Genomic DNA, 144,179 nt, shown 5'->3' on the forward strand with positions numbered 1-144,179 from the left:
TACTCGTTAGCAAATGGGATTGCCTAACACTGTGATTTGCAAGTAGGGCTGGTAAACTCCTTTATTTTTTTACTTTAGAAAAGCATTTTGCAAATATGTACATGACCACCAAAAACATTTCGGATTAGGAAACAGACGTTTGCAACTCACTAACATCAAATTATGCTATTTGCAATGTGGAGACATTTTGCTACATCTGGACCTAGGTACAAACTCAAGTCACAAAAGGTGTTAAGTACGTGTAACATACTGTTTGCTACAGTCCTAGGTACCCTGTTTCACAGTAACATCCCAGTCTTTGTGGGTGGTGTGTGAAGAACAAACAACAATCCCATGATCGATGCACAACCAGGAGTGTACAGAAAGTTCAACAAGCATGTGCCTTCACACACAACACCTATGAAGGGCTAGCAACACGTTGGAGTCAGCCCAACCTTGTCACATCCCAGGTCCACACATGTCAAAATGATATGACTTAGCCAAACATAACATACTATTAGTGAGGCATGTTTTACAACACACACAGAGGAGGTAGAACACCCATTCACATGATTCAACAGAACACCTAGGCCATTGCACTCAAGTCACACACACTTCGAGGTCACCTTGTGGAAGTACATGCCCCCGGAAGATCCGACCTACAGTGTACACAGTCCATCCTCAACTAGGAAGAAGCACTTGTCATCGAAGCCATGTGCCTAAGCTATCTGGGAGACTGTCAGTCTGATATGCTGACTCAGTTAATGGCAAGTTCCTGACCAAGTCTAACATTGACCAGTGTATTCAAAATGAGTCATGCTATTCCCAATTGTCGCACTAATTGAATGACCTACTGCCCCTCAATCTGAGAGATGACTAGGTATTGCTTTACCGAAACATTATTCCAATTTGATATCACACCAAAACAACAAAGCCAATGAACGGCCAGCACATCATATCATGAATTGTCCTGAACACACAGTAATCCATCATGCTTCATTTCCAAACTATGTAAATAGCACTTAGGCAACACTCACTGTAGGTATCGGGGTCGTCAAAATGGGCTACCTCACCAACGGTGTACGGGGCTGGTCCACCTGTAAAGCATGAAAGGAAGATTATACTCAGACTGGGTGAACAGACAAATAATTTCGGTTACAATGACAGTGTGTGAATATTACATGGTAATGATACACTTTCACACATGCTCATCCTGCCTGGCTGACTTTGTATTCTAGATTATCATTGGATGAGTCTCCTGCTCCAGTGACACACCCTACTACACTCATGCAGTGGCCAGGACAGTCATGTGTCGTCCAAGTTACTCCTCCATTAGTAGGCCCGAACAATCATGTGATCCATACATCTCAGCATGTGCATCCCAGAGAGAAACATTCCACAACTGGTTCCATGAGGACTGCATGACCACTCACAATCAAACAGGCTATGTGGACAGGTTCAACACACAGCAACCAGACACACATGTGACATATGTGTGGACAACATGACTAACTTCATGTGACGTGAAGGCAACACACAGGTGTTGCATCATCATGTGTTTGCAATTTTCGGTCTAGCTATGGCGTCTACATATGTAGGTATGTTGTTTCTACATGACGTACTCACTGGCCATTATGACCAGTAGAGTACAAATAGAGCAGTTCACGTGTTGCTTTTCAGACACAAATGCAACAGTACATTCCATGCAGCTACAGCCATCTGGTATGTGTTGCAAAAATGAGGCATCGGCCTGGTAGCATAGGTCTTCATACACACCCGGCAACAAATACACATTTGGACACATATGTATACCTTTGTAGCGCAGCATTTGCATCATTTTGTGACGCAGAGAGGGGGCTACTTAGCAAAATACAAATAGATGTTGCATTTTACTGCTGTTATTGGGTGTACATGTGTAGCAAAAAGGGGGATTTATGTGTATGCCCATGGGCCTAGGTTTCCCTAGTATAACACGCAGTCAGCTACTTATTTTGCAGATTGGCTACCAATCATCACATGTTCACGCACACATTCCTATTATTCCCATGTAATTGATTATTACTCGCCAACATAGCCACCAATCCGGAGTCCCAGGTGGTCCAGCAGGTCCTGTTCCCTGCTGATCAGATCTGCCCAGCGGTGCTTGAGTTGATGGATATTCCTCAGACTCCCGTAGACCCGGACCAGGTGATGGCGCACCTTCTCCCAACGGATTTTCCTCGCCTCCGTGTGATACCCCTGTATCACACGGCCCCCAGCCTCCAGCATCAGTGGGAGGAAATGGCTTACGAGCCATATGAAACCCCCCAATTCGTCCTCACCCATCCTGGACAGGCGAGGCCTACCTGACATGATGCGAGGTGTAAAAAAGTACCAAAGAAAAATGAAAGAAAAAGTGGGAAATGGGGAAAGGTAGAGGTGTGAAAGAAAAAGAAGAAGGAGAAAAATAGCCCAACTAACCCCCCAAACTATGCTACCCACAACAGACTCCCACAGACAATACAAACTATCACAGGTATAGACAATACAACACTAAACAGACTGAGACAATGTTTGACAACAATAAAAGATTGACACAAAGACAAAATACAAGGCACACAGGACACTAAAGCAGTAAAACACAGGACAACACCTTTCACACAACCACACAGTCTAGATAACTCTGAGACTGCAAAGTGAAAGTGAAAGTCAACTCCCAGTACAGATTTGGTAAACAGGATATCCTATTACATCACTTCCTGCATAAAATGGCCGCCGTTTTTATTTTCGCGTAATGCGTCATATTTTCACGCATACACAGATGTGCGTCATATTTTTTTGACGCATTACAGTGCACATGATGCGGAGTGTAAAAATATGCTATGAATATTAATATTTCAAATTGTACATGAGATGACCAACATATTGTGCATGTAGCGTCATTTTTACCACGCATACATCATGGGCGTCATTTTTTTTACACGTACAGTGGTGCACATGATGCGGAGTGAAAAAAAATGGTATGAATATTAATAATTAATACTGTACATGAGATGACCAACATATTGTCCATGTAGCGTCATTTTTACCACGCATACATCATGGGCGTCATTTTTTTTACACGTACAGTGGTGCACATGATGCGGAGTGAAAAAAAATGGTATGAATATTAATAATTAATACTGTACATGAGATGACCAACATATTGTCCATGTAGCGTCATTTTTACCACGCATACATCATGGGCGTAATTTTTTTTACACGTACAGTGGTGCACATGATGCGGAGTGAAAAAAAATGGTATGAATATTAATAATTAATACTGTACATGAGATGACCAACATATTGTCCATGTAGCGTCATTTTTACCACGCATACATCATGGGCGTCATTTTTTTTACACGTACAGTGGTGCACATGATGCGGAGTGAAAAAAAATGGTATGAATATTAATAATTAATACTGTACATGAAATGAGCAATATATTGTGCATATAGCGTCATTTTGACCACGCATACATCATGTGCGTGGTTTTTATTACACGTACAGTAGTGCACATGATGCAGAGTCAAAAATATTGTGGATGTAAATAATAATTTGAAGGTGAAATATCAAGACACTTTTGGATACATTTGTATCTGACTCTGCATTGTGTGCACTCATGTACATGAACAAATTATGACGGCCATGCTGTATGCGTAGAATATGGAGCAAATTTATCCAAATGTCTTCATGTGTTTAGCTTTGGAAAGGTGATTTGTCATGGTAAAACGGTGCGATGTGAGACACATTTGTGTTTGTATATGACAAATGTCCGTACTTTTATGTATAGACGGCCTTCACACTGTGATGTTTGGGATACGTTAACTAATGTATTGACCATATTTGACAACATATTTGGTGTAATTGCTGATGGCTATTTTGAAATGAGGTTTTTGATACCATTATGTATTCCGTCTCCAAAATGTCCCCACCTTTATGATGGGGATGCTTTTATCTGTAGTCCTAACAGGGAGTGGGAGAGTCACTTTCAGTTTTTAGGGGGCTGACCATGTCCCATTATGATTTTGTGTTTCATATTTGTGTAGGACTTGTGACATGGAGGCCACACATGTGCCTTATGCATGTGTTTAGTTCACAAGTACATGATTCCTGTATGTTTTGGGGGTGGTAGAGGTGGAGTTAGGCCCCCAGCACCCTAGGATTTGACCATCCAGAATAGCTACTGTATCCATGGAGTATTTTTATCATATCCTGGCAAACCTGCAGCAGCGGGCGAATGTAAGGCCATATGGTATGAATGACTGTTGACCATTCATTCATCTCATTAGCCCATTTGACGTTTGCAGTATTGATGATTTGGAGCTAAGTTGCATACCATTTTCATATGACTAAGGGGGTCATTCTGACCGCGGCGGGTGGCGGTCGCCGCCCGCCAAGCGGTTCCCACCGAAAGACCGCGGCGGTCATTCTGGCTTTCCCACTGGGCTGGCGGGCAACCGCCAAAAGTCCGCCCGCCAGCCCAGCAGGAAACACCCTTCCCACGAGGACGCCGGCTCAGAATGGAGCCGGCGGAGTGGGAAGGTGCGACGGGTGCAGTTGCACCCGTCGCGAATTTCTGTGTCTGCAAAGCAGACACTGAAATTCTTTGTGGGTCCCTCTTACGGGGGCCCCTGCAGTGCGCGGAAGACCCGCCAGGAACAGGATGGCGGTAGGGGGTGTCAGAATCCCCATGGCGGCGGAGCGCGCTCCGCCACCATGGCGGATTCTCAAGGGCAGCGGGAAGTCCGTTTCTGGCCGCGGCTGAACCGCCGCGGTCAGAATGCCCATCGGTGCACCGCCAGCCTGTTGGCGGTGCTACCGCCGACCTCCGCCATGGCGGTAATTACCGCCAGGGTCAGAATGACCCCCTAAGTTTGCAAGACTCTCAGCGTTCACGATGTGATAATGCGAAGATTGTTTTGCTTGTCTGTGTCCCTTTCTGCATAAACTGGTTTAGTGTCATGTTACAATCTTCCTGCTAGGTTCAAACTGGGACACAACTGTGATGGTCTACTTTCAAATATTAGGTTGGTTGTATGACATATGTGTACATGTGTGTGGGAATGTGGATCCAGTATGACCTGTCTGTGTGTATGTTGTCACTGTAACTTCAAGGTCTCCTCCTGAGTTAGTGGCAGCTGATGTTGTTGCAATTGTGTATTGCTCACATCATACACTTGAGAGAAGCCATTGATGACATGTTCACGTACACATGGATGGTCCCACCCTGTCTCTGAACACGTGTGATGTGACTTTCAAATGATCTCAAATTTGGGGCTGGATGAGAGACTGTTTCAGTTGTTTGGATCCGGCATGTCTAATTGTCACATTTGTACTCTTGTTGGGCTCTGTGTATGGTAATGTAACATGTCACATCCTACCCTCTGTGCATACAGTTGTGATGTTTATTTTTGGTGTGATGAATTTTAATGGCATTCTTGATCAATGAGACGACATTCATCTTCAGCTATTTCAAACTAAAGGTGGTCAGAAATGAATAGGCCAAAGCATGATGTGGTGTTTGTGATCTGTGTTTATTTACAAGTGTGGAATACAAGTGATTATAATGACTTAAGTAAAAAAATTGTTCACAAGCTGTTGGCGCCTACGCACTCCTGCTGCGGTGTTAGGTTGTTCCCCCTCCTGTTGCAGGCCAGCATCCTCCTCATCATCATCCTCAGGCATGTCTGGGTCCGGTTCAAGGAGGGGAATGTTCCTTTGTACACAAATATTGTGTAATATGGCACAAGTGAGTATGATTTTGCATACCATCTCTGGGGAGTATAGTAGGCTTCCGCCAGTGATGTCAAGGCAGCGGAACCTTGACTTTAGGATCCCAAAGGTCCTCTCCACAATGCTGCGTGTCCTCTTGTGGGCGTCATTGTATGCCCGCTCAGCAGCAGTATTTGGGTTCCCATATGGTGTCATTATCCAAGGCTGGATGCCATACCCCTGATCAGCTGAAAGAGAAACACAGAATGGTATCAATTAGATGTAGGAGGCACTGTTGTACGTATCTTTGATGGCAGTAGTTGTGTTGTGTTGTCTATGACTATTTTGTGTACTAATGTGACAACCTATGGTTGTTGGTGGAAACTTTGGCATTGTTTGTTTTCCTTGGCTGAGCAAGTGTTTGTTGTCTAACTGTTTGTCAGCAGGATGTATTGGTTTCTCAAGTACAGTGTGCCCTCCCTTGCATTGTGACTTGTGACACAGGTGTCCGTGTGTCCTTACTGGGGGTGTGATGATAGTTCCATGCAGAGTTGAAACATGAAAGGGTATTAGAAACGTCCATATGAACATAGCCAGGCCATCCCATCCCTTAAAAGTTATGCATTGTATTAGTGTACAGGTTATTGTGAGACTTCCAATTTGCAAGGTGACATTTAGGCAACCACAGTCATGAATGTCTTCACACTAAGCTGTGGAGTAAATTCAAATGTGTGAGAGGTTCAATGGTGACTTGTGACACATGGCTAGTGATGTGAGTACCTCAGTGTGTCCCTGTCTAGGTGTTGCTATTGTGGTGTATGTGTTGTTTATCCTAGAGGGTTTCTGTGCAGTGAGTATATAAGTAGATTTTTGTCCTTACCAACAAGTAGTCCATTGCCATACCGTCCATCCTGGAAGTGTTGGTTGATGGTGGAGTGACGGAAGATGAATGCGTCATGTACACTCCCAGGATATTTAGCCACAATGTTGCTGATCAGTCCTTGGTGATCGACTATGGCCTGCACGTTGATGGAATGTGTGTGCTTCCTGTTGCGGTAGAGGTGTTCACTCGCAGCAGGTGGCACAAGGCGTACGTGTGTGCAGTCAATTGCACCAAGGACGTGCAGAAAGCCACTGATGGCGTAGAACCCCTGTTTTGTTTCCTGCTGCTTCTGCAGTGTGTTAGGGAAGCAGATGTGGCGGGGTGTCAGTCCAATGATCGCATCCAGTACTTTAGGCAGGAATGCGGAGAAAGATGGTTGTGAGATTCCACCAACCAGGGCACCAGTTGTCTGAAAGGAGCCACTTGCCAGCAGGTGAAGTACGGCAAGCAGCTTTGTTTCTGTTGGGATAGTGCGTGGAGTCACTAAAGTGGGGGCCAATTGCTGTTCAATATTTGTCAGCAGCTGCTGAATGGCCTGCCAGTTCAACCGGTACCTCTGGATGATGTCTCGTTCCCTGAGGCCATGCAGGGTTGTTCTTGGGCGGAATATCCTCTCCTGCCTTCTGCGCTGTCTTTGGGGTCCCTGCTGTTGTTGTTGTGGCTGCTGTTGTTGCTGCAGGGCTCTGCGTCTACGTGCACGTTGAAGAAAAAGCACCTCCATGTCTCTCTGTTGCTGCTCTGCTGCTCTGCTGCTCTGTTGTTTGTTCTGTGTGTTCTGATTAAGTACAGGTGTGTTTGCCCCATTTTAACGTCTGCCCTGACCCAGGCGTTAAAATGTCACGCTATTCGTGCTTTGCGCCATTTTTTTGCGCCGCCTGCCGCGCGGGAGTGATTTTTGACCTGGAGCATAAATACCACGCACCGCTATGTGCGTCTGTTTTTAGACGGGAACGCCTTCCTTGCATCTCATTAACGCAAGGAAGGCGTTCACGCCAAAAAATGACGCTATTTGCCCATACTTTGGCGCTAGACGCGTCTAACGCCAAAGTATAAATATGGCGTTAGTTTTGCGCCGAATTTGCGTCGAAAAAAACGACGCAAATTCGGCGCAAACGAAGTATAAATACGGGCCTAGGAGAGCATTGCATGCCTGGCAGACTACTGAAGGCATTGATCCTTTGTCCAGCAGGTGCCATGTTTGATGCACCCAGTCTGCCTACGTTTTTGTTCTTCAAGAAAAACCTCCAAAACTGGAAGTTTGTTCTTGCAGAGCAAAATAACAATGCCCCTAGCTGCAGGGAGCTTTCTCCAAGGCAGTGGGGCCTCTGTGTGACTTCCTTATGCGAGACCGTCATGGGATCCATCACTATGACCCAATTGTACTATGGTTGATGGATTGCCGGACCCTGGATCCCAGCGACAAAGAGGACTGGGGCTCTGCTAGAGAAATCTTGATGTTTCCCCACCTCTGAAAGGTGCGGGAGCACCACGAGGTTGATGGAATGGTACTTCTACTGTTTTATGACGGATGCCCATTCCTCCGACAGCTAAATGACTCACTTAATTCCAACCATTGATAACTCTTTCAGGTGCAATTTCATACTTTCCAACGTTTTTCATTCACATCATATTAAATCACGGAGTAAATTTCATTCTACAAAACAAATAACACATTTTGAAGGATGAGAAACCAGAATTCATAAAAAATCAAGACAGCAACTCCAAAAACGCATTAATCCACCTGAAACAAAAAGATTGTGTGGACATTTAAGCTGAACATCTTTTACTAACAGTTCTTCCAACACTTTTACATTCTAGCCTCACCATTTTCTTTTTTAGTGTTTTATGGGTCTGTTCTTCACCTGTAAACAGATTTTGCCAAGCAGTGATTAAAAGTAGAGAACCACTCATGAGCAAAAATAAGCCCCTTCTCTCTATTGCAGAGAAGAAAATGTATCTGTAGACAGGTCTGATGCAATGTCGGCTTCACAAGACATGTTATTCTGGCTCCATCCCACGTTCCATTCTCTCTTAAACTAGCTCTTTGTAGCACTTTTGGCTCACTCATCCCCGAGTGTCATGGTATTCCAAGCGAAGCAGTGCCTGCCAATGCAACTTTCACAAAATGTACAAAATGAATTATTCTTACAGGTATAACTGACACCACCTGGACTTTTACTCAACTGTAATCTGTAGATCAAATGCAGGTGCTGTAGAAAAAACACAAAGAACAAAAACTGTACATGCTGCCTACATTCTTACTGTCCAACGTGTACCTCTTCATCAGGATGCGCTCTTCATCCATCACAACCTTCCTTTTGTTGACGTGTTGGCCAAGCATGATTCTTTGTAAGAACTTCTTATGCTTTACGTTATCTTTTTTGCAATGAGTCTGTAAATGGCCCTACCACTTCCTCAGAAAAAGTTACCACAATAAAATATCATACACAAAAATTCTAGAGAAAAACCTACACCTTCAGAGGAGTAAGAGAACTAAGCAGCAGTGTGTGTTTTCACATTGAGGGCTAGTTCCTTTTTTAATGTTCTGTTCAGAGGCAGTTTCTCTATAAGGGCATGGGGGCGTTGACCCTGTGCCTACCAGCAATAATATTGCCTACATTATGCCGGTAGACAGGAAGTGTAATGCTAGAAGCCGTGACTAGGTGGGGCTGTTTATCTGAACTGCGCATGTCAGGTTGGCTGGTATTTTGCTTGTGGCCAGCCTGACATGCGTAGGTCAGACCTTTCCAGTCATCGGCGTCTGTGAGATGGGGAACCAGACACACCCCCCCAACGGTCTCCCATAGAACGTTGTGTTCATCCGTCCCAGTCAATCCTTGCAGTGCTCTTACGCTCGTAACTAATATTAACAGCATGAAAGCACTGCTTCCATTGGCTGAGGTGCCCGTGGTGCTAGTTTCCCCATGCACACTGGGACAACAGCAGACAGACAGCGCGGCGTGGAAAGAAGTTAAGGTTATTTTTTAATAATTTGAGGCCTGTGCAATGTAAATGTAACTACTGCTCATGTTAAACGCTCCCATACTATGAGATATCGAGTTCACGCTATGTAAATACCGGGGAAAAACAATATTACATAGCGCGAACTCGATCTCTCACGGTATGGGATCATTTAACATGAGCACTAGTAGTATTTACAGATGTAAATATAACTAGTGCTCATGTTAAGCGCTCCCATACTGTGAGAGACGCTACGTAAAAACCTGGAAAAAAACACAATACACACGTGTAGCAGTTGCATGCTTCTAATGGGTAAACCCGGAAAGCTGGCCCGTTTTGAGGTGCTCACGAGTGATCCTGCGCTTAGATCAGATTTAAAGGGAAGCTATTGATTCTCCTCTCCTAGTCCCTATCAGAGAGGTCACAAGGCCAGCGTGACCAAAATGTAAGCTCGCTTGGGATGAAGCAAATACATCCCTGTTGTAGTGCTGGTTGAGGACATGAGTTGTTACTGAGCACAGGCATGTGCTGTGTTTTCAATAAAAGGCAGAGCGCTGGGCTCACTTGGAATGTAGCAGGTAAGCGCCAAGTCGCCCCCCCCCCCCCTCCATCACACTGCACGGGTCCAAAGTCAGAGGGGTAAGGGCATGGCCAAAGAGAACACGTGAGTGCCAAGCCTTGCGGAGGTCATGCATGGGACACGCAGCACACACCCCAATGCGGAACACTTACACACGCTCCTGGCCAGGTCAACTGCATGACTGTGGACAACTCTAGGAAGGGCAACCACACAACGTGCCTCTGAAATGCGCCATTCTTGAGGTTAGGGTGTCAGTCTCGGCAACAAAGAACGAGGGGTGCCCTTTGAAAAGCGGTGACCTCAGTGGCTCTCAGTAGGGTGTTGGGGAGGAGGAGAGGGATCTGGTGCAATAGTTCACTGGGACTTCAGTTAATCCAGACTTTCGGTCTGGTGATTTAAAGTTATGCCACGTTCAATGGGAGATGCAATGGAACTGTTGCTCAAGTTGCACTTTTGGGGTTCTTAAAGTCTGAAAAATGGGCAAGCGCAAAAATAAACAGAACTGAATGCACTCTGCCTTGTTAGGCACTATGGAGCAAATAAAACACGGCAAAAGCTTTTCATGCTTTCAACGATTGTGCAATGCAGCTGGGAGCAGCTTTATGGGCTGAGAGTTTTTTTCTGCTATCATCTGTTTTATCTCTTTAAAAAAAATCTACATGTTTAATCTACATCCGACACTTAGGGGAGTCTAGTCAGACAAGGTGTCATGGGGTTGGGTGGGTGGCGTATCTGAACAGTACGATGTGAGTGTTTACAGGTAGGAGAACGTCTACTGAATGTGGCTGATGTCAAATGATAACCCATCTATCGCAATAATATTGGGGGGGGCAGTAGACAAAATAAAAGTACTGCACCCAGACTCACCATCACGGCTGAAGAGACAGGAAAATGAAACAAACAGGCAAGCTGGAGTAAACATGCCTACTACTCATATTAATACCGGGTTCTCGCTCTCAAATGTTGCACTCCAGCCCCTTTTAAGTCTTTTTTGTGTGTGTGGATACACACATTGTCTGTACACAGGACAAGCATTTAGAAGAACAAAGCCAAGAACAGGCAATATACACTCAATGATCAGAGTGGAGAGTCCCTTTCTGGGACAGGCAACAACAGAGCCTCGCAGGGAGGGGTAACGCAATCCCAGCAGAGGCCGTGGGAGGGCTAGCCCCAATAGGAGATCAGAAAGAAGGTGCTCCCTCACCACAAAAGCCTTCTAATCTCCACCAGGATGACCAAAAACCTGCTCTCTAAAACACATGAACGCAACATGGCACAAGTAGTTGGTTTTGCCTACTTCGATCAACATGAACACACGCACACCTAAGTCCCATGGGCTGGCCTCACTCCAAGGGCTTTACAGGCACTCGAAAACATCTGTGCTCACCCACCCATCCCAATTACTCTCCAGGGCCACAAGAGATCTCTGCTTCTCCACCCCGACCAACACTGAAGGTTAGGCTTGTGCCATCCCTAACCCCCCCTCCATAGAGTTAACAGGGCTGGTTGGGGGCTCACAAGCCGCCTCGTATGGGGCAGTAACGTCTCTTACCTGTGACGGAGGAGGGCTGTGTGTGCACTGACCATCCACACAGCGCGACCACTATCAGCCACAGTCTGGCAAGCAAGTGTGCAGAATAAATGAAAGTGGCGTGTCCGCCATACTGTGCAGAAATAAAGAAATAGGCAAGGCCTCACGAATTGGCCCGATGTTGAAAGATGAAGCATGGTGGCCACGCCGATCATCAGCTGAATGTAACAAGCGTGTAACAAACAGAAAGGGGAGCGGCCTCCCAAAGCAGCCCCATGTGAAAGATGAAGATCGGCGGCCGCCCTGATCATCAACTAAGTGTAACAAGTGTGCAACAAACAGGAAGGGGCCGACCTCCCAAAGCGGCCCCATGGTGAAACACACAAACAGTTGTGTGAACTGCTGTTTCTGATTTGAAAAAATAGTTCCAGGGCAGTAACTAAAATCTATAAACTGGAAGGATACAAGTCCTGGGGGCGTGCTCCATGGGAGGGAACAATCAACCAAAATGAGGGACAAGTGACTACAAATACCCAATTGGAAGGAAGGATTTTTAAAGGGCTGGAAAAATCAAATGGAAAGCAGTGGGCTGGCTGTAAGCCCACAGAGTGAATACAGCACATGCGCTGCCTAGGCTCGACCTAAAATGTATCCTATTTATGCCCACCACTTTCAAGGGACACTAGCCGCCACTGTGTTTCGGAATAGATATGTTAATTTACTAGGTGATTTACATCTGTATTTTGGCTTAGCAGCACAGCTGTCATCTGACTGCAGGTCATTTACTTTATTGCATGGAAACTCAACATATAACCCAATTCTCCTGACATGTCCCCTCAAACCCATATTCTAACAAAAGATAAAATGGATCTATTGAGCATGGTCTTCAATGGCCATCGTTGGGAAGCCATGATAGCAAAAATAACTATATTGCTAACCTTTCCTAAAGTCATCAGCTCACCCAGGAGACTCAAATGTTAAACCTTACAGTAGAACAAAGGCCAGGAAAAATACCCCTCACTCCCTCAAGAATGCATCTAAATCACACTACCCCCCCCCCCCAACTAAACATGGGAAGCCTTACACAGACTCTCGGAACAACAAAGCTACAAAAGGGGGGGTGTAAAATAAATAAAGGACAGTGCAAATGCAAACAAAACAACAAAAGTGCCTCACAGCAAAATAGCATGGACAGTGGCATACACACAGGTCCATGTTTACTTTAACTCATGTTTTCCTATGCATTTCCTAGTATTATTTGTTTTTTCCAGATGCTGAGTTTCTGTAGTTTTTTTTATGTAACCTGTGACTCTAGTGCATAGCGTGAACTGAGTTGCTTCTAGGTGTCTGGGTGAATTTGCGTTGTTGGTAGGTCTCCCTGATGGGGCACCATTGAGACCTCTAGAGCAAAGGATGAAGGCAGTGGTAGTTTCTCTTAGTGCCTGTCAGTGGGCCATAAAGATGAGGAGACTACATGAACATCCAAATGTTGGCCTCTCTGCAGAAAGCACATAGCAACGGTAACAACTGTGCGAACTGTAATTGTGGGATACTGTATAAAGGGGGTTGACGACTGTATACATGTAGAAAGCGTCAAAAGAATATAAAAGGTAGTGCTGGTTAGTAATGTTCAATTCACTCTCTCACATTTTCAGAATTAAAACATTTTCAGATCTAATCAGTCACAAAAATATTGTCACACATTGATATGATATTGTGGGCTAGTGGAGTGGAGATAGCAGTCCGGTGCCTCAGTGTCCCCGCCTGTGGGCTGTGATACAAGGTGGGTCAGCGTGGAGACTGCATCGGGCCTGTCAGAGGGTGCAGGGCTTTGTACATGGGGGTCCCCGACAGGTTCAGATAAGGTAGTAAAGAACACAGGTTATACCTTACATATGTTTCTTATACACTTTTCATGTATACAGCAATCAAAGAATGATTGTATCCACAATTAAAGGACAGCTCAAGTTAACAGAAGAAACAAAATAAACATCGTGGAAGAATAGTTTCACTGAAACTACATATTACATAAGGAATGCACCCTATGCCTTCCTTCTATGCAGTCTTTTCCGACCTTCCATGCTCTTCAGTCAAAAAGTCCATGAGCATTAGTTTATCTATACTATCTTAACAGTCTTCTACCTATGTGTAGCTCTACTGTGTCTAGTGTTGCACAGTAGAAAACCATATTAAACAATAATCCTTCCCAAGATGTAGTCAGAAGTCAGTTATGGGAGTTACGTATGAATGGGAAAGTTGCACATGAAAATAGAATGCAATAAAAAGAAATCCTTCTCTCACAAGGCCTATACATTAGTGCACTAGCCGAAATCAATGAACGTGTGCTTGCAGAAATATCATGCACTTGTGAAAATGTCATTATGAATATTCACCACAAGGCTATACTATGTCCAGAATGTGTTCTATTGTAACATAAACAGAAGCATAGAGGTCATAACGTCAGGACCACCTAAGTATAGTGTATATAGGTGAAAAAACTCTAAAATACTGGGCTGGCCTCGCTTCTAATCCTTGGATATAAGACTGAAGGTATCCAACCTTTTCCCACACACGCAAGGGACATAATCTTACCGGACAGTGAATATCATTTATGAAGGAAAAAACATTAGACATGTTCTTGCGGATTAGTGAAAATCTTGTGTAAGAACACATTATCGCATCAACCCACATCTGTGCTCCAAATGTTCTTCCATCTCTCTCTGCTTGTTAGCTCTCCCAAGTAGTTAAAATAATTTCTGCATCACCCATTAATGTAATTCATGATTCCATGCATAGACGTTGAGTCCTTGCTTACACATAAGCATAAGTGCCTGTCAGTATCAGCAGTATCAGTTCCCCCCTGGAATGGACATTGACATGGTAGCACCATTAAGCTCAGCGGTGGCTGCCGCAAATGTCAAGGGAGTGGCATGGGGGCAGACGGGAGACAATGGGGGAAACAACGTAAAACAAACAAAAAAAAAGACACTTACCATTTTCGTTGTTCCACCCATCTCCCGCCACTCCAGCTGCATCACTCCTCTTGTGGTGTCCCTGGAACACAGCACAGGCTCTCCAGCAATCCTGGCACTGCTTTCATGGTAAACCTAGCATGAAAGCACTGTCAGGATTGGTCTAAGTGGCAGTGACTGCTGCTGAGACACAACCCTGTGGTCTGTGCAGTTTCTCCAGCCCGAAACCTAAGTGCGCATGTGCGTTTGGCTGGCCTAAGACAGCCGGCCAAACACACATGAGCACTTAGGTGCACTCTCTCCTCCTCCCCCTTTTCACCTCCCTTGGCCCTGCCCCACCCTTCCCTGTACGGTTGACTGAGCCAGCAGATGAAAAATAAAATGATAGTGCAACCATTGTTTTATTTTTCATCAGGTGGCTCAGTCAGTGGGGCGACACTCCTCCACCATTGCGGCAGAGCCGCCCCTGATTAAGCTATTCAATAATGTCTCCCCAAAAAGTTTCGACTTGTGAACAGCTGCTAAACCTATTGTGATGAACTACTTCCACCTCCCCTCCTCCGAGGCAAACATAAGAGGAGCTACGGCTTGACAGATTGTATTTAATTTATAACCTAGCGCAGTGCTTCCAAACCTTTTAGCACCCTGACCAACTTTCTAGTACAACAAACGTTCGGGACCTACCTAGCCTTAGAAGCCATAAGACAGGCGATTTATTTAAGTAAAGCATCTTGAGACAGCACACTGTCTTGTACAGACAGCACATTTTCTGTTGAAATGGCCTCTATGTTTGTAGCAAAGACATACAGTTTTACCAATATAACTATACTGAGCGCATATGATAATGTGTGGAAAGTTGGTTTCAGTGAATATGAATCATTTGTGCATCAACAAGTGTCTTGATTTGTTTTGATCATATTAAGATCGTTGCTTCCGAGACACTTCAGAATTACAAAAAATGTGCTTCATTTTTGCTTTCCTGACTGCTTCATGTGCACAGTTCATTTGCAGGTGTGAGGACATGCCTCTTTTTTCATATTCACCCCCACATTTTTGGACTGATGCTGCTGCATTTTTGGACTAAGAGTGCACCGAGGCGTGCTAACCTTACCTCAGTGGCAGTGTTATAACCCCTTGCAAAGTGTATGTGTACTTGACCATCCCCAATTGACAAGGAATGACTTACTTAAAAGTCCCTAGTTTATGGTATCCAGGGCATGTGAGGCAGAGTGTCCAGCCGGGACTGCAGCACTATTTGTGCCACTCTGTGTGACAAAATACAAAATGGCTCCCAGCCTGCAAATGGAGACTGGAAGGGCAGTGGTCACACTGCCAGATCGACTTTGCCATTCAAACTAATGGCAAAGTCCCCACTTCTCTTAACAATATATGTAAGTCTCCCCTAACGAAGGCCTATAGAGCCCTAAGCCAGGGAGCTATGTATTACTAAGTAGGACATGTGTTTTTATATATGCCTCAACAGCAACACCTCTAAATTGTCGCTTTGCGGTGGGAAGGCTAGTTGCCCCAAAACCTCACAGTAAAGTATACCTGAAGAATCAGCAGTGGAAACTGTGAGTATTATGGGCCATTGTTTAGTAATACTTCTGCATTTAGGGAGTCCATAAGGTCTAACTTGACCCCTTTGCTTCAGTTTTGTTCCACAGCTAGTGTGGTCTCTTCCATCACCTAAGAGATCAGTAGTTTTCCGAACTTAGGTCAGGGCCGCCACAATTTGCAAGCATTAGTCAAATGGTATTTTATTCATGTCATGGTCACTGCATCACTTCACTTGGGTGTCACCTGCTTGTTTGGATGTGAGCTTGTCATGCCACTCTGCACTTACACAGGTATGGATGTTTTTCACCGTGGCATGAATTTATTCTACAATTTTATTCATTATGGCTGTGACTATTCAACACCTCTAATGTACCTTCGTCGTATATCTACTGAACTGGTGTAAATGTCTTTGTCTTTTTTTTCAACATTGGATGTTAGACATCCCTACGTATGCTTTACTGTGAGGATTTGGTTTTGTGTGATTGGGGTACTTCTTGCTAAAGCTACACCTATTCTGCTCCATCACACAAAGATTAGATTTCATTTTTTCGGTCCTGAAGAATTGCCCAGATTGATAGCGACACTTGAGGTAAGAAACATGTTAACCTTTACACTCACTATTTTATGAACTGGGTGGGATCATTACTTCCACATTCAGCCACCCATTGTTTTTTAATCATAACAAGATAATACACCCATTAAATGTAATTGGGTATCTCTTGGCTATTTTAACACACAATTCACATTACACCAATCTACATCTAGAGCACCTCCACCCTACAGCTCACATCAGCATCTTGTGCTCAAAATATCTCCAGCAAAGAGCCCTTTGAAGGGCCAATTGGGAGCTGCCTAATGATGAAGCATGACATCCGTTTGGGTGTGTGAGGGCCTCTTGCTTCTGAACGATCAGATCCCCTGATCTGTTGCCTCAGTTCCCCTGGCCTAGATTTCCTTTCCCTTCTTCCTCTCTTTCTCCCTTTTTAGGAACTACATACCTATTGTATTACATAGTATCATATGGAGCTTGTATGCTGGACCTTAAAGGGATCCTAGTCCCTCTCTGTGTTTAACTGATAAAGAAATGCAACTTTTAGAAAGGTGCCACTCTGTGCCCCAGTTTGCCCAGTGGTCTCACTCAGTCACTGGCCACCAGACAGGTTTGTGCCCACCTGGAGAGTAGTGTGAATGACTCTCAGGCTTGGGAACAACAGCAGCCTGTAGCAGGGCAAGGGTTTACCTTCCTTTTGCAAGAAAACACTTAGGGTGCTAGCCCAAAAGGCGAGCTTCAAAGGGCAAGTTGCTTTTGGTAGCCAAATGGCGATCACACTCCTGAGGAGCTGCCCATTGTTCAGGTAGATGGGCTGTCAACAGGGATAAGGAGAGAGCTCAGTGTACAAACCAGTTTTTCCGAGGGCGTGTAACCCACAGGTAGCCACACCTCTAGGGTGGGTTCCCAAGCTCCTAACATCCGAGTAAGGGTGCAGTCCTCTTGGGAGGGGACAGAATCGTGTACTCTGTGATTGTCAGGTGACACACAAAGCCGAAAAGTCATCACTGAGAGGAAGAAGGCCAGGTAGCCCATTGGCTAGTGACTGCATCATCCCACAAGGGCACTTTCTGGTAGTACATTTGGCACCCTTGGCACCCTGAACCTCAGATCAGGTCAGAACTGGAACAAGGACCGAAGAAGGACTACCTTGCTGATCGCTGGACTACACAAATTGAGGCTGCACTGTCTACTGGTTTGCCCCTGCTGCACCTCGGACTAGCGAAGAGAGGACTTTGTCTATGGCTCATGGCTCAACTTGGCTCAGGGAAAAGTAATTTCCCAGCCTCAGACCAAATAAATGATTCCAAGGATCAGTCAGCTGAACCCCTGGAACCAGCGCCAGGGCCTTCAAAGCTGAAGTATCCCAATTCGGCAAGTCAGTAGCAACTTCGGAAGAATCCCCACTGACTGTCGTTGGGTGCCTCAAGAGACCAATCCTCAATGGCCAAAAGTTGCACCTGAGTCATTCGGACTTAGAAGTGTCATCTGGGTCCTGATTGGTCACCCAAGGGGGACATGCACCTCCACCAAATGATACTGCCCGGACCAATGTGTACGGAGAACGGTAGCCCTGCCACAGCTGACCTTCTCCTGACTCAAAGAGGACTTCTAGGGACCCCACCCTCTGTGGCCAAAGTCACCCCATCTGACCAATAGACCAAGGAATAACCACAAATGCACCCCCGTCGACTGTACAGCACGTGGAGCATCCTTAAACATCTCCATCTCCTGTAGCTGCAGCATCAGGACCAGTCCTTTGAAGTCTAAGGCGGTCATTCTGTTAACTTTGGAACTGGACTGGAAAAAGCACTGGTGGGCAGATAACTGTCCAAATCCACCCCATTGGCCCCCTAGACCTTCTCCCTATTGGATTTGGTCACCCAAGCCAGGCCATAGTAGCCACACTAACTTTTACAAACTTTTCAAAAACTTTCAGACTTTACACTTACCAATGCTGGTTGGCCGTTTGATTAAAAATTAAGATTACTTTAAAAATCTGTATCTCCTTAACCCTCCGGTGTCTTTTGCTCTTCTTGGATTCTAAAAATTCACAAAAATATAATAAATTTTTATAAATTGTGACATGTTTCTTCCATGTTTTGTGGCTTTCTTATTTCGTTGTTTGGTAGTTAAATGCATTACACTAGTTCCTTATTTCAAGCCTTGCTGCTCGAAGCCATAGTTACCCAGGGCTGAGCTTAAGGTTGCTCAAACAACCCTGACTGGTCCCGACAGTTTCTGTGAGTGTGAGCTGCACAGCCATACCATAGAATACACCCAAAACCTCACAACAGGTGTTTATATTTTGTTGTGTATTACAAAAATGACCTGTTGCTTTTCCATTTGCACGCTTTGTTCCTCAGCAAGATTGTTTTAGAAATCACTTTACTTTTCTTTCTTTGATTGCAAAGTATGAAATGTTTGTAAACACCAATCTCTGTGTTATAAAAATAGGCAGCAATTTGTCAGAAGACATAGACTGACGTTTGGCCTCTGGCTTTGAAGCACAGTAAATGTGGGACATTAAATACAGAGTTTTTAAGGCATCTTTATTTATTGTATGGAATATCACGACCCATCAACAATTGCCTTGCTGTCTCATAGTTTGCTAAACACTTCTCTAGCTCAATGGAAACCAATTGTTTGTATCCAACAGCTCTAAACCCTCTCTCTGTCTTTTTTCTGAAAGTTATTTTTTTAAAGACACATTTGGAGACCTGAAAGTAAACTAAAAATGTGTAGCAGATACATTATGACACAACATCTCCAGAAATTTCAAATCAGAGACACTGTCTATATACCTATGGCCAGATAATTAAAAAAATAATTTTGTGGGATACCTGTATGCCTCAATTTTTGCCGAAATCCATCTATTTTTTATTTGATTTTACTGAGAGATGTGGGATCATGAATTGGGACATGTTGAACAGAAATAAGAGCTTGGGGAACATTGTTATCTTTAAATAGTTCACTCTTTTGAAGAAGCTTAATAATAACGGTAGGAAAGTGCCTCTTTTTGACATGGTCACTCCCACTTTTTGCCACTGGTACTGTGGTTTTATAACTGAGGTGCACTGGGTTCCTGCTAAACAGGCCCTGAGTGCCAGTGCTCTTTTCCCAAAAATATGTAATATGGTGTGCAAGTGGCACACTCCTCCACCCGTGTAAGTCTCTAGTAAGTGGTACCCCTGGTACTTAGGGCCTGGGTAGAACAGAGAGTCCCTAAGGGCTACAGCATTGACTGTGCCACCCTTAGGGACCCCCCTAAAAATGAGAAGCAGGCAGTTGCCATTGCAGTCTGGGTGCAAGCCAAGAAAAAACATGACATGACACACCCTTAGCATGCCATGCCCCCATCACTGTAGCTAAGTCTATGTAAATCACCCTTAAAGCAGGTCTAAGAGCCCTAAGGTAGGGTGCAGTACACTTACTGCATGACCATATCTGCACGAGTGGATTGGCACTGTGATGCTCAGCCCCACTGATGATCATTGCAAGTGAACCGGGAAACGATTTTAAGGTATGTGCTGGACATTCATCAAATCGAGTGGCCCAGTCACATAAGTGCTTCGCTGAACCCTACGGTGTTTGGTATCCCCCTCGTTTTCATAAATCCAGGTTGATACCAGCCTTGGATTTATTCAGATGTGCACGAAGAAGACACCTTAGAGGTAGCCCCTGAACCCTACCAGTCACTTGGTGTGCTGAATGACTACTTTAGTCCAATCTGCCACCACCAGACACATTTCTGAGACCTTGGAGGTGAGAGCCCGCGCTCTCAGAGGGCAGAAACAATGCCTGCTCTGGAGAGGGGTGTTACCATCCACTCCAGTAGGATGGCTAGCAGATCTGCATATCAAGACTGGGATCTTCAAAGACCCTTCCACCTTTGGTATGCCATGCCCCGGCTTCCCCAGTCCTGGGTGAAGCTACCCCCTGCCCTGAGGCCCATTTGGCACCAGGACATGTGGGAAAATTAGCTAGACTGTAGGTGTCTACCACCTCTGGGCTAACCACACCCCTAGGGTGGGCTACCCGAGGTGGACACTCGAGGAAGAGTTCCACCATTTTGGTTTTGGTTGGAACTAGGCCTTCTGGGATAGGGATATGCCCACTCCCCACAGGAAGTGGTCTTAAAGGGGTGTAGACCCCCATAAGGGTAAATAGCCCATTGGATACTACTCTAAACGCCCCTAAAATGCTCCTAAATTCAGTACTTAGTTGGCTTCCCGACACCACAATAAAGAGAAGGCGGCACAGAAGAGCCAGAAGAGCGAGAACTGCAGACGCCTGGTAAACTTTTGGCGCAAATCCCTGCCTGCTTACCTGCTGCCATCCCAACAATCATAACACCATGACTCAGCCTGCATCTGTGGGGACTCCAAAAGACTTTGAGGTTCTCCATCACTTTGCCAGCCCGTCAGGATCTCCCTTGGAGTGGAGTAGCCACTTCCCTGCTGCTTGCAGGCACCAACTGCAACCGTCCAGTCCACCGACCTGTTGACCCTCCGATCCACCGTCGCGGCAGTCGTCCAGGAGGAGGTTCCCCTGCTCCAAGACACCATTCGTATTTTCCCTCCAAGTGAGGAGACCCAAGGATCCACCAGAGCCGAGCTGTACCAACCCCTTGGGGACTGACCTCTTGCACCGACCAGGGCTTGTTGAAGCCACCCCGGACTCCAACAGGAGATCTGAAGGCCTGCCGGCGAGGGATGTCATCTTTACAGAGGACAGCCTACACAGTCAGCCAGTTGCCCTGCTTTATCTCTCCTTCGCATGTCCCCCAAAGAATTGTGTGCGTCTTGATGCAGGAGCACCACCGCTAAGGATCCAAAAACACATTAATCTACAAAAAAGTGTTACTTACTTGCTAATCATTCTGTGAACTGCTACAGTATTTATTTGCCTGCACATATGTTCTAGTGTTTATAAAGAATACAACAAAGTAACTACTTTTCTAACCAATTGGTCTTAAGTCGCTTCATGAATGAGTGTCTTATGCTTAGCATTACCTTCTTATAAGCCTAACTGCTCGCCCACACTACCACAAAAGAGAGCTTTCGGGATTGTCATTTATACTCCTGCAAACCAATAAGGGTTGTCCTGGACTATTTGCACAGTGCCCCGTACATTTGGTCACTGCATAGATAGTAACTGTAAGGAAACACAATTTGCAGGTTTCCCCCACTTTTTGACCCAATGTTTACTATTAAGTTTTGTTCTTTCAACTTTGAGAGTGCACTGAGTCCTGCCAACCAGACCTCAGGGCCAGTGTTCCGAGCCATTACAAAAGACATGTCGAATTGGATGTCTCCAATTGGCAAGCACTGACTTACTTAGAAGTCCCTACTATATGTTACCAATGTACCCAGAGCATGTAAGGCAGAGTATCCACTCAGAGCTGCAGCACTGGTTATGCCACCCTGTGTGTGACAAAGTACAAACATGGCTCTCAACCTGCCACTGCAGACTGGAAAGGCCGTGTCACTCTGCAAGTTTGACTTTGCCAATCCAATTAATGAGAAAGGGCCTGATTTAGAGCTTGGCGGACAGGTGACTCTGTCACAACAGTGATGGATATCCTGTCTGCCAAAATCTAAATCCCATTTTATTCTATGGGATATAGATTTCGGCGGATAGGCTATCCTTCTCCATTGTGATAGAGTAACCCGTCCACAAAGTTCTATATCAGGCCCCAAGTCCCTTAATGATATCTGTAAGTCTGTCCTAAGGAAGGCCTATAGAGCCCTATGGCAGGGAGCTGTATATTATTAAGCAAGACATATAGGCCTTCATTATGACATTGGCAGTAAATCCCACTTACCGCCACACTGACAGGCGCCAATTTAGCACCGCGGCGGCGGATATCCGTTCACCATATTATGACACACACACACCATTCCGTCAGTATTCAGCCACATACACAAATCAGCCACACCAAACGTCAGTGATAAACTGGCGGTATCAAAATGCACACCGTTACTCCAACAGAACTATGCCCACCACATAATGACCCACGGGTCACCACGGCAGACATTCAACGGCGGACATTCAAAGGCGGTAAACCATTGGCGGTACATCCCGCCGCGCTCACAATGGACACCCACTTACAAAACAACACCTCATTGGACAATTCAAAAAACACACACCTGACACCCATACACACACCACACCACTATAAAACACACTCCCACATTACCCACAACTTTTTACAAACAAAAATTACTGGCAGGAGATTGACACCAAGACCACTGACACAACTAGAGCCACACACTATTCACACCTATACACCACTGACACACTACACATCACACACCCCAACACACCCTCACCAACACACCTCACAGAACACGCATGACACCAGAAAGCCACCCCCATTTCACAGAGGAGGAACTAAGGGTCATGGTGGCGGAAATTGTCAGGGTAGAGCCACAGCTGTTTGGAGCCCAGGTACGGCAGATATCTATAGCTAGGAAGATGGACCTATGGCGAAGATTTGTAGACATGGTCAACGCCGTGGTACAGAACCCAAGAACTAGGGATGACAAGAGTAAGAGGTGGAACGGCCTACGGGGAAAGGTACGTTCCATTGCAGCAAGACACCAGCTCGCGATCCAGAGGACTGGTGGTGGGCCCTCACCTCCTCCCCCACAACTCACAGCATGGGAGGAGCAAGTCTTGGCAATACTGCATCCTGAGGGCCTGGCCGGAGTCGGAGGAGGACTGGACTCTGGTAAGTCAACTCTCTACTACTACCCCTCTACCTGCATGTCATCACATACCCTCACCCTCACTCCCATCACTCCACCACTTCCCACACACCCCACCATCACATCTCACTCATCCCAATGCCAAGCCCTGCATGCTGTACCAATGCATGGACATCACTCACTGCCCTGCATGGGCACTCATCACTAAAGGATGCACATTATAGAGAATTAACTATACCACCATACACTAACATACACAAGTGAAAGCTGCCAGGGCAATCCAACCAAAGAGGGGAAGCCACGGATGTACAATATGTCAGACACAGAAACCATAATACATAATTTACATCCCCACAGGTACCCCAGCCAATGTCAGTGGAGAGGAGGTGCCAGCACTATCCAGTCCTCCAACTGAAGAGCCCACAGTGATGACAGCAACTCTGGTCTTCAAAATCTGGATGACCTACCTGACCCACCAGGGATCAGTGGACAGCTGGTTACCCATGCCCAGTCACACACCACTACAGAGCCCTCCCCATGAGGAAACACCAGCACCCACCCAGCGCACCCATACCTCTGTCCCCAGGACACGTCAATCAGGGACCACACCTCTACAGGGACCCCAGAGCACACCTCGTCCCCAAGAAAATCAGGGACCTGGGGTCAGTGGGCATACGGTTCAGGGGACATAGGCACATGCCAACAGGGACACTGGGAGGACTGCTATGTGCCAGGGGGAATACAGGACCATGGAACCGACTCTCCAGGAGGCACTCACCGAGATCCTGGGAGCCTATCAACATTCCCAGGACACAATGGGCCAGATCCTGGACAACGTGCAGGAGAACAGGCAGCTGCAGGAGGGACACTACCAGGGGATCAGGGAGGATCAGGCAGGCCATTAACAACACCCTGATCTCCATTGAAGGGGTGCTGGCAGACATGGCCAACATTATGAGGGCGGCCGTCTCACACCAGTGGGCCCCTGCCACTAGCCAGTCATCTGAACAGCCTTCCACTTCCGCTAGTGGCTAGGAGGCCCCGCCACAGGACTCACACGCCACCAGCACCCCTCCTCCTACAGAAGGTACACCACCCCGCAAACGTTCCCTGTGATCCAGACAGAAGCCAGAGACACTTGCCAAGACCCCGCCAGGAAATGAGACTCTCCTGATTGTCACCCTTGTATCCCACTCAGTCACCCTGTCCACCTTGAACTGCCATTGCTCCCCTTCCTATGTCCCCATGGGCAATGCACCTGTGCTACAAACAGACTGGAATAATACCCTGACCTTTACTCCATTATCACCCCATCCCATTGCACTTGCCCCTCCATATATTAGTACTTCAATAAACACCCTTTGGAAAATAAATTAGGAGTATGTCATGTATATCAAATATGTATTCATTGTAACAGGTACAAACATTGCAAATCAACTGTACAGAGAATGAGCATAGATTAATGACCTGTAGCTGGCTGTAGTAATCACACCAGGAGTATATGTCAGGTCACCAACATTTGCAAAATTAATTGCCAGAGGGAACAGTAAATGGGCATAGAAGTTAAAAATATCAGCATGCCATTGCCACACAAATTAAAAGAAAAGTCATTGAAATGTGAAGTAACATTGTCCTACCTGTGTGTCATTGGGAGTATTGTTGGCTCACATATGTTCTGTTGTCCTCATCCTCATCCTCTGCCGCCTCATCCCCACTATTCACAGGGTCTACTGCTGCCACACGGGCATCTCCAGCCTCCTCCTCCGACAGGAATGGGACATGCCGTCTCAGGGCCAGGTTATGCAACATGCAGCATGCCTGTTAGATGGAAGGACCAGAACCTGGCCTTCAGGAAGCCAAAGGTCCTTTCAATTATCCTTCTGGTTTGCCAATGTGCCTGATTATAATATTCTTCTGCCCTTTTCCTGGCATTCCTCACAGAGGTCAACAACCATGATAGGTTTGGGTAACCAGAGTCACCTGCAAATATTGAGGGACAATATTTAGCCACACACTATCCTGTATGGCCCACACCATACCCATACACCAACATATACTGGGTGGGAACCAGGGTTCACCTATTAGCTACACCCTGTGCCTCTGTAGTTGGCCTATCACATTTGGGATGCTGCTATTCCTTAGGACAAAGGCATTATGCACCGACTCAGGATACTTAGCATTGATGTGGGAGATATACTGGTCCGCAAGGCACACCATCTGCACATTCATAGAGTGGAAACTCTTACGATTCCTGAACACCCACCTGTTAATTCTGCCGGGGGGGACAAATGCAATATGTATTCTATCACTCGCCCCAATTATGTTGGGGATATGTCCCATTGCATAAAACTCGGCCTTCACTGTGGCCAAATCTTCAACCTGGAGGAAAACAATTAACTGCACATGTGTTTTATCAGGGCAGACAACACTCTTTTGTCAGCACTATTGAGAACATTGGCTGTGACATTCCTGCTGCCAAGCCCACTGTCACTTGGAAAGAACCAGTTGCCAGGAAATGGAGTACAGATAGCACTTGCACAAGAAGGGGGATCCCAGTGGGTGATGGATAGCAGATATCAGGTCAGGCTCCAATTGGGCACACAGCTCTGTGATTGTGGCTCTGTCACATTTATAGGTGAGGATAACGTGCCTGTCCTCCAGTGTTGCCAAGTCCACCAGGGGTATGTACACGGGGGTATGTCTCCATCTCCTATTCATGCACAGCGGTAGGAATCTAAGGGACAAAAGAGCGAGGATCCGGTCACAAACTGAACAATGGAGCTACAACAGTACTTTGCATCCTGTAAACATGTAATGGGTCATTGTGATTTGTCCAGTATGTGCTAATATCTCCTGTGACACAGCATTATTCCAGGGCCTACCCCCCCTGAAATGACGTCTACTTGTCCTGTGTGGAGGGACAGGTGGAAGTGAGGTAATTCCACTGATGTTGTGCGCCGTTGCAGGAGGCGGTCGGAAACCGCTGTGCAACTCCTCATTGGCTAACATTGGGTTACAGTGGCTAATGGTGATCTACGCCAGCGATGACGGTATGCACTACCGCGGACGTGACCGCCATTTTCTATCTGATTCCTCACTTGTTACCTGACCTTCCACAGGAGAGGACCTACTCTGCGTGTGACTGGGGAAAGGGCCCCAGCCTTCACTTCGGAGTTGGAGGGACTGGTGGATGGGGTCCTACCCCAGTACGGACTGCTGTATGGGCCTCCAGACCAATAGGTGAGTACACTGTGAGCACGATGCATGTGGCATGAATGTATGTAGTTGTGTGTGTGAAGGCCTCTTGTAAGGGGGTAGGTGGATGTCTTCTTGGCGGTGTACAGGTTGTGTGCTGGGCCATGTGTGTGTAAATGGTGATGGGAAGGGGTATGGTGGGCCATATGTGTAACAGGCAGGACTGTTTGTATAACTCTATTTTCGTGTTCTTGTGTGTATTGCCTCTGTAGGTCAGCACCCAACAAAAGAAGGGTATATGGCGTGCCATCGCCAAGGAGGTGTGGACCCTGGGGGTCTATGGCAGGCGGAGCACCCTCTGTCACAAATGGTGAGGCGACCTGAGACGCTGGGCACGGAAGACGGCAGAGGCCCAGCTGGGGATGGCCTCCCAACGAAGAAAGGGTGCGCGTCGAACCCTGACTCCCCTGATGGCTCGCATGCTGGTGGTGGTCTATCCTGAGCTGGATGGGCACTTGAGGGCATCACAGCAGCCACAAGGGGGTGAGTACAGTGCCCATCATCACAACTTATGCATGGTGCGGTGGTATCTGGGTGGGGGATGTGTGTCAGAGGGTGCCCTTAGACCAGGCATGACATTGCAGCATAGGTCCCCTGGTGGGTAGGGTTCAGAAGGGAAAATCTTGCCACCTAGCTTGTAGGCATCCACTACTGGTCAGGGCTTCGTGGTTCCCAGGTGTGCTGCATTTGGCGGTGTGTGCCTCTCCCCATGCCTTGGTGGCTAACTATTTCTCTGGTAGTGCAATGCATATTGCGTAGGCCTGTTCCCTGTGTGTGAGGGTGCTGTGTACACCAACGGTGGTGTTGGTGCAGCCATTGACCCAGTGTATCCTTTGTCTCTTCCCCCCCGTTTTGTTTTGTCATCCTGTCCTTATGTGCATTAGCATCATCTGGCGGCGGAGCAGAAGCACTGGTGACATAGGGAGCTGCATCCCACAGGACCCAGGAGGCAGAGTCCACCTACGCTGAGGGCACCAGTGGGACGGAGGGTGAGGGGAGAACCACGGCGAAGACTGGAGGGGACAGTTCAAACACAGATACCTCCTCCGATGGAATCTCCCTGGTGGTGGCGGACACTTCTGTGACCACCCCAGCTACAGGTACAGCCCCCACCCCCGTACCAGCACCATCCTCCTAGCAGCCCCTCAGCGAGTTGCCCGTGCTCACTCACCCAGAAGGGTGGGCATCTCCATCGTCCCAGGTACCTCAGGCCCTGCTCCAGTTAGCCCTGCTGCCCTGAGTGAGGTGGCAATTGACCTCCTGAGATCCATCTCTGTAGGGCAGGCAACCATTGTGAATGCCACCCAGGGGCGGGCAGCCCAGATGCAACAATCTAATGCATTCCTGGAGGGCATTCACACTGGATTGGCGGCCCAACAGAAATCGATTCAGGCTCTGGCCTCCTCTCTGATGGCAGCCATTTCTACGTTCCCCCCTCCAACTTCCACTGCCCAGTCCCATTCCCTTCAACCTCAACCTATCCCAAGCACACATACAGACGAGCATGCACACAGGACAACACCCAAAAGTGTCACAGGCAAACACAAGCACCACACTTCATCCCACAGACATTCACCTAAAACCATTCAGTTGCAGACACAACAACATCCTCTGTTTCCACTGTCTCCCCCTCCACCACCTCCTTCCCAGCCACGTCTACACTCACACCTGCATGCACTACATCAATATCCACTACCGGCATCATCACCACACCAAGCAGAACACACACCTCACTGGCAGACACCTCCACAACAGCCATGCACACATCCCCTGTGTCCTCTCCCACTGTGTCTGCTGTTCCCCCCTCCTAAAGTACACAAACGCATGCACCCAACAGCCATGCACCTTACAACAGCATACAGCCCATGCACCTGCACCCAAATCCAGCAGACAGACACCTGCAACAATCACTCCCTCATCCTCCACTCCCATTCCTTCTCCCTCTTCCCGTCCAAATGTCCCTAAAAAACTGTTCCTATTCACCACTGACCTATTCTGTACTCCTCCCCTTCTCCCCCTATCCTGCACGTATGGCCAGGGTATCACGAACCCAGCCAAGCACCTCAGCCACACAGTCTACAAGCCCAGTCCTAACTGAACCCGCTCGTGGTGGAAAGGGATCCAGGCCACATGTACTGAAGGGGCAGGAGCCTTCACCGGCCAGCCTAAAGGGGAAGGAAACTGGTGCAGCAGGCAAGAAGGGCAAGGAGCCTGCACCTGCCACCTGAAAGACCAAGGAGCCTGCACTAGCAGGCAGGAGGAGCAAGGGGTCTGCCCCAGCAGGCTGGAAGAGCAAGGAGCCTGCACCAGCAGGCAGGAAGAGCAAGGAGCCTGGGCCAGGAGCTGCTGGTGGGGGCAGGAACCGCCCCCCCCCACCAGAAGCACCACCACTGTCCTTCCGTGCGAGGGTGCAGGGGATGGGCAGGAGCCTCCCCCCACCAGCAGCATCACTGCAGTGCATCCATCCAAGAGTGCAGGGGATGGGCAGGAGCCTCCCCCCACCAGCAGCACCACCACAGTGCATCCGTCACTGCCGGCGGACGGTATGTAATCCTGCCTCCATGGGCTGCTGTGCGGCCTGTCCACTCCAGAACCAGTGGGGAAGACACCCGCATGAGAGACTGTGGCCCATCACTCCCCAGGACCAAGCACAGGGCATGTTGCCCCCTCCAGAACCAGTGGGAAAGACACCCACATGAGAGACTGTGGCCCATCACTCGCCAGGATCAAGCACAGGGCATGTTGCCCCCTCCAGAACCAGTGGGCAAGACACCCACATGAGAGATTGTGGCCCATCACTTCCCAGGACCAAGCACAGGGCATGTTGCTCCCTCCAGAACTAGTGGTCTTGTTACATCTCCCGGCTGAGGTGCCCCCCCATGCCCTGTCCCCCTGGGGTGCCTGCCTATTTACCAACTGATGCCCCTGCAGTGTTCTCTCCGTGTTGAAGCAGGTGACATGTGTAGCCTTGGACTTTGGCCTGTGGCCATGTGGCCCACTTAAATTGAGGACTGGGCTGTGTCCCTTTTTCTGTAAATATGTATATATCTTTTTGTAGACGGGTCTCCGCGACCGCGTCTTCTCTGCCTCGTAGCCGGCATCATTCAACCAGCTCCCTCTATACTTTTCCGCGTTCCAATGACAACAGGGGAATGCTGCGTCGCGTCACCAGCAACAACTTCCTGGTTCAGGAAGTACAAGAAAAGACGGACTACACTCAAGAGGAGGCGAACGCCACGGAGAAGGACACAGCCGGTGGATCTGCAGGGACGGAGGCAGCGGTACGGAACACGGACGAACCCTCCAGCGGAGCTGGCGAGAAGACAGCGATTACTGCTTGCAGAGAGGAGACGAAGACGCGAGACGCCCGCCACGACCCTGGAGGGTCGTGGCTCTTGAAGGTACGGTCCCTCCTAGGGGCAAGAGGATAACAGGGAAGCACAGGCACCGGGGAAGGGAACAGGGGAGGCGGGAGAGGGGAAGGAGAGGCGCACTAAACCACTAGGGAGGAAGAAACAGAACGGGCACCAGTGACAAACCCCAACACAGTGGAATATCCTCACCAACCCACCCTGCTTGCTCCCTTCCCACCTTGGAATAGAAAGAGTAACACCCAGATCATACAGAAAGACTTACCTCCATTTTTAATTTCTGTTGTTTTATGGTTCCGGAAAACACCCGAGTGGTCCAACAACCCGACACCTTCTCAGCAAAACCTGCAGAAGGGGACAAGAAGAAAGAAAAAAGGAGAATATTAACAAAGACAAGAGACCAGAAGCAAATAGATCCACAGAGGAAATACTGAACATTGGACTTTCTCTACAGAAATTTAAAAATAATAAAAGTATACGGTACTTCCCACGAACTATACTTACCCGACTCCGTCTTTCTGTTCTCGTGTACCGCCGCAGCCTACCACAGTGGTGTCAGAAGTGGGATACTATGATCTTGGAGGCTAGCTGGCGGTATACATCATGAGCAAAACCCCGACCCTTGAGGACATGATTAAACAGCTAGCGGAAGGCCAACGGCATTTACAATTAGTGTGGGAAGCACATCAAAGAGAGGCCAAGGAAGACAGGGAAGCCCTTCAATCCGCCTTAAAGAGTCAGGCTACAATTTTGGCCAATAACCAGCTTGTGCATGAAACGGCGCTACAAAAATTAACAGACACCATAGCAGCCAGTAAAGTTCATCCCACCGTCCCTAACTCGGTCTTACAAAAATTCCAGGAAGGCGAGGACCCGGACTCCTTTTTTACAAACTTTGAACGGGTAGCCTCCTCCGCTCAATGGCCGGAAGACCGGTGTGGACAGTACATTGCGCCCTTACTCACCGGTTTTCTACAAACGGCCTACCAAGCCGCCAATCCTGACGGCACTACTCCCTACAAGGATATAAAAAGGAGTATCCTAGAACGAGTGGGTCATGATACGGAATATTACCGATTGAAATTCCGGAAGGTAAAGTGGGGTCCGAACGAGGATCCTCGCACTTTCTACTTCCGGGTGAAGGACTTAGCCTTGAAGTGGTTGGGACCTATAGGGACAACCAGAGAAGACGTGATAAAAACCATTATTCTGGAACAATACTTGGACTCCTTACCTCCTAGCACCAAGAATTGGATAAGACAACACCCAAAGGTAGACACTGAGGTCGCTATAGATCTGGCCTGTGCGTACCATCGATCTACGGATGTCAAACTACTACAACCAAGAACTGTCCTAAAGTCCACAACACCTCCGCCAAAACCAATTCCCAGATACATTCCGGAAGAATCTCGGTCCCCTAAACTGGCGGAAAATCACCCTATGCAATTACCACAATGTTTTAACTGTGGGGAATGGGGCCATATTGCAATGGTATGTCCCAGGAAAGCAGATGGGGGTGAACCCATGGAGATCGGGGTTACTCGTCGTAGAGTCCTCTGTACAGGAAAAGGAAATTCAAAATTTAAACACGTTATCAAAATAAACGGGCAGCCCATCTCTGCTTTAATCGACTCGGGTTGTAGTCAGTCCGTAATCCGGAAAGATTTAATAGACCTTAGTAACCTGGCCACCAACCAATGGTCTCTATTTGTTGTATACATGGAGATAAGGGAAAATACCCGCTAGCATTGGTTAAGGTAGAATGGGGACAATATCAAGATATTGTCCCAATAGGGGTTATGGATCGATTGATAGAGGACTGTATTATAGGAACTGACTATGTCCGGTTCTATAATCTCTTAGATCAAACCCGAATCCAAAAAGCGGTTCCAGAATGGTGGACGGAAGCACCATTTTCCAATTGTATTATTGAATGCCCTCCCAGTCGCAGGAAACTCACTCGAAATGAGAAAAGACGGGAGAAGTTACGATTTCAGGAAACCAGAGAAAAGACAGGAGACAATAAGGTAGTGGCAGAAATTAGCAACGCACCCGTGACCTTCCGAACCAGCCAGCGGGAAGACCCTACTCTAGCTCACGCCTGGAACACGGCCAAAACAGAGGCCACGAATGAGGTGGGTCCTTATTTTCTAATTCAGAAAAATCTTCTCTATAGAATAGCCACGACTACAACAGGGGAAACTAAACAACAGCTAGTTGTTCCCGAACCATACCGAGCCCAAGTACTGTTCTTAGCACATAATCAACCAGGAGGGGGCCACTACGGCAGAGAAAAAACAGAAGAATATTTCCTGCGGAGATTCTATTGGCCAGGGGTCTATGCCCATATCAGGAGATATTGCTCGCAATGTCCTAGATGCCAACTTACCGAACCAGGAGTACCCAGGAAAGCCCCCATATACCCTATGCCCATTATTGAGGTTCCATTTAGCCGGGTGGGTATGGATCTGGTCGGCCCTCTGCTTCCCTCCTCCAAAGGACACACCTATATCCTGGTTATAGTGGACTACGCTACCAGATACCCCGAAGCAATCCCCTTGTCCAGTATGACTACAAAAACTGTGGTCCAAGCAATGATAACGTTTTTTTCTCGAACAGGTTTTCCACAAGAGATACTTACTGACCAAGGTACCCCTTTCATGTCAAACCTTATGAAGCAGATATGTCGATTATTAGGGATTACACAAATAAAGACCTCGGTATACCACCCCCAAACAGACGGGTTGGTGGAACGCTATAACCGCACCATAAAGACATTATTAAGAAACACAGTAGACGACTCAGGTCGAGATTGGGACCAGAAGTTGCCCTTGGTCCTTTATGCCATACGGACACACGAACAGTCCTCTACGGGTCACAGTCCGTTTGAATTGGTATTTGGGAGACAACCCCGTTGTCTCCTGGATATGGCAGCAGAAACATGGGAAGAGGAAGAAGAAGAGGGGAAACCCTTGCTCGACTATGTTCATCAACTAAAGACCCAGTTACAGAACTTATGGGAAGACGTTCATAGACATTTAGAGACAGCACAAACTAATCAAAAAACCTATTATGATAAAGGAAGTAAATTATGCTCTTTTCTCCCGAATGAACACGTCCTCATAATGAGGCCCACATCTGAGCATAAGTTAATAGCCAAATGGCAGGGGCCATATAGAGTCATTAGAGCAGTCACTCCCGTTACCTACCTCATAGAATTAAATGCACACCCAAAAAGAACCCAGATCTACCATATCAATTTACTAAAACAATGGAGACCAGTAGAAGAGACAGATAATCAAGCAGCCAGTGGATACTTTATCTCGCCAGCCAAAGAGCTAGACGTAGAATTGTGTCCTTTAGTGGAACCAAACCCAGAAGGAACCCCCTGTATCAATATGTCTCTAACTGAAACTGAGAAACACCATCTGTACACACTCTTAAATCAACATTCGAATTTCTTTTCAGAGAAACCGGGTAAAACTCCTTTGATCTACCACAATATAAAAACACCCGAAGGACGGATTATCCGCCTTCGCCCTTATCGTATACCCGAAGCACGGAAACAAGTGATTGAGGAAGAAATAAAGAAAATGCTAACCCTGGGGGTAATTGAACCCTCTTGTAGTCCATGGAATTCCCCCGTAGCGCTTGTTCCGAAACCCGACGGGTCTATTCGATTTTGCATAGATTTTCGCAAACTTAATGATATCTCACTATTCGATACGTACCCCATTCCTTGAGTCGATGACATCTTAGAGCGATTAGGGAAAGCAAAATACTTGTCAACCCTTGATTTGACAAAGGGGTATTGGGAGATTCCCCTCGCTCCCGAAGCAAAGGAAAAAAACAGCGTTTTCAACGCCGTCCGGCCTCTATCAGTTCACGGTTTTACCCTTCGGTCTTCACGGAGCCCCTGCTACCTTCCAACACCTGATGGACCGATTGCTAAAACCATTTCAAGACTTTACAGCAGCCTATCTAGACGACATTGTCATTTATAGTGACACTTGGCACAATCACCTACTACATCTTAATAAGGTCTTTAATGCTCTGACAGAAGCCGGGCTAACGGCCAATCCCAAGAAATGCGTATTAGGAAACACAGAAATTTCTTACCTAGGCTATGTGATAGGTAATGGCATCCTTCAACCACAAAAAAACAAAATCGAGGCCATAATACAAGCTACTAAACCAAAAACCAAGAGGGACTTACGATCGTTCTTAGGGTTGGTAGGGTATTATCGACGGTTTATCCCCAGATATTCGACCATCGCTGCCCCTCTTACTGACCTGCTGGCCAAACACCGTCCCACGGCACCATTTTCCGAGACCCAGAATCGTAGTTTTGAACAGTTAAAAAATTCCTTGACCACTGATCCGATACTAAAATGTCCTGATTTTTCCAGACCTTTCCACCTGTATACTGATGCTTCTAGCGTCGGTCTTGGTGCCGTCCTCACCCAACCCGATGATGAAGGATTCGACCACCCAGTTGTCTTTATAAGTAGGAAACTCCTTCCAAGGGAAAGCCACTACCCTACTATTGAAAAAGAGTGTTTAGCCATTAAATGGGCGATTGAATCTCTGCAATACTATCTTTTGGGCAGGTCATTTATCCTGTACACTGATCATGCCCCTCTTACTTGGCTCACCTCTCACAAAGACTCTAATTCTAGAGTGTTACGCTGGTTCCTAGAACTGCAACCTTTTACTTTCCAGATCCGCCACATACCTGGTTTGCAACAGGGTCCCGCCGATTACCTGTCTCAATTCCCTCCTTCTTCCTCCTCGGTCCTCGAGCAGTCCCGATCATGGGAAGGGGAGTGTAGACGGGTCTCCGCGACCGCGTCTTCTCTCCCTCGTAGCCGGCATCATTCAACCAGCTCCCTCGATACTTTTCCGCGTTCCCATGACAACAGGGGAACGCTGCGTCACGTCACCAGCAACAACTTCCTGGTTCAGGAAGTACAAGAGAAGACGGACTACACTCAAGAGGAGGCGAACGCCACGGAGAAGGACACAGCCGGTGGATCTGCAGGGACGGAGGCAGCGGTACGGAACACGGACCAACCCTCCAGCGGAGCTGGCGAGAAGACAGCGATTACTGCTTGCAGAGAGGAGACGAAGACGCGAGACGCCCGCCACGACCCCGGAGGGTTGTGGCTCTCGAAGGAACGGTCCCTCCTAGGGGCAAGGGGATCACAGGGAAGCACGGGCACCAGGGAAGGGAACAGGGGAGGCGGGAGAGGGGAAGGAGAGGCGCACTAAACCACTAGGGAGGAAGAAATAGAACGGGCACCAGTGACAAACCCCAACACAGTGGAATATCCTCACCAACCCACCCTGCTTGCTCCCTTCCCACCTTGGAATAGAAAGAGTAACACCCAGATCATACAGAAAGACTTACCTACATTTTTTCTTTCTGTTGTTTTATGGTTCCGGAAAACACCCGAGTGGTCCAACAACCCGACACCTCCTCAGCAAAACCTACAGAAGGGGACAAGAAGAAAGAAAAAAGGAGAATATTAACAAAGACAAGAGACCAGAAGCAAATAGATCCACAGAGGAAATACTGAACATTGGACTTTCTCTACAGAAATTTAAAAATAATAAAAGTATACAGTACTTCCCACAAACTATACGTACCCGACTCAGTCTTTCTGTTCTCGTGTACCGCCGCAACCTACCACACTTTTATCTTGCCACACTTATTATTTCTGCTGTGTTGATCTTATTACAAACACTTTGGCGAAATCGTTTTGTCTTTGCATTATTCAGCCGTGTTATGGGGTCAAATTATTTTTGTAATGCATATTGTTGTGTGTATGGTGTGTGTGTCTGGGGTGTGTGTATGGTGCTTGTGTGTGTGTGTCACTCTCTTTTTCCTCCCCCCCTCCCGTGTGTGCTAGGCAGCTGTACTCACTGTCGTCTTCCCTGGCGTTGGTGTTCGTGGTGGAGCAGAACATAGAATATCATTAGAAAAACGTGAAGTTCGAGTTCCATGGTGGCGTGGTTCTTCCCTGTGTCTCCAATGGTGAGTCCTTTCCTTTCTAAGATCTGTTTCTGCCAGGCTTTTGATGTTGTTGGTACCTCCCCGGAAAAGGTGGCAGTTTCCTGTGTCTTAATATGGTGGGTGGAACATTGACTTCCACCTGGCTGTTGGCGGCTACCGCTGTGGTGCCTGTTGTTTCCGCCCTGGCGGTCAGTGTGGTACATTGGCTGTCTTTCGGAGATCTTTACGCCATGGTCATATTTTGGCGGTGGTTACCGCCAGCCTGTTGGCAGTATTACCGCCACTTAATCACCGACCGCCAGGGTCGTAATGAGGGCCAGAGTTTTATATATGACTTATCAGCAAAACCCTTAAAGTTGTTGTTTTGCAGAGGAAAGTTAGTAGCACCATTGGCAAACAAAGAGTTACCAGCTGGCATCATGGCCTGGCTAACTTCTGAATGGGACTACCTAACTAGGTACTGTAATGTATCAAATTAATCATGGCTTAAAAGTGGGACTTGTTGGTCAACTCAACCTTAATGCCACTTTTAAAGTAATGCAACTTTTAAAATGTTGCTACTCTGTGACATGCTTGAACAGCCATGTCTTGAGGTGTCTCCTGAAGGTTAGTAGGTCCTGTGTCTGTCGCAGGTGAATAGGAAAAGTGTTCCACATCTTGGCGGTGAAGTGGGAGAATGATCTGCCACCGGCGGTCGTTCTGTGGACGCATGGGATGGTGGCAAGGGCTAGGTCAGCGGAGCGAAGCTGTCGGGTCGGGGTGTTGAAGGAGAGACGTCTGTTGAGGTATTCTGGTCTGATGTTATGCAGTGCTTTGTGAGCGTGGATGAGGCCACCCAAGGCGGTCTCTGGCCTTTCTGGGCTCCATCAATATGGTGTAGCTTGAAAAGTTTAAGGGTGACAGGGATTTCCCCTTTCGATATTTGGTCATAAAATAAACCAGGCCTTGGCAGAGCCTTTCTGGATCTAACTACCATCAGCTCTGTTTTAGGTTTAGATTTTGTATCTGTTATCCAGAACTGCATGAAGCACAACAGATGATGTAAAATATCAAAGTCCCAGTCGATACTTTCTGAGATGGGAAGAATAAGCCGGGTATCATCCACACAAACGTGGAAGGCACCCAGCACTACAAGCAAGGAATATACAAGTTCCATACGTTCAATAAAACGGACGAGGGCGAGCCCTGTTGATGCCACACGACACTGAAGCACACGGAGGCAGGAATTATTTCCTTTTAATTTGAGCTCTCCTGTCTGTCACTTTTGTGATGTAAGAGACCACAAGTCTGCCTTTGATGCTGCACATGGTTTGATTGGACAATTTCAACCTTGATCTCTCAGCACTTTAAGCAATTGTGCGACATTTAAAATAGAGAATGAAGAAGATTGGTTGATGTTTGGGTAGAAAAATGATTGAAAACGTTAAGGTTTCTTGGTTGACATGGGTGTCCTCTCAGATTTCCTTGTTCTTATTGGAGAATCTTGGCAGGTGTTTACGGGGTAAAGTACAGCAGTAAGGGAGCTTGTGATTCCTTTTGTTTCTGTCACCTCTAGTAGGAATTTAAACAATTACAGCTCGGTTTTCCTAATTCATGCTAGATTATGTGCCTTCTAAGATCTGGGGTTGCCCTGAGGTCACCTGTAGCGTGGATCTCACAACAGGTCATGTGGGCATCTGCCAATCAGCACCCCATGTGGTTGCATCATGTTTATTCATGGTTTCCATGCAACCATTGAAGAGGTTTTTAAATGTACATCATAAATAGACCTTTCATTGATCAAATGAGATGTCTCAGTTTGGGGTCGGGCCATTGTTGTTAGACATTCATATTTTCCATAGGATGGATTATAGCGTTCTTTTATCTTATGATCCTTTTGTGCGTAAAACAGTTTGCCTCTTTGGATTGGCATCTATTCTGCCTCAGGTATTGTTTTCATTAAATTCTGTGTACCATTGCAAAGACCACCTGTCTTGTTTCTGATCTCTTGGCCAAGTATTACATTTCTTTAGGTTGCTACCAGTCAGCCTTATATTACCATTGGCCTCCCGCGTGGCAGCAGTGGTGAAGTTCAGTTTCAGAGAGACGCTATGAGTTGCTGAAATACATCAACAATACTGCATTATCCTTCTATTATCCTAATGTGGAGAGACACATTTTCCCCATTCCAAAGTCACTGTCCATTTCTTGGGTTACTCTTACCTGTTGCACCTTAGATACTAAGTATTTTTGAGTGCGATCCAGCCCAAAACTATGGTGAGAGTCTGATGATTCTGTAGGGAACTACAACATAAGAGCCTCTGTCCTTTTGGTCTGTGGATGGTTCTAAGTGACTAGAGTCCTTCTCAGCAACGAGAGAGGGTCCAACTTTCCCGCCAAGGTGTGGATCACCACTGTTGTCGAATACACAGTTCTTACTTTCTGTCATTGAATTTGAGAAGTGGTAGCTTGAACAGCTACAGCTATTACGACCCACAGCTCAGAATCAGCCATATTACAGACACCCACACAAGTCCGCGACACCAAAGTTCAGTGATAAACTGGCGATAACAAAACAGACACCGTCACGCCAACAGGAATTCTCCCACACTATCACGACCCACGAATTAACGCGGTGGTCTTTCAACTGGGGTATTCCATTGGCGGTACACACCGCCGCAATCAAAATACACACACATTTACAAAACACAACCACATTGAACAAATCAAAATACACACACCTGACACACATACACACACCACACCCACACACCCAATCTAATATAAAACACACACCCACATTACCCACAAACCCTTACTACCAGAATTCTGAAACCACACCAGAGAGAGACACCACCATAAACAACACCAGCATCCACAGACACACAACACCATCACTTACACAACATCCACACACCTCAAACAGCACACACCAACACATTCCCTCACACATCACAACACACACCACCTTACAAATCACCCACAACACATCATGGCACCTCAACGACACCCCAGGTTCTCTGAGGAGGAGCTCAGGGTCATGGTGGAGGAAATCGTCCGGGTAGAGCCACAGCTATTCGGATCACAGGTGCAGCACACCTCCATTGCAAGGAAGATGTAGATATGGTGCAGAATTGTCGACAGGGTCAACGCAGTGGGACAGCATCCAAGAACTAGGGATGACATCAGGAAGAGGTGGAACGACCTACGGGGGAAGGTGCGTTCCGTGGTCTCCAGACACCAGATTGTTGTACAGGGGACTGGCGGTGGACCCCCATCTCCTCCCCCACTACTAACAACATGGGAGGAGCAGGTCTTGGCAATACTGTATCCTGAGGGCCTCGCAGGAGTAGCAGGAGGACTGGACTCTGGTAAGTCAACTCTTTACTACCTTATCCCCCCCACCCTACCCTCATGCCATCACATACTCCCACCCTCACCCTCACCCTCACCCCCATCACTCCAACACCTCACATATGCCCCACTATCACAACCCACCCATCCCAACACCAAGCCCTGCATGCAACACCAAAGCTTGGACACCCATCACCAAAGCATGTCCACTACAGATACCCACACAGACCCCAAACCAAATATCACACAAGGACCAAGCCAAGAATGCAAGCACTGTACTACAGGGTCACTCACCCATTGCACACGATGGCACACACAGATACAATAATCATGCCTTTACACCCCTGCAGGACCCCTTCCCAACGTCACCGGACAGGAGGTACCAGACATATCCAGTCCCCCCACAGAAGAGACCCACAGTGATGACAGCAGCTCTGCACAACTGGATCAAGATGACCAGCCCGGCCCATCAGGGACCTCGGGACAGTCGGTTCCCCTGACACTGGCACAAGCCACCACAGAGCCTCCCCCATCAGGAAACACCACCACAGCACCCACCCATCGGGCCCATCCCTCTGTCCCCAGGACACGTCAATCAGCAGTGTGTCCACCACTACAGGAAACCCAGGCAAACCCACGAACCCAAGAAAATCAGGGACCTTGGGGCAGTGGGCACACGGTTCAGGGGACAGAGGCTCAGGAAAACAGGGAAGCTGGGAGGACTGCTGTGCAACAGGGGGAAGACAGGCCCAGGGAACCCACGCTTCACAAGGCCCTCTCCAACATCATGGGAGCTTACCATCATTCCCAAGAGACAATGGCAACGGTACTGGCAGAGTTTCAGGAGACCCAGCGGCTGCAGGAGGAACACTATCTGGGGATCAGGGAGGGCCTGAAGTCCATTAACAACACCCTGGTCACCATTGCAGGGGTGCTGCAAGACCTTGTCAACACCAGGAGGGACACTGTGACACAACAAGGGGCCCCTGACACTAGCCTGGACGATGAACAGCCCTCCACCTCTGCCGGCGCTAGTGGACAGGAGGCACCGCCACAGGAACACGACACCCGCACCCCACCCCCTGCAGATTGAGAACCACCCCACAAACGGTCCCTGAGATCCAGGAACAAGACAGAGAACTTTGCCAAGACCCCCGCCAGGAAATGAGACCCCCCTGAATGTCACCCTTCTGTCCCACTTTGTCACCCTGTCCATCCTTCAACTGCCATTGCTCCACTTCCTATGCCCCTTTGGACAATGCACCTGTGAAACAAATAGACTGGACTCTGCCATGGACATTCCTCCATCATCCCCCTGCCCATTTTACAACCCCCTCCACTTATTTGCACAGAAATAGACACACTTCAATCACAAAACAATCTGGAGTCAGTCTGTGCTTTCACAAACGTGTAATTGCAATAACCATGGAATATAGCAATGTCAATTTACTTGTGCACATACCGATGTAACACAGCTGTAGGCCTGGAGGAAATATAGCAGAGGGCACAAAGTGGGATCCACATCTGTGAAATGGAAAGCCAAAGTGACAAGTCAGGGTCCATAGACTGAGTGTAAAAGACAGACTTATGCTAGCTCCAATAATAGTATGAGATATGGGAGGCAGTGACATCTTCTTACCTGTGTCTCACTGGAAGTATTGCATAATTATGCTTCTGTTGTCGATATCCTCTTCTTATGCCTCCTCTTCTTCACTGTCCACAGGCTCCACAGCTGCCACAAGACCACCATCTGGCCCATCCTCCTGCAGAAAAGGCACTTGGCGTCGCAAAGCCAGTTTGTGCAGCATACAGCAGGCCACGATGATTTGGCACACCTTCTTTGGTGAGTAGTAGAGAGAACCACCTGTCATATGGAGGCACCGGAATCTGGCCTTCAGGAGGCTGAAGGTTTGTTCAATCACCCTCCTAGTTCGCCCATGTGCCTCATTGTAGCGTTCCTCTGCCCTTGTCCTGAGATTCCTCACTGGGGTCAGTAGCCATGACAGGTTGGGGTAACCAGACACCAGTGTGTCAGTGAGCCCTCCTTCCAAAGTACACAAACGCAGGCACACACCCACCCAACAGCCATCCACCTCACAACAGCCTCCAGCCCATGCACCTTCACCCAAATTCAGCAGATGTACACCTCCTACAACCACTACCTCTTCCTCCACTCCCAAGCCCCCTCCATCTACCCTACCCACTGTGTCTAAAAAACTTTTCCTGGCTAACATTGACCTCTTCCCTACACCTCCCCCCCGGTCCTTCCCCTACGGCCAGGCTTTCCAGGTCCCAACCTGGAAAGTGCGCCAACCATCAGGGCTGCCAGTGTGCCACGGAGCGAGGGCAAGGACATTCTTCCACCTGCCAAGGTTAAAAAGGTGCCCACATCCCGGAGGGAGAAGCTGAAAACACCTGCCACCAAGGGGTCAGCGATAACAAAAGGGGATAGTGGCAAGACAACTGTGCCACCATCAAAGTTGGGAAAGGGCCAAAAACTGAAGAGCAGGTCAGAAGAGGGCATGGTGGCACCGACTGAGGGACCAGTGTCACACCTTCTGTCCACATCCACGCCAACCTGTACGGCGGAGAACACCGCCACCTGCACCGCCACCAGCACCGCTACCTGCACCACCTCCGGCACGTCTACAGCTGCTGCGACAGTCCCCAGCCTCTTCCCCGGTGGGCAGCCATCCGAGGCTGCAGGAGACATCCTGCTTTCTCACTCAGCTGGTTCTGACACATGCTCTGCCGCCAAAGACCCCGCCGTCAGCACCGCCGCCACAGACCCCGCCACCAGCACCGCCGCCACAGACCCCACAGTCAGCACCACCGCCTCAGACCCCACCGCAAGCACCACCACAACTGACACCGCCGCAAGCACCGCCAGCGGCCACGCGACGTCCTCAGACAGTGGCACCACCGCAGACATGGCTACTATCCCCAGTGGTCAGTCGTCCGAGGCTGGTGATGAGTTCAAGGACCCTGGGCAGCTTCCATGAAGCATCACTGTCATCACAGTTGTCACCTGCATATGGAATGCGAAGCCGCAGCAGTGTGGGGTATGTCTCTGCCTCTATGGCGTATCATGCTACCTGTACCTCGGCAATCTTGTGGCACACACACCCAGGAGACTGTATTGTTCCGGCCACACTGCACGTGAAGCACTCTGGGCACCATGCCCCCTCCAGAACCAGTGGAGAGATACATCCACTACCTCAGTCCTTGGCAGGATGAAGCACTCTGGGCACAAAGCCCCCTCCAGAACCAGTGGAGACTGTTATCCACTTGAGAGACTGTGGCTTTGCACTCCTCAGGATAAAGCAGTGGGCAAACCACCCACTGGAAAGACTTGAGAGACTGTGGCTTTGCGCTCCCCAGGATAAAGCAGTGGGCAAACCACCCACTGGAAAGACTTGAGAGACTGTGGCTTTGCACTCCCCAGGATAGAGCAGTGGGCAAACCACCCACTGGAAAGACTTGAGAGACTGTGGCTTTGCACTCCCCAGGACCAAACTGTGGGCATGGAGCCCCCTCGTGGAGCAGTGGCATTGTGCGTTCATCAGGCTGAGGTGCCCCCTCCCCCTGAGGTGCCTGTATATTTTCTATCTGATGCCCCTCCAGTGTTCTCTCCGTTTGGAGTAAGGTATCATGTGTGGGCCTCGCCCATGCATTTTGGGCCCAGTGGTCCACGGACAATGATTGGCGCACTATCCGGACTTGTGTATTTGGTGCACCTAATTGTATATACTGGATTTTGAATTTTGATAATGATATTTCACATGATTACATTCGTTCAAATCATTTCCTTTTGTCCTTGTGTTCTTCCAGGGGGTGGGGGGTGTATATGTAATGTTGCAGCATGTATTTGTGTGTATGGTGTTATGGGTGGGGGTGTTGCGTGTTGCATGTTGCATGTGTGTGTCACTCTCTTTTCCCTCCCCCCTCCGCTGTGTTGTAGGTGCAGTACTCACCGTGGTCGTCGCCGCTGTCGTTGGAGCTCCTGATAGAAGAGCAGGAAGACCATCATCGGCAGTATCTGCAATTCAGGCTCCATAGCGTCCTTTTTCCTCGTGGGGTGTGAAGAGGTGAGTGTTTTCCCTTCTGTGTCCTCCGTGTTTTTGTTCGCGTTGGTTCCGCCCCGGAAAAGCTGGCGGATAGGCCTGTTGTGACAGGGTGGGCGGCACATCGTCTTCCGCATGTCTGTTGGCGGTGTCCGCAGCGCTGTTTGTTTGTACCGCCGTGGCGGTTGGAGTGTTAAAGTGGCTGGCTATGCTGGCGGTTTCCGCCACGGTTGTAATCCCATTTTTTTCTCTGCCGGATTGTTTGCGGTATTACCGTCGCTTTAACACCGACCGCCAGGGTTGTAATGAGAGCCAAAGTTCTTTGTCATTGATCCTGATGCCATCAAAAAGTCCATGTCCATTCGTATGGTTAGGAACACTTTATTTGGTTTCTTTTTAATTACACAAGTATACAAATGATGCATACACAAATGTATGCCTGTGTCAAATCAACTTCCACATTTGATAATTTGGTAAATCTTAGTCCTTAGGTACACACTTCCTCTCTTCTACTGAAATCCCTGCAAGTTGGTATTCTTGTAACTGTTTATATTTTTAATAAAGTGACCTGAGTTTCCCAGGAACAGTGTAATCCCAGTTACTCTCAAACCCATTAACACCTCTGTGTGAGCAGAAATCCATAAAACAAGATTTAATTTTCCACATTTTGCCATCTGATCACCTCTCATGCAGAATTCAGATACTGGATTTTTCCATTTGGCCACTGCATGAAATATATTAAACAATGCTCATGTATCTCTGTGTAAGCCTGTATTAGCCCACCCGTGAAATACCCAGTGGGGATTGTCTGGGATTTATTCTTTTAACAATGTTCCTAACAACGTGCCTCCATTAGAACCAATCTAAAGACTTCTGCTATCCTGACCTCCAGGATGGGTTTTCTCACCTCTCAAGCATTTTCTATTGCTTGTAGTTGTGGGGCCTTGCTTAGTCTCAAGCTGTACCCCAATACATCCTGTGATAACCATTCTTTGTATAATGAAACCTTCTTACTCAGGTGGTTCACTAAACCATAAGAGTCTCTTTTCCTCCAGTATGGAATGTTTGTGAAACTATTTGCAATCTCTTCTCAGCTACCATGAGGGGCAGCATTTGGCCTTCATCCACACTGTCATCCACCAGTCACTGATCCTCAAAGTAGCTTAATGAGGCAGAGGTCCCTATTAGGATATTGATGACTCACAGAAAAGCTTGAGGGTCTACGTGTTATCTCTCTCCACTGGCAATTCACTATCCCAAAGAGTGGTCAAAAGTGAAATTGGGTTATAGATGGAGGGGTTAGTACCCCCTTGAAGTAAGACACGCTTAACTTAGGAGGCAATGTGTAAAGTATTTATGTACTAAAATGGTAATAAAGTCAAAATGCAAAACAATACAAATCCCAACACATTTTAGAAAAATAGATTACAATTTATTAAATAAAATGATCAAAAAATCCATTTATGGGAATTGGGGATATGAATTTTTAAAGATTAAGTAGATATAGGGGGTCATTCCGACCCAACCGCGGATGCACCGCCAACAGGCTGGCGGTGCATCCAGGCCAATTCTGACCGCGGCGGTAAAGCCGCGGTCAGAAAAGGGAAACCGGCGGTTTCCCGTCGGTTTTCCCCTGGCCTGAGGAATCCTCCATGGCGGCGCTGCAGGCAGCGCCGCCATGGGGATTCCGACCCCCTTCCCGCCAGCCTGGTTCTGGTGGTTTTGACCGCCAGAACCTTGCTGGCGGGAACGGGTGTCGTGGGGCCCCTGGGGGCCCCTGCAGTGCCCATGCCAATGGCATGGGCACTGCAGGGGCCCCCTAACAGGGCCCCACAAAGATTTTCAGTGTCTGCATAGCAGACACTGAAAATCGCGACGGGTGCAACTGCACCCGTCGCACCCTTTCCACTCCGCTGGCTCCATTCGGAGCCGGCATCCTTGTGGAAGGGGGTTTCCCGCTGGGCGGGCGGGCGGCCTTCTGGCGGTTGCCCGCCAGCCCAGCGGGAAACTCAGAATGACCGCCGCGGTCATTTGACCGCGGTGCGGTCATTCTGCAGCTCCCGCCAGGCGTGCGGTTACCGCCGCCGGCAGGAGTCAGAATGACCCCCATAGTGCCAAGAAGCATAAAGTGCCATTGATAGTCAATGGTCACAGTATAACAGTTCCTAAGCGCAATTTGACACTGCGCGATGTGGTGTGGGTCTGATACACTAACTAGGTTTGTCCTTGTCAAAGATTTTACCTCCTGACTTTAGCCTTTTAATTCCCTTTTCACCACAGGAGTACACTCTTAAACCCCTCGGTACCTCAGAGGAAGCACTTATAGACTCACAGGGTGGCAGGTAGAGGCCAACAGCAGGATCCAGTCCAATTGTAGTTGCCACTAGTCATATGGGCAGTTACAGGAAAAAGGCCTTTTGTACAATAGCTCCAATTGTTGCTATCATGGTATTTTGACAGAGTCGTTCCGAACAGTCCAGCGCCACTCGTGAGGGTGTGCGGCGCCGGTCACGGAGTCGCACGGACCCCAGGTACAGTACTTTAGAAATGAGGCAGAGTCAAAGACGTGGCATAGAGTTGGGGAGGTGAGGTGTCACTGGAGCTGGTGTGGAATCAGTTCCGAACTGCTACACAGGGGAGGTTAGGCGTCTGTTCCTTACTGCTACAGAGGGGAGGTGAGGCATTTTGCAGTGTTGCGGTCACACCAAGGAGCCAGAGGCATCACGGCAGAGACGGGTGTCACAGACATCAGTGACACAGCACTCGGGACTCAGGATGTTGTGGGACTTCAGAGGCACTGCAGCAGCATCTGGCCTACGGTGTCGGTTGTGGTTGTCGCACTTCAGCAGTGACCACAACGTTCGGTGAAGGCAGTGGCACAGAGTTGAACAGCAGCACCAGTTCTGGAGTCTTCTGGAGTTGGTGTGCCTGGTTCTTCCTGTCTTGAAGCCAGACTTCCCTCCCAAGGGCCTAGGGACTGGAGTGAGCACCTCTTGGTAAGTCAGGGTCCTCAGCAAGAGAACCCAGGGGCTGGCAGGTGAAGTCTTTGATGTCCCTGAGACTTCTTAACAGGCGGCAAGCTCAGTCCACGCCCTTGGAAAAACTTCACAAGTTGGATACACAGCAAAGTCCAGCCTTTATCCTCTCCAAAGCAGAAGTAGCAACTGCTGGACAACGCAGCAAGGCATACACAGCAAAGGGGCAGCACTCCTCCTCACAGCTCTTCAGTTCTTCTCCTTGGCAGCGTCTCCTGTTGATCCAGAAGTGTTCTCAAAATCTGGGGTTTTGGGTCCAATACTTGTACTCATTTCTGCCTTTAAAATAGGCAAACATCAAAGGAAAGTCTTTGTAGTGCACAAGACGCTGCCTTTCCTGCCCTGACCCCGGACAAACTCCAGAGGGTTGGAGACTGTATTGTGTAAGGACAGGCCCAGCCCTATTCAGGTGCAAGTGTCACCTCCTCCCACCACTCTAGCCCAGGAAGACCCATCCGGATATGCAGGACGCACCTCAGCTCCCTTTGTGTGACTGTCTAGAGCATGGGTACTCACAAACTTTTTCTCGGGGGCCAAAATTGCAGTATGGTTTGCGACCGAGGGCCGCACTGAAGTGACAGCGGGGGGCGGGGCTTAGAGGGGGCGGGGCTTAGAGGGGGAACAACCACCCCACCCCCTTTTTCAAAACAATGCCCCTACCCCAGTAACACACACAGCGCGCACACATACAGCGCCATCTGCTCTCACCCCTACCCCAGTAACACACACAGCGCGCACACATATGGCGCCATCTGCTCTCACCCCTACCCCAGTAACACACACAGCGCGCACACACACAGCGCCATCTGCTCTTACCCCTACCCCAGTAACACACACAGCGCCATCTGCTCTCACCCCTACCCCAGTAACACACACTGCGCCATCTGCACACAGCGCCATCTGCTCCCACCCCTACCCCAGTAACACACACAGCGCCATCTGCTCTCACCCCTACCCCAGTAACACACAGAGCGCCATCTGCTCTCACCCCTACCCCAGTAACACACACTGCACCATCTGCACACTGCGCCATCTGCTCTCAACCCTACCCCAGTAACACACACTGCGCCATCTGCACACAGCGCCATCTGCTCTCACCCCTACCCCAGTAACACACACTGCGCCATCTGCTCTCACCCCTACCCCAGTAACACACACTGCGCCATCTGCACACAGCGCCATCTGCTCTCACCCCACCCCAGTAACACACACACACAGCGCACACACACAGCGCCATCTGCTCTCACCCCTACCCCAGTAACACACACAGCGCGCACACACACAGCGCCATCTGCTCTCACCCCTACCCCAGTAACACATACAGCGCGCACACACACAGCGCCATCTGCTCTCACCCCTACCCCAGTAACACACACACACAGCGCACACACACAGCGCAATCTGCTCTCACGCCTACCCCAGTAACACACACTACATTAAAAACAAATAAATAAATAACCAAAGAGCCTTACCTGACTCAAAGCACTGTAAAGATGCCACAAATGTGGAACAGCAGGCAGGCAGGCGGGCAGCAGACGTGGAGCCGGTGACAGGAAGCAGACGACCAAAGCCCCATAAAAGTTAGCTGCAAGCGCTGACTTTTATGGGGCTTTGGCTTCCAGGATCGTCAGGGCAACGCCATAAACAATGGCCGCCGTATGTAAACATAGAGGAGGGCCGCGGGAGCATGCTCCTGCGGCCCTCTTCTATGTTTACATACTGCTGCCATTATGATGTGGCGTTTGGTGTGCGTCTCGCGGGCCGCCAAGCTAGGTCCGTGGGGCCGCTGGCGGCCCGCGGGCCGTACTTTGAGTACCGTTGGTCTAGAGTAAATTCCCAACTGTCATCCTGATCCAAACGTGTATTCCACAGCCAGGCAAAGGCACAGAATGGTTAAGCAAAGAAATGCCCACTTTCTAAAAGTGACATTTTCAAATACACAAGTTAAAAACCAACTTCACTAAAATATGTATTTTTAAATTGTGAGTTCAGAGACCCCAAATGCCATACCTCTATCTGCTCCCAATGGGAAATATTTAAAAAATATTTCAAGGCAATCCCCAAATTGACCTATGGGAGAGCTAGGCCTTGCAATAGTGAAAAACGAATTTGGCAGTATTTCCCTATCTAGACATGTAAAACACACCAGTACATGTCTACCTTTTAAATACAGTGCACCCTTCCCCTGGGGCTTCCTTGGGTTTCCTTAGGGTTACCTTACATGTATTAAAAGGGACAGGTTGGGCCTGGCAAGTGGGTGCACTTACCAGGTCGACATGGTAGTTTAAAACTGCACACACAGACACTGCAATGGCAGGTCTTAGACATGTTTACATGGCTACTGTAGCATTTGATTTACAAGCCCTGGGCACACATGCTGCACTATACTAGGGACTTACTAGTAAATCAAAGATGCCACTCATGGACAACCAATAATAATCACAATTTACACAGGGAGCACTTGCACTTTAGCACTGATCAACAGTGGTAAAGTGCCCAGAGTACCAAAACCAGCAGAAACTAAATCCAGCACACAGTCAAAAATACAGAAGTCAGAGGCAAAAAGACAGTGGAAACCCCGGCAAGTTTGCCAGGTCTAACATTTACCTTTCAACTTTTAAATGTCCTACTTTTAAATACCACACAACCTGCCGTATGGGCAACAATGTCTACTTAAGGGTGACATAATAATTTAAAATGGAAATTTGGGCCTTTTAAAAGGGTTTTTTGACAGGTCGAATTTGAGTAAAAACCTGCACAGTGGGGCTACCTGTGGCAGGCCAGCAGTCATGTTTATATTGTCACTGTAGAGGATGCACAATGGGTGATGCAGTCCACTTGTGACATGTAAACTACACCTTGGCACCATATACCAGGGACTTGGAGGTCAGTTAACTATACCAATCAGGTGTATACCAACGTCATCATGTTGAAGAGAGGAGCACATGCAGTCTTCTCTAGTAAGCAGAGCAAAGTGTGCATGGGTTATATGGCCAGCAGAAACAGGGTTCATCAAAAGGCAAGACAAATCCAGAGTGACCCTTCAGAAAGGGCAACATTTCCAACAGGCCAGAACCAGGTGCCAGGGCCACTCCCATGCTAACTATGAAACAAGCCCGGGTAGCACCGTAATACAAGAAATAACCTTTTTCCTGGGAAAATGTCTACTGAGACTGTATTCTAAAGCAGTACATTCTGGTACATCCATATACAGTCACACACACCAAATAAAACAAAACATTTAAGGCACATACCGTCTGTCCCCCAAACAATTTAACACATTAGTAAACTAACACTGGGTTAGATGTAAAATGACATATAGCAGAAAGTGCCAGCACTGGAATAAAAACAAGGAAAGCCAAACACCGCTGTCACAAATCATGAGGATAAGACTTTATGAGGACACGGAAGAGTGTTTTCCATTTAAACAGGAGGCATTGCAGGTCTTTTATGATTGAGCTGTGGGCATTTACTTCCAGAGCAACAGACAGGCGAGTCGAAGTCGCAGGGAAAACCTTGTTCAAATTGTGCCAGGATGGAAAACTTCCTAAAATCTAGCATGCCCCCATAGGCTTACTTGGCCTCTCGAATGATTGAAGACCCTTCATCATCAACGGGATGTTATTTTTTTTCTAATGAGTCAATTAAGAGATTATAACGCAGTCACAACTGATCTGTCAAAAAAGTTTATATCAGTCCCGCTCCCTTTGCCACCGGCCGCCATCTTTCTTTCCATTCATCTTCTCCGTCTCCTCTTCCTATCTGGGCGCCTTGTGCCCACCTTCCAGCACCCTCTCTCCCTTCCTTTCCCTCTCTTGCAGTCTCCCATGCCTGCTGTTGGGGAAAGTGACAGAGGCACAGGCCTGGGTTTACAAACCCGGCCTCAGGGGGCTCCAGCCTGCTCGGGAAATGCCCGGCGGAATGCAAGGCCCGTCCGGCGCTGGTGCGTGTCTGCCATGTCTGCTTCTCTTCTGAAGCAGTTACAGTCGTGATCACCGGATGCAGTGCCTAATTCACAGACTCGTGTTGGACTCGCGTTAAGGCGCATGGACAGACAACAACAAACAGAACATGTAGTTTACTTTCTGACACGGCCTGTCCGTACAAGTGTGGCTCTCAGGCCGACCCTCCGAGCGGCCCTTCTTGCTTTGTTGACAAGTATTAAGTGGCCGGATGTGGTTCTGAGCATTATTCTTGTTAAAATGTCAGAGAAATAAATATACTGCGCCCGGTGGCACGCCCAGAGCTCCAAGGAAGGTACCAGAATGTTTCCTCTGTGTGATTATTGGTGTGTTGACGCAGTATCACTTTCATAACGTGATATTCAAAGCACTGGTAGCAAAGTAAACACGATAGTGTGGCCTCTCAACATATGCTTTGACTGGCACGTTCTTCTAACTTTTTACATCTACGCTCTGTAAAAAAACAGATGTTTCCCAATACCATCAGTGCCATGAGCGACTTACGTCTTGTCTTTTTTTAAACAAAGAATTACAAAATATAGAATGATAAACACAGTAGAAAGCTTGTGAAGCATCTCGTGCTGCTGAAATAGAAGTTTGGCGCTGTGCCCCCCCACCCCCCGTCCCGCTGAAACAAGGCCAGGCATTCACAGTGCGTTCAGCTGGAGGAGCCAGTTACATGCTCTGGCACGCTGGGCAGAGGGTAGGCTGGCATGGGCAACAGTCTGGCAGAAAACGAGCCTCTTCCGAGATGGAGAATAGGGACAACAGGGAAAGCCACTATTGCTATATGTTCACGTTTTATTTACGAATTGTTTAAGGGTGTTTAAAGTGATCAGCTTGCTCGGAAATGAGATTTGTGCTTCCGGCAGTCTTTATGCTTCCGTTCATTGTATACCCGGCTTCTTGGTATGTGTTTGGCTGCCCCTGATCTTCGGGGTATCAGCCCCTGCCAACGTATCTGAGGCAGGCAGGAGGAGCTGCTCGCGGTACATCCCAGCAGCACACACCACTCATCACTGCTGGAGGACTCCAGAAGCAGACGGATCTTATTTTCATCGGGGGTGCCCGATGCAAGAGCGCGCCCTCTGACTACTCCTGGTGTGCTCTGTACTTTGTCAGAGGGAGGCAGGGTCGGATTGGTACCGAATATTGACCTAGACATGCACAAATACAAAGTTCCCCACATTTGCGGATCGCATCCTCTTATGAAACAATGCATAATTAGTATCTGGGAGAAATTTGGGGAGAAATTGGGGGTAAATCAAGCTTTTAAACGTTCTAGGGACCGTCACATTATCCAAGACTGAAAACACCCTTATTCCAGCACAGGTCTTCTAGCTCTCACTCTTAGATCCCCAAGCCCTAGCTCACCATCCAATCACTGACTTCCCTCTCAGGCCCTAAAACTCCTGATCATTCTTAGGGAATCTCAGTTACCACTGATCAATATAACCCCAGAGGTTCACACGGGTGCCCAAGTCTGTAGCCTTCTGATCACGCCCCACAACCCATGGGTGCTGCTTCTCCTAAAACCTTGAGGCTCTTCCTCCCCATCAATTGGTCCATAAACTAGCCACTTACCAGGAGGACCCTTAAGCCCATTTCCGCTCTTCGGTCCTCCGAGGAGCCTGCTGAGGCTCAGATCCCGAGGCTCCAGCTGACTCACAAATGCCTTTGGATTCCAGCTCATCTTCTGGTCATCCATTTTCCCTCATTAACCTCAGGCCTAGTAGCTCTTGCTCACTCTTATCTCAAAACTTTAGGGTAACTTCAGTTCCCTGAAAACGGTGTTCACCTTGAAATTCTGCAAAGCTTATATTTTGGCGTAGTTCCCTTTCTGTTCTGCTCACCAGGGCCGAACTTAGTGCTGGTGGTGCCATAGTACAATGTTTGTTGGCGCCCCCCAATGACCACCACTGCCACGTATTCCCTCACTACCACCCTTTAACAGCGCACCTCAAGATTCCATAACCACTCTTTCTCAGATGTATTCAATTAGTTTTATAGCACCACTCATACCAGTGCAGGGTGTCCGAGCCCATTGCACACGCATAAGACATGCCATCCATACTGGTAGGTTGTATAGTTTAAGAGTGCTTGGTCTGGAGCAGTACAAACTCAGAATTTTAAATGTAACACCAAGGTTGGAGGTTCTGTTTAATAATAAGAATTGATTTCTATCCAAATGAACCCTTTTGGCAACATAAAGAAAATGAAAGACTGAGGAAAAAATCATAACGTTCTAATCTATACCTTACAGTATGCATGCAGGTCTTTAATGACAGTTAATAGCTTACTGTTCCTTTTTAGGGTTTTAATTTACAAACTGCAAATAACAAAACAACTTCTTTGACAAAAGTAGTAACCCACTGACCTATTTGCATTATATGCACTTCTGTGATTTGCATGGTAAATGTTCTTTGCAGCAGGCATATTAACCCTCTCTGCTACCTTTAAACTTCCACTGGAGAAAACTCTGATGTCTCTCAAGACAGAACATTAATCACCAGAGTTATCTTGGCATTTTTATTGTTGCCTGAAATTGCTGAAGGCAAGAAACGCCACAGCAGCAAGTACATTTAAAACCATAATATACCTGCAAACAGGGAGCCCCCACCCAAAGTCAGCACCCGGTGCGGTCACACCAGTCTGCACGTATTAACCTGGGAGTGTAAGACAGCTCGGTACTTAATGACTTTTATGATGTGAGTGGAGACGTGATTTGAATCTGCTTGACATGCTATGGAAAATCTTTCCAACTTCAGCCTCTCATTTCATTTTCTACATATTATCCGTGCCCTTACTTTCAGTCATCACACGTATCCCCTTTCACACACTCTCCCCTTTCTTTACTCCCTCATTTCGCCTCCAATCCTACATTCTCACACAATGCATCTATTGGAAGTTCTCTCTTTCTATTTTCTATTTATCATACCAACTTTTCATTCTCTAGCTCCTTCCTTCAGCCTTGTTCCCATTCCCCTCTATTTATTTACTCTCCCCCTTTATCATGCTCCTTTCTACTACATTTCCCCTCTCTTTCAGTTTCCATTTTTTTCCCTGCCACTATCTCACCTTGACCTCTTTTGTTTTCCCCATTTCCCCCACTCTGATCTCTCTTTGCTGTTATGTTAAGTTATAAACATTTCTAAAGTGCAGCGAATACTCAGAGGTGTCTTGGCACTGATAGGTGAATGAAGAGCATTAAAAGAAAGAAACGAAAATCTAGGGAGAGTTAATAAGCCATGTTTTTATCAGTTTCTGAAAAGATAACAAATCAGAGGTGTTCTTGATTTTCAGTGGAAGAGCATTCCAGGCTTTTGGGGCGCCTGCTAAGAAGCTCCTGCTGCCCCAGGCTGTGCCCTTGAACCTGGGAACTACTACCCGCCTGAAATTGGTTGAGTGTAAAGTTCTTCCTGGGGAATACCAAGTGAATTTGTGTTATAAGAATTCTGGGCCGATACCATGAAGAGCTTTGTAAGCAGTACAGAGCGATTTGAAAGTGATCCTCTGTCTGAAGGCAGCCAATAGGGTACTCTGATTGAGTCTGACACTGAGTGGTATTTCGGAATCTTTAGTAGTACTCCAGCTGCTACATTCTGTAATGTTTGTAATTTGTTTAAATTGTATTGGTGGGCATTAGGCCTTTCTTTTTCTCTGCCTATAAATCCCATCCAGCTCCACTGGTTTTCTTTCATTTTTTTCTACCTGTCATGTCCTTATTTCCCTCTCTCAATTTCAATCACTCCTTTGAGTTTTACGCCAGTTCTCTTTTCTGCCTTGAAAATTCTCCCTTTCTTCAGTTGTTTTTTTGTGTAACTCACAGATATTTCCATCTTTCTCTTGAAATCCATTGCATCCTGAATTACATATAATGTTATATTATATTGTGTTTTATATATTGCTTGCAGCAGACAGTAACTACCTGCTTTAGCAAACCTTACCATTTGAAGAAGATCATTCACTATAGAAATACAATGGATTACTGACCTTGTGAGTGCTTTGAGTTCTGCATTTTTCCAAGGTTATTCGGAAAGGTGGAAGGGCCTTGTTACACCTCTTGTAGTGGATCGACCAAGAGCATGGGTAGAGTTACCTGATTCTACAGGAAGTGTTAAAACCAGAGCAGAATACATTGGTGGTATTTCCTCAACTGTACTATCACTTTTTTAAAGTAAATTCCACTGATGTCTTCTACTACAGATTCAGCACATGCTCTAGGTACCCCACCTACCTCTAAATAAAGCAGTAGACTTCTGGATCATCAGAGAACTAAGGAGTGTATGAGGCCCCAGTCCATCCCTCCCTTATTCTCAATGACCAGACAACTTCAGACATCTTCTCCATCCATCCTTTACTTTATCATGCAGTGTTCACTCTTTCCCCCCTTTGCCATCTCCTTTCTCTCCACTTTTGTTTCCCACCCTTCACTTGCTCTTTGTAGCAATCGCTTATCCTACCCTTCTCTCTACTTAGGCCCTCATTTCGACTTGAGTGGCTGCAGGCAAAAGACCGCCAGTGATGGAGGTCTTTTGCCCGCCATATTAGGAGTCTTCCGCTGGCCCAGCAGAACACTCACCACAACACTGACGCCGGCTTGTGATTGAGCTAGCGGAAATGTTGTGGTGCGTCGGGTGCAGCAGCACCTGTTGCGCATTTCACTGCCCGTAATTCGGGCAGTGAAATTCACGATGGGGCTGTGCATGGGGGCCCCTGCACTGCCCATGCCAAGTGCATGGGCAGTGCAGGGGCCTCCCGATACCCCCATTCCACCAGCCTTTCCATAGTGGTGTTAACCTCCATGGAAAGGCTGACGGATGGGGACTTGTAATCCCCAGGGCAGCGGTGCCCTGGCGGATTACAACCGCCGGGACCGCCAGGCTGCAGACTGGCTTCAGCCTGGCGGTGTTGGCGGTATGACCGTGACGGTTCAGCCAGGGTCATAAGGGGACGGTTGGACCTCCCTGTCTGCGGAGGTCTGACCACCATCGCGAGGCTGGTGGTCTTAATACTGCCAGCCTCGTCATGAGGCCCATAGTCTTTCCTTGCTTCATCTTCTCCTCCTTCTCTCCTTTCTTCTTCTCTCCCTCCATCTCCTTATCCAGAATTATTTTCTTCCCTCTTCTTTTCTCTTTTCTTTTTTCTCTCTCACAGTTGTTTCTCTGTTTCATTTCCGCTCTCCCCCTCATTTATCTTTCCGCTCCTCTGCCTGTCTCTAATTTCCTTTTGTCTCTCTCTCTCTCTCTCTCCTTCCTCTTTTCTATCTTTTCCTTGCCTCTTCTCCTTAACCTCAAGATAGAGGGTAAATGAGGTATTCTACAGCAATATTATCAAAAAAGGTGTTTATTTTTTACTCTTTTTCTATTCATGTTTTTCTTTAAATGTATTTAAAATTTCTGAGATTTTTAGGGTATAGTGCCAGCTGCAAAATGGGTTGAGGCACGTGGAGCTGCTTTATCCATAACAAAAAACAACGTTTTCCAGGGGCTTCTAGCATGTGCCTTCCAGACCTGCCAAAGAGTGAAGGACTGTGTAAAATATTGCTCTGCAGTCAGAACAGAGTGGAAAGATAACCTACCTTGGTAGAAGCGGGGTACCACACTGCCCCCTTATCTCCTCCTGCAGAGTCATTTTCAGTGAGTGGATCCGCTGGAATGACATAAAAGGGACATGGACAGGTTCAGATTAACCAAATGGAAGGCAAAATTAGAGTCTGCCCAATCTATTTCCACCTTAATTAGTCTACTTCTGTAGATGGATAATATTTATTTTATTAATTTAACTTGTTCTTATTAATTCAAAGTACGTTATGGTATGTTAACAGAGATCTGTATAACACTGTGTTACCATTAGTATGGAATTAATTCTATTTCGTCTGTAAATCCAACTCCAGCAAACATGGTTTCAAGGTAGTCAGTAATTTCACAAGGATTGTAAATTCCGTTACAAGAAATTACCATTTCATTCATACCCTCGTATGGGATCTAAAGACAACTTAAATTATCCCATTGTCCAAAATAATTTCTAACTTTGTCACAATGTATGTTTTTCAAGTAATTTGTAAAAAGTTATCTCAGCTCACTCACATCACTTTCATGTGCAGAGAATCAAACACAGCGATTATAACTTGAAACTTAAACATTGAACATGACGCAAAATTTTATTTATTCAACATATTCATATTGTAATTATCTCACTAAATGTAGTCTCCTGTTCATAATCACCAACTGAATGTTTTGGGCCAGTTCCTTTAGTTACAAATAACATAAACCACACAAGTGCCACATTTGAATTTTCATTACAGAGAGAAATATTTCTTGGACATTTCCTAATTCCCATTATTCTAGAAATGTATCCCAATTCTTATTGAAATACTGATGTTAAAATAAGTAACCCCTTCTTTAAATGTTTATATTCATCACAATTTATTGTCTTATTTAAATATCCCCTTTTCTCTTGGGAATCTTTTCGATTATCTTCTTTGAAGAGTTTAATAAACACATGTTAATGTGTCAAAAATATTGGGCTGATTTACAGAAACATTTATGAGTAAGGGAAATAACACTACAGGAGTACTATTTTATGTACTGGTAATTGCCTTTGTGATTGGGCTTCAAAACATCCAGCTCCTCATTAGCAAAACTGGAAAGCTGGAAGAGCCCTTTATGTTTGTACTAATAAATATGAATATTCTCATTTCATTCCCATTTTAAATATTTTGAGGCCAATACACAAAGGCATGTACATAATGCTGCAAAGCTGGAAGGTTTTCTGGCATTTGTGTCTGATTTTAAATAAAATGAATACAAATACAAAATCTGTGCCCTTTAACAATCCATGAAGAGGATGGACCACAGCATATTTTCAATACTTAGTGATACTCTCTATACAATTAAGCATCCCAGTCCTGTTAAAGAACTGGCAATCCTGTGCATAATCCACGTCTTTCATAACTCTCAGTATTCTGAGTTTGGGAGAGAGTTCAGCTTGCCAACCCAACACCTCAGGCAGAGTGTGAGACACTTAACCAATCTGCCCAGATCAGCTTACCGCCCCAAACAATATTGAAGTCATCAGCATGCATGAGGCTTCAAAGGCAGTTCGGGTATGGACTCCTGCCAATTCTCCATGAAAGCTCAGGCTTGTAATGCACCCTAGGGAAATATTTAAATTTGTTTATACAGAGCTTAACAGACATTACCTACTCAGGGGAAGCCATCTTAGCCTTTCATTTTTCACCTTCTAATGAATCTAGTTCCTACGCCCAACATAATCATGGTTCCATGAACCAATCTGGGGATTAAAGATTAAAGTACGTATACCTTTGATGTCCCTTTTGCATCCAGCCAGCCTGTTATCAGTTTGGCCTCAAGTATACAAATCTCCATCTTCTGCCCCTCAGGCTAACAGCATGACGTCATGTTTGTTGACATGCCATGATCTTCCTTTGGGAGGGTCATTTCATTTGTGTGACCACTTAAATCTACCAGTATGTTCTAAGGGCTGTATGCCTAAAGCGTGAGCTAATTAATTTTGCAAGTTGTCCTATTAACGGTTAATCTTTGACAACATATGCTTATTGTGAGATGACTGAGATTCTTAACATTCCCTAGTGACGTCATTAACACATGGTTCAAATTCATTGACAAAGCGGAGTTCCCACGAAACATATCTTGGCTGTCCTTAAGAACTATGAACCATATGAAAAAAAGCATTTTTGAGGCCACAAAATCAGGCACTTTCCGACTGCAAAGATGCTTTTTCACACAACGCTATCGGTAACATGCTACCTAATCGCAATTTGCATTTAGCAAATCAGTATTTGAAAGGGGGGTGTTTAGGGTGTCCCTTCCAAATACTGAATTGCAGTGATATGTATTATGGTTGCAAAGCATACATTTTTTACCAACACCTCAAAGGTGGTGTTAACCATTTGCAAATGGGACCCCTTCGCCTTTGTGAATGTTGAAACTATTTTTTTTGGAGTAGGCAGAGGTTCTTTGCTTGCTCTAAAAAATGTAAACTTAAATGTTTCATTTTATTTTCCTTTAACTAAAACAGACTGCCTTGAAATAAATGCTTTAAAAAGGAATCCCAGACATGGTGGTATGCCGACCCCATCACACACCCTTTCCTGTGATGGCTGCAGTACCTAATGGGTCACAAACTGTGAACTTTCTCATTAATACTCATGAGTTAGGTTTGTTTGCGAGCCACTAGAAATCGCTATTTCAGACTAGTACATTTTTGTACATAAGAAATTAAGATTTCCTAATTGTAACTCAGCAGATATTGCCCTATGACTGGAAAATGTAAACACCTGAAAATAGAAATTGTGATACTATTAATCACATGAAAAATTCAATTGAGACAATTGTTTTGATTCTTTTTAATTTAAGTTTATCTAATTGTTAATATACATCAGAAAATCTTGTTTTTGTGTGCACTGTATATGCTCTCATACAAATCATATCAAAGAGCTGATTGGTAGGGGATATGACTTAAAGTGAGAGTCAGCACCACAGGACTGGTAATACCCAATTTTTCTCATTTCTCATTAAGCATTTTTATCAAGATTTTTCAGTGATATGGCTACATAAGAGTTTTAGCCTGAACTTTAGTACCTACACTAATGAAAGAAAGGGGTTAGAAATAGTCACACCTGTCTGACGGTTGTCCCTGCTTTGGGACAGCTTCTGCTGTTGCAGTACAAATGTCATCAGAAAGGTTTCCTTTGCGGGCAGCTTTATTATTAATGTTCCACAGATGGTTTATTAGAATGGGACTAAGGCTTAATCAGTTTTCAGAGAGAGGCTGTCTGGTCCAGTTGACGTCCCAGGCTTCAGAGAGGAAAAGGCTTCAGTTAACTCCGCCATGGAGGGAGTTCAAACACTGCTCAAGGTATTGCAATGGGAGCCCACCAATTAGTCAGTACAAGAGCTTGATGGCCTTCTCATCAAACTTGTAGATGCATGTAGGAGTCTGGCTCTCTATGTTGTGTGCAAAACCATGCACACTGTGCAGACAATCTGGGCAACCACACATTGGTTTACAGAGAGGTAAAAACTAGACCACCTAATGTTCAAATTTTTATGGTCGCTTGGTCAAGCAGTTAGGCCAATCTTGGAAAAATGCAAAGCTTTTGTTGTACTCACAGTATCAATGCCTGTGTGCCATGTCAGTTTTGCATTTTAGGATTTCACCAGGACACTAAGCCTGAAATGGCAGTGCTGGGTGCAGTGGCGTAGCGTGGGGGGAGCAGGTGGGGGGGCGGCCGCACCGGGCGCAACATCTGGGGGGGGCGCGCTCGCACTCACGAGTGCTAAAATCCACGGGTTAGGGGGCGCAAATTACTGGCCTTGCCCCGGGTGCTTACAACCCACGCTACGCCACTGGCTGGGTGCACTTAGATGCATGGTCCCTGAGGGTGGCAGGATCTGCGCTGCTGCCCTCAGGGGCCAACCCTTAGTACCCCCTGCCCTGGGTACCTTAGCACTATTTACTAGGGACTTAAAGTGGCACCTAAAGGTGTTTCCAATTGTGCCAATGCATCACAACAGTTTTGGGGAAAGAGATCTGGCCCGGGGAACCTGGTTAGCAGGGGCCGTGGGCACTAACAACTTTGAAACCACATCAAATACCAAGCAAAAGGTGGAAGCTAACCATGTCAAAAGAGGCCCGTTCTCACAATGCTGCCTTGAGAAGCCAATTAAGTCCCATGCACCACTTTCATGGCCATCTGTTGCAGTGCAAGCTTTGAAGGCTCAATTTTAAGGAGCATGGACTTATCGAGGGTTAGTGGAAAGGCTTGCCTCAGGTGAAGGAGCTCAGTTTCAAGTCTGACTACCATCTCTTCTTTGCACTTTTCCTGATTTCGGAGGTGGACTATCACCCTCACACAAATACCAGATTTAATGGCCCCCATAACATACTGGCTGACTGGACCGAGCCAGTTATGTATTAGAAATAAGCCTTTTTCTCTTCACTTTTATATCTTGAGTAGTCCGCATCACCCAGCCACCAAGTATTTTGGTGCCTGGTGCACCTCTTGGTACCTTTGTCATGGCACATTAATAGTTATACAGGTAGGTAATCAAAAGTCACATTGGACAGATCAGGAATCGGTACAAAGAAATAACTCAGCTGAGGAAAGGCCTGGAAAGTCTCAGAAAAAAGGGAAAAGGCTGTAGTATGTGGGTTTCAACTTTGCCAAGCACCACTTAGTCCTAATGTAATCCTCCAGTCAGGAGGTCGAGTTCCATGACAGCATTAAAGTCCCTTTCAGTCACAGTTACTGTATAGGGTGCCTCTGTAAATAGGGTACCATGCTCATCTAACTTAGTATGTGTCACTAGGGGAGGCATATAAAGGTAAATGAACATCCATTGCCATCCCACAGTGTGCACAACAAAACCACAGACCTGGCCAGCCCATCTGTATGGGTTTTGGCAACCAAAAGAGAACATTATTCCTTTAGAAGGATGTCCAGACCCCTCAAATCTCAAATGCCTTGTGAGGCTGGCATGGATAACAGAGAGAAGGCAAGATAGCCAAGGACACAGTAGAATATATAGCAACCCCCAATGCATCAAGTATTGGCACAATATCAGTATCATCAGAGAAAGGATGATCTTATGCTGCCACTACTCCTTCCAGAACTGTCAGTTCCTCCAGATGCCCCAGAGTTCTGAGTCAGGATTGCTGAAACTCTTCTGGATGGGCTACCTCCACTTGCTCCTGGATGCTCACAATGTAAGAGGAATGCTCTACCCTCCACATGTGTGTGTATATGTCTGTGGTATTTGTATAGCGCAAAACTAGCTAAAAGGCAGTAAAGTGCTGTACAGGTTCAAAAGCAACCATTAAGTTGGAGGTTGCTAGGAGAAGTGTATTCTACTGCATTGTGATGTAGTGTTCTTAAAAGAGGTGCGTCTTTAAGGCTTTCCTTAATTGATGCAGAGTTGAGGCGGTCCTACTGGATACAGAGCTGTTGTTCTATATCCTGGATGTATACTAGGTATATGCCTGCTGCTTTGTTTTTCACACTTTACACTTTTTAGTCTGCAGTCTGACGGTGTCCTGATTGCAGGTGTGTCAACAGCTACCAGAGATAGTGAGCTTATGTGCATGATATGCAGAGGTACTAGTCGTGGCATGAAGGATACGTTTAGGAGGGGATAATTTTAAGTCTAGAAAGCCATGGAGCAGGGTGTTACCACCATTCAGATGCAACAGTAAATGGAGTTGAACAACAGTTCTGAAGTCATTTTCTGGAAGGTATGATTTTACTTTCTTTAGAAGAAAGCTGGCACCAGGCCATCTTTGTTTTTTGTCAATGTGTTCGATGAGGGTGAAGTTGGTGTCCAGGAAAAAATCGAAATGACTTGAAGTTTGGGAAAAAGCTGGGTTCGAAGCCAGGATTGTACTGTTTTTTGTTTGTTGTTCTTGGCAAATAACAGCACTTAGTGGCGTAGAGCTTCAGGTAAGTGCTAGGCATTCAGGTCTGGATGAGATGTAGGCAGTGTTTGAGGCACTGGATATCTGGAGCAGGGGAGGCTTTCAAGTATAGATGTGTATCATCAGCATATTGGAGAATTGTGATGCTGTTGTCTGTGAATGGAGCCCCATGTAGAAGCTGAAGATGATGGAGGACAGTATGGAACCACTGGGAATTCACAGGGGATCTCATGGGATCTGGAATTGCCCATGTCAACAAACTGGTGTTGGCTGAAAAGGTTGGAGAAGAACCAGTCAAGGAAATCCCATTCAAGATACCAGAGTGTGTATGAACGTACAATGATAAAATGTTTTAAGGACAGCTGAGAGGTCATGCAATGTGAGGAGGCAGGGGTCATCTTCCTTTGTGGCCAGAAGGGTGGTAATGATTTCCTTGCAGCAGCTTGATCTGAAGCTATATTGTCGGTACTCCAGGAGAAGGTTAGCGTTGATGTGATTTTGGAATTAAGCATACACTACTTTTTGGATTAACTTGGTCATGAACAATAGGTGAGTGATGGGCTGTTAGTTGGCAGGGTAGATCATCAGGGTCTAGTGTATGTTTCTTAATAAGTGGTAGGAGCTCACCTGTCTTGTGAGCTTCTGGGAAGATGCCTTGAGTGAGGGAGGTGTTGAAAATTGTGCGCAGGGGTGACAGAGCTTCCCCAGAGATAGTATTGATGAAGGACATTGGTAAGAAACCGTCTTGAAGTGGCTATGGTGAAGTAGAGAATTTTGGTGAGATCTGTGAGGAATAGGGCTTTGCAGGCTCACATTTGCTTGTGAGATTCTACGAGAATGAGTGGGTATAAGAGGAGAAGCAGGCTTGGTGTTGTTGATGTATTGCTGGATCTTCTGCATTTTTTCACTGAAGAAAAAGGTTGATGCATCGCATTTGTCTGTGGAGTATGCAGAATTAAGATCAGGCAGGGGTAGATGGAGTTTTTAGCTGTCTCAAAGTGTGTTCTGCTTCTGTTGGTAGCTTCATTGTTGATGTTAATTTACTACTTTTCTTTGGTTGCTGAGATGAGCTGCCTGCATATTTTGTGGAGGCACTTCAGTGTCATGAGGTCCTCAGGAGTTCTGTTTATCTTTCATTTTTGTTCCTGTCTGTGGACAGAGTATTTATTATCAGTGTGGTCTTTACAGTACCAGGATGCTGGATGTTTTGGCTTGCATTTGCAAGTTTCAGTTGGAGTGTGGATGTTCACATAGTTTTGTAGTTGTTTAGAAGTGTTTGGGTGTTAGAGATGATGTTGCACGTAAGAGGTGAGTTTAAGCATTAGGCTGTTGATGGAAAAGTTGTTGAATTTTCTGAAGATTTGTTCTCTTTTAGGCTGACCTTGGTTTGTTGGTAGGGCGCTGAGCTGGGAGATAGGGCTGAGGAGATGATTGGCCTAGTCCAGGGTTATGAGTGGTTTTAATTATATTGTTGGTGATGTTGTGAAGAAGAGGTCAAGGACATGGCCTTTAGAGTGTGTAGGTTGGCTGATGTGCTGGTTCTGTACCATATTGTGTGCATCAATTAGGTTGGGGAGGGTGTTTCTTGTTTTTATGGCATGTGTTATCTGTGAGGTAGAAGTCACTAAAGAAGGTGATATGGACATGTTAGATGGATGAGGTGGTGAGGAGATCTGAGAATTCATCAGTAAAGCTGATGTTCTGACTGAGATGGAAGGTGGTGGTCTAAGTTGCAGAGAGTGGGAAGTGGTATGTCAGGCGCTTCAAGGAGCTGAGTACCACTTACTTGCCTAGGGTGCAGCACCAAGAAGAATTTTCCATGACAAAGAGGCCTCCTCCCTTCTTTTGTGCGTTATAGCCAGTAGGAAGAAGAATATCTAGGATGTGTGAGGATGGGTTGGTGTGCTATGTTTCTGTGATGAAGATGGGATCAAGCCATGGCCCACATGCTCCATTCTAGTTTCATGGAGCTTTGCTGAATCCACTAAGTGCATGACTGTGGCCTGAAGAGTATAGACTGCATTCTTCATTTGAGGAATGTGGCCCTCCTCCTCCTTACCAGTCCACCACATTCTGAAGGCCCTGATGTGGGAGGGAGACATCCAGATCTACTTCCCATATCTCTTTTTCCCAAGGGAGATTTGAATGTTATAGGTCACGTGCAGGATGATGGCCATGAAGGTCACAGGGGTTCCCATATCAGCAGCAGCGTTTGTATGTGTTGCTTTTTACAGATGAGGAGAGCTGCTTAGCCAGTTTAACTATTTTACTCTGCTGAGTATAAGCAACCCCTTTGTCTTTTGCCACAATACCAGATTTGTTGAGGGGAGTCAGTCACACTGTTAAGGTAGCCAAGAGCAAAACTTGCCCTCTTAAATCTCAGACCCAGCAATGACCACTTTGTTTCAGACTGTGCAGCTAATGCACACATTCATTCCCTTGAATCAGACATCAGCACCAGTGTGGATGGTAAGTTCTGGTTTTCAGTACTGACGCCTGACCACTCCTCAATCATATCCCATCCTAAACCCTGGGTGTCCGCAACAGAGTAGACAGAAGGAGAAGGGGAGTTTTATCACCTCCCCTACACCTCCCACAACTTAGAAGTCCAGGAGAGGCCAAGGAACAGACCAAAAATCTCAGGGTGTGCAGCAGGGCAGAGAGTCCAAAGGGGGACAAAGAATGGCAAACCATGAGCCAATCAAGGAAGTACCCCACACCTACTTGGGATACTGTTTCTGGGCCAAGCGGATGAAGAACAGTACACTTACTTTGAAAGGCCTGCCAAGGGCCTCATATAGGCCTTCATCCGATCACTGAAAGCCAACAGCAAACAGTTCAACCAGCACATGATTCCAGGGGGACAACACTCCACCTGTCTAATCAGTACCTCATGGCAGGCTCCCCACAATGCTAGGAGGTCACAGTAAGTGAAAGCAAAATAGGCTTTAGAAGCCTTAACAGAGGAAGGTGGGGAGTGTTGTTATTCTCTCCCGACAGCAAAGAGTCAATACTTTTCTTCCAAAACTGGTGTGAAATATGTTTGCTGCTTTAGAAGAGGTCTCGCCCATGGGCATGAAAGAATGAAGAGTGGAAGTGTCCCTAAAAAGATCCTATGCCTCCCAAAATGTTTTTTGCCAGTGGAGACATTTTCAATATTCTGCATTCATTGCTTCCTAAAATATTTCTAATAAAGCAGTCACAGATGTGACATTGACATTTCATTCTATATGGCAAGGTCTATCGATTTGACAAATGTTTCCAAGAATGCATCAAAGTGTTAGTTTGGTTCTCTTTCCTGAAGGCCATCCCTGATCAGAAGTCATCTCCACTATTGAGGCAAGAAGCTATTTTGATTACTTTTTCCTGGAGGTAGTCATTTATTTAGTGGAATAGAAGGGGCTGGCCTTTCCACTTCAATCGGGTCTTACCAAACTTTAAGAGTAAGCCTTCATTGGCTTGCAGGATTCCTTTTTCCATGATTCTGACAGAAGACTCCACCAGAAATATTTCAGCCCCACAGTCCAGGATGCTGCATTATCAGTTTACAGTTCTCCCATTTGATCTCAAATCTATGTGAAGGGCATACAAGCAAGCCCTCACCCAATACCGCTCAGTCATTGTGGGTGGAGCATGTAATACCCCCACCCAACAAGGACACAGCCTCTCTACCCTTGTACCATGATTTGCTTTGACCCTCAGGCTCCCATTTATCACTTACTCAAAGAAGACAGTAGATCAGAGTAGAAAAGGGTTGATATAATGCCTGAAATTGGGATCCTCATATGCATGAAGAACGGAGAATGTCAAGAGTACATGTCCTCAGCGAGGTGGTCCTGACATCAAATCTATTCTTGCTCGAGGAGGATGTTTTACTTTACAACTGAGTTAGTTTATACAGTTACGGAGTAACCTGTACACATCCAAACAGAATATTCTTCACCCCAATTACAGCTCCGAGAGTAAGGACAGTGGGTCTTAGGATGAAACTGATGTTATACAGTGGTCACTCCTGGAGTGCTGCCGGACATTGACTCCTTACATAATGGCGAGGCACACTGGATGACTGTTACATCTGGCCATCATATGGACTGTTACTTGGGATTGTGGAACACAGCAGATCTGGAACTTACCTTGGAAATGCACAAGAAAGGCTTAGATGGAGCAATGACTCTGTCTCACCTTCACTCAGCTGGTAGCTCGACAAAGCAGTGAGTCAGAAGGTTTCTGAGTTGGCTGCAGGTGTGTTTGGCACTGGCACTCCATGGTACTAATCCCTTAGGCCACCCAAAAATGTAGGTCCTATCTCGAAATTTGGATTGGAGAGGCGAGAGCAATTTATAAAAGGCTTGGCCCCTGGCTCTGTTCTTGCATATGTGTGGCATGTGAGCTAGGCAGCATTCAGCATGCGTAGGTGCCCATGTGGTTTGTGGAAGGTGATGTGACTGTTGAGGTAGGGGAAGCGTAGATTGTGGAGAGCCTTGAAAGTGGATGTAAGGAGCTTGAACTGTGGTCTTTTGTGTATGGGGAGCCAGTGGAGCTTTCTAGGTGGGGTTTGATGTGAGTTCTGTTTAGGAGTACAAGCCTTGCTGATGGCTTTTAGATGATTTGTAGACTTCTGCTTAGCTGCTTAGTGACCTGCTGTATAATGTGTTTCCTTAATTCAGTTTGCTCGTGACAAGGGTGAGTGATCTTTTCCTGATGTTGCTGGATAGCCATTTGAAGATCTTCAGAGGTTTCAGAGTAAGGAAGCAAGAGGCTGAGATGGCATTTATTTAGTGCGTGATGTCAAGCTTTTTGCCTTAGATGATTCCAAGTATCTTGGCATGCGCAATGGGTGTGGTTCCGTGTTCGGTGGCCAGCAGGTGGAGTCCCATGCTGAATTCTTGTTGCCAAAGATGACTATTTGAGTTTATGACTACTTCTGTCTTGTCAGGGTTGATTTTAAGACAGAGGTTTCGTTGTCAGAGGGAGAGAATTAGTTGGGTGTCGTTAATGTAAAAGAGGATGTTGATTCAGTATGAGCATACCACATTGACTAGAGGGATTTTTTACTTGTTGAAAAGAGTTGGGATGAGCAAGGGGTCTTGGGGTAGTGCACAGATGAGGTGTTGCCGTTGAGGCGCAGGAAGTCAATCTGACTGCTTGAGTTCCTCTAGTGAAGAAGCAGCAGATCCACTTGAGAGTTCAGCATTGGATTCTGATTTTGTGTGGACGTCTGATGAGGGTGTTGAAGGCTGCTGAGAGGTCGAGCAGGATGAACACCGTAGTCTCTCCTTCTTCCAGGATCATGCAGATGTCATCAATGGCTACGATGAGGGCTTTCTCAGATCTGTGGGTTGCCCTGAATCCTGATTGAATTCGGTCGAGAAAATGGGGGTTATTTAAGTCTCTGTGAATCGCTGGGTAACTAGTTTCTCCAGAATCTTGGCTGGATAAGACAGGAGGGAAATAGGGCGGTATTTGGTGAGTCTGATGGGATACGTTGATGTTTTTTTTTAGGAGGGGTTGATACTTGCATGTTTACAGAAATCCAGGAAAGTGGCTGAGTTGATTAATGCATTGACTATTGCTGTCAGGACTTCGCTGATTGGGTAGAATCCTTTGTAGAAGAGGTGGTGCAGGCAGAGGTGGATGGGGTCTTCCAAGTGGGTCAATTTCAAGGTTTCTGTTTTGTCTGTTTTGTCTGTGGTCATTAAGAGTCGTCTGCCTATCCAAGAGTCACATTTCCTGTAAATGGTGGGGATTTTGGTGCTGAGGAATTTCGAGAGTCTGTCACAGAGGTCTTGAGAAGGGGTGATGTTGCTTGCAGCGGTTGGGGGAGATGAAGTCTTTGATGATGATGAAGTTTTCTTTGTTGTTCGAGCAGGCGTCAATATAGTCTGCAATGACTTTGGTGTTTCGATCAATTGGTGGTAGCATCCTAGTGTGGACTTGAAGGTGTTTGTATCTGATGTGTTAGAGTGGTTCTCCACTGAGCTTAAGTTGTTTGCATTGGCACTTGGATAGTCTGAGTTCCTCTTTATACCAATTAACTTGTGGTATGGATCTTCTTGTGACATTTCGTTTGAGGGGGGGTAGGGTGTTGGCACAATTGATGATCCATTTGCTGAAGTTGTTTATGGCATTTTTCAGATGGTTGATGTGTTTGTGTTGGTTTTAGGAGAGGATGGAAGTCCAATCAGCTACTATACTTTGAGAGCTCATTTAGCAGCTGTCCAGTGTTTAGTCAACCATGGAGAGGCTTTCCATTGCTGTGACATATGCTTCTCAACTGCTTATGAGTGTTTCTGTTTCTCAACATCCTCTACTTTCCTGCCTGGAAACTTCCTCTGCACTACAACTTACCTCCATTTTTAGGCCTGCAGAATAACACTTTTTTACTTTTGGAGCAGGCCATGTGGATTTGAAACCAGGGCTTCTACCCTTAGGCATTGCAGTTCTGTGTATTTGACTTGCTTTCATAATAAACCTAGAGTGGTCAGCAATGTCAGTCAAAGGCCGGTGATACTGCTAGGTCCTGGAATGTCAAAGAAATGGTAAGGCCCTGATAGCCTTCTGGTAACTTTCAGTTCAAGCTTCCTTGGTCAAGTTTGTTTAGACTCCCACTTCTTTGTCCTGGACATGCCTTAGAGACTTTGTCTAACCTATGTACATGTGATGCGAAGGCAAAATTGGGGATTATTACACTTTCTTGGAGGAGGATCTTCTCTCACTTGTAAAGTCTCAAATATCTGGAAAGAAAGTATATTATGTCAGTGATTGAAGGACTGGGGCCTGGCATACTGGATTTGGTGTAATGAAGATTGGCAGTAATGAATTACGGCATTAATTGAAAATGTTTATCAGTGTGGGGCCAGATCAACTCTCTGTGTTAGTCATCACCTCAGTTTGCCTTTTCTGGTTGATTCTCCAAGGGAAAATGGGTTCTCCTAGTATGATGGCTAAAGTGGAGGGGTGATTTGGGTGGAATGGTTTTAAGAGGGGCATGCCAGGCATGCAGACATATAATGGCAAATAATTAATGGCCAGCACAATTTCTTTCTGCTCTATTTAACTGCCTACCTAGAGTGGCTATTTCACACCTAGCCTTCCCTGTAATTCATTTCCTATAGAGGGCTCAATTCAGAAATGAGGCAAAACAAAGATGAGGGACCATCTATGGAGCCTATTGTTGAGATGAAATTGGTATAAACTGGCTTTGATGTGGGTTTGTTCCTGGCTTAAGGTGATGTGTTGTTTATTAACAATCTTTACCTTCTAGCTCTTCCCCCGCCGCAGGATGCTCAGGAGAAAGTTTTAGACATATGAAATGTTTTGTATTAACATGATATTAATGTGTGGCCATGCTACGGCTAATGGAGAGAAATTATGTTTAATCATGTTTAGTTTTACTGTAGCTACGTAGGCCTGAATTTCAAAATGAGTTAAAGTTGGTTGCCATCTTTGTTTTGTGAAGTGAACATTTCAATCCTAGTGAAGTTTAAGTTCAGGTGCTGTTGAAAACAATGTTTTTTTCTTCTTTGCCATGCGAAGAAATATTTTTTCCTTTGTAATTATTGTGGAACGTTCTTTTAATGTATAGCACATTCAAGAGAAACCTGCAGTGTGCAGACTAGTCCATGTATCTTATCTTGTTACAGATAGTGTAAGTTTGAAGGATGAACAGGGAGCTTATTTTGTGAAAACCCTTGAGAACCTATTGAGTAATGGTGACAATCTTTATCTTTGATCAAAGAAATTGGGAAAAAAGTGATAGGAATCTGTAAAAGATGTTATCTCTTGCATGTTTTACCATTATGTGATTAACATGTCTTATCTGTCCATATGGCCCAGGGCAGTGCCCAATTTGTAAATAAAAATGTGCCAGTTCCCAAAGCCCTCCTCTTAAAAATGCGGCTGCTGCAGTTGAATGAGCGAACATGGAATACTAAGGCAGCGTAATCCTGATGCCATCTCAGGCCTCTTTAATCCATTTAAAGCCACTCCCTGCCTCTTCAGCTCACTCTTGCAGCTTTCTGCTTTCTCCCATTGTGACACCTTTTCGTTTTCCTGTTCCTCTGTCTTTCCCATATGTGCCTTTTGCTCGCAGTAAATGCTTGAGGCAAAAACATAAGTGCCGGTGCTCCGCACCAGAAACAAAAAGCACAAATTAAGCAGTGGCCTAGGGTATGCACTCCAGTTATCATGCTCAACTTAGGTGGTATTTGTTTTACCTGATACTTCTCAGGTTTGAATGATGTAATAAATAGGTTATGGCCACCTTATATTAATCAGTGATCGTATCTATGTGTGTAAAGAATACTCAAATGTGCGTGCTAAGAAACGCTACTTACATGATACTACTTCACCATTTCTGCAACAGAGTACAGAGATCATGGAGCCTTTCCACTAGGGTGACCAACCAGGGCTCCTTTCGTTCCTTCTTCCCTCAAAAAGTCACTCTTTAGTTTTCTATTCACATTATAAAATACCTGTTTTAGGTGAGCAAAAAGTAGACTAACTGTGTCCCTTTTTGTATTTAATATGTTTCACACCTAATAGCTGTAACACACATGTCCATTAGTCCTCAAAATCCCGACATAGCAGGGACTGTAACATCCTCCTCCTCCTTCGCGCTCTCAATTATTTTTAATAATATTTAGCATTGTTTTCAACAAAGATTTTCAAGTCCTTAACTTTACATCAAATATTATAATTGTCCAGCCTGATAATGCCAAACAGAGAGAGGGAGTCGCAATAAATTCCTAATACTTCTTAAACTGATCAAGTAATAACAAGTTACCTTTCTCTCCAACGGAAATTTAGAACTGAAATTCAATAGCGAGTTTAAATGCGCGAGATATTACAAAATGATGGAAAGTTCAAGTAGGTGGCAAACAGTCTGCAATTCTACCTGCAACCGTTAAATAAATCATGAGAGCGGGACAGAGGCCTGGTAAACTGACTATTGCAGCCCGAACCGGACGATCGTGTTACCTTTTTGTCTGTTTACCTTCCTGTGGACAGTGTGACGCAGTTGTCTTTCACGGGCAGGCCGCAATGACTCTGACGAGGGGTGACAGGTACAATTACACCCTCGAGCAGACAAAAAGCCCAATATGCATTTTGTGGCTTCCTCCAAAGGAACATACCCAGTGATGCTGGAACAATTTTAGTGGGGATGCTGCCAACATTGTTACATAACTGAAGTCTTAGGGATTGTTAAAAGCGTAGAACAAGCGTAGCAAACGAGACACGACCCAGTCAGCAGGAAAGTAGTGTGGGTGATATGAAGCCGGTTGTGCATTTTGGAGCACACTGTCACAAATATTTCCCTAAGCATGGTGTGATTTCGCTCTGGCATTTACATACAGCACACTTTTCATTGAAATGGCCGCAATTTCAATTGAAATGGCTACAATTACAATTCAATAGCAAAAAGTTTTACTGATAAAACAACATAGAACACAAAAAATAATGTGTGGAAATCGGGTTTCAGCAAATATTTACCAGTTGCACATCATCAAGTGTCTTGGTTTTTAAGGGTTGAGTAACAGACAAAACAAGCATTTGCAATGCAAAGGGTCTCGTGTTTGCTCATGTTAGAGGTTTTAGCATGGTAAATTCCTAACTGGACTTTTCATGTTGCTTAAATTGTGAATGAAAAGTAAAACAGTTGACAAAAAAGCGAGCCGATTCAAAGTGCCATGGCTGCCATGAGCGCAAAGGAGATACACAAAAAGAAAAAGAAGTTTGATCGCAGTCAAACATATCGGCAATCGTGCAATTATCAATTCAACAGGGGCAGTCTGCAATGCGGTAACAAAACTACCCCAAGGAGGGACAAACAGAAAGCATTACTCAATGATAAAGGATTTTTGAAAGGCAAGGCCAGGTACAAGTGAAAGTGGTGGGCGTGCAGTGGTCGTGGGTAGAAGTCCACAGTACTTACAACAGGTCAAAGCGCTGGTGCACTCGATCAAAAAGGGCTTGGAGTCCACCTGTTACTTACCACTCCAATCCACCCCGCTCCAGTCCACCCACCCACCCACTCTATTCCTGTCCTCCCCATTCCAATCCCACCCACTTCAAAACAACCCACTCACTCCAGTCCACCCCAAACCCTTACCCCATTTAAGTCCACCCACTCCAGTCCAGTACATCCTATCAAGTCCAACCCATCCAGTCCACACAACTCCAATCCAATCCACCTCACTCTACTCAATCCACCCAGCACAGTTCACTACTCCTCACTCAATCCAATCTATCTAGCCCACCCCACTTCAGTTCTTCCACTTCACTCTAATCCACCCCACTCCAAACCAATCTAACCCACTCCATACCAATTCACACGACTCCAGTTCAGTCCACCCCACTCTAGTCCAGTCTACCCCACTCCAGTCTGATCCACCCCACTCCAATGAAATCCCCCCTCCAGTCCATTCCACCTTACTCCAAACCACCCCACTCTAATCCAATCTATTCCAATCCAATTCACCCCATCCTGGTTTTAAATCTCCAGTCCCCCCACCCGCACCCAATCCAATCAACCCCACCCCATTTCAATCCACCCACTCCAGTCCAGTACACCTTATCCAGTCCACCCCATCCAGTCCACACCACTCCAATCCACCCCACTCCAATCCAATCCACCTCACTCTGCTCCAATCCACCTGAGCCCAGTTCAGTCCTCCTCACTCAATCCAATCCATCTAGCCCACCCCATTTCAGTCCCTCCACCTTTCTCTCATGCACCTCACTCCAAACCAATCTATCCCACTTCAAACCAATTCACCCAATTCCAGTCCAGTCCACCCACTCTAGTCCAATCCACCCCACTCCAATTAAATCGCCCCCTCCAGTCTACCCCACCCCACTCCACTCCAAACCACCACACTCTAATCCAATCCACCCCTCCCCAGTTGTATCACTCCAGTCCACCCACCCAAATCCAATCTAATCAACCCCACTCCAATCCACCCCACAGCACACCCCAGTCCAATCCAATCCACCTCACCTCACCTCCATTTCAGTTCACCCCACTCGAATCTCAAATCCAATTCACCCCATTCAGTAAATCCACTCCAATTCACCCCACTCAATCCACCCACTCTGCCCCAATCCAGTCCACCCTGTTCTACTCCAATCCTTTCCACCCCACTTCCTCAATCCACTCCAACCCACTTCACCCTATTCCACCCCATTTCACTCAACCATATGCCACGCCACACTATGACTACAGTCTACGACAATCTCTGCTATTGAACTACTGAACTTTACTCCCCTCTACTCAACTCTACTACATTCTACTCCCCCTATTACACTCTACAACACTCTGTTTTCTGCAAATATTTACCATTTGCACATCAGCAAGTGTTTTTTTTTTAGGGATGAACCTGTAAGATCATGCGCTAGTGCATGCGTCTCGCTTGTGAGACACTTATGCTAACAAAAAAGGGCTTGGAGTCTGCCTGTTGCTTACCACTCCAATCCACTCCAGTCCATCCACCCTATTCCCATCGACCGCAATCCAATCCCACCCCACTTCAATCAAACCCACCTCACTCCAACCCACTCCCTCCAGTCCACCCCACCCCAATCCAATCCCCCACCCCATTTCAATCCACTCACTCCAGTCCAGTACACCCTATCCAGTCCACCCCACCCAGTCCACTCCACCCCAATCCACTCCAATCCAATCCACCTCACTCTACTCCAATCCACCCCAGCCCAGTTCAGTCCTCCTCACTCAATCCAATCCATCTAGTCCCCCCACTCCAGTCCCTCCACCTTGCTCTAATCCACCCCACTCCAAACCAATCTACTCCACTCCAAACTAATTCACATGACTCAGTCCAATTCACCCCACTCTAGTCCAATCCACCCCACTCCAATGAAATGCTCCCCCTCCAGTACAGTACAGTCAACCCCACTCCACTCCAAACCACTCCACTCTAATCCAATCCACCCCACCCCAATATTTTTACTCCAGTCCACCCACCCAAATCCAATCCAATCAAACCCATTCCAATCCACCCCCTTCCAGCACACCCCAATCCAATCCACCTCACCCCATTTCAATCCACCCCACTGGAATCTCAAATCCAATCCACCCCATTCAATCCACCCACTCTAGTCCACCCCACTCAATACACCCCACTCTACCCCAATCCAGTCCACCCTGTTCTACTCCAATCCATTCCACCCCACTTCCTCAATCCACTCCAACCCACTTCACCCTATTACACCCCAGTTCATTCCACCATATGCCACTCCATTCTATGGCACTGCAGTCTACAACAATTTCTGCTATTGAACTACTGAACTCTACTCCCCTCTACTCAACTCTACAACAGTCTACTCACCCTACTCCACTCCACACCAACAAATCCACTCTACGGCACTTTACTCTACAACAATCCATACTACCAAGTTTTAACCATGCTGAACAGCAATCACATTGGTGTACAACATGGCAAAAACACATTGCCAAAGCCAATAGCTCTTGTATAGGCGAAACCTAGTGGCTTTGGCAATGCTTGTGTTGATTCTATTTTCCTCGCATTTCAGAATTACAAAAACATGTGCTTATTTTGGGCTTTTGTAACCGCTGATATGTTTTGAAACATTGAACAGTTACGTTACCAGTACATAAATGTTGTTAGACAAAGCAGACATCTCACAGCATTACCTTTCTTCCTGTACCACAGCAAGCTTGTAGCTGACTTTATAAAACACTCTAGCCTCGCTGTCAAAGAAAGAAAAATAAACAAAACACCAATCTCCAAAAAAACACACAATCTTTTGTCAGAAGACTTTGCCTTAAATGTAACCTCTATCTTTGAACACATGGCAAATGTGACACGATACAAACGAAATTTAAAGGCATATTTATTGTTCAATCACCTTTCAAGCTCCAGCATGGTTATTTTGGGGGTGCTGCAGCAACCCACAAATCCCTGATTCCAGCACCAGTGAACATACCTTCAAAAGTAGTTTCCATAAACACAGAATGCTCCCCAGATTTACTTATTTCCAAAGGGACGTCTATGTTATGCTTTTGAACCGTGTTCGCAGTTCATATAAATCGAGTGCAGTGACAAGATAACTGAAACAGTCTGGTTCGGTTTGAGCTTAGTTCAAAGCAATAGGATTATAAAAACTCTCCTTTGAAGACCTTGAGCCAGCACAACAATCAAATCCAAACGCTATCATGTGGGGCCTGACCGAGCAAGCTGTGCCTAACTGAGAAGGGTTTAAAGTTTGTAATACTAGTTGAGGGTTCGAATGTAGTTCGTTGCTAAATTCTGTTGGTAACACGATATAATCATACCACAGTGCACAGGCTCTAAGATTGGAATGAATATAGCATATTATGGCTAACGTGGAACACCCTGCACTTTTAAGGCATCTGTTTTTCACACTGCTATTGTCAGGCTGTTAATTAGCAGGTTAATTGACTAATTACTGGCATCTTAAAAAGAAGTAACTTAGCTACATCTGGGTGGTATTCAAAGTACAGCTTGGGTCGGGGCTAGCCAGACGGATGGAGGAGCCTCTGCAGGTCATAATGGAGCCCAAGATAAGTGCTCAGAAGAAGAGTCATCAGGGACCTGCTGGTGAGACACAATCTGAGGAGACTGTCTCTTCTTTCACAAGGTCAGAGTTAGAAATGCTGACAAAGGAGGCAGTGATCACGGCATTATCTGAGCTGCATGAGAGGAGACAAAAGCTGTACTTCTTGAAGGACACCGATTAGGGTCCAAAGGGGAAATATATTCAAGGGAGTCACTTGGTGGAAATGACAACCCATACAAGAGATGTTGAAATTTAGAAAAAGCCTTAACAAGAGGGGATGGTTTCTTTCCAGAGTATGCGGACACAAGGCTGTTCCATGAGGTTGTGAAATCCATGGTGTTGCTGGACTGGAAATACTTGGAGGAATCTTCATTCTTGAGGTTCTTGATGAAAAGATATCTGCTGGAGCAATTTGACATGAACGTTCCCCAGATGCCAAAGGTTAATAGCATCTTGGCCAGTAGGGCGACCACTTCATTTTTTGTTTCTGACGAGTGTTCTCTGCTGGATGCCGTGGAAGATAGAGAGCGCCTTCGAGAGAAGCTACCCGGAATCACATTTTCCCTTAAGAGCCAATAGATATGCTACTTATGCCTTGCAAGTGTTGTTAATAGACTCACTTGCTCTTTGACTGTTTACAAGAAAGGGGAGATGAAACAACATTTTTGTCAAAAACTGTTTTTGATTCATTGTTGGCAGCGTCAACAGCATCAAGGGCTTTCATAGCTGTTAGAAGACTGCTGTAGCTCACACTTTGGAAGGAGGAGCCGCCACACAGATCTTTCATACTTCATCTTCCTTTTTTCATTGACAAACTGATTCAGCCTGATTGATGATAAGGCAAACAAATCTCAAGTCAGTGGCAGAAAGGAAGATGCGTTTTTCCTTTAAAACCCCTCTTTCAAAGAAGTCATTTTTCCAAAAGAAACCTGGTAAGTTGTGAGGGATAAGAGACATCCCTTTCGAGGCACGGCTCAATGTTGAGGGGGCTGTACTCTTCTCAAATGTGGAACATAAGCAGACAGTGAGCAACTTGGTAAATCCTGTCCTTGTGGGCTTGGCAGTCAGAGCCCGACTAAAGGACTTTTATCTGGAGTGGATTTACATTGTAGTGGACAAATGGGTACCGGTGGTGGTAAGAGAGGGGTATTCCATACGGTTTGCCATCCAACTCCCAAAATGCTGTTTCCAGAGCACCCCCGAGCCACAAGATTTGAAAAAAGGAAAGGCAGTGTTGGTGGCCGCACAGACAATGTTCCAGAAGGTAGTCAGAGTGCTGGTACCAGACACTCAGAGAGGGTAGAGTGTTTATTCAACCATCTTGTGTTCTCAGTGGCGTTTGCACCAGTTGTTTTTTTCTTGCAGGTATAAGGTGTTCAGTTGTTTCTCTAGCTGGATGACAGGTTGATTTCTGGCTTTTTGTTTTTGAAGGTAGAGTCTAGCGTGTAGATGGTTTGCTCTTACCTAGAAGATCTGGGATTCACTGTGAACTATCAGAAGTCCAGTTTGGTCCCAGAGCAGTTAAAGACATGTATTGGGGTCACCCATACACACACAGGACAGGCAGGTGTTGCTGTGGGAGAGCAGGGTTCAACGATTTCTGGCATGGGTAGCCCAGATAATGTCACTACCAAAAGTGACAGCCAGACAATGATTAACAATTTAGGGTTTAATATTTGCAACAACGGCTGTAATCCCTGGCTAAGCCACCACTTGAAACTGGAGGTTTATCATCTGTTAGACAATTGACCTAAAGTTACACAAGAGTATGAGACAGTGATTCCAGTGTCCAGGGTAGTACGAGGCAATGATTCCAGTGTCCAGGGTAGTACGAGGCAATGATTCCAGTGTCCATGGTAGTACGAGGTAATGATTCTAGTGTTAAGGGAGACAAGTGATCATTTACAGTGGTGGTTGCATCCAGGTAATCTGACAAAGGTCGTAATGCCTGATGCAAGGTCATGGGATTTAGGGCTACTCTTGAAGGGATGGAAACAACAGGAGAGTGGTCAAGTGAAGAAAGGATAAACTCTTCCAACTGGAAAGAGTTGATGGTAATCTGGTATGCCCCTCAGAACTTTGCACCCCAGATAGAGAAGGCATCAGTCTTTGTTAGGCCTACAACCAAGTGGCGAAAGAGTACCTAAACAGAGAAGAGGGCACAACGAAAAGAGAGATGACAAAGTTAGCCATGGAGATTTTTAGTCATAGGGAGAACTGCACCTCTTGGAGGTGAGAGGGGTATATGTTCTTGGGGTGGAGAAAGTGATGACGGACAGGCTGAGTTGCAATTTCCCAACATCAGTATCATGCCAATATTTGTAAAAGAATCATTGCTGGGCCAAGGTTTTGATCAAAAGTCCACGATATCTATTTTCTGGTGCCAAATGCCAAGGCTGCGTAGTCTTGATTCCACCTTGTGACTCTTTAATCCTCCACCAGACCATCCATGACCCTTTATTTCACTCCTTTATTTTCTTTTTCATCCCTACCTTCTTTCTTTGTTATTGTTTTTCCATCTTTCTCCTCCTCCTTCATTCCCCCTCTGTATTTTTCTCTTTCTGGCACTAGGACGAAATTTCATGAGGAAAAACAAATGCTAGTCTCCAACAATGAGTGCTGGTGCTGTGGGTCCAACCTGCTGGCTTAAATTATGCACTGTACAATTTAAAGAAATTTCATGGCATGGTACCACCCGCAAATGCCTGGCAATAATAGTGTGACAAACAGATGCTGTAAATGTGCAGTGCCTGGTGTCCTATGTTAGACTTAGGCCCTCATTACAACCCTGGCGGACAGTGTTAAAGCGGCGGTAAGACCGCCAACAGGCCCGCAGTAAACAATTTGCAATTACGACCGTGGCGGAAACCGCCAACAAAGACAGCTACTTTAACACTCAGACCGCCACGGCGGTACAAACAAACAGCACGGCGGTCACCGCCAACAGACAGGCGGGAGACAATGTACCGCCCACACTATTATTACAGGCCAATCCGCCACCTTTTCCGGGGCGGATTCACTGCAGATACAAACATGGCAGAAACAGGAATTTCGAAGGGAAAACGCTCACCTCATCACACTCCACGAGGAACGAGGACACCATGGACCCGGAACTCCAAATTCTACTTGCGATAGTCTTCCTGCTCCTGTACCAGGAGCACGAACGCCGGCGGCGAAGACCACGGTGAGTACTGCACCTACGACACAGGGGAGGGGGAGGGAAAAAACAAGGACACACACACGCAACACCCCCACCCCCACCCTCACCCACTACAACACACACACTAATACATGTTGATACATTACAGTTACACCCCCAAGCACCCCGGAAGAATGCAAAGACAAAAGGAAATTATTGTAACCATTGTAATCTATTAAAATCCAGTATTCCAAAATATACATACACTATAAACAAATATATACACCAATAATACAAGTCCAGGTATTGCACCATTTATAGTCCGTGGACCACTGGGCCCAAAATGCATGGGCGAGGCCCACACTCGATACCAGATCAAAATAGAGAGAACACTGCAGGGGCATCAGATAGAAATACAACAGGCACCTCAGGGGGAAGGGAAGGGGGGGCACCTCAGCCGGATGAGTGCACAACGCTAGATCCACGAGGGGGCTCAATGCCCACTGTTCAATCCTGGGGAGTGCAAAGCCACAGTCTCTCAAGTCTCTACAGTGGGTGGTTTGCCCACTGTTCAATCCTGGGGAGTACAGAGCCACAGTCTCTCAAGTCTCTACAGTGGGTGGTTTGCCCACTGTCCAATCCTGGGGAGTGCAAAGCCACAGTCTCTCAAGTCTCTCCAGTGGGTGGGTTGCCCACTGTTCAATTCTGTGGAGCGCAAAGCCACAGTCTCTCAAGTCTATACAGTGGGTGGGTTGCCCACTGTTCAATCCTGGGGAGTGCAAAGCCACAGTCTCTCCAGTGGGTGGTTTGCCCACTGTTCAATCCTGGGGAGTGGAAAGCCACAGTCTCTCAAGTGGATAACAGTCTCCACTGGTTCTGGAGGGGGACTGGTGCCCAGAATGCTTCATCCTGTGAAGGACAGAGGTAGTGGATGGATGTCTCCACTGGTTCTGGAGGGGACTGGTGCCCAGAGTGCTTCACTCACCCCGTGACAGACCCAGTTGCGTCAGTGCCCCTGCCGCTCATGGGCTAGCGGTGCTTGAGTTGGCGGTGCCCTGTTCAGCGGTGCTTGAGTTGGCGGTGCCCTGTTCAGCGGTGCTTGATTTGGCTGTGCCCTGTTCAGCGGTGCTTGAGTTGGTGGTGCCCTGTTCAGCGGTGCTTGAGTTGGCGGTGCCCTGTTCAGCGGTGCTTGATTTGGCGGTGCCCTGTTCAGCGGTGCTTGATTTGGCGGTGCCCTGTTCAGCGGTGCTTGAGTTGGCGGTGCCCTGTTCAGCGGTGCTTGAGTTGGCGGTGCCCTGTTCAGCGGTGCTTAAATTGGCGGTGCCCTGTTCAGCGGTGCTTGAGTTGGCGGTGCACTGTTCAGCGGGGCTTGTGCTGGCGGTCCTTCATGGCCCAGCGGGGCTTGAGCTGGCGGTGGCCTCCTGGGCAGCTGGGCTGGGGCTGGCGGGGCCCTCCTGGGCAGCTGGGCTGGGGCTGGCGGGGCCCTCATGGGCAGCTGGGCTGGGGCTGGCGGGGCCCTCTTTGGCAGCTGGGATGGGGCTAGCGGTGGCCTCCTGGGCAGCTGGGCTTGTGCTGGCGGTGGCCTCCTGGGCAGCGGGGATGATGGCGGTCTTCTCCGCCGTGCTGCTCTTCCCAGACTTGCCGGGTTTCTGTGGCCCTTCCCCACCTTGGGAGGTGTAACAGCTGACTCCACACTCCCAACGGGACCCCTGGGAGCGGCTTTGGTGGCCGGAGTCTTCCCCCTCTCCCGCCGGGCACTGGCCAACTTCTGATGCTTCATAGGGGGGGACTGGCTGTGCTGTGGCTCCGTGCTACACTGGCTGTCCTGGTGGCCGGTGCACTCCACATACCTGTGACTACAGGCACCACTGGTCGAGATGTTGTGCCTGAGGTGCTACTTCAGGACCTATGAGATGGACGGGGTGGGGGAGGTGTGGGAAAAAGGTCAAGGCTGGACAGGAAAATTCTTTTGGACACACTGGGACGGGTAGCTGGAGGGGGTTTGGGAGTGGAGGAAGAGGTGGTGGTAGTAGTAGGAGGTGTACGTTTGGTGACTTTGGGTGCAGGTGCATGCGCTGGAGGCTGTCGTGAGGGGGATGGCTGTTGGGTGGGTGTGTGCCTGCGTTTGTGTATCTTCGGAGGGGGCGTCACAGATACACTGGGAGAGGACACAGGGGACGTGTGAATGGTAGTGGGGTGGGGACTGCACGTGAGCGGGGTGTGCTGGTGGGTGTGCTGGTGAGGGACGTAGTGGCTGTAGAGGTAGTGCATGCAGGTGTGTGTGTAGACGAGACTGGGAGGGAGGAGAGAGACGACGAGGAGGGGGACACAGTGGAGGCAGTGGATGTTGGTGTGTCTGCATGTGTGTGATGCTTGCGTGAGTGCCTGTGGGATGTGTGGTGCTTATGTTTGCCTGAGCTTCCCTTGTGTGGTGAGGTGTGTGCAGGTTGGTCTGATAGTGTGCTTGGGATAGGCAGAGGTACAGGGGATTGGGTCTGGGTGGAGGAAGTTGGAGGGGGGAGGCTAGACACAGGGACAATGGCTGCCATCAGTGCTGAGGCCAGAGTTTGAAAAGCTCGGTGAAGGGCCGCCGGACCAGAATGAATGCCCTCCAGGAATGCATTAGTTTGTTGCAACTGCCTTTCTACACCCTGGATGGCATTCAAAATGGTAGACTGCCCAACAGTGAGTGACCTGAGGAGGTCAATGGCCTCCTGACTGAGGGCAGCAGGGGTGACTGGGGCAGGGCCTGAGGTGCCTGGGGCAAAGGTGATGCCCACCCTCCTGGGTGAGCGGGCACGGGGCGAAGGCTGAGGGGCTGCTGGGAGGGCGGTGCTGGTAGGAGGGTTGGCGGCTGTACCTGTAGATGCCGGGGGCACAGATGTTGCCGCCACCACAAGGTAGCTCCCATCAGAGGACGAGTCCGTGGTGCTGGTCTCAGCTCCTGTCCCCGCCGTGGAGCTCCCCTCGCCCTCCGTCCCACTGGTGAATTCAGAGTCCGTAGTGTGGCCCTCCATGGCCATGTGGGATGCAGCTCCCTCATGCTCCGGTGCCACTGCTCCTCCGCCTGATGATGCTAATGCACACAAGAACAGGTAGACCACAAAAAGGGGGGGGAGACAGAATAAAGACATGTTGAGTGCATGGATTACCGCTACCGTTGGTGGACAAGACAGACACAGAAGCACCCTGCACTGCGCCGCGCTCTTGGGCTCTACAGTGCAATTCCTGGGAAATGGCCTACAAGGCTATGGACGACATCTGCACACATAGATGACACAGGGGCATGAATAGCTGTACTTGGCACTCTACAGAGGTGGGGTGGGGGGCCACAGGGCCATGCCTTACGGAGGGGCCTAGCCTACGGAACTCGCCCTGGCCTAGGGAAACCCACAGCCCTCCTACCCCACCCAGACAACTCCACTGCGCGCTAAGTCAGCTGAATGAGAGTGTACTCACCCCCTTGTGTCTGCTGTGATGCCCTCAAGCGCCCATCCAACTCCGGTTAGGCCACCGCCAGGATCCCGAACATCAGGGGGGTCATGGTTCGACGGGCACCCCTCCCACGTTGGGAGGCCATCCCCAGCTGATCCTCCGCCGTCTTCTTGCTCCAGCGGCGAATGTCCTCCCATCTTTTCCGGCAGTGGGTGCTCCGTCTGTGGTAGACCCCCAGAGTCCGGACTTCCTTGGCAATGGCACACCAAATATCTTTCTTCTGGTGGGCGCCAACCTACATGAAATGTACAGGGGAAGAAGAGAAGTCATTACCAACTGCACCGTCAAAGTGAGTGGCCCCCATCCCTACCCTTGCCGTGTGGCACATGCACCCACCGTCTTTCATGCATGCAGCACTCTGCCCCCTTCCTTCTTACATCCAGCCCTCTCCACACAGGCATAGCCCATACAACATGCTCCCTGTGTACTTACCTGTTTGTCTGGAGGACCGTAGAGTAGCGTGTACTGGGGGAGGACCCCATCAACGAGCTTCTCCAACTCCTCTGATGTGAAGGCAGGGGCCCTTTCCCCAGACGCACGAGCCATTGTCTCTTCCAGACTGAGGTCACAGCAGCACTTGCAGTGTAGGTCCTCTCTTGTCGAAGATCAGGTATTGAGTGATTGAACAGATAGAAAATGGCAGTCACGTCCGCGGCGGTGCGTACCATCACCGCCGGCGTACATCATCATTGGCTTCTGGGACCCATAGGGTCCAATGTTAACCAATGCAGCATTGCGCCGCGGTCTCCGACTGCCTACCGCGACGGTGTACAACGCCAGCGCAGTTACCTCACATCCCATTGTCCCACTTTACGGGTCAGGCAGCCGCCATTTCAGGGGCCCACATGGCCTCATTTTATACTGCGTCACACATACCTAGGCCTAGTTCAACACACATACAGGCCACCTTTTGTGTATGATTGGTGTTCTGCGTAAACTGTGGGTACGTACCTCTGAGTTGTTTGACTCTGTGGTCGCTGTTGTCCTTCATAGGCACCGTCCGCTGGGACATGTGAGGAGATGATGGCATCCTCCGGTGTACCGACCGTTGGTGGACCTGTCGACAATGGAGGAGCGACATTTGATAATCACCTACAGGTTTGACCGTGCCACAATCCAGGAACTGTGTACCCAGTTGGAGCCAGACCTGATGTCAGCAATCCGCCATCCCACAGGAATCCCCCCTCAAGTGCAGGTGCTGTCAGTGCTCCATTTCCTTGGAAGTGGGTCTTTTCAAACAACTGTGGCCATGGCATCAGGGATGTCCCAGCCTATGTTTTCCAATGTATTGTCCAGAGTGTTGTCTGCCCTTCTGAAACAAATGCGGAGCTACATCGTTTTCCCTCAGGTGGAGGATTTGCCTACAGTGAAAGGTGATTTCTATGCCCTGGGACATATCCCCAACATCATAGGTGCCATTGATGGAACCCATGTGGCTTTGGTCCCCCCCCACAGGAGTGACCAGGTGTACAGAAACCGGAAGAGTTATCATTCTATGAATGTACAGATGGTAGGTTTGGCAGACCAGTACATCTCCCTTGTGAATGCCAGGTTCCCTGGCTCAGTGCATGACGCCTACATCCTTCGGAATAGCAGCATCCCTTATGTGATGGGTCAACTCCAGAGGCACTGTGGCGGTCATTCTGACCGCGGCGGTCGGCGGTCGCCACCCGCCAAGCGGTTCCCGCCGAAAGACCGCTCCGCGGTCAAAAGACCGCGGCGGCCATTCTGGCTTTCCCGCTGGGCCGGCGGGCGACCGCCAGAAGACCGCCGGCCGGCCCAGCGGGAAAGCCCCTTCAACAAATGAAGCCGGCTCGGAATGGAGCCGGCGGAGTTGCAGGGGTGCGACGGGTGCAGTGGCACCCGTCGCGATTTTCACTGTCTGCAAAGCAGACAGTGAAAATCTTTGTGGGGCCCTGTTAGGGGGCCCCTGCACTGCCCATGCACTGCCAATGCCGTGCCATGGGCAGTGCAGGGGCCCCCAGGGGCCCCACGGCACCCGTTCCCGCCATCCTGGTTCTGGCGGTGGACACCGCCAGCAACAGGCTGGCGGGAAGGCGGTCGGAATCCCCATGGCGGTGCTGCAAGCAGCGCCGCCATGGCAGATACCCTGGGCCAGCGGGAAACCGGCGGGAAACCGCCGGCTCCCCTTTTCTGACCGCGGCGTCAGAATCGCCCAGGAAGCACCGCCAGCCTGTTGGTGGTGCTTCCGCCGCCCTCCGCAATGGCGGTCATGGCCCGCCAGGGTCAGAATGACCCCCTGTGTGTGGCTATTAGATGAGCCCCTGGAAGCAAGACAGTGGGAATGGTTGTCTGGGGTTATCCCTCCAGGTTAGTGTGTGTCTAACAGTTGTCCCTCACCATTTGCAGGTGACTCTGGGTGCCCCAACCTGTCATGGCTAATGACCCCAGTGAGGAACCCCAGGACCAGGGCAGAGGAACGCTACAGTGAGGCCCATGGGTGAACTAGGAGGGTGATCGAGCGGACCTTTGGCCTCCTGAAGGCCAGGTTCAGGTGCCTGCATATGACAGATGGATCCCTATTCTACTCACCAAAGAAGGTGTGCCAGATCATCGTGGCCTGCTGTATGCTTCACAACTTGGCTTTGCGACGACAGGTGCCTTTTCTGCAGGAGGATGGTCCAGATGGCGGTGTTGTGGCAGCTGTGGAGCCTGTGGACAGTGATGAGGATGAAGCAGAGGAAGAAGACATTGCAGAACAGGGACTCAGTGATCCAGCAATATTTTCAGCGAAACACAGGTGAGAATACATTCCTGCCTACTACATGTACTTTTACACTTCTACCACTATCCTGTCTGTCGTTTTCACCCAGTGTATGGTCACTGAGTTGTCACTTTCCCTTACGGTTTCACAGATGTGGGTCCCAACGTGTGTCATCTGCTTACATTCCTCATGGACGAGAGCCGTGTGACATAGTTATGTTGACATTACTATTTCAAGAACATTTTGTCACTGTAATTGCAAATACACTATTTCGAAATCACAGACAGACTCCAGATAATTTTGTGCTTTAGGTGTGTTTATTTAAATGCTAAATATTGGAGGGGGAAGTTAAATGGTGAGGGGTGATGGTGGAGGAGTGTACATGGCAGAGTCCAGTCTATTAGTCTCACAAGTGCATTGCCCATATGGGCATAGGAAGTGGAGCTGGGGCAATTTAATTATGGACAGGATGACAAAGTGGGACAGTGGGATGACAATCAGGGTGGTCTCATTTCTTGGCGGGGGTCTTGGCATCGTGCTCTGTCTTGTTCCTGGATCTCAGGGACCATTTGCGGGGTGGTTCTCCCTCTGCAGGGGGTGGGGTGCTGGTGTGGTGGTCCTGTGGCGGGGCGTCCTGTCCACTAGCGCCGGCGGAGGTGGTGGGCAGTTCATCGTCCATGCTAGTGTCAGGGGCCCCTTGGAGTGCCACAGTGTCCCTCCTGGTGTTGAGTACTTCCTTCAGCACCCCTACCATGGTGTCAAGGGTGAAGCTGATGGTTCTGAGTTCCTCCCTGAAGCCCATATGATGTTCCTCCTGCATGCGCTGGGTCTCCTGAAACTAGGCCAGTACCATTGCCATCGTCTCCTGGGAGTGGTGGTATGCTCCTATGATGGAGGAGAGGGCCTCGTGGAGAGTGGGTTCCCTTGGCCTGTCCTCCTCCTGTCGCACGACAGCCCTTCCAGTTCCCCTGTGTTCCTGGGCCTCCGTCCCCTGGACCGTGTGCCCACTGCCACTGCCCCCAGGTCCCTGTTGTTGTTGGGGTGGTGGGTTATCCTGGGTTCCCTGTAGTGGTGGACACACAGCTGATTGACGTGTCCTGGGAATGGAGGTATGGGCCCGCTGGGTGGGTGCTGTGCTGGTGTTTCCAGAGGGGGGAAGGTCTGTGGTGGCCTGTGCCTGTGTGAGGGGAACCGACTGTCCTGAGGCCCCCGATGGGCCGGGCTGGTCATCTAGATCCAGTTGGACAGAGGTGCTGTCATCACTGTGGGCCTCTTCTGTGGGTGGAGTGGACATGTCTGGACCCTCCTGTCTGGTGACGTTGGGTAGGGGTCCTGCAGGGGTGGAAAGGCATGATTATTGCATCTGTGTGTGGTATGGTGTGCAATGGGTGGGTGACCGTGTACCCCTGTGCTGGCATTGCTGTGTGGGACCTTGTGTGATGATGGTTTAGGGGGGTGTATGGCTATGTGCAGTGTGCAGGCTTGGGTGATGGGTGTCCATGCTTTGTTGTTGCATGCAGGGCTTGGTGTTGGGATGGCTGGTTTGTGATATTGGTACATTTGTGAGGAGTTGGAGTGATAGGGGTGAAGGCGAGGGTGGGGGTATGTGATAGCATGCAGGTAGGGTGGGGGATGTAATAGTTAAGATTTGACTTACCAAAGTCCATTCCTCCACCTACTCCTGCCAGGCCCTCAGGATGCAGAATCGCCAAGACCTGCTCCTCCCATGTTGTTAGTTGTGGGGGAGGAGGTGGGGGTCCTCCGCCAGTCCGCTGAACCGCCAGGTGGTGTCTTGAGACCACGGAACGCACCTTCCCCCGTAGGTCGTTCCACCTTTTCCTGAAGTCCTCCCGATTTCTTGGGTGCTGTCCCACTGCGTTGACCTTGTCCACTATTCTTTGCCATAGCTCATCTTCCTTGCAATTGAGGTGTGCTGCACCTGTGATCCAAATAGCTGTGGCTCTACCCAGACAATTTCCTCCACCATGACCCGAGCTCCTCCTCCGAGAACCTGGGGTGTGTTTGCCGTGCCATGGGGTTGTGTAGGTGATGTGTGGGGTAGTGTGTGTGGTGATAAGTGTGGTGATATGTAGTGGTGTCTTGTGTGAGGTGCGTGGAAGTTGTATGGGTGATGGTGTTATGTGCCTGTGGATGCTGTTGTACTTGCTGGTGGTGTCTCTCTCTGTGCTTCGTTCTCAATTTTTGTCGTAGGGGTTTGTGGGTGATGTGGGTGTGTGTTTTATACTGTATTGGGTGTGTGGGAGTGGTGTGTGTGTGTGTCTCAGGTGTGTGTATTTCGAATTGTCCAATGTGGTTGTGTTTTGTAAAGGTGTGTGTATTTTGAGCACGACACCAAGCATGCATGCCTATGCTGCACCTTAGGAGCAGGCATACATCACACAGGGAAAGATATTCAGTAGAATGGCAACACTCAGGTCACCAATTGGGAATTGATACGGAGATATGGTGGTAGCTTGGTGTGAGGGGCCTCAGAACTGAAAATCCATGTGATGGTTGTTGCAGGTGCTTTTGTGTACATTTGCCAGCCATGACATAGATTCAATCTCTCAGACTACTTGACCCTAGTATCGGTCGGCATTTTTTTCTTATACTAATAATGAATAATATTTCACTATTTACTATGAGTGCAATAAAAAACGGGGGGAAAAGCAACCCCCCCCCCATTTTAGTAAGTCATCACTGCTTTAACCCATGAATAGGCCAGTGATTTCCTTGACTCTCCCACTAGAAGCACTCTTGCAAACTTGATAGGGACCACTTTCATATGGTACATAAGGGTATGCATAAGGTATGCATGGACAAAAAGAGGCATGGATTAGTGGGTGGTCCGCCGTCCCGCCAGTGCGGTTGAGGTCATTCACTCTACCACCCTCCCAGATGACTACTCACCATATTTAGAGATCCTGCCTCGAGGAGATGTCTGGGCCTTAAGGGGAACCGTTATAATGACAACTCCACTTTCTGAAGGTACTGCAGCTTTGCTGGGTGGCCACCATATTTGATGGAGCTGCTCAGCAAATAATTTTGTTTTTCAAAAACAAAGTCCCAAAGCAGCAGGTTGTGTTTTTTCTTGTAGCCATCTACAATTATTTCCTATGTGTCTCTCACCCCATCCTTCTCTGGAAAGCCCCTGAGCAAATTCGTGGTCTTTAATTTGAGACTTCGTGATTTACCTGTGAGGGTGCAGGCTAAATTCTTTAGTGACTGATTGAATAGTCTGCATTTGTTAATCTCTGGTCAGCCACAGTCAAGGTTGTGACCTATTGATGGTCCTGGTGGAGTCTGGTGGACACCTGATGGTGTTTATTCACACTATGTTGACACAGGTTTCTAGTGAGCTTGTGGACACCTTCACTGTCTGCAACACATTAGCTATCTCACTTCCTGTGATTGATATGGTGCATGGAAAGTTGGGTGTCATACCTGAGATGCTGTCCTCTGCCAGCGGGTGCATCTGTAAGTTTTTCATTGTTGTAGGGCATGCTTTTCCATTTTCTGAACAAGGTGGATGGCATGGAGAGGTAGAGGCTCAATAGATACTAGCGCCTCATAAGCTGGGCCCAGAGAAGTTCAATCTCGCCCACCCAAAATCACAGGTCAGGGAGTGTTATCCCCAGGTTTATACTCACTACCATCAGCCCTGTTGTATATAGTGCAAACCCCGATTTTGAGGGTGGTGCATGGTCTGAGAGTACATTGTTATATTTATGGTTCATGAAGCGGACAGCCTAAAGTAGAGCATTCACAGCCACCACCCGCTGTGATAATGATGATGACTTTTGTAAGTAATACCCAGAGGCACTTATCAGTCACCCGACGATCACTCACATAGGCTTGAACATCTGAGGCCCTAAATCCGAGGCTCCTATGGCTTGGTTAGAAAAGTATCTGAAGCCCCTCTGGAGGTCTCAAACTATGCATGGCCCTTTCTTGAAGTAGAACATGCGGAGGTCACGCTCCTCTCCCTTCATCTAGAAGAGCAGGCTATCTGCTTAGCAATGGTCAGTCATTTCTGGTCCAAACACTGGCCTAACCTGTCCACCAGGCAGGAAATAGGCTTTGACACTTCCACACCTTTTGCTTTCTTTTCTCCAGTGCTGCATACCGACATGGTCACCTACTCTGTATCTTTGCTGCACCATCATCTCTGATCCATTGGGCTGCTGGTGCCTCCGTTCAGTGGCGCTGCTCAGGAGTCCCTACAAAGGGGGCCATCTTGCAGAAATGAAGACATTTAGGTTACCATAGGTGCAGAGGGCAATTCACTCAGTTCGGGAAAACACCTGGGCTGAGATACCATTTCAGATTCACTTGGGATGAGTGAAAGGGTGCATGGAAGGGTGGATGAGTGAGTGATAGGATGGACCAATGAGTGAAAGGATAAATAGATTGATGGATGGACGTATGAGTGAAAGGATGTATGTAAGGATGGATGAGTGAAAGGGAGGGTAGATGGACAGATGGATGAAAGAGTCTCCAGATAAGTGAAAGGGTGAATGGATGGATGAATGAGTGAAAAATGGATGGATGAGCGAGTGAAAGGATGTATGGATGAGTGGAAAATAAAATGGATTTATGGATGGAGGAGGAGATGAATGGATAAGTTAAAGGATTGATGAATGAGTGAAAGGGTGGATGGATGGATGAGTGAAAGGGAGGATGGATGGACGAAAGGATGGATGGATGGATGACTGACAGGATGGATGGGTGGATGAATGAAAGTGGGATGGATAAGTGAAAGGGTGGATGACTGAGGGAAAGGATGGATATGTTTGATGGATAGGTTTGAAGATAGATGGATAGGTTTGGATATGGATGGGTGGACGGATGGATGAAATGGTGACAGACTAAGGGAGTCATTACGAACATGGCGGGATGCCCCGGAGCCAACGTGTCTGCGGTTAACAAAAGACCGCCAGTGGTAGCGGTCGGCATCCCATCAAATAATGACGCATGGTGCCTCACCGCCATTGATGGCGGTGAGGTCCGCCATGCGCCATGCTGGCGGTCGGTGGCGGAGGTGGATGCTGCTCCACCCTTACCTCCACGTCACTCCCTACACCGCCACGCCTATAATGAAGCAGTTATAGGCGTGGCAGTGTATGGAGAGGCGGCAATGGCGGCGGAGCAGCATCCAGGGAGCCAATTTCCTCCCGTAGCAGTGCAACAGAAAAGGTAAGTGCTGTCCGAGAGGGAAGGGGGGAGAGGGGAGTGTGTGTAAGTGTGTGAGTGCATGGGGTTGTGTGCGTGGGTGTATGTGGGGGGGTATGTGTGTCTGAGTGCATGTATACATGTGTGCATGTAAGTGAATGGGTGCATGTGAGGGGTTGGGGTTTTGGGGGACCTGTATGTAGAGGTGGGGGTGAGGGATGCTGAGGCTCGGGGTGGAGGGCCTACATGGGGTTTTGGGGGTGGAGGGTTGGGGTTCAGGGGTTGGGAAGTGGGGGCTTTTCTAGGGGTTCGGGGGGTGGGTAGGGATTGTGGAAAGGGGGGAGGGGCATGGCATGTCACATACAGGTGACAGGAATGATAATTCCTGTCACCTGTATGCTTTCCGCCAGGGATTACCTGACGGGGTAACTCAACAGGGAATCCTTGGTGGAAAGGGGATCTTAATCCCACTGCCTGTCCAGCCTCCACCGCAGGGTTGAATGTGCCACAGCCGACCCTCCGGTCGGATCTGGCCTGGTGGTGGGTGTTGGTGGACTTGCTGCTTTTCAGTTAGTTCACTAATATGTTCAGAATATGGCGGTCTGGACCGCCATGCTGTTGGTGGTAATGACTGCCATCGCTGGAGTGGTGGTCCAGACCACCATGTTCATAATGACCCCCTAAATGTTGGATGAAAGATTGAATGGATTCCATAATTTAACTGTGAAATTGTGGATATCAGTGGGTGGATGGAAAGGAGGATGAAAAAATGAATGGATAGATGCTTGAACGGAAGAGTCAACCAAGCTCTTCTGGGGAGGGTTTCAATGACTCACTTAACTGGCTTGGTGCCATAACAGCTTTGGTTCAAAGTGTGGGGGGGAGGGTATTTTAATTTTCCAGCTACTCCCTTGCTCATTGCCTCCTGTACACAGCGTTTATGTTTTATTCCCACCAGGACATGTTGCATATTAGGTGCATAATAGTACAGGATCTTAACTGCAGGATAGGAGCCACTGAACAAGCTCTCTGTTGAGCCATTAGTTCAAGGTTATCAAAGTCTAAAGGACAGTTTGTGACTAACTAGCAAGCCATGTTGTTAGGGCTAGAAGGGGAATTACAAAAGTGATATATAGATGATCCATATTATATTTAAGTGTCAAACTCAAGAATAGATTAACCAAATCAACAACTTGAATAAAGATATATGGACATTAAGAACCCAACAAGACAAGTAGAATTCACAACACACTACGCCAGTTAGTAATAGATGTAGCTCGTAAAAATTGGATGACCTCACAAAAAGGCAAATATGATACAGGCGATAAGAGAGGCATATCTTAGTCAATGAGAACCGGGGGGAGGGTCGTCGGTGAATCTCAAATTTTCCAACTAAAAAGCACTGGGCTGCTGGGTGAGTGGGTGAGATGCCTCAGTTAATACAAAGTCCTGTGCCATCCTGTCTACTTTACTCTGTCTAGCAATCCCTCAATCAGTCCCTCTGTCTAGAGTGGCAGAGTGAGTGAAAAACAATGATTTAGAATGCTACTCTGAGTCATTGCCAGTGTTAAGACTACTTGCAAGCATTTGTCCCCTCACCTTTTGGTCTCATTGTGAGTAATATGCCTTGAAACCTGAGACTGGCACAGCTTTCCAAGCCTACCTCTGCCAATGTTTGTAAATTTCAAAAAGTAGTACATTTGCATCCATTCAGGGAATGCTTATATGGGTGCAGATTTACTACTGTTTTGGTAAACTGGTCAATACATATGTTTACGTTCCTGATCCAAAAAAAGAACAAGTTAAAATCTTTCCGTGAAATCAGGACAATGAGGAAAACCAACACAGAGAAAGCTGACCCGTCTCAGGACCCCAGGCCCACTTGCCAAGCCAGGAATGCAATTATTTGAGTGTTGTCCCATACTAAACACCCCCCTGAAGCTATGCCCTTAGTGATCAGGCAAGCAAGCTGCTCTCCTGGTTCACCAACGTGTAAGAGGCAGCTAGGAAAGTTCCTATGATACAAACTGCAGATGTTGAAATGCAGTCGAGTCTGTCCAAAATAACTACAGAATTCACTAAATACTTTGGTGAGGTGTACCGAGAATCTCATTATGAATTGGAAAACCCCGTGACCCAAGCCCTATCAACTCTTGCACTCAGTAATCACGACCATGATGAGTTGGATCTTCTAATAAACGAGGAAGAAGTTACAGACTCTCTCACAAGTCTTCAGGAAGGGGCCGATTGACTGCAAATGGAATCACAAAAAAGATTGTATCTATCCTTTTAAAAAAAATATGTTCTACTAAGCATTTAGTACATCGCAGATAATACTTTGCGTAGTACTATATTTTGCATACAAGCTATTCAATATCATCTAATCAGCATGTATTCAGTAAGCTTACAAGGTATATTCTGGCTCTCGACCCATAACTAAAGTAAACAATAAACAGTAACTGCAGTGCAGCATCCCAGCTCAATACTTGCTATACTAATGTTTCCCCCAAAAGTCCATCCCAATTTCAAAGAGCCTCCTAAACTCTCCCAAATCCGTTCTCCCATCCTGATTGCTGGCAACCCATATGAAATGTCACCATGTCAGGTGCATTACGAAAAGAGAGGAGTAGGATGGGGGGAGAGGTGATCTCCCACAACTTGGCTACCTGGTTCCTGAGTTTCAGGATCGAATAAGGCCGCAACCACTTCTGACCACAAGGCAGCTGGTGATGTCGGTTGCATGCTGCGGTGCACTTCACATGCAGTGGAGCCCCTTCCAATAGGGCCCTTTTTGAAACCTCCTTTCTCCAGCTGCAATGCAGAGTACCCTCAAGAGATCGCTAGTGCTTTGCAATGTCTCTGTGAGCAAGAACCATGGCCAGGTCCATCACCTATTACCAGTCCTCCTCTCCCAATTCCTAGTGTATAGTCCCAGCAGGCATGTCACCCCTTTAAGCAGTTCCCTTCTACCTAGGATATGATCCAGATCCTCAATGTCTTTGGGTCCAGAAATGGGCCAGCACTTGGCAATCACACATCATATGGAAGATACCTGCCTGCATAAGACAGCATTGCTGGAAACTCATAGCGCTGGAATACAACATCACGTTCAGTCTGTGGGGCGTAAGGTAAGTATTGTGTAAATAATTAAACTGTGTATATTTGTAAAAAGTGTTTCTCGAAACTGTATGAGCACGTTCTAACACCCGCTCCCACTATTTCCACTGGAATTGCCTGGCGATCACTTCCTCCCTTTTATCGTGTAATGTTGGAAGCCTGTCAGACAGCATCTCAAGAATTGAATTATAGAGCAAGGAAACCATTCAGCATCCATTGCCAAATGTCAGTATTATCTGATAATAGTCATAATCTACCATTATACCAGTGATGCTGCAGTGACAGCCCCATTAGATCATACGTCAAGAATTGGTCTCCAGGGAGACCATTTACTCCATCATCATAGATAAATGCAGGAGCGTCATCTGAGTAACAGTCTCCAGTGGTTTCTGTGTCTGCCAACTGCCAGTTTTGCATGCTTCGTGCCATCAGAAAACCCCATCTCGGAATTGGCAGTGCCACCAAAGGATGTGTTTTGGAGCACATAACAGGCATTGGTGCGTTTTCCGGACCACGGTTCTCCCTCAGCAAATCATCACTGTGAGGGATATGGTTTGTTGTGTGTCAGTCATACACCCAGCAAGGGAGCTGCCAGTACCACCAGTCTGTCCTTTGTCCCCACTACTCCAGTTTCCGCTAAGTCCAGTCCCGCTACACACTGCAGCTGAGAGATAATATAACTCATAATCCGATACTCCCAAACTTCCACATTTGGTTGAGAGACAGCGAATGTGCAGAGGCACATTGGCATCCCAAATCACATCCTGTAGCAAGGAATCAAGAGATCTGAACCAACTCCAAGGCATCCAGATGGAAACATTCACATAACAGACCTAAGGTATCCAAACCCCTTGCATAGGTCTATGGACAACACCACCACACTCGGATATTGGGACAATGATGTCTCATCTAATATTCTTGGGAGTCTTCTGATGTTAGCAGAGGTAAAGGATTGGTGTGTAACCCACTCCGATCCCTATTCTCCAGGGTCTGGAGAAAAGGCTCCAGTTGAATCGCTAATATCTTATTGAAGATTTTATAATCAAGGTTTAACATAGACAGAAACATGCAAAAGGTCACTCTCAATTCATCACCCCTGAGTTTGGATATTAAAACAATTAAAACCTCTTAGTAGTGTCTGGCAGGGACTGCGAGCTAGTGCTGACATGTACATCTTGACTAGTCGGGACGACAGATGAGCCACATAGGTCTGGTAAATTACAACCGGTAGCCCGTCAGTGCCCCGAGTTCAAGGAGTCCAAGGGATTCCCTGGTAAAAGACTCTTGTCTATGTAGGGTGCAAACCAAATGTCATAATGAGTGCGTAGAGGTTTGAGAGTAGCAGGGAGTAAAGAGACCACAGGACATCAGTCTTTGGCCAAATACACTACATATTCTCCTCAACACAGGCCATGATATGTGGAAATACAGTGCTCCCATTGGCTGAGGTGTTTGAGTCTGGGCCATCGGAGGTGGATCCCGAGTCACCATCCTCAGTTGCCCAGCGAGACAGGACAGCAAAAGTAGTTGCTGTTGAAAGGAGTCTGCTTGATCCTTATCAGTTAGGATTTTGGAGAGGGGTGCCACAAGTGGGCGCTGATAAACCCAGGTGGAGGCATCCTCGCCTGCACCCTGTGTGCTCTCTCCAATGTAAAGAAATTAAAGAGCCGCTGCGGAGTCACCTCCCTGCACAGCGAGTCCTCTAGGAAGGCAATGATATTTGATTTCTCAATAGTTTGAGGCAAACCCAAAATTCAGATATTGCTGCGACGTCCGCGTCCTTCAGGATGCTCAACCCTGCCATCCAACATTTCAATAGCCCATTGTGGCCTCATTGCTTTTGACGTTGTCATGAAGCTTGCAGTGATCACCCCGCAGAATACTTGAATCACTGGAAACCATATTTATTTTAGCCTACAAGAGCTCTTGAGGTTAACAGTGTCTAGGATTTGATTGAATTTAGAGGAGGGACATACGGTCTGTGACTATCCAGCAGTTGTAGTACAGCTCACAGCAAAGGTACTCGTAAACATTTGCCCAAGGGCTACAATGTAAGGACTGTATTGCGACCGAGGGCCACACTCATGCCAGCGGGCTGGTAGTATGGGGTTCAGGCGGGTCAGGAATTGTGTAAGGTGGTCATAGGGGAAGCAAAGCATATACATCTAGTTGCTGATTTTCACAATGTAAAATCCTGTCTTTCCCCCTGACCAAACTGTCTGATCCTAGGCAATTTTTTCCACTTTGTCTCTTTTTTCTTCATTAGGGCAAATAAAAGGACCTTTAAAGACATGAGTTCAGAATATATGCTATACAAAACCTTCTCCTGTGTTTGGTTATAATATTGTCCACATATATTAGCAACTGAGGTTCCTAGAGTGTGCAAAAAACAAGTGATTTTCCTCTTAGTTCACAATTGGCATTGGGATGGGGAAACATGATTTTTTTAATTAATGTTTGAAAACTATCAGTTAAGAATACCTCTCAATGCAAGGTTTGGTAAAACTCTTCTGCATGTTAATGAAATGCACTTTTTAGAATTTTGAAGAAACACAATCCTATTTTTACACAGTTGTTTCAAGATGCCATGAAAAAATAAAGGTGTTCCTAAAGTTAAGTGGTGCAGGACACTTCCTTAGTGACTTTATAATTTCAGTTACCCTAAAAATAAATGCGTGCCCATGTATTTAACATTTTGTTCTGAATATTAATGCTCAGCAAGTAAACAGCAGCCCGTGCTGCTCGTCACCAGCATGTAAAGGTCAAGAGGGCCGCAAGCGGCCCCTGGGCCGTACTTAGAGCATCCCTGGCCCACAGTGATACTTCAGCATTCTCCCATCTGGTCCAGTTGCCCACCTCTTGATCCCACCAGAGAGGACCTGCTTAATCAGCCTCTCCGTGGAGACTTCACTGCTCAGAAATCTTGCTGTCCATTCATGCAGCCATCTGCTTTCTTGGAGGCAAACAGACAAAAGCAAGTGCCAACTCTGAGGCCACTGCTAGTTGCACTCCACACAGACGGATACACCCCAGCTCACCTCAACAACTGTGCAATCAGTAGGCCCTTGAGTGATCAGTTCTGTAGCCTACTGTACCACCAAGTTGCTGTGTACCCCACGTGTGGAAGCTGGGCACTGGCTCACTGAAGTCCACGTTTCATGCCTGCTGGCACCAGGGGCAAGGCTCTCCCTCATTGCTCATGGCTGTGAGCCAAGGAAGCCCCTTTCTTTCCCTGCGGTGAGTGTCATTTTGAGGCCAGACGGGCACCAGCCAGCGAGCCCCAAACACCGCTCTCCTGCGCCAGCTAGTCCGAGTTGCTGCTGGCCCTGTGTGGCTGCACCCTCCTTCTGTGACAGGACCACCTCACTGGACTCCCGGGCCTCTGGGAATCAGTGGGATGTGCAGGAATCAGGCGCAGTCGCGAAAGAACTCACAAAGCTGCATCCATCTTGCAGGGCGGCTAGCCACTCCACCCTCAAAGATTGTCATCCATCCTATTGCTATACTTATTAAACATGTTTAATGAACCTCAACAAAAAGTCTAGTTAAAAGAGGGCCTCTCGATGGCTAACATATGAGTCTTTTTGCAATCCGACAAACCTGCCGACTGGTGTAGATCATACCACTCCATCGTCCCAATTAAATCAGATAAAAAGGTACTCACTAAAATACTACCTAGTAGACTGATCCACGCCACCACTACCTTAATCAACTCAGATCAAAAAAGGTTTAGGCCCTGTAGAAGCACTCAACGTTGCATTTGAAGTCTACATATAGAACATAACAAAACACGGGAAACTCCAAACTCCAGTACTTGGTTTCTTGTTGATTTTGACTCAGTGAACTGGAATTTCCTATTTCATGTGTGCAAGAAAATGAACTTTGGCTAACGCTTTGTATTATTCACACAACGCCTACATAAAATATGACAGCCAGAGCACAGGTCAAATGCATCATAGCAGTACATTCCCCATACAGAGGCGAAGCAGGAAAGGATGCGCTTTCGCCTTTTCTATTTGCCCTGGTGATTGAACTGCTGGCGACTTGGATAAGGTAGAATGCATTAGGCTTTGACTGGGGATTTGATTTGGGTAATGGCATAGAAGACTAGGTGTTCCTGTATATACACTACAAGCTCCTATTCCACTGAAAGTCTCATCTCACAGGTGAGAATCTGATGGAAATACTAGACATTTATGGAGAGTAAATCACTCTGAAGGTGAAGGGGAGACTTAGTAACAAGAAGGAAGAACAAATTTAGGGCCCAATCTAACAGCTTTAAGTACCTGGATGTGTACGCTACAGTTGACACAGCATTTTGCTGGATGAGGAATATCACTCCACAGACTACATAAAGACCCCTAAGGATGGAGCGCTCTGCTGCTCAGTTCAATGGGGAGAGTAGCCCAATTCAAGATGATAACATTACCTAGCCTGCTCCACACACTACAAAATGTTCCCTTTGAGGCCCCACACTGATTCTTTAGGAAAATAAGAAGCATAACCTGCACTTTCCTCTGGAGTAATAAATCTTCCCGAGTAACTTTGATAAATGTACTCAATTAATGTGCTATGGAGAACTAAGCATTATTATCATCTATTGTTACTACCTAGTATTCCACATGATGGTAATTAATGACTGGTTACTGAAGACAGGGAAGACCCAGCAATTAAAACTGAACGAAACATCCTCAATGAACATGTCTTCCTCAGCTTGGCGCAGATGCACCCAGGCTTAACTTCGAGGCAATTTATAAAGTAGTTATGCAGCACTTAAACAGCAATAAAGTGAAAACACAAGAAAAATCCCACACTAATTTAGAAAAATAGTGTTATTTCTAACAAATTATGTGACACCAAAACAACAAAAATCCAGTTGTAGAACCGGAGTTATACATTTTTAAACTTTAAAATGTAAAATAGTGGCTAAAAGATCAAAGCTCCAACCACGGACATCTAGTCAGGCGAGACTGTGGCAAAATTAAAAGTTATGGATGACCGCGACGGAGTGCAGTTCAAATATATAATGTGGATTGGGAGTGGTATCCACTTACCTTTCGACTAAGAACGTTTCAAGAAAAATGCCTGAGAAGGTAAAGAACGTTCAGTGTGGCAAGGCTGAAGGCAGTGTCAGAGGAGGTCGGGAGCCGCCGGATGAAGTTGCAGTGAAGATTTCTTCGTTCAGATGTAGTCGAACATCTGCAGCGGGATGAAGTGGCAGGCTGAAGCCAATAAGGGTTCCACGATGAGCCGTTGAATAGGATTTGCTGCTGTGGAGAGCTCACCACGAACTCAGATCAGCCAGTGATGCACTTTGGGTGGATCAGCGAGCAGGTAGGGCCTGATCTTCTCTCCTCTCTCAGAGCACTTTTTTGGCAGAAAATTTTCCAAGTCGCAAGTTCTGGATCTGGGCTATCTGGGCATCTTTTACCACCACTTTCAAGGGTCCAGGACTGGAGGGGCACCAATTGGAGTGTCAGGACTCACTCAGGGAGGGCCCAGGCGGGTTCAAGGTGATTGGAGCCTTTTCTGTCCCTGCGGCTCTGATCAGGAGACCAGCCAACTAACCCTTGGAGGCACTGTGGAAGTCTTGGGTTCAAGCAGGTCTTAAGCAACATGGCAGTCCTCTGAGGCCACAGGGCAGGCTTCATGCAGCAATGTAGTCCTCATGGTGCAGCAGGGCAGTCCTCTGAAATACACAGTAGGCCACAAGCAACAGGTCAGTCCTCAGAGAGTTTTTCCATGGGTCCATAAGTGGACTGAAAAGAGTGTCTGAGGGTCTCACTTTTATACCTCTATAAAAGGCTCATTCCTCCGCCCTACACTGCTCAACATCTACATGACACCCTTGGCCATCATCATCAGAACCCATCGAATGAACATCATATCCTACGCAGATAACACCCAGCTCATCCTCTGATTATCAGAAGACCCTTCCACCACAAAGGCTAACTTGCGCATGTGCATGATGAGCATCGCCAACTAAATGAAGAACAATTATCTAAAACTCAAAACAGGCAAAACGGACGTGCTGATCTTCGGGAACAACAGTTCCCCATGGAAAGACTCCTGGTGGCCCTCTGAACTAGAACCTGCCCCACTCCGACAGAACACACACGCAACTTTGGCATCATCCTAGACAGTAAGCTTACTATGAAAAACAAGATCAGTGCAGTCTCCTCCACCTGCTTCCTCACTCTTTGCATGCTCTGAAAGAGCTTCACATGGCTCCCCATCAACACCAGATGCACCGTCACACAATCCCAAGTCACCAGCCAGCTGGACTATGGCCATGCACTCTACGTAGAAACTACCTCTCACAACCTGAAGAGACCACAGACCATACAGATCTCAGTGGCTAGACTCATCCTCGATCTCCCCAAATGGACCCACACCACCCCCCACCTCAAGAAGATCCACTGGCTACCCATCCAGAAGAGGTGTCAATTCAAGATGCTGATGCACACCTACAAGGCCCTTTACAACTAGGGACCAGCATACGTCAACTATTGCCTGAACTCCTACCATTCCTCCAGGGATCTGCGTTCTGCCTCCTTCTCCCTTGCGCACACTCCCTGTATCCACCGAAGCAACAGTGGAGGACACTCCTTCTCCTACCTCGCAGCAAAATCCTGGAATGACCTCCCCTTTCACCTATGGATCTCATCCTCTCTTCTGGAATTCAGGAAAAGACTCAAGACCTGACTGTCCAACTAGGACCCTTGGCAGCATGTTCCCAGCACCTGGATACCCTCATCGGTGATTAGCTGTGCTTTGTAAATCCAGTTCGGTTCTGATCTGACATTTGATGCCAATTCTAAATTGGAAGAAACTTCTGGAGTTTTCCCCCCACAGAAGCCTGGAATTTTCTGGCTCCCTGATGTGGTCCCAGTCTGTCTGCAGGCACAAAGAGCTAGTGTGAAGTTCTTTGTGTGTGTGCTTAAGGCAAATTCTTTGAAGTGCAAATAGGGCTGTGTGCACAGCTCCCCACCCATCCTGCCTTGGATGGCCCCTCCTGCTAACACTCTTTCTCTCTATAGTGTGGCTGTCTGGGAGGGATACATTAAGGTCAACTGCCAATGACACCCAGTCATATGACTTAGGAAACAGGCTGCCACCACCAAATGGTTAAGACAAGAAAATGCCAACTTTCTAAAAGTGGCCTTTTCAAAACTGTGACTCAAAACCCGACTTTACATTAAAGAGGTTTTCAATTTACAATTCCATAGACACCAAACTTGATATTTCTTCCAGCTCCCAAGCAAAGGTTATTGCTTAATAAATGTAACAAGGTAACCCCTAAATGTTACCTTATGGGAGAGGCAGGCCTCGCAGTAGTGGAAAATTAATTTGGGAGTTTTTCACTATCAGGACATGTAAAGCGTAAAAGTGCATGTCCAAACTTTGAATTAATATGCACCCTTCCTTATGGACTGTCCAGGGCCTACCTTAGGGATGACATATAAATAAAAAAAAAGGGGTTTTAGGCTTGGCAAAGGATTATTTTGCCAATTTGAATTGGCAGTTTATAACTGCATACAGGCTGCAATGGCAGGCCTGTTTTAAGAGGTTACTTAAGTGTGTGGCGCAATACATACCGCAAGCCCAGTAGTAACATTTAATTTACCAGCCCTAGGTATAAAGCATATTATTTACTAGGGGCTTAGAAGTAAATTAAATATGCCAGTCAAGTGTAAGCCAAAATTACCTTTTTTAGGGAGTGAGCGCAAGCACGTGAGTACTAGTTAGCAGTGATAAACTGCACAGAGTTTTAAGGCCAACAAAAATGAATTCAGCAAAACAGGAGGGGAGAAGGTAAAATGTTTGGTAGTAACCCTGCAGAGAGGGCCACGTCCAACAGAACTGCAATCCCCTACTCATTACCACCAGCACAGCGACTACACTGAAGTGCTGGCACATAGTGCAAAAGCACATTGGAATGATGAAGGCAAAACATCTGCCCTACATGCAGATACGCTTTATTTGTGGGACTAGAAGGATGTTGGCATTGCCTGATCTTAAGCATCTAGTGGGCTGGTAACAAACAAGTCTTTACTGAATTTATTTTTATTGTATTTATGGTATTTATTGCACAATTGTTTGAAATCATTGCATATAAATGAAGCCACTAAAGTCTCTACATAAATGAGCTTAATATCCAACATTTCTTGTCCTTGTTAAAGACTGAGCTTGATAATCTTGTGCGTTTGGGTCCTAATGATCTAAGAATGGAGGTTGATGTCAATAGTAATGATCCCTGATTCTCTTAGATCTATCCGCAACATTTGACATTGCTGACCATCGTACTGTCCTGGAACATCTGGCAGTGGTAGGCAAAGAGCGCACTGTTCTGGGCTCGGTATCTTTTGTTGATTACAAAGGTTAAGATGGTTGAATCAGTAGGTTCAAAATCATTTCTCTTCTGCCCTTTGAACGTACAGCTGAGAGGATGACTTGGGAAGTCATTTCTCAATTTGTTTTCAGTGTCATCTATAAAACTGAATTTTAAGGGAGGGCACACATTGGGCCACAGATAAAACGTGGGGGGCCATCTTCATATGCTGGTAGAACTGGTTGAGTCGGGGCTGGCTCCAACTCTTCTCCACCCCCTGCACCTTGGTGTCTCTTGGCAATGGTTTTTAGGACCAGGACAGTCCTGTAGAAACGCCCTCTTGGTGTTCAACACTGGTAATGGGTTAAGCCATATAGCCCTTGTGTGAAAAGGCCTAAACTACGCGGGCTCATCCACAAGTGACGTTTGTCTGCAAACAGAACAACGCTTGCCTGAACCACGCATTTGCATGGAGTCAGCCTGAACCACGCATATGCCTTAAACACCCATATGCGCGGTTGAGGCAGTGGTCTAGCTGTGAAGATCAGCGAACATGGATCAGAAGCAGGAAGAAAAAGGATTGGGAGAGGTAAGTGGGGCTGGGGCCGGGTTTGGGGTTGAGGGTTGTTTTTAGGGCTGGGACGGTTTCAGGGCTCAGGATGGGTGGTTGTGGTAGTTGTTTTGATTTAGGGCTCAGGGCGGGGGGCGTTGGGGTAATTTGTTTTTATTTAGGGCTCACGGCCAGGGGGTTGGCGTAGTTTTGGGCAGTTTTAGGGCTCAAAGTGGGGGGTCAGGGCAGTTGTTTGGATTTAGGGCTCAGGGTGGGGGGGGGTGTTTAGGGTAGTTTTAAGGGCAGGGTGTCGGGGGGGTCACAGTAGTTTTTTAGATTTATGGCTCGGGTCAGGGTAGTTTTAAGGGCAGGGGTGCGTCCATGACATTAGGTGTGGGAGCACGGGAAAGGTCCTACTGGTGCACTGCATTCCCTTACAAACACACAAAGCATGAGAATGGCTTATTTATTAATAGTAGTGACAAACAACATGAACTGTACATAAAGACGGTTTGCACACTGATACGAATTGTGAGTTGTGCATGAAACACCATGCATTTGCTGTGTTTCTGCACAGAAAATAACATTTGATACAGTGCATTGCTGCAAGACAACCTACTGCGCTGCGTCAAGTGGAGAGGGCAGGAATGCACCATATCTACTAAGACAAGGCACCTTCCTGCTCTCTCTCTCTGCAATGGCACACTATTGGCTGCCAAGCTCCAACAGAGGATGACCCCTTGCGCCATGCTGCAAGGGTGCTTGCCTTGCAGGCAAAACTGTTACTGTGCAGTAAGGGACACCTTCCTACACAAAAACAATCATCTGAGGCTTTTTCCTCTTTCTCTGTGTGCTGCAAAATGCAGCACACATAGAAAATGGAAAAAACGAGGAGAAATAAATATATTTTTCCTCACTATGCCTCCCCTGGAAAGGCGTGCCATTTCGTTTGTTAGTAAATCTGGGAAGGCGCCGAAAAACATGGGTGGATGTGTGGGAACACTCACACTCCACGCATGGAATGCCTTCCTAACACAGAGTAACACAATGCAGTGACTTGCGCTGCCTTGTGTTACTCCACATTTACATTGCAGAGTCACACAAGGTGGCTCTGCGTGACATGGTAAACCTCATTTAAGTGCCTGAGTAGCCCTAGTGTCAGCTTACATGACACAAGCACAACACAAGCCCTTGATAAATCTGGCCCGCATTGTGCAAAACTACAGTTTCACAAGTTACGCCTTATTTTGACCTCCCATACTTAGAATAGGTGGGAAATACCCCACTTTGGGGTATCCGTATTTATCAGGCATGGTGATTTCCACCCACATTCTACAGTACTCAAATGCCCCCATCTCCACACCTCCCAAAAAAAAGACTGCAAGGCAGGAGCAGCTCGTGTGCATGGCAGGGGTGGGGTGGCACGTGGGGGACAAAAATTAATAATAAAACAAAAAAAAAAAGTACCTGAATCCGCCGCTGCCGCCGCCACCACACAGCTCCTCTCTACTTCACTGCAGGCACAGGCTCCGAGCCTGCCCTACGGCCAATCTGAACGCTGCTGTCATGCTGCTGGCAGTGTAAATGCGTCCCAATCTAGATAATTTACTCACTCTGGAACTCGTTTTAGGCCGATGAATCTTTTGACCCTCATTGAAGTCTCCTTAGGACGAGATAACTACTCAACATGTCAATCAATAAATCAATAACCTCATCAATATTCACAATAGCAAATCAGTCAAATTAGTTAATGACATTAATGAAACCCGAAACACCCCATGACCTTTCAGTCATGAATAACCACACCGGATTTAGTAGACTTTATGATATTTATTCCCTATTGGTTACAATTCTATCAGTAAGTTTATTAGTCTCAATACCAGGAAACACATCAGCAATGTCATAATATGGCAACTACAATAAGATTTCATCAAAGCAAAGATCATGAACATTAGAATAAAGCACGCTGTCAACATGGATTAACTTTAGCAGAGTATCATTAGTGCATTATTCAACAAAGCATAGATTCAGTAATTTGTCTATTTGCGTTCGTTCAGTGAACTCCTTACTAACCTCAAATTAGCATTAGCATGTTGGGCTGCATGCAAAACAATTTAGCAACACAAATTTAGAAAACATCTAAACTATGGCCTCTATCAAAATTAGCAGTTGGTACCTAGAAGAAAAGGCAAACAGACAATTACAATTTCATCATCACATAGTTACCCGCCGTAAAGGGTCAGCATACAGAGTCAGTCTTCGTCCTCAGGACATCAGTTGATTCGCCATCAGCCAGGAAACTCAGCACAGTTCAGCAAGACGGGCAATGAGGACACTTCCCTCATAAGGAGGAAAAGTATAGAACTGGCAAGGCAAAGTAAGGTAAGGATGGTTTGCGAAGTCAATCAACAAAGTCAGAGTGACAAAGTGTCTGGGCCATAGCAAAGGCACATAGTAGCTATATCAAAAGGCAGTATGGAACGGCAAGAGTACGGGAAGGAATGGCATCTAAAGGCTTCTAATGGCTAGAATGGCTCCTTATGGCTGATTTCTCCTCGTGTCTTATGATTATATCAAACTTGTTGTACAGTCCCCTAATCTCCAATTGGACAAGTGTTTGGTGCATCATTATCTCCATCCAATAGTCCACTTGTCGTCTCATTAAGATTGTCACCCCAAAACAGTTCTCACGTAGCTTATTGGCTCCAGTGATTGACGTCTCCAACGGGTAGAATGTTAGGTACAATTTCATGTTCTCGCGGTCATCTCACAGACCCTGTCAGTAGTTCCATTGTCCATACCAGTTTAGGCGACCTTGTACCTGTTGCAGGTTTACACTGTTGCATTCGGCAAGAATGTCTCCTTGAGCAAGTCGAGTCTCATGAGAAAGTATTTACTATGGTTACACACATCTTCTAGCTTCTGGAAAAGCACGACTACATGTCCTTCAGCAAGTGAGCACATTGCACGTTAGAAAAACACATTCAACATGAAACCGGGCAGCTAGGCCCCCGACTCATGCTAACTAAGGCCTAGTGATTAATTAGCAAAACCTTAACATATAATCCTTAATATTAATACAAAATCATAAATTAGTACATTAATATTTCATTATTAGTCAATTTCATTGATCATCGTGTACATTAGTGGCCACTCCCTGTGGGCACATTTCGAACACACGTTTAGTAAAAGCACATTAATACATTTTCTATGTGGCATCATTATGCATTAATTCGCAAACATTTCATACTAATTTTGATTATAAAAGCTACACTCCAACAATCCCTCCTCTGATGACACTTGTCATCACACAAATCCATTCTCTGACATTTTTCTTTCATTTGCTCATTTCCTTCATCTCAATCTCCTCCTTTTGTTTCGCCTTTTCATATCTTACCCTGAACATTTTCTCCCTTTTCTTGTCTTCCCTCCTCACTTTACATTTTGCCCATTTTGTTTTCACTCTTTTACTGCATTTACTCAATAACCATAGTCCGAATAAACAAGCCAAAATTATTAATATTCCTTGTATTAATTTTCCCAATATCCCATGCCAAATATTACTAAACCAGCTTCCCACTTTAGAAAGTCCTTTTCCAACCTATTCCCAAACTCCTGTGATCAGTGTAGTAGTAGGGAAAGGTGCGGAAGACATTGTAACGCGAAGGGTTAATTAGCTTGAACAGTGTAGATGAGCGTGATGCCTGCTGAAGCCAGAACAACGTGGAAGAAATTCACGATGTTCGCTTTCAAGCTTGTTTTCTTTTGACATTCCGTAGATAAACTTATTCGCAGCTGCATGTGTGAGAAACAGGCTGTAAAGGAGAGTCAGTCTCAACCTTGAGAATGAGACCACAGTAAAAGATGGAATGAAAACAATGGCCAGGGAATGGCAAGGCAGCCAAGAGACATATGCTGATAACATAGCTAGAAAATACTGGAAGGGGGTAGAATCCAAGCTTCAGGTTATTTAAACACTGAAAGGTGGGTGAGGGAATTTTGAAGCTCGCAGATGGAGTTATGAAACTGTCATCTTCAGACCCAGAGCTGCCTCCCTGTTTTGCTGTTCCAAGACCGTGACGCTCAAGGGGGAGAGAGGTCCAAGCGGGCGGTAGAGGGCTTCCCAGCATTCGTGGACTAAGTTAAGTTCCACCCAGGGATGAAAGGCTTTTTGTTTCTCTGCTCTATTATTATGATTGATTATTATACTTGCACTGTGTTTATAATCTGAGAAATTCAGCTCGTTTATAGTTTTTTCCTGCCTTACTGAACATCGTAGTGTGAGTCTGCCACAGTAATTGAAATATGCATTTTAGTGTGCAGTAAATCAAAGCTTATCTGAAGTATTCAACTCGTTAAAATTCTGCTCCCTGAACATTGTAGTGTATCACATGTTGGTATACAGTTATTCCAAGTTTATATCTGTCAATAAACTCTTTACTCAGATGTATACATAGATGCTCTTTGTAGTGTACTTATATATATACATATATATAGATGTTTTTTTTTATTTGCTATTCTTACTCTGTCAATGAACTCTTTGCTCATTCGTATACAAAGATACTATCTGTAGTGTACATATATATGAATAGATGATTTTCATTGCTATTCTTATTCCACTATTGTTAATGTGCTAAATGCCTGCATTTACCTGAAATTATAGTAAAGCTAAATTGTATTCATAATTGGCGTGTGGTCCTTCATTGAGCGTCCTTATTGACTTATACCGAACAGGTGTCAACCAGCCACCTGGATAAGACATTCGGTACCAGAAGTGGGGCATAAGTCAATAATGCCTCTTTTGGGACGTAAGAAAAGTGAGACAGAGAGCGGAAGGCAGCATGGGGCAGAAGCCAGATCCATTCCCGGGTGGTTAGCAACTGACCCGTTCTCTGGTGTGGCAGGGCTCCTGAACCGGTGGGCAGCGCCGGTGTTATGGGAGACATTAGATGAGAAAGTGACTCCCCTTTTAGTGGAAGATGTGGTTGAGAGTGTGAAGCTAAAAGGGGCAAAGCTGGAGCTGAAAGCAGCAGGGCAAGTGGGATGGCTTTTCCTGTCTGCGCTCCGTACGGTATACAGGAAAACATTAACACAAGATGCAGAAATAAGAAAACTGCGGGATGAGGTTGCAGCCTTGCAGGAAAGGCAGTTACTTATGAAAGAAACTATAGAAAGTGCAGTGAATAGGGGTGATCAAATGGAGGCAAGGTGCACCGCATTAGCAGTTCGAGTAGCAAAACAGAAGAGTAGGCAGAAGCCTAAAATACCCTCAGCTGTGCAAGTGAGGGCATTGGTACGCAAAGAAAACTGGGATCCTTATACTTGGGCTGGAACAGTTTCAGATAATGATGATGACTGGAATTGGGAGGATGAGGTGGAAGTACGTGTAGCAGAACTAGGTGGAGTTGAAAGTGGAGAAGGACGTGCAGGTGAAATTGAAGGTGAAAGGGGAAGTGTAATGGAGGTTCGCCCACTCGTGCAGAATAAATCAAAGGGGGTGAATGATGGGCAAATACAGAATTCACGTTTGGTAAGAGATTATACACAGAGTGAATTGTTAGAAATAACTTGTATGTTTAGGCAGATGCCTACAGAGCCCTTGTTTAAATGGTTGGTGAGATTGTGGGACACTGGAGCAGACGGTACATATTTATCACCAACTGAACTTTTGAAAATGGGATCAGTAACTACACACGCTATGTTAGGGCAATGGTTATGAGGTGCACAGGGGCAACAAGCTTTCTCTCTAATGGGTTGGTTGATGGAAGGAGTGAAGCAATTGTACCCAACTGCTATAGATGTGGAGGAGAGTTGGGGTCCTTGGCATACGATTTCAGAGGCAAATGAACAACTGCGAGAAATGGGGATGCAGAACGCAGTATACTCCCAACAATTTCTAGGACCTGATGTTGGACTCGTGACAGCAGGGATCAGGGCACGGTTAATCAGAAATGCCCCTCCGCATATGAAAGGTGCCTTGTTGGCCCTTCTAGGACCCGCTCAGGGAAGACCAGTGGGGGATGTGGTATTATTAATGGCACAATTAGAAGGGCTTGATAGACAAAAATCAGCAAGAGCAGTGGGGCAGGACAATAAGTATAAGGGAAGAGAATCTACAATAAAAGTGACCAGACGACAAATGTGGATAGATTTGTTGAATTCTGGGGTGAAGAAAGAGGAGATAGATGGAAAGCCTACCCCTTATCTGCTTAATAAATGGAAAGCATTGCAGCGTAGACAGAAAGAGAAAGAGGCAGTTGATGAGAAACAGCCCTCAGCACCACCCATGGAAGAGTCTGAGAAGGAAAAAACGGAATCAGGGAAAAATAGGAAGGTGCCTGTCTCAACTCTATATCCTGACTTGTCCAGCGATGGCTGGGAAGTCCCAGACCCCTTATTATGAAGGTCAGGCCAAACCCCGGGGGTCAGAGCAGTGCAAGAGGTAAGCCCCGGGGACAGGCGGCCATATGTACCGCTCATCATTTATTGGCACAAAGGAACACAACATGTTATGGCTCTGCTCGACACAGGTGTGGAAGTAACTTTGATAAATGGAAACCCTAAGAGGCTGCCAGGGAAGGGTGTGATCATTAATGGTTACGGAGGTGCAGAGACAGAGGCCAAACCTGTTAAGCTTAAATTGTCAATCGTTAAAGGACCCCCGTTCACGGCAGAAGTTTTAATAGCTGAAGTACCAGAATACATTATTGGCATGGATTTGTTACTAGGCAAAACTATTGATACGCAATGGGGAACATTTACTTTTGGTGTGACGAGCGTACACATAAAGAAATCTAGGACAGTTCTGGTTGGGCATGCAAAGTGGAGTCCATTACATGTGCCTCCTCCAAAGTAGCCGGTATGCATTAAACAGTACCGCATACCCGGAGGTCATAAAGAGATTCCAGAAACCATACAGGGGTTGCTAGATGCAGGTGTGTTAAGGCCGGCTGTGAGCCCATTTAACTCTCCTATATGGCCCGTGAAGAAACCAGATGATACATATCGAATGACTGTCGACTATCGACAACTGAATAAAGTGGCTCCCCCTTTGGCAGCCACTGTCCCAGACATCATCACACTGGTGGAACATTTGAGTAAAGATGTGGGGGAATGGCATGCCGTGATTGATCTAGCAAACGCCTTCTTTTCAATTGATATCGATGAGGCCAGTCAAGACCAATTTGCAATAAGCTGACAGGACAGACAATTCACATTCAGGAAGTTGCCCCAGGGGTACGTGCATAGTCCCACATTGTGTCATGGGCTAATAGCCAGAGATTTAGCCAACTTCTCAGCTGGAGAAACCCGACTTGCACATTACATTGATGACATCATGATCACTGGGGACACTAAAGAGCAAGTCACAGACACGTTGGAAAGATTAATTGAATACTTACAGCAGAGGGGATGGGCTATTAACCCAAAAAAGGTCCAAGGCCTGGCACAAGAGGTGAAATTCCTGGGCGCTATTTGGTCAGGACCAGTAAAAAGAATACCACAGAAGGTGATTGATACGGTACAGCAGCTAAAGACTCCTTCAACTAAGGCAGAAGCACAACGATTTATTGGTTTGATGGGATTCTGGAGACAACATATCCCTCACTTAGGATTATTATTGAGACCACTATATCAAGTTACACGAAAAAAGCACCCTTTCCAATGGGGACCTGAGCAGCAAGAGGCCTTTGAGGGAGCAAATGATGTATTACAGGAACTATTTTGCGTTAGGTCCCATCACAGAAGGAGACCCATTTGAGCTGGAAATTATAGTACAGGATGATGTAGTGATGTGGAGTTTATGGCAGAGGCAAGGAAAAAAGAGAGTGCCACAGGGATTTTGGTTGAAGAGATTAACTCCCTCCATGAGCAATTACACCCCGTTAGAACAAGAACTAGCAGGAGCATGTTGGGCGTTAGTAGAAACAGAGTGCATAACTGGTGACGGGCCGGTTACCCTAAGAACACGGGTCCCCTTACTAGGCTGGATAAGAGAAGGAGGGGTTGGCACTAAAGTAGGCAGGGCGCAGGAGTCTACCATCGCAAAGTGGAAATGGTATCTGCAGCAGAGGGCAAAACCGGGGCCAGCAGGAGTGTCAAAGTTACAAGAAGATATGCTGGGGGCAGTGGACTTACAAGCAATGGTCCCCTCACCAGAGCCATCTGAGATGGAGTCCTCACCATTTAAAACAGCCCCACCTTTTGAACAGCTCACAGAAGAAGAACAGCAAAATGCATGGTTCACAGATGGTACCGCCCGGTACCATCAAGGAAAGAAACAATGTCAAACAGTTGCATTCCAGCCTGCTACAGAAACACTGTCGCTGCGAGGAGGAAATAATGGATCAACTCAGCTTGCAGAACTGCAGGGGGTAGCAGCAGTGATCGAGCAGGCCCCCATCGGAGAGAAAACGTTTGTGTACACTGACAGCTGGGCCACCTACCAAGGACTAGTAAGCTGGGCCCCGACTTGGCGCAAGGATGGATGGAAAATCAAAGGCACCCACATTTGGGGAGGTGAGTAGCTATGGGAAGAGATGTGGGAGAAAGGGCACAAATGTAAAATCTATGTGGGACATGTGGATGCCCATTGCCCATCAGACACCTCTCTTGCATCTCTATTCAACAACACTGCAGATCAGATGGCCAAAACAAGAACAGTTATCATCAATGAGGAGGCTGAAGCTGCTCTAGGAAACTGGGCTCATGCAACATCGGGACATATAGGAGAGAATGACACTTATGCATGGGCACAGCAACGACAGATTCCAGTCACTAAAGAACAGGTCCAACAAGCAGTAAAAGAGTGCCCCACATGCAACCAGATAAAACAAATGCCCCTGCAAAAGAAGCCTAGCGGCCATATCAGAAGAGGAACCGCAAGCGCTACAGTGTGGCAATTGGACTATATTGGGCCGCTACCAAAGGAAGGAGGAAAAAGTTACATATTGACCATGGTGGACACCTACTCTGGCCTTATGTTGGGTATGCCCTGTAAGTCTGCAGACCAAAAGTCCACTTTGGGAGGGCTAAACTACCTGATAAAACATTATGGGGTACCTGATGAAATCCAAACAGATAGGGGCACACACTTTTCAGGGAAAACAGTGCAGGATTGGGCGCAGGAACAGGGAATTCGGTGGATTTTACATCTTAGTTATTATCCACAAGCTGCAGGCATGATTGAGAGATATAACGGATTGTTGAAAGAACAGCTAAAAAAGTTATCAGCACATCAGACTCTAAAAGGATGGAGTAGTAATTTAGACAAAGCCTTGTTTGAATTGAACAATAGACCAGTTGGGCAGCAGACTCCTTTCATTCGGATGACAGGGCATGATAAAGAAATCACGCACACAATGATTGTCTGGAAAACAGACCCTCGAGCTCGATTACCTTTACAGGCTACTTCTGGCAGTATAGGACTGGACCTGTTTGCTCCAGAGGATGGAGAAATACCCGTAGGACAGGTAAAGACTATTCCCCTAGGAATAGGAGTGAGAGTACCATCCGGAACATATGGTAGAATTGCCCCTCGATCCAGTCTAGCCATCAAGGGAGTGTCGGTGCTAGGGGGAGTCATAGACCCAGATTTTAGAGGAGAGGTTAAAGTAGTATTATTGAACCAAGGAGATGCTACTGTATCGTATCAAGTACATGACAGACTTGCCCAATTGATTTGTGAACAAGAGTATACCCCCCACATTGAAGAAAGATCTGCCCCTCCCCCCCGATAACACTCAGAGAGGTGAAGGAGGATTTGGGAGCACAGGAAGAAGAGTATGGGTGCATCATCCAGGGAAAAAGCCAGAGGCAGGAGAGATACTGAGTCAAGGGGTGGGAAGTACATATGTTGTACTTTTAAAGAATTCTAATGTACCTGTATTTGTACCTGCAGTGAGACTTACCCCACGGTCGTAAATGATGACTTCTGCATCGATGACGTGGTTCCTGTTTGCGGTCATGATTATAACCGGAAACAGTATATTAGTCTGACCAAATGTGGCAGAGAATGTCATCACGGACCTTCATGTCACTTGTGCACCTCAAGCCACTAAGGTAACTGATGACCAGGGAAATGTTTCACTCTGCAACGTGAAGGTACCTGGAGACAAATGGATGGGTGCCAAAGCTGTAACCTGGAAGGTAACTGGACAGCAAATCCGACATGCCAATGGACTGAACGAGTTGCAGGGAATGCCCGCAACGGTACAGGCTTTGAATTACACGCTAAACATGATATGTAAATATTGTGATACCATTGTACCTTTTACACCAGTACAGACATATCCATGTAGATCTTATGATTGTTTAAACAAACAAGACATTTTACCAGGACATATGGTGGTTGTTACAATGTCTAATAGAACTACAGGAGTTCGATACTCCAAACCGCCTGCCTTTATGTTTTATGTAGCTGAAAGACGCATGGTCAGCAATTTAGGCAACGTTTCCATAGTTCGATATAGAATAGGATGTAAGCAAGCTTTACATGCAAGCATAATTAACCATATTGTGTTACAGATAACTATTGCCAAGGGGAATGTCTCTAAGTACGATCCATTATGCACACCATGGACACCACAGTTATGGCCCTTGCCGAAGTTACGCATCAGAAGAGATCTAGGATCCATGATAGCCGGGGCCACCGGAATTGGGGTAGGGGCCCTGAACGCTTTTGATATTGAAGCCATCAGGAATAAGCTATCTTCAACAGGATATAATACAGGGGAGGCCATAAAAGTAATTTCACAATGGGGGCCCACACACTCACAAGAAGTATGGAAGGTTCTGCGTGGGTTGTATCATGATTGGCAATGGCATAATTTCACTTATGAACAATTTGGAAAAAGCTTTCAAAGCACCCAAACAAGGTCCAAAGGAATTCAGTGCATACTATGGCAAAGTATTGTTAATCAACAGTATGTAGACTTCAAAGCGGAATGGGGACAGCTTCAAGGTGAATATTTCAGACAACAATTGCATTTGCCTGAGGAAATATGGGTAAAGCCTATACAATTCCATTGTGAGGGAGAGATGTGTTATGTTCATTTTGATATAGCTAGAAGTAATCTTCCTCCTGAAATATGGTGCCCCTCTATATTGCTCCCTGTAGTAATAGGTGAAGAATGGTGGATACCTCACACTGACAAAAAATTAATTGATCAAACAAATCACACCGTAGATCCCACTAGATGTGCAGATTGGTCTAAGGGGTGGGTATGTACCCACACTGGACGGGCGCTAGACCCATGCCTTCACCCAATACCAGGAGAATGTGAATGGTTACCTTATCCTATTAATGGCACAGACTTATATCAGATAGGAACAGAGAGTATATGTTACGTTTCTAATCACCCCTTACTTATTAACGGATTTGTACAAACCACCGGAGAGCAGGTAATGTGTATGTGCAATATTACCAGCATTATTGACATAAGTACTCACATCCTATACCAACCGACTAAGTTCACCACAACCACATTACAGACGCAAATGCAAGCACAGTTATAATGGAACATTCCGCTTGTTGTGAAGCTACCTACATTAGAGGCAATCAGGCGCTACGCACAAATCACATTTGCTAAATTCGACATGGCAGCTAAATATACCAAGGATGCAGCCATACAGATGACCATAGACGCCAAACAGCTTATGCACACTGCTACACGCATCCAGCAAGAAACTGAGCACCATTGGTATGACATCTTCTTAGGTTGGGCACCAGGAGCACCGAAAACGCTAAATATAGTGTTACATCCGCTAATCTGGTTATTGATTGTCTGTGTCACGCTAATGATTATACTATGTAGACTATATGTACGCACAAACCAGCTTTATACTAAAATGCAGGCGCTTAGAATAATGCTAACAAGTATTCGTAGCAATCTAGCTAGCGAAGTGTTACAATAAATATTTCTGTCTTCGCAAGCATTGCGCTCATCTAAGGGGTGGAGTGATCAGTGTAGTAGTAGGGAAAGGTGCGGAAGACATTGTAACGCGAAGGGTTAATTAGCTTGAACAGTGTAGATGAGCGTGATGCCTGCCGAAGCCAGAACAACGTGGAAGAAATTCACGATGTTCGCTTTCAAGCTTGTTTTCTTTTGACATTCCGTAGATAAACTTATTCGCAGCTGCATGTGTGAGAAACAGGCTGTAAAGGAGAGTCAGTCTCAACCTTGAGAACAAGACCACAGTAAAAGATGGAATGAAAACAATGGCCAGGGAATGGCAAGGCAGCCAAGAGACATATACTGATAACATAGCTAGAAAATACTGGAAGGGTGTAGAATCCACGCTTCAGGTTATTTAAACACTGAAAGGTGGGTGAGGGAATTTTGAAGCTCGGAGATGGAGTTATGAAACTGTCATCTTCAGACCCAGAGCTGCCTCTCTGTTTTGCTGTTCCAAGACCGTGACGCTCGAGGGGGAGAGAGGTCCAAGCAGGCGGTAGAGGGCTTCCCCGCATTCGTGGACTAAGTTAAGTTCCACCCAGGGATGAAAGGCTTTTTGTTTCTCTGCTCTATTATTATGATTGATTATTATACTTGCACTGTGTTTATAATCTGAGAAATTCAGCTCGTTTATAGTTTTTTCCTGCCTTACTGAACATCGTAGTGTGAGTCTGCCACAGTAATTGAAATATGCATTTTAGTGTGCAGTAAATCAAAGCTTATCTGAAGTATTCAACTCGTTAATATTCTGCTCCCTGAACATCGTAGTGTATCACATGTTGGTATACAGTTATTCCAAGTTTATATCTGTCAATAAACTCTTTACTCAGATGTATACATAGATGCTCTTTGTAGTGTACTTATATATATATATATACATATATATAGATGTTTTTTTTTATTTGCTATTCTTACTCTGTCAATGCACTCTTTGCTCATTCGTATACAAAGATACTATCTGTAGTGTACATATATATGAATAGATGCTTTTCATTGCTATTCTTATTCCACTATTGTTAATGTGCTAAATGCCTGCATTTACCTGAAATTATAGTAAAGCTAAATTGTATTCATAATTGGCGTGTGGTCCTTCATTGAGCGTCCTTATTGACTTATACCGAACAGGTGTCAACCAGCCACCTGGATAAGACATTCTGGTTCCTTCAATTCCTTCAAATCTGCACTATCTCTTGGTAGGTTAGTAAGCATACTTCTAATCTTCTTACTATTATCTGGAATTTAAGCACAACAGTGGCGCTCATTAAGCATCTTTCAGACTCCACCACTTTTTGCTAAAAGAATGTCTAAAGCAAGCCTATTTTGAAGAGTCATAGCCCTCTCCGCAGCAAGTTCAGTATCCATCAGGAGTATAGCCCCTGTGAAGTTTGTCAGCATGTTATCCACAATAGTAGACAACTTTCGAATCTTTATGGAGTTCAAGATAACTCCCACTGAAGGAATTATTGCTCCAAATATATCACCCACGACAGCAGCCGCTGTCTCTCTTTTCTGTCTAGTATGATATAATTCAGACACTTTAGGAAACGTCCTTAAGTCATCAAATTGGTAAATCTTTGGGAAAACTATTCCCAAATAACATGTCCCATACCATCCCTTTGGAAGACGGTAATAAGCATTAAGTCCACATATGTAGTAGATCCCCGGGATCGCTGGATCCTGTCCATTTAACATGAACGTCCACTTACTCTGAAACAAAAACACATGTTTACACTCACTCGTTCCCACAAATAAAGTGTCTTGGTAAGATTTTGGCCTATATATACAAAGCTTTCCTACGTGTAATGCATCTAAAGCTAATTTGCCTTGTGTCTTTACTGTACTATAAGCATAATCATTTGCAAACGTTCGTTTCTCTAGACCCTTTTCTAGCTTTTCTTTTAACGCTTTTCTTCTATCATCAGTGTGATCTAAAAAGCTCTTCTCTACAGGCGTTAGTAAGCAGGTTAGATTATTGCGATGCGCATAAGCTGTACCAAATGTCAGTGTGGGCTCAAATAAACCCCTAACTATTTTTATACTATGATCTTTAGCTACCTTACGCAAATATTCAATTATAGGCACAAAAGAAAACACTACATCTAGTTTAGAATAGAAGTACTGAATACATTCTTGATCATAAAACCTTGTTAATAGCAAACTACAACTTATCCCATATGTTAACGGCAAACTATGATAGGTAACCCCTTCTTGTACTGACAAAGGAATTTTTGTGCACACATAACAATTCTTTGCATCCATTGTTTCAACATACTCATTCAACAAGCGATAGAAAACATTAGTAGATAGTTCCCCTCTTGTGTTAGTTCCCTCATGCAAATATTTCGTATCCTGCTCAAACCTCTCCCATGGTGTTAGTGTAGCAGTCTCAGGAATTGTAGCATTGTTAGTCTCACTCTTATCCACCAATGGGATTCCCACAATCACAGCTATGATTACTATCGCACACACAACACCCAAAATAATACCCAACCATCTACAAATCCTACTCCCCTTATTGTTAGTATCTCTATTGTTAATCATGATCTGTAAAGGATCAGAAAGCAAAGTACTATAAATGTAAACAACTAATTTGAGGATGGTTAATAACTCCCTTTTTTTTTTTTTTTTTTAAAGCAAGGCTTTTCTTTAGCAAGTATTTACAGCGTCTCACTCACTCCCAGGATCCTTGTCAAATCAGGTTAGCAGCTTGTCAAGATAGGTTTTCAAAGTCAATTCAGGTTAACAGTGTCACATCCGGTAATTTTCATTAGTCTCTTTTCTCAGGTTTCCCTTTATTTCATTTCAGCTTAACACAGTCTTTTTATTTGTAGCCAACTTCAAGTACCATAATATTGACCTGGAACTTCTCGATCAAAACAGAACGCCAAGAACTCCTGTTGCCACTCAGCTGTCGTTGCAAGACCTGCGTATCTTCTGTTTGCTACTCTCTTTCTTTTCAATTTGCGGTCACCTTGCAATTCTCCCTCGCTTAAATCTTCCTTCCTTGTGGTATCGACCTCTTCCTCTATTGTCTTGCTAATAACCCCTTTCCCTTTCTCAGTTGGTGACTCTGGCCACTTATCTCCCTTCAGGATCCTTTTGTTGTTTGGTTTTTCAGGTTGCTGTTCACTGCCCTCCTTTTGTGCTATGGTGTTTTCTCTTGATGGACCTGCAATTTGCTCCGGAGGAGTCTGAACACTCTGATCTCCTTCTGCCTCAACTTCTTTGCCCTCTTGGTCAGTCAGGGGTTCAACTTCAAACCCAAATCCGTCTGCTTCTGGGAGAACCTCTCTTCGGGTCGGTCCCCTGGTGCCTCAGTTGAGATAGACTCACTGTCACCCTTCTGGGTCTCGTTTACTTTTCGAGTGACCAAGCCGTCCTCAACGGGCTCTTCTCCAGTCTCAGTTCCCCTTTGATTACTCTCCGGCCCTGAGACTTCCTTCTCTGCAGCTGTTGTTTTCGACAACTCAAGTTCCTCATCAGTTGGACACGTCACCTTCTTTGTGTGACTGGCATGTATCCAGTTTGGAATTCCCGCACATTTCACAGCAGTAGTAGTTGTCAGAATCACTTGATACGGCCCCTTCCAACATGGCTCCAAACACGACTTCCTAACGTGATTCTTGACAACAACCCAGTCACCAGCTTTCAGATTGTGACCTGGGTCATTTATCGGTGGCAGTGTGGTTGCTTCCACCTGGTGAGAGAAAGAGCGGACCACGTCAGCTAGACCCTTGCAGTAGTCCAACACCATGTCAACCTCTTATGATATTCACAAGAGCATTTGCAGGCACTGTGGGCAGTCTCATAGCTCGGCCCATAAGAATTTCATGCAAAGACAGTCCTGTTATCTTGTTGGGCATATTTCTCATTGGCATTAGCACTAAGGGTAATGCATCTGGCCATTTCAAATTGGTAGCTGCGCACATTTTCGCCATTCTTGACTTCAAGGTGCCATTCATCTGTTCTACCAGTCCTGAGGCTTCGGGACGGTAGCTACAATGCAACTTCTGTTCAATATTCAGTGCGGCACACAAGAGCTTAACCACCTCATTGTTGAAGTGACTTCCTCTATCTGATTCTAAAGAGATCGGGAACCCGAAACGTGGTATCAACTCCCTAAGCAGCAACTTTGCTACTGTGAGACTGTCAATCCTACAAGTAGGGTAAGCTTCAATCCAGTGATAAAAGATGCACACAATCACCAGCACATATCTCAGACCTCCACACACAGGCATCTCAATAAAATCCATCTGCATTCTGCTAAATGGACCTCCTGCTCTCCCAATGTGGCTCAAATTCACCACTGTCCCTTTCCCCGCATTCATCTGCTGACAGATGATGCACCTGTGACAAATTACTTCTGCAGCTTGTCTGAATTTCGGATTGAACCAATCGATTTTGAACAACCTGATCATGGCGTCTCTCCCAATATGTGCTTGACCATGATAAAACCTTGCAAACTGCGACAAAAGACTGTTTGGCAAAACCATTTCCCCTTCATCTGAAACCCACAAATCATCAGGTCTTTGGACACATTGCATTTTAAGCCAAGAACGTTTCTCTTCTCTGCTGGCACGTCCCTGCAACAATTTTAACCCTTCCATTGTGTCAACCACCCTCAATGCGTAACCTGTGCATGTCTCATTTTCTGTTTCAGGTAGCAATTCCCACTGATCCTTGAACGATATACAGTTCAATGCACAAAACCTTGCGACTTGATCTGCATATCCATTCCCCATTGACAGAAAGTCTTGTGATTTCACATGAGCATTGCATTTCACCATGGCAATTTCAAGAGGTAACTGAATCGCGTGCAACAACTCCTTAATTCTTTCACCATTTTTCACTGGAGAACCAGAAGAGGTCATGAAACCCCCCTGTGACCATAGCTGGCCAAAATCATGGACAATTCCAAATCCGTATCTGCTGTCAGTATAGATAGTGACTTTCAATTTGTCAGCGGCATGGCATGCCCTAGTAAGAGCAATCAATTCGAGCAAAGATGCTTCCCGGATACCAGTGATAGTACACACAGCATATCCGGCTCTCAGTACTCCTACTGAGTCTCTCAGACATGAACCATCAACAAAGATAATGTAATAATTTTCCTCTAATTTGGTATCTTTAATGTCAGGTCTCGGTTTGGTGCACAGTTCTGTTACCTCAAGACAATTGTGTTCCACTTCCTCAGCATCATCAACATCTGTATTCTCATGAGGAAGCAAAGTTGCCGGGTTCAACACAGTACATCTTTTCAAAGACACATTAGGTGACCCCAATATGATTGTCTTGTATTTTGTTAAACGGGCATTTGTCATATGCTGCGTCTTTGTTCGGGCGAGTAGTATTTCAACTGAGTGTAGGACCATTACTGTTAAAGGATGTCCCATCACTATGCCTTCACACTGAGTGAGGCTTTGACCAACTGCTGCAACTGCACGCAGACAACCCGGTAAGGCTGCTGCAACTGGGTCCAAAGTAGCTGAAAAATATGCTACTGGGCGGTTTGCACCTCCATGGACCTGTGTCAAGACAGACAAAGAACAAGCATCACGTTCATGACAAAACAGGACAAAAGGCTTTGTGTAGTCAGGCATACCTAAAGCTGGAGCCCTGCACATACACTCCCTCAGTTCAATGAATGCCCTTATCTCTTTCTCGGACATAGTTAGGGTATCCGGACCATCCTTAACCTCCTTAACGGTCAAACTCACCAATGGCTTGGAGATAACTGAGAAGTTCGGAATCCACTGGCAACAATAACCCACCATTCCCAAGAACATCCTAACGTCTCTCTTGGATGTCGGGGGATTCATCTGCAATATGGCTGTCACTCTCTCTTTTGAGATTCTCCTTGACCCCTTCTCAATTAGATGACCTAAGTACTTCACCTCTTTCTGACAGTACTGCAGCTTTTTCGGGGACACTTTATGTTCGTTCTTTTGCAAATGATTCAGTAAGGCAACAGTATCATACCTGCAGTCATCTTTCGTTTTGGACGCAATCAGCAAGTGTAAGGAAATGCCCCCTTGGCATGGTTACCCCCTGACTTTTTGCCTTTGCTGATGCTAAGTTTTGATTTGAAAGTGTGCTGAGGCCTGCTAACAAGGCCCCAGCACCAGTGTTCTTTCCCTAACCTGTACTTTTGTTTCCACAATTGGCACACCCTGGCATCCAGGTAAGTCCCTTGTAACTGGTACCCCTGGTACCAAGGGCCCTGATGCCAGGGAAGGTCTCTAAGGGCTGCAGCATATCTTATGCCACCCTAGGGACCCCTCACTCAGCACAGACACACTGCGTGCCAGCTTGTGTGTGCTAGTGGGGATAAAAAGACTAAGTCGACATGGCACTCCCCTCAGGGTGCCATGCCAACCTCACACTGCCTACAGGTATAGATAAGTCACCCCTCTAGCTGGCCTTAGAGCCCTAAGGCAGGGTGCACTATAGCATAGGTGAGGGCATAAGTGCATGAGCACTATGCCCTTACAGTGTCTAAGCAAAACCTTAGACATTGTAAGTGCAGGGTAGCCATAAGAGTATATGGTCTGGGAGTCTGTCATGCACGAACTCCACAGCACCATAATGGCTACACTGAAAACTGTGAAGTTTGGTATCAAACTTCTCAGCACAATAAATGCACACTGATGCCAGTGTGCATTTTATTGTAACATACACCCCAGAGGGCACCTTAGAGGTGCCCCCTGAAACCTTAACCGACTACCCGTGTAGGCTGACTGGTTTTAGCAGCCTGCCACACTCCAGACATGTTGCTGGCCACATGGGGAGAGTGCCTTTGTCACTCTGTGGCTAGTAACAAAGCCTGTACTGGGTGGAGGTGCTTCACACCTCCCCCTGCAGGAACTGTAACACCTGGCGGTGAGCCTCAAAGGCTCACCCCCTTTGTTACAGCACCCCAGGGCACTCCAGCTAGTGGAGTTGCCCGCCCCCTCCGGCCACGGCCCCACTTTTGGCGGCAAGGCCGGAGGAGATAATGAGAAAAACAAGGAGGAGTCACTGGCCAGTCAGGACAGCCCCTAAGGTGCCCTTAGCTGAGGTGACTCTGACTTTTAGAAATCCTCCATCTTGCAGATGGAGGATTCCCCCAATAGGGATAGGAATGTGCCCCCCTCCCCTCATTGACTACTGCCCTCCCTGACCTAAACACACCCCTAGATTCAGTATTTAGGGGCTCCCAGAACCTAGGAACTCAGATTCCTGCAACCTAAGAAGAAGAGGACTGCTAAGCTGAACAACCCTGCAGAGAAGACGGAGACACCAACTGCTTTGGCCCCAGCTCTACCGGCCTGTCTCCCCACTTCTAAAGACACTGCTCCAGCGACGCTTTCCACAGGGACCAGCGACCTCTGAAGCCTCAGAGGACTGCCCTGCATCTAGAAGGACCAAGAACTCCTGAGGATAGCGGCTCTGTTCACCAAAGACTGCGACTTTGCAACAAAGAAGCAACTTTGAAACAACTTGCGTTTCCCGCCGGAAGCGTGAGACTTGGCACTCTGCACCCGACGCCCCCGGCTCGACTTGTGGAGAACAATCACTTCAGGGAGGACTCCCCGGCGACTGCGAGACCGTGAGTAGCCAGAGTTGACCCCCCTGAGCCCCCACAGCGACGCCTGCAGAGGAAATCCCGAGGATTCCCCTGACCGCGACTGCCTGCTTCAAAGACCCGACACCTGGTAAAGGCACTGCATCCGCAGCCCCCAGGACCTGAAGGATCCGACTTCCAGTGCAGGAGCGACCCCCAGGTGGCCCTCTCCCTTGCCCAGGTGGTGGCTACCCCGAGGAGCCCCCCCCCTTGCCTGCCTGCATCGCTGAAGAGACCCCTTGGTCTCCCATTGCTTTCTATTAAAAACCCGACACTTGTTTGCACACTGCACCCGGCCGCCCCCGTGCCGCTGAGGGTGTACTTTCTGTGTGGACTTGTGTCCCCCCCGGTGCCCTACAAAACCCCCCTGGTCTGCCCTCCGAAGACGCGGGTACTTACCTGCTGGCAGACTGGAACCGGGGCACCCCCTTCTCCATTGAAGCCTATGCGTTTTGGGCACCACTTTGACCTCTGCACCTGACCGGCCCTGAGCTGCTGGTGTGGTAACTTTGGGGTTGCTCTGAACCCCCAACGGTGGGCTACCTTGGACCCAAACTTGAACCCCGTAGGTGGTTTACTTACCTGCAAAAACTAACAAACACTTACCTCCCCCAGGAACTGTTGAAAATTGCACTGTCTAGTTTTAAAATAGCTATATGTCATTTATGTGAAAACTGTATATGCTATTTTACTAATTCAAAGTTCCTAAAGTACCTACCCGAAATACCTTTCATTTGAAGTATTACTTGTGAATCTTGAACCTGTGGTTCTTAAAATAAACTAAGAAAATATATTTTTCTATACAAAAACCTATAGGCCTGGAATTGTCTCTGAGTGTGTGTTCCTCATTTATTGCTTGTGTATGTACAACAAATGCTTAACACTACTCCTTTGATAAGCCTACTGCTTGACCACACTACCACAAAATAGAGCATTATAATTATCTCTTTTTGCCACTATCTTACCTCTAAGGGGAACCCTTGGACTCTTTGCATACTATTCCTTACTTTGAAATAGTGCATACAGAGCCAACCTCCTACAGCAAGTCATCAATGTACTGCACTAGAGTCGAATTAAAAGGTAGTTCCAATGATTCCAAATCCTTCTTCAATATCTGATTGAAGATGGAAGGCGATTCTGAAAACCCTTGAGGAATTCGACACCAACTGTAAACCTTGTCCAAGAATTTTAAACTGAAGAGAAATTGGCTATCCTCATGAAGAGGCACCGAAAAGAACGCATGATATAAGTCCACAACTGTGAACCACTCTGCATCGCATGGAACCTGAAACATAATCACGGCTGGATTTGGCACTATGGGACAACACTTCACCACTATCTCATTAATTTTCCTTAGATCCTGAACAATTCGGACTTTCCCACAAGGCTTTCTCAGTCCCATTATTGGTGAATTACATGGGCTGCTCATCACCTATTTTAGGACCCCTTGCTTCATGAAATCTGCAATTATCTGCGTCACCTGTATGAGGACATCTTGTGCCATGTGGTACTGCGGTACCTGGGGAAACACAGCATTTGGCTTTACCTCTACCTTGACTGGTGCTACTCCTTTTATCAATCCTACTTCCTTTCCTGTCAAGTCCCACACCTTCTCTGTCACTGTTCCCTGTAATTCTGTTGGCAAATCAGTCACTGTGAACATCGGGAAGAAGCTTATCAAAGGGTACTCCTCATCTGTAGTCTCCGTTTCTGGCTCTGAGATCCGACCATCATCCCCTTCATCATCAGTGTTTGTCTGCACCTCAATTCCTTCATTGGAACAGGTGATCGAACACCTCGTCTTACAAAGCAAGCATCTTCCCAGTAGGGATACGGGACTTGAATCACAGACTACAAACCTGTGCAATCCTTGAAAGCTACCAATCTCAACCTGGACCGGATCTGTAATCGGATTAGTCAGGAGCTGATTTGCTACTCCTACCACCTTTATAGTACGTCCTGATAGCGGCCATTTCGGAACTTCTGCACTTCTGACCGTAGAGCGTGTATCTCCTGTGTCAACCAGGAATGAAACCTTGTGAACCATCACCTTTCCCTGCACATAAGGTCCCCTCTGATCTACTTCTAGGGACGCTGCAAGCTTGCACTCTTCACTATCTGAACAATCATCCGACCATTCATCGTTTATTCCATTCTCACCATGTAATGGGAACTGTTGTACTGTATTATTTTGACTCATTGTTTGGCCTGTGACCTGTTGAGGAAGCATTACCTGTTGCTGTCCCATCGGAGCTAAAGGCAACTGCATTTGCTGTCTAGGTACCAAGGGAATCTGCTGCTGTACTTGCTGCACCTGCGCTTGTTGGACACGTGGCATTTGCATCTGTTGCATGGGCTGAAGACCCTGCATCTGAACCATGTTATTCTGGAAGTTCGGATTTTGGCCCCTCATTCTTGGACCCCTCACATTTTGAAATGTACTGACATCATTGCTTTGTTGAACAACACTATCCTGCACCATCATCGGACATTCCCACTTCCAGTGTCCCACGCCCCTGCACGCATGGCATGGTGACATCTTTTTCATCCCTTGCACATCATTTTGAACCACAACCGTATTCAAGTCTGGACCACGATTCACAAAACCTCTTCGACCTCGGCCTCTTGGTTGCGTCTGAAACATCCCGTTCCCTTGCGGTTGCTGTACCATCTGCTGCGCTCCATTTCCCTGCATCCCAGCCTGAGCTGCCTTAATTTGCATCACCATCACCTTCTCTTTCAGCTTTCTCTGCTTCATTTCAGTCTCATCACTGCAGTATTTCGCATACTGCAACACCTCATCAATCAGCTTCCCTTGCCAACAAATCAAATGATTCTTAATCATCTGGCTAATCTCTGGCCTCAATCCTTCAACAAACCTGAACACAAGGTGATTCATGTCTTTCTGTTCTATGACCTCTGTACCACTGTAATGTTTGAACGCCTTTAACAACCTCTCATAGTAAGCATGTATCGACTCCTTGCCTTCTTGTGCCGTTCGATCAATTTTCTGCCAATCCGTAACTTTCGGCTATACCTTTTGTTTCAAAAACTCAATCACCTTATAGTAATACCTCATTACTTCGGGAGACGGTGCTCCAGTAATCTTGTCCCTTGCCGGTTCTTCCGTCGGCCAATCCACACCCCTCTTGCACTCAAGCCACAAATCAGCTGGAACTATAATCTCAAACAGCGTGTTCAAGTCTTCCCAAAGACATTTCGCAAGCTTCACAAACCTGTCCGTTTGCTGGTACCATTCTCTCGGCTTCTCCCTCAACTGGGATAGTTATTCGTGAACGACAAAATATCTCCCCTAGACCATGGTACATGAAGTAGAACCCCTCCAGCTGTTTCTCTCATTGGTAACATCTTTATTGTCCCCGTGTCTGGCACAGCTTTCACCTGCTGCGGCTCCAGGCAGTCACTCTTCCTCTTATCTCTTTTCTTCACCCATCAGCCTTCCCACTTCTCTAATGCTCCCCAAACTTGAGCAATCTGTAGTATCTCCTTAAGGTGTGCATTCATTCCAGCAGACCTCATGTGATCAAAATCTTTAGGCTCGAAGTCTAACCTGTAACTCCTCTTCAAATGCTTGGTATTATCTAAGTCTATGCCATATTTGTCTGCCAAGTTTGCTAACCTCTGATGCACCTTACTCACTTCTTTGGTTATTTTTGGGCACAGATACCTCAGTTCTGCCTCAGTGTATGACTCCAATCTGTTCACCCCCATAGTTCCTTCAACTAATTCAGCTGCTTCCACACCCAACCTCACAACATTCAGGTATTCCTCTCTCTCTGACCGCTCTGCTGTTGCAGGAGTAGTCTGTGGAGTGTTAAGCTTGTCTAACCATTCATTCAGCTGTTGCGCAGTTAACCCTTGCAGCGAGATGTTTCCAGCTTGCACCATCGGCGGTTGTGACGTATTTGCACTCAATACCTGGGGAGTCAATAGACCCAAACCTGCTTGTCTCATGGCCTCTAAAGGAACCCCGATCGGACTGAAGTCCAACAAGGATCTAGATCCTCCTGCTGTCTGTTCTCCCGGTGTCATACCCTGGGAGCTTCCTGTGAACCCTCCTCTTATCACCTCTTGAGTCATTACTCCTTGATCGCATACACTAGGTTTTGCCTGCGCATATAGCGGTACTGGCGGACCAACGGTAATCGTCAAAGATATAGCAGCTGGTGTCTGTCCGTTTCCCAATCCTGGTGGAGCATTAACTCCCACAGCTTGATTCATTACAGGTGCTGTAACTGACTGCGGTCCTGCGACCGAAGTGTAATTCGGAACCATTTGTTGCTGCGGCTGGGGCAGCAATTGTGGAGTTGGCTCAATCTGCGTTAATTTTGATCTCGTGTACAATGGATTGGGCAGCACCATCAATTTCGTAGTCGTCTCTAATACTGGGACATCAGGGTAGAGCCTCTGAATTGGTGGTGGTTGCAACTGTATCTGTGCTTCTGGTGCAGTGGATACACTGGCACCATTCTGTATCGGAGCTGAAGTGATAACATTATTTACCTGTGCTGCGCTTGTGGTTCTGTGATTCTGTGTTGAATTTACAGGATCTGCACTAGTACTCGGTCTATTGTCATTTATGGCATATGGTGGCGGTCGATCATGCAACAACTGATTAAAGAACTCATCATCATCTGAATCATCTGCATCTGCCCATGACTTCTGAGTCTCCTTTTGCTGACTGGAGCCCTTGTCTGTTTTACAAGTGGCCTTTCTTCCCTGTGTTTCGGCTTCTTGAGTTATTGCCAGAAACATCCTAACTCCGTCTATTATTTCCCTTCTCCACATCCTAGTCTCACTATCCCATCTAGCCTCCGCTAGAGTCTTTTCAGCTTTTCTCATTCTCCTCTCAAATTTCTGTTGCTGTTTCTGAATTGCTGCCAATTCCCAAATCGCTAATGCCTCAAACTGAGCTGGTCTCGGAGGCGGCTTCTGCTCATTTAACACCCTCTGCAAATTTTCTAAAATCCTTATATTGAACACTCCGCACTCCGTGTAGGAGGCTGGACTGGCTTGTAGTGAGTACCTAGGGGTACTTGCACCTTGCACCAGGCCCAGTTATCCCTTATTAGTGTATAGGGTGTCTAGCAGCATAGGCTGATAGATAATGGTAGCTTAGCAGAGCAGCTTAGGCTGAACTAGGAGACGAGTGAAGCTCCTACAGTACCACTAGTGTCATATGCACAATATCATAAGAAAACACAATACACAGATATACTAAAAATAAAGGTACTTTATTTTTATGACAATATGCCAAAAGAATCTCAGTGAGTACCCTCAGTATGAGGATAGCAAATATACACAAGATATATGTACACAATACCAAAATATGCAGTAATAGTATTAGAAAACAGTGCAAACAATGTATAGTTACAATAGGATGCAATGGGGACACATAGGGATAGGGGCAACACAAACCATATACTCCAAAAGTGGAATGCGAACCACGAATGGACCCCAAACCTATGTGACCTTGTAGAGGGTCGCTGGGACTATTAGAAAATAGTAAGGGTTAGAAAAATAGCCCACCCCAAGACCCTGAAAAGTGAGTGCAAAGTGCACTAAAGTTCCCCAAAGGACATAGAAGTCGTGATAGGGGAATTCTGCAGGAAAGACACAAACCAACAATGCAACAACGATGGATTTCCAGTCGAGGGTACCTGTGGAACAAGGGGACCAAGTCCAAAAGTCACAAGCAAGTCGAAGATGGGCAGATGCCCAGGAAATGCCAGCTGTGGGTGCAAAGATGCTGCTACTGGACAGTAGAAGCGTAGGTTTCTGCAAGAACGACAAGGGCTAGAGACTTCCCCTTTGGAGGATGGATCCGACACGCCGTGGAGAGGCTTGCAGAAGTGTTGTCCCGCCGAAAGACCGCCAACAAGCCTTGCTAGCTTCAAATCGTGCGGTTAGTGTTTCTGGATGCTGCTGTGGCCCAGGAGGGACCAGGATGTCGCCAATTGCGTCAGGGGACAGAGGGGGCATCGAGCAAGACAAAGAGCCCTCTCAGCAGCAGGCAGCACCCGCAGAAGTGCCAGAAACAGGCACTACGAGGATGCGTGAAACGGTGCTCACCCGAAGTCGCACAAAGGAGTCCCACGTCGCCGGAGAACAACTTAGGAGGTCGTGCAATGCAGGTTAGAGTGCCGTGGACCAAGGCTGGACTGTGCACAAAGGATTTCCGCCGGAAGTGCACGGAGGCCGGAGTAGCTGCAAAAGTCGCGGTTCCCAGCAATGCAGTCTGGCGTGGGGACGCAAGGACTTACCTCCACCAAACTTGGACTGAAGAGTCACTGGACTGTGGGAGTCACTTGGACAGAGTTGCTGGATTCAAGGGACCTCGCTCGTCGTGCTGAGAGGAGACCCACGGTACCGGTAATGCAGTTCTTTGGTGCCTGCGGTTGCAGGGGGACGATTCCGTCGGCCCACGGGAGATTTCTTCGGAGCTTCTAGTGCAGAGAGGAGGCAGACTACCCCCACAGCATGCACCACCAGGAAAACAGTCGAGAAGGCGGCAGGATCAGCGTTACAGAGTTGCAGTAGTCGTCTTCGCTACTATGTTGCAGTTTTGCAGGCTTCCAGCGCGGTCAGCAGTCGATTCCTTGGCAGAAGGTGAAGAGAGAGATGCAGAGGAACTCGGCTGAGCTCTTGCATTCGTTATCTAAAGAATCCCCAAAGACAGAGACCCTAAATAGCCAGAAAAGAGGGTTTGGCTACTTAGGAGAGAAGATAGGCTAGCAACACCTGAAGGAGCCTATCAGAAGGAGTCTCTGACGTCACCTGCTGGCACTGGCCACTCAGAGCAGTCCAGTGTGCCAGCAGCACCTCTGTTTCCAAGATGGCAGAGGTCTGGAGCACACTGGAGGAGCTCTGGGCACCTCCCAGGGGAGGTACAGGTCAGGGGAGTGGTCACTCCTCTTTCCTTTGTCCAGTTTCACGCCAGAGCTGGGCTAAGGGGTCCCTGAACCGGTGTAGACTGGCTTATGCAGAAATGGGCACCATGTGTGCCCATGAAAGCATTTCCAGAGGCTGGGGGAGGCTACTCCTCCCCTGCCTTCACACCATTTTCCAAAGGGAGAGGGTGTAACACCCTCTCTCAGAGGAAGTCCTTTGTTCTGCCATCCTGGGCCAGGCCTGGCTGGACCCCAGGAGGGCAGAAGCCTGTCTGAGGGGTTGGCAGCAGCAGCAGCTGCAGTGAAACCCCGGGAAAGGCAGTTTGGCAGTACCAGGGTCTGTGCTACAGACCACTGGGATCATGGGATTGTGCCAACTATGCCAGGATGGGAAAGAGGGGGCAATTCCATGATCATAGACATATTACATGGCCATATTCGGAGTTACCATTGTGAAGCTACATATAGGTAGTGACCTATATGTAGTGCACGCGTGTAATGGTGTCCCCGCACTCACAAAGTCCGGGGAATTGGCCCTGAACAATGTGGGGGCACCTTGGCTAGTGCCAGGGTTCCCACACACTAAGTAACTTAGCACCCAACCTTTACCAGGTAAAGGTTAGACATATAGGTGACTTATAAGTTACTTAAGTGCAGTGTAAAATGGCTGTGAAATAACGTGGACGTTATTTCACTCAGGCTGCAGTGGCAGGCCTGTGTAAGAATTGTCAGAGCTCCCTATGGGTGGCAAAAGAAATGCTGCAGCCCATATGGATCTCCTGGAACCCCAATACCCTGGGTACCTCAGTACCATATACTAGGGAATTATAAGGGTGTTCCAGTAAGCCAATGTAAATTGGTAAAATTGGTCACTAGCCTGTTAGTGACAATTTGAAAGAAATGAGAGAGCATAACCATTCTGATTAGCAGAGCCTCAGTGAGACAGTTAGTCATAACACAGGTAACACATTCAGGCACACTTATGAGCACTGGGGCCCTGACTAGCAGGGTCCCAGTGACACATACAACTAAAACAACATATATACAGTGAAAATTGGGGGTAACATGCCAGGCAAGATGGTACTTTCCTACACAACCCCCCCCCCCCCAAACGAAGGACAATAAGACTAGCCATGACCTGATGAGTCTTCATTGTCTAAGTGGAAATATCTGGAGAGTCCATCTGCATTGGAGTGGCTACTCCCAGGTCTATGTTCCACTGTATAGTCCATTCCCTGTAGGGATATGGACCACCTCAATAATTTAGGATTTTCACCTTTCATTTGTTTTAGCCAAAGTAGAGGTTTGTGGTCTGTCTGAACAATGAAGTGAGTGCCAAACAAGTATGGCCTCAACTTCTTCAGTGCCCAGACCACAGCAAAGGCCTCCCTCTCAATGGCAGACCAACGCTTTTCTCTAGGGGTCAACCTCCTACTAATAAAAGCAACAGGTTGATCCTGGCCCTCAGAATTAAGTTGTAATAGGACTGCCCCTACTCCTAATTCAGATGCATCAGTTTGGACATAGAATTTTTTAGAGTAACAAGGGCTTTTCAGGACAGGTGCAGAGCACATGGCCTGCTTCAGCTCCTCAAAAGCTTTCTGACAGCTAGCTGTCTACAATACATTTTTAGGCATCTTTTTGGATGTGAGGTCATTAAGAGGGGCTGCAATGGAGCCATAGTTCTTAATGAACCTCCTGTAATACCCAGTGAGGCCTAGGAAGGCTCTCACCTGAGTCTGAGTAGTAGGGGGAACCCAATCTATAATAGTTTGGATTTTCCCCTGAAGTGGTGCAATCTGTTCCCCACCAACAAGGTGTCCCAGATAAACCACCTTCCCCTGCCCTATCTGGCACTTTGAAGCCTTGATAGTGAGGCCTGCCTTTTGCAGGGCCTCTAAAACTTTCCATAGGTGGACCAGGTGATCATCCTAACTGGAGCTAAAGACAGCTATATCGTCCAAATATGCTGCACTAAAAGCTTCCAGCCCTTGCAGGACTGTGTTCACCAACCTTTGAAAAGTGGCAGGTGCATTTTTCAATCCAAAAGGCATTACTGTGAATTGGTAATGGCCTCCAATGGTTGAAAATACAGTTTTAGGTTTAGCATCTTCTGATAATTTGATCTGCCAATACCCTGCAGTCAAATCAAAAGTGCTTACATACTTGGCAGATGCCAGTGTATCTATGAGCTCATCTGCCCTGGGTATAGGGTGAGCATCAGTTTTGGTTACCTGGTTGAGACCTCTATAATCTACACAAAACCGCATTTCCTTCTTTCCATCCTTGGAATGAGGTTTTGGTACAAGTACCACAGGAGAAGCCCATGGACTTTCAGAGTGCTCAACCACTCCCAGTTCTAACATTTTCTGCACCTCTTGCTTTATGCAGTCTCTGACATGGTCAGGCTGCCTATAGATTTTACTTTTGTCAGGCAAGCTGTCTCTAGTATCTATAGTGTGCTCACACCAAGAAGTGGTACCTGGCACAGTAGAGAAAAGTTCAGAAAACTGACCCAGGAGATTTATGCAATGGTCTTTCTGCTCAGCAGTAAGACAATCAGCCAAAACGACACCTTCCACTAGAGCATCTTGTTCTGTGGAAGAGAAGAGATCAGGTAGAGGATCACTGTCTTCTTCCTGTCCCTCATCAGTTGCCATGAGCAGGGTGAGATCAGCCCTGTCATAGTTGGGTTTCAGGCGATTGACATGGAGCACCCTAAGGGGACTCCTGGCAGTGCCTAAGTCAACTAAGTAGGTGACTTCACCCTTCTTTTCAACAATTATGTGGGGTCCACTCCATTTATCTTGGAGTGCTCTTGGGGCCACAGGCTCCAAGACCCACACTTTCTGCCCTGGTTGGTACTGAACCAAAACAGCCTTCTGATCATGCCATTGCTTCTGGAGCTCTTGGCAGGCCTGAAGGTTTTTACTGGCCTTTTTCATATACTCAGCCATCCTTGATCTGAGGCCAAGTACATAATACACAATATCTTGTTTTGGAGCTTTTAAAGGTTGTTCCCAACCCTCCTTGACAAGTGTTAGTGGACCCCTAACAGGGTGTCCAAAGAGGAGTTCAAAGGGGCTGAAGCCCACTCCTTTCTGGGGTACCTCCCTGTAGGCAAAAAGGAGGCATGGTAAAAGGATATCCCATCTCCTGCAGAGTTTTTCAGGGAGTCCCATAATCATGCCTTTGAGAGTTTTGTTAAATCTCTCCACCAGTCCATTTGTTTGTGGATGATAGGGTGTAGTGAACTTGTAAGTCACACCACACTCCTTCCACATGGCCTTTAAGTAAGCAGACATGAAATTGCTTCCCCTGTCTGATACTACTTCCTTTGGGAAGCCTACCCTAGAAAATATTCCCAGGAGGGCCTTTGCCACTGCAGGTGCTGTAGTGGTCCTTAAAGGAATTGCTTCAGGATATCTTGTGGCATGGTGCACTACCACCAAGATAAACCTATTGCCTGAAGCAGTAGGAGGGTCAAGGGGGCCAACTATGTCAACCCCTACCCTTTCAAAGGGAACCCCAACCACAGGCAGAGGAATAATGGGTGCCTTTGGGGTGCCACCTGTCTTGCCACTGGCTTGACAGGTTTCACAGGACTTACAAAATTCTTTTGTGTCCTCAGACATTCTAGGCCAATGAAACAAGGGAACAAGCCTGTCCCAAGTTTTCATTTGTCCCAGATGCCCAGCTAGGGGAATGTCGTGGGCTAGAGTTAGGAGGAACTTTCTGTACTCCTGAGGAATCACTAACCTCCTGGCAGTTCCAGGTTTAGGATCCCTTGTTTCAGTGTACAATAGGTTGTCCTCCCAGTAAACTCTGTGAGAGTCACTGACATCCCCATTAGCTTGTTTGACAGCTTGCTGTCTTAGACCCTCTAGTGTGGGACAGGTATGCTGTGCCACACTCAGCTCCTCCCTGGCAGGCCCCCCTTCACCCAAAAGCTCAGCAGTGTCTGCTTCCAGCTCCTCTGGTGTAGGTTCTGCACAGGGTGGAAATTCTTCTTCCTCAGAAGTAGAATCCACTGTAGAGGGAGGGATAGTAGAAAGTGCTTTACTTCTACTAGCCCTAGCTTTAGGGAGCACTTGGTCCATTGTTCCAGGATCCAAGTCACCCTGTCCTTTTTGCTTTTTGGCCTGAGCCCTTGTTAAAGCAAAAATATGCCCTGGGATGCCCAGCATTGCTGCATGGGCCTCCAACTCCACATCTGACCAAGCTGATGTCTCCAAATCATTTCCTAGTAGACAGTCTACAGGTAAATCTGAGGCTACCACAACTTTATTTGGACCAGTAACCCCCCCCAGTTGAGATTTACAACAGCCATGGGGTGGCTAAGTGTGTTGTTGTGAGCATCGGTTACTTGGTACTGGTGACCAAGTAGGTGTTGTTCAGGGTGGACCAGTTTCTCTATGACCATAGTCACACTGGCACCAGTGTCCCTGTAGGCCTGAACCTCAACACCATTTATTAGGGGTAGTTGCTTGTACTTATCCATGTTAAGGGGACAAGCAACCAAGGTGGCTAAATCAATAGCCCCCCTCAGAGACTAACACAGCCTCTGTGGTCTCCCTAATCAGACCAACCCCAACTAAGTTACCAAAAGTGAGCCCAGCTACTCCCTTGGATTGGCTATTAGTAGGTTTGTTCCCACCACCACTGCTATTAGTAGGGACACTAGGTGTAGCAGTAGGGGTTGTAGTGGTAGGAGGCTTGGTGATTTTCTTTGGACAACTGGGATCTGTTGTCCAATGGCCTTTTATTTTACATAAATAGCACCATGGTTTCTTTTCTTTGTTTTGATTTGAAGAGGACTTGGGCCCACCACCCCCACCAGAGTGTTTTTGTGGGCCTGATGAAGACTCATTTTTAGATTTGTCCCCACCCTTGTCAGAAGACTTACCATCCTTCTTCTTGTTGCCATCTTTGTCACCCCCTGTATGAACTTTTCTGTTCACCCTTGTTCTGACCCATTTGTCTGCCTTCTTTCCCAATTCTTGGGGAGAGGTCAGATCAGAGTCTACCAGGTACTGGTGCAACAAATCAGACACACAATTATTAAGAATATGCTCTCTCAGGATCAAGTTATACAGGCTGTCATAATCAGTAACTTTACTGCCATGTAACCACTCCTCCAAGGCCTTCACTGAATGGTCAATGAAATCAACCCAGTCTTGTGAAGACTCCTTTTTGGTCTCTCTGAACTTTATCCTGTATTGTTCAGTGGTTAAGCCATAACCATCCAGGAGTGCATTCTTAAGAACTGTAAAATTATTGGCATCACTTTCTTTCACAGTAAGGAGCCTATCCCTACCCTTTCCACTAAATGATAGCCATAGGATAGCAGCCCACTGCCTTTGAGGGACATCCTGTACAACACAGGCCCTCTCAAGTGCAGCAAACCACTTGTTAATGTCATCCCCCTCCTTATAAGGGGGGACTATCTTGTGCAGACTCCTAGAATCATGCTCTTTTGCAGGATGACTATTGGAAATACTGCTGCTGCCACCATGGGTTTCTAAACCCAGTTTCTGTCTCTCCTTCTCTACTTCCAAGGACTGTCTATCCAAATCCAGCTGTTGCTTCTTGAGCTTCAGTCTGGTTTGTTCCACTCTCAATCTATTGAGCTCCCTTTCTAACAATCTGTCATCAGGGTGGGTGGGAGGGACATTCCTTGACACAGAAGTGTGGTGAGAATGGACAGAAGGAGACCTGTCCCTTACAGAAGGCATCCTAACAGCTTGGTTAACAGAAACATCAGTTCTACTGTGGTGAGAATGAATGCTCTTGCTATGATGTGAGACAACACTATCTGTATGGTGTGACTCAACCTCAGTACCAACTATGCTAGGCTGTCTAGTATTGGGCAGGCTAGGAAGTTTCTTTCCTGAATCTTTTCCTAGGGGAGTCCCTGGATCAGAAAGGGAACCATTAGCTACCTTTTCAACAGATGGGGCCCTTGTGGCCTTATCCTGTTCTCTAAGCATGTTAAGCAATAATTCCAAGGAAGGATTCTTCCCTACACTCAAACCTCTTTCTACACAGAGACTCCTTGCTCCTTTCCAGCTAAGGTGGTCATATGCAAGTTTGGACAGATCAACATTTTGGCCTGTGCCAGACATTTTTAGAAAGAGTTTAAGTGATAGAAAAAGAGAAAAAAGTTTTCAGAACTTTTAGAAGGACAGAAAAAAACTTTTTAAACTTTTAAGAAATTTTTAGAAAGTTTGGAAGTACTTTTCAGCACTTAGAAAAGAGTGAAAAGAGGAAATGCAAAACTTTTTGGTTATGTGTACACACACTGAACTTGTTTTGTATATTTTTCTCTTATGAAAAGTACAATGACAAGAGTGGTAAGTAGTCTCAAAGCACTTATCCCACCGCTGCACAACCAATGTAGGAGGCTGGACTGGCTTGTAGTGAGTACCTAGGGGTACTTGCACCTTGCACCAGGCCCAGTTATCCCTTATTAGTGTATAGGGTGTCTAGCAGCATAGGCTGATAGATAATGGTAGCTTAGCAGAGCAGCTTAGGCTGAACTAGGAGACGAGTGAAGCTCCTACAGTACCACTAGTGTCATATGCACAATATCATAAGAAAACACAATACACAGATATACTAAAAATAAAGGTACTTTATTTTTATGACAATATGCCAAAAGTATCTCAGTGAGTACCCTCAGTATGAGGATAGCAAATATACACAAGATATATGTACACAATACCAAAATATGCAGTAATAGTATTAGAAAACAGTGCAAACAATGTATAGTTACAATAGGATGCAATGGGGACACATAGGGATAGGGGCAACCCAAACCATATACTCCAAAAGTGGAATGCGAACCACGAATGGACCCCAAACCTATGTGACCTTGTAGAGGGTCGCTGGGACTATTAGAAAATAGTAAGGGTTAGAAAAATAGCCCACCCCAAGACCCTGAAAAGTGAGTGCAAAGTGCACTAAAGTTCCCCTAAGGACATAGAAGTCGTGATAGGGGAATTCTGCAGGAAAGACACAAACCAACAATGTAACAACAATGGATTTCCAGTCGAGGGTACCTGTGGAACAAGGGGACCAAGTCCAAAAGTCACAAGCAAGTCGGAGATGGGCAGATGCCCAGGAAATGCCAGCTGTGGGTGCAAAGATGCTGCTACTGGACAGTAGAAGCGTAGGTTTCTGCAGGAACAACAAGGGCTAGAGACTTCCCCTTTGGAGGATGGATCCCCCACGCCGTGGAGAGGCGTGCAGAAGTGGTTTCCCGCCGAAAGACCACCAACAAGCCTTGCTAGCTTCAAATCATGCTGTTAGTGTTTCTGGATGCTGCTGTGGCCCAGGAGGGACCAGGATGTCGCCAATTGCGTCAGGGGACAGAGGGGGGGGTCGAGCAAGACAAGGAGCCCTCTCAGCAGCAGGCAGCACCCTCAGAAGTGCCAGAAACAGGCACTACAAGGATGCGTGAAACGGTGCTCACCCAAAGTCGCACAAAGGAGTCCCACGTCGCCGGAGAACAACTTAGGAGGTCATGCAATGCAGGTTAGAGTGCCGTGGACCCAGGCTGGACTGTGCACAAAGGATTTCTGCCGGAAGTGCACGGAGGCCGGAGTAGCTGCAAAAGTCGCGGTTCCCAGCAATGCAGTCTGGCGTGGGGAGGCAAGGACTTACCTCGACCAAACTTGGACTGAAGAGTCACTGGACTGTGGGAGTCACTTGGACAGAGTTGCTGGATTCAAGGGACCTCGCTCGTCGTGCTGAGAGGAGACCCAGGGTACCGGTGATGCAGTTCTTTGGTGCCTGCGGTTGCAGGGGGACGATTCCGTCGGCCCACGGGAGATTTCTTTGGAGCTTCTAGTGCAGAGAGGAGGCAGACTACCCCCACAGCATGCACCACCAGGAAAACAGTCGAGAAGGCGGCAGGATCAGCGTTACAGAGTTGCAGTAGTCGTCTTCGCTACTATGTTGCAGTTTTGAAGGCTTCCAGCGCGGTCAGCAGTCGATTCCTTGGCAGAAGGTGAAGAGAGAGATGCAGAGGAACTCGGCTGAGCTCTTGCATTCGTTATCTAAAGAATCCCCAAAGACAGAGACCCTAAATAGCCAGAAAAGAGGGTTTGGCTACTTAGGAGAGAAGATAGGCTAGCAACACCTGAAGGAGCCTATCAGAAGGAGTCTCTTACGTCACCTGCTGGCACTGGCCACTCAGAGCAGTCCAGTGTGCCAGCAGCACCTCTGTTTCCAAGATGGCAGAGGTCTGGAGCACACTGGAGGAGCTCTGGGCACCTCCCAGGGGAGGTACAGGTCAGGGGAGTGTCACTCCTCTTTCCTTTGTCCAGTTTCGCGCCAGAGCTGGGCTAAGGGGTCCCTGAACCGGTGTAGACTGGCTTATGCAGAAATGGGCACCATGTGTGCCCATGAAAGCATTTCCAGAGGCTGGGGGAGGCTACTCCTCCCCTGCCTTCACACCATTTTCCAAAGGGAGAGGGTGTAACACCCTCTCTCAGAGGAAGTCCTTTGTTCTGCCATCCTGTGCCAGGCCTGGCTGGACCCCAGGAGGGCAGAAGCCTGTCTGAGGGGTTGGCAGCAGCAGCAGCTGCAGTGAAACCCCGGGAAAGGCAGTTTGGCAGTACCAGGGTCTGTGCTACAGACCACTGGGATCATGGGATTGTGCCAACTATGCCAGGATGGCATAGAGGGGGCAATTCCATGATCATAGACATATTACATGGCCATATTCGGAGTTACCATTGTGAAGCTACATATAGGTAGTGACCTATATGTAGTGCACGCGTGTAATGGTGTCCCCGCACTCTCAAAGTCCGGGGAATTGGCCCTGAACAATGTGGGGGCACCTTGGCTAGTGCCAGGGTGCCCTCACACTAAGTAACTTAGCACCCAACCTTTACCAGGTAAAGGTTAGACATATAGGTGACTTATAAGTTACTTAAGTGCAGTGTAAAATGGCTGTGAAATAACGTGGACGTTATTTCACTCAGGCTGCAGTGGCAGGCCTGTGTAAGAATTGTCAGAGCTCCCTATGGGTGGCAAAAGAAATGCTGCAGCCCATATGGATCTCCTGGAACCCCAATACCCTGGGTACCTCAGTACCATATACTAGGGAATTATAAGGGTGTTCCAGTAAGCCAATGTAAATTGGTAAAATTGGTCACTAGCCTGTTAGTGACAATTTGAAAGAAATGAGAGAGCATAACCACTGAGGTTCTGATTAGCAGAGCCTCAGTGAGACAGTTAGTCATAACACAGGTAACACATTCAGGCACACTTATGAGCACTGGGGCCCTGACTAGCAGGGTCCCAGTGACACATACAACTAAAACAACATATATACAGTGAAAATTGGGGGTAACATGCCAGGCAAGATGGTACTTTCCTACACTCCGGAAACGCCAAACATCCTTCCTTCTCTGTCATTTTGCACCATTGCTTTAGCCAAAGGCATTGCACTGCTCCCTTCTCCTCCACTATGGCATAAGCCAGAGTATCCTCTGGCAGTGTAGGCTCCCCCACACTCGCTGTAATGTATGTATCTCCCCTCAAGGCACTCTTTAACGCCTTGAAAAAATCATTTTTGTGTCTTTTATTTTTGTTTAGAACCTAATCAGGAAGTGACTTTAATTCCCAGAACACTCTTCGCCTACCTTCTCAACCAATTGCCTCTCACGGATGGCTGCCAATCCGTGCGCGACCCCTCTCGGCAACTGACCTATCCCAGCGCGGATCCAATGACGTCACACTCACACACACTGCGGCTGACAAAGTCTTGCGGCTTGTCCTTCTCCCACTGGATTTACACAAAACAAATGCAATATATTGCGAGCACTTTAACTTCAAAACCCAAATTTGCCGGTTTACTACAGGAAGGGTAACACAATCACTTCAGAACTTTACAGAGATTTCACTTGAAGCCTCGGCTGCTACTCTCTCCTTCTCAGATCCTGCACTCGCAAGCAAAATTTGACCCGCAAATTTCACTCTCGACTTGTCAATGGTTCGTTCAAGTGCACTTTAGAACTTGCCAAATCTCCATCGAAGGTTTCACTCACACACTTTGACTCAAACTTGACTCATCAACCACGCCCGATTGACCTATTAAACTTCACAAATTACAACATAAACCAAGTGTCTCATACACTTATCAATATATTCCGGAGTCTCAGACCACGCCGGGTCCGTGCATCACCAACCAACCACGTGGATAATTTTTTAGCACAAAGCGCCACACTCACATGAAGTTCGCTGACTTCCCTACTCTCATACTGCGGAGTACGCCCACTCCTACTAAAACATTACCTGGCCTAAATTCTCACAGACCTCACAATTCACCTGCGATATGCATAAGCTGAGCAAGCGCAAATTCTACGACACACATACTTATCTCTAGAACGCAGAGAACATACCCAACTTACTTAGGCAAGCTCTGAGATTCCGGAAAAGTCATTGGGGAGTCAGGGGTACATCATATCTCCAATTTGCATCATTTCAAAACAACTCTAAAACAATGGTCCCTCGTCCTAGGGCCCCAAAGGGCCTGAACCATCCTCTGCTACCAGAACTGTAAACGCGTCCCAATCTAGATAATTTACTCACTCTGGGACTCGTTTTAGGCCGATGAATCTTTTGACCCTGATTGAAGTCTCCTTAGGACGAGATAACTACTCAACATGTCAATCAATAAATCAATAACCTCATCAATATTCACAATAGCAAATCAGTCAAATTAGTTAATGACATTAATGAAACCCGAAACACCCCATGACCTTTTAGTCATGAATAACCACACCGGATTTAGTAGACTTTATGATATTTATTCCCTATTGGTTACAATTCTATCAGTAAGTTTATTAGTCTCAATACCAGGAAACACATCAGCACTGTCATAATATGGCAACTAGAATAAGATTTCATCAAAGCAAAGATCATGAACATTAGAATAAAGCACGCTGTCAACATGGATTAACTTTAGCAGAGTATCATTAGTGCATTATTCAACAAAGCATAGATTCAGTCATTTGTCTATTTGCGTTCGTTCAGTGAACTCCTTACTAAACTCGAATTAGCATTAGCATGTTGGGCTGCATGCAAAACAATTTAGCAACACAAATTTAGAAAACATCTAAACTATGGCCTCTATCAAAATTAGCAGTTGGTACCTAGAAGAAAAGGCAAACAGACAATTTCAATTTCATCATCATATAGTTACCCTCCGTAACGGGTCAGCATACAGAGTCAGTCTTCGTCCTCAGGACATCAGTTGATTCGCCATCAGCCAGGAAACTCAGCAAAGTTCAGCAAGACGGGCAATAAGGACACTTCCCTCATAAGAAGGAAAAGTATAGAATGGGCAAGGCAAAGTAAGGTAAGGATGGTTTGCGAAGTCAATCAACAGAGTCAGAGTGACAAAGTGTCTAGGCCATAGCAAAGGCACATAGGACCTATATCAAAAGACAGTATGGAACGGCAAGAGTACGGCAAGGAATGGCATCTAATGGCTTCTAATGGCTAGAATGGCTCCTTATGGCTGGTTTCGCCTCTTGTCTTATGATTATATAAAACTTGTTCTACAGTCCCCTAATCTCCAATTGGACAAGTTTTTGGTGCATCATTATTTCCATTCAATAGTCCACTTGTCGCCTCATTAAGATTGTCACCCCATAACAGTTCTCACATAGCTTATTGGGTCCAGTGATTGACGTCTCCAACAGGTAGAATGTCAGGTATAATTTCATGTTCTCGCGGTCTTCTCACACACCCTGTCAGTAGTTCCATTGTCCATACCAGTTTAGGCGACCTTGTACCTGTTGCAAGTTTACACTTTTGCATTCGGCAAGAATGTCTCCTTGAGCAAGTCGAGTCTCATGAGGAAGTATTTACTACGGTTACACACATCTTCTAGCTTCTGCAAAAGTACGACTACATGTCCTTCAGCAAGTCAGCAAGTCAGCACATTGCACGTTAGAAAAACACATTCAATATGAAACCGGGCAGCTAGGCCACCGACTCATGCTAACTAAGGCCTAGTGATTAAACCTTAACATATAGGTGGTCATTACAACCCTGGTGGATGGTGTTAAAGCGGCGGTGAGACCGCCAACAGGCCGGCGGTAAAAAAATTGGAATTACGACCGTGGCGGAAACCGCCAACAAAGACAGACACTTTAACACTCCAACCACATGCCCACTGTTCCACCCTGGGGAGTGCAAAGCCACAGTCTCTCAAGTCTCTCCAGTGGGTGGGTTGCCCACTGTTCCATCCTGGGGAGTGCAAAGCCACAGTCTCTCAAGTGGATGCCTTTCTCCACCGGTTCTGGAGGGGGCCTTGTGCCCAGAGTGCTTCATCCTGCTAAGGACAGAGGTAGTGGATGTATCTCTCCACTGGTTCTGGAGGGGGCATGGTGCCCAGAGTGCTTCATCCTGCTAAGGACAGAGGTAGTGGATGTACCTCTCCACTGGTTCTGGAGGGGGCTCTGTGCCCAGAGTGCTTCATCCTGCTCGTGACGGACTCAGTAGCGTCAGTGCCCTTGGCGCTCATGGACCAGCGGTGCTTGTGGCGGTGGTGCCCTGTTCAGCGGTGCTTGGAGCTGCGGTGCCCTGTTCAGCGGTGCTTGAGGTGGCGGTGCCCTGTTCAGCGGTGCTTGGAGTGGCGGTGCCCTGTTCAGCGGTGCTTGAGGCGGCGGTGCCCTGTTCAGCGGTGCTTGAGGCGGCGGTGCCCTGTTCAACGGTGCTTGGAGCGGCGGTGCCCTGTTCAGCGGCGCTTGGAACGGCGGTGCCCTGTTCAGCGGTGCTTAAAGCGGCGGGCTCCTTTGCAGTGACTCAGCTGCTGGTGGTCCCAGCAGGGTTTGTGCTGGCGGTCCTCTCTGTCCCAGCGGGGCTTGTGCTGGCGGTCCTCTCTGTCCCAGCGGGGCTTGTGCTGGCGGTCCTCTCTGTCCCAGCGGGCCTTGTTCTGGCAGTCCTCTCTGTCCCAGCGGGCCTTGTTCTGGCGGTCCTCTCTGTCCCAGCGGGGGTGATGGCGGTGGCCTCCTGGGCAGCAGGGATGATGGCGGTGGCCTCCTGGACAGCAGGGATGATGGCGGTGGCCTCCTGGGCAGCGGGGATGAAGGCGGTCTCCTCCGCCGTGCTGCTCTTCCGAGACATTCCTGGTTTCTTGTGGCCCTTTCCCACCTTGGAAGGTGTCGCAGCTGACTCCACACTTCCACCGGGACCCCTGGGAGCGGCTTTGGTGGCTGGAGTCTTCCCTCTCTCCCGCCGGGCACTGGCCAACTTCTGATGCTTGACAGGTGGGGGACTGTCGGTGCTGTGGCTCCGTGCCACACTGGCTGCCCTGGTGGCCGGTGCACTCCAGATTCCGGTGACTACAGGCACCACTGGTCCCGGAGATGTTGTGGCTGAGCTGCTAGGTTGGGACCTGGAGAGTCGGACCCTAGGAGACGGACGGGGTGGGGGAGGTGTGGGAAAGAGGTCAAGGTTGGACAGGAAAAGTTTTTGGGAAACACTGGGACGGGTAGCTGGAGGGGGGTTGGGAGTGGAGGAAGAGGTTGTGGTTGTAGGAGGTGTTCGTTTGGTGACTTTGGGTGAAGGTGCATGCGCTGGAGGCTGTTGTGAGGTGAATGGCTGTTGGGTGGGTGTGTGCCTGTGGTTGTGTATCTTGGGAGGTGGCGTCACAGACTCACTGGAAGAGGACACAGGGGACGTGTGAATGGTAGTGGGGGTGGTGACTGCACGTGAGCGGGGTGTGGTGGTGGGTGTGCTGGTGATGGCAGTAGTGGTTATAGATGTAGTGCATGCAGGTGTGAGAGTAGACGAGACTGGGAGGGAGGAGGGAGACGAGGAGGAGGGGGACACAGTGGGGGCAGTGGATGTTGGTGTGTCTGCATGTGTGTGATGCTTGCGTGAGTGCCTGTGGGATGTGTGGTGCTTATATTTGTAAGAGCTTCCCTTGTGTGTTGAGGTGTGTGCATGCTGGTCTGAAGGTGTGCTTGGGATAGGCGGGGTACAGGGGATTGGATCTGGGTGGAGGAAGTTGGAGGGGGGAGGCTAGAGACAGGGACAATGGCTGCCATCAGTGCTGAGGCCAGATTCTGAAAAGCTTGCTGAAGGGCCGCTTGACCAGAATGAATGCCCTCCAGGAATGCATTGGCTTGTTGCAACTGCCTTTCGACACCCTGGATGGCATTCAAAATGGTAGACTGCCCAACAGTGAGGGACCTGAGGAGGTCAATGGCCTCTTCACTGAGGGCAGCAGGGGTGACAGGTGCAGGGGCTGAGGTGCTTGGGGCGATGGTGATGCCCACCCTCATGGGTGAGCGGGCACGGGGCAAAGGCTGAGGGGCTGCTGGGAGGGCGGTGCTGGTAGGGGGGGTGGCAGCTATACCTGTAGATGCGGGGGCACAGATGTTGCCACCACCACAAGGGAGCTCCCATCAGAGGACGAGTCCGTGTCGCTGGTGTCAGCTCCTGTCCCCGCTGTGGAGCTCCTCTCGCCCTCCGCCCCACTGGTGAACGCCCAGTCTGTAGTCTCGCCTTCCATGGACATGTGGGATGCAGCTCCCTCGTGCTCCGGTGCCACTGCTCCTCCGCCTGATGATGCTAATGCACACAAGAACAGGGAGACCACAAAAAGGGGGGGAGAGAGAAGAAAGACATGTTCAGTGCATGCATTACCGCTACCGTTGGCGGACACGACAGACACAGAAGCCCCCTGCACTAAGCCGCTCTCTTGGGCTCTACTGTTCAATCCCTGAGAAATGGCCTACTAGGCTATGGACTACATCTGCACACATGGATGACACAGGGGCATGACTAGGTGTACTTGGCACTCTACAGAGGTGGGGTGGGGTGCCACATGGCATGCCTTATGGAGGGACCTTGCCTACTAAACTCGCCCTAGCCCAGGGAAACCCACAGCCCACCTCCCCCACCCAGACCCCTCCACTGCGCGCAAAATCAGCAGGATGAGAGTGTACTCACCCCCTTGTGGCTGCTGTGATGCCCTCAAGCGCCCATCCAAGTCCAGGTACGCCACCGTCAAGGTCCTGAACATCAGAGGGGTCATGGTGCGATGGGTTCCCCTCCCACGTTGGGAGGCCATCCCCAGCTGACCCTCCGCCATCTTCTTGCTCCAACGGCGAATGTCCTTGTATCTTTTCCGGCAGTGGGTGCTCCGTCTGTGGTAGACCCCCAGGGTCCGGACGTCCTTGGCGATGGCACGCCAAATATATTTTTTCTGGTGGGCGCTGACCTACATGAATTGTACAGGGGGAAGAGAAACTTATTACCAACTGCACCATCACAGTCATTGCCCCCCATCCCTAACCTTGCCATGTGGCACATGCACTCACCGTTGTTTCATGCACGCCGCACTCTCCCCCCCCTTCTTACATCCACCCCACTCCACACAGGCATAGCCCATGCAGCATGCTCCCAGTGTACTTACCTGTTTGTCTGGAGGACCGTAGAGTAGCGTGTACTGGGGGAGGACCCCGTCCACGAGTTTCTCCAACTCCTCCAATGTGAAGGCAGGGGCCCTTTCCCCAGACACTCGAGCCATTGGCTCTTCCAGACCGAGGTCACAGCAGCACTTGCAGTGTAGGTCCTCTCCTGTCGAAGATCAGGTATCGAGTGATTGAACAGATAGAAAATGGCGGTCACGTC

The sequence above is a fragment of the Pleurodeles waltl genome, chromosome 2_2, assembly GCF_031143425.1.
Source record: "Pleurodeles waltl isolate 20211129_DDA chromosome 2_2, aPleWal1.hap1.20221129, whole genome shotgun sequence".
In the NCBI taxonomy this organism is placed as follows: Eukaryota; Metazoa; Chordata; class Amphibia; order Caudata; family Salamandridae; genus Pleurodeles; species Pleurodeles waltl.